At 43.9% G+C, this 144179-nt stretch overlaps 1 protein-coding gene across 1 annotated transcript; it reads right to left on the bottom strand.

The window, feature by feature from the left end:
- Nucleotides 1-50489: 50489 nt before the first annotated feature.
- CASQ1 (calsequestrin 1) lies at nucleotides 50490-123322 on the bottom strand. The gene is made up of 11 exons (XM_077259323.1): nucleotides 122696-123322; nucleotides 112437-112521; nucleotides 90139-90239; nucleotides 86631-86742; nucleotides 69598-69671; nucleotides 66757-66887; nucleotides 57294-57339; nucleotides 55550-55604; nucleotides 54933-55033; nucleotides 54414-54488; nucleotides 50490-51619 (listed from the first exon to the last, which is right to left on the bottom strand). Exons 1-11 carry the CDS (start codon nucleotides 122936-122938, stop codon nucleotides 51359-51361), a joined length of 1284 nt encoding a protein of 427 aa, XP_077115438.1. The 5' UTR covers nucleotides 122939-123322; the 3' UTR covers nucleotides 50490-51358.
- Nucleotides 123323-144179: the final 20857 nt, after the last annotated feature.

The raw sequence follows: 144179 nt of genomic DNA, 5'->3' as shown, positions 1-144179 counted from the left end.
CACTCCCCCCTGGTTAAACACAGTACTCCGGGACTGGGAAGAAAACAACAATACAAGTTAGCAAAAAGACATACAGTTTTGTTGAGTGCAATAACAATAAGTATACTTGAACAGGCTTCCCTTTATGGGAGGTAAGGACACTTGAACGTTACAAACATGGTTAACATTATAAATTACAGGCTATAAATAACTCCTGTTACCCCACCGGGTATTCTACTAAGTGCAAAATTGTTGAACAATAATTTAACATTGCCTTTAAGGACATACACTCTGTATCCACTAAAGACCCTCCTATAATCACATTATAAGGTAGTTTAACTTTTTCATTCCCCTTCTTTAGATCTGCAGGACCGCCTGTCCTATCGGCACCAGACCTTCTGCCTCTCCTTTCAATTACAGGACCGCCCCGTTCAGCCAGGGCCTACTGCCTTTTCAACTACTATACACAGTATAGAACATAACATTACTTTCAGTTTAAGAGCACTGAGCCATCTCTACATGACTCCTATGAGGACTCAGGGTTTACCTTCTATCCTAACTATCTATCAACATCATCAAAACATTTTCTATTGAACATTAAGCCTTCTCATTATCTTTCTATCATGCATGCTGGACACCACATCTATCCCTACGGGCCCACTGCATCCTTCTGCTATCCTTCACTTTTTCTTTTTAAAGAACATCATCAGTATTTCTTCACAATTAACTAATTAAATACATATAACTTTCTCATGTAAACATTATCATCTCTTTCTTTGGTCAAGACATTATTGCTTCCTATCTTAAGCAATATCACAGTTTAAGCGCAACAAATGAACATCCCCTTTAAGAGGGGACCAAGTTTCTATGAGGTAGCACGCCTTCTCAAGCTACCAGTCCATACTCAGCAAAGGTTCCAGTGTGGTATCTTCACAAAGAGTCCTTCTTTAAGTAAAACCAGTAGGGAGCGCCTTTAATAAGGTGCAAACTATATACAAGAAGTTCGGATCATGCACTGTTCATGATTTCAGCAGTTCTGTAAACTTTGTGCAAAACTTTAGAAAAACAAACAAAAGCAAAACAATAGGGATCCCAGGTCCACAGAAGGATCCCCTTAAGAGTTAACCCTGGACGGGTTCAGCAGCAAAATAAGAGAACAGTAACTATATACAGTTTCAGGTTTCCGAGGTTTATTCTTCTAAGTCTGGGGGTGGTCTCCCCCCCCCCCCCCGGTGGAGGCAGCTCCCGAGCTGGTAGTTGGTCTCTCAGGTGCCCTCAGATCAGCCGGTGCCTGAATTTGAAGGCTAATCCTGCTTGCAAGTTCTGGAGCCGCTACGAGGCGTACGGTGGTGATAGGAATAAGATCTGGCAAATCGGGATCATTCATGATCGGGGCAACAGGGGGCGCTCTCTCAGGCTCACACCGTCGAACGTTCCGGGCACACCATCCTTGCGCACTCCGATGGCGGGTGTAGGTCACCTGATCCCCCCTTTGTAACGGATCACCATTTCGGCTGCAGCAGGGGGTCTTCACGTTATAGCTAGTAACAAAGACATCGGTTGGTAGCCCCAGTTCCTGTATGGAGCCCCATCCCCTCTTCGGGTGGTAGGCCAGCACGGTTCCCCGTTTTACCACGTCTTTCTTGCCGGGAGTAGACTTCCTACGTGGTGTGTCTGGCGGTGCGGTCTCGTCCCGATCTTTCCAGTGTTGTATTAGACATTGCTTATACTGTTCCCAGGTAAGCACCGCAAGGGTGAGGCCATCTTCCCGGGTCCCATCCGGCCTGGTCCAGGGGGTGTCCCACCGAAGGATCACTCCGTCTGGGCCCACATCTATGGGCTCTCCCATCTTGGTTGGTAGCGGGGGCACCAGCTTTCCCATCGCGTTAGAGGTGAGGATGACCCGCTCCACCAAGAAGGAACGATCATTGCTGGGGTGAGGAACGGTCACTGGAGCGGGATCGGTCAGGGGAGCCAGATCGGTCGGGAGAGCAGAATCGACCAGGGGAGTAGGGACGCCGTCCATACCTGCGCCTGATGTGATTCCACCGGTGTCGCTCCGGTCCGTTGACAAGGACACTGGAATCGGCTGCAGCCCGAACCGCGGCTCCTCCGGCGTCTCCTCTTGATGTAGCTCCGCCCTCCATGGTTCCGTGGCTGGGATAGGCAGGCTCAGCTCCTCCACTGGCAGCTCCAAGGGGTCCAGGTCCTTCACTGGCGGTGGACGCGGGTCCGCCTCTAATGGGTGAGGGCAGGCCGGGATCACCTCGCCGTCGCTCGGGCACTTGCTGCTCATCGTCGCTGTCGGGCATTCGGCGACAACGCATGCACCTGGCTCCGCCATTTCTCCACGGTCGGCCTCCTTCTTCACTTCGTTCCCGCCGTTGGAAATCAGGGGGCTGTTCTCTGCTTTGAGGCAGGTCACCGCTTTGCAGCAAGAGATGCAGGGGGCGGTCGCCGTTTCTGGCGCCACCTTGATAGGCTCCTCCCATGGCACGCCCTCCTTCTTCTTTGGCGCAGCAATGGCGGCGATTTTGGCGGGAACTTCTAGCGGCAAGCGGCAATGCACAACTCTTCTAATAAAATACAGTAAATCACAGTTCCAAGGCACACATGACCTGATTCTTCAGGCTTAAGTAGATCCTGTTCGTGACGCCAAGTTGTGGCGCCCCCACTGCAGGGCCGAGGCGTACCCGGTACCGGGCCTCTGAGTCTCTGCTCTGGGGTAGTCACGGCGGCTAGGCCCCGGTCCGTGACCCTGCCGTGGGGCGCACAGTGAATAGTAGGTGTGGATGATGGTGGGGATGCTGTGGTGGTGCAGTGCAGTAAATAACGAGGACACCAGGTTGCAGTCTCTTTACCTCTTTACTGAAGATCTCTGGGTCCTCAGTCCGGAACACGGTTCACCAGGCTGCGCAAGTCCGGCCGGTCCAATGGCACCTCCAGAGTTCTCTTCACAGGTGGAAATCGGTGCCTTCCTACTAGCGCTATGTGTTGTGGTCCTTCCCTGCTGTGCTTACGGAAAGTACCCCACAACTGTTGTGTCTGTTTCTGATGTTCCCTCACAACTCGATTAGATGATGTTCTGCTAATCCTCCGTCCCTCCCTGATGTTCTGGTTGGGACGACACCCGTTTGACGGGTAGGCTCGGAGCTCTTCCGGGACCCTAGAGTCGCCCCTCTCCACAAGTTGCCCCCCAAGACTGCATAGGTGATATGTGTTAGACAGCCCGCCTTAGACTGACTGTCCTGCCGCGGTTTGGAGTATTGCTTGAAGCTGAATATTATTCTACTCCCTCGGCGTTCCGGCCACCGGTAGTGCGCCTCAGTAGGATGTTGCTTCGGTCTTACAGCACGACTCCTACTGGTATTTCTCCTTTGCGTGATCTCGTTTCTCACTCAGCACAATCTATCTCGCTTCTAATCCTTTCTTGGGGACTGCCGCTACCCGGAGCAGGCACGGTCCCGTTACGTTCTTTCTTGTTGCCAAGCCTCTGTCAGGATCCCACCCCTGACAGAGACCCTACTGTATCTTCCCCAACAACACCCTCTGCCACAAGGTGTTGCCTGGTTCCAACCCAGTCAGCTTTCTGATCTAACTTCCTGCCTGACCCCCAGTTTACCCACTATGGTGGGGAGTGGCCTAATGAATAGCACCCTTAGCTCCCCCCAGAGGCCCAGCTGTGAAATGTATTGGTGTCTGTGATACCTGATCAGATGAACTCCTTCAGTGCCATCAGACGCACCATAGCTCCCCAAAGTGGCGGAGCCACAGTACTGCAACGACCAGGACTCTGGGGCGCTGCATGTGCACATAGCCTTTAACTGTGCACAGGCAAGTAAAAAAGTTACTAGCAGCACCAAGACATAGGTGTGTGTCTTGGGAGGCCTTATGTAGGCCCAGGAAATAACACATAGGAGCACGTTAGGCAACTTGCAAAGCACAATGTGAAGCACAAGAAATTCTAACTGATCGGTGCAGGTGTGTAACAACTCCAGTCACATGGTGATAGAGCTGATAGTGACAGGGCTTTATACAGGTCATCTGTATGGACCATTATGTGGGGAATGAGCGTCCATAACCTCCATTGCACATGGACAAAAAAGGAAGGGTCTAGCACAGTTTTCAGGCATTTTCTACTACCATCTCAGAAACCCGTAATTATTAGTATCTTCCATGTAAACCTGATGATGCCTCATTATTTGGAGTAAGTCCTTATGACTAAGGATGATTCAGTGCGTGGTGAAGGGGTTTGCGATCCATCTTCTATCAATACTTTGCATTAAGAGGTATGTCGTCCAATTGCTGATGAATCAGATCATTTGTCAGCGGGCACTTAAGAGTAAATTACATTTCACATCTCAGAATGCCAGGAGGATGTGCAAGGCTTGACATAAAGTTATTTTATAGCTCAGTTCAGCTTTTAGTAATGCGGCAAGTCATTGTGTTGGCGCCATCTACAGGCAAAGAAACTGCACTGACTTCCTGTTTGTATCTCTTGATGTGTCGGTTATGTGACCTTATTAAATATGAAAATTGGAATGACGAGACGAATACTAATGATGAAGAGATCTAAGAGGGTTGCGGTGTTCGGAGGTGAATGGTCTGAAAGGTCCGGGGCATGGAATCTCTTCGTTGAGGAGAGATGAAGAGGGGGGGGGGGGCTGTATGGGGCGCAGCTAAAAGGAAGCCCCCACATGACTGCATTGCCATGGGGAGCAGTGCAGAATTTCTTGAAAGTTAAACTGGGGGCTCAGGATTGGTAGGATTGGAATTGGGCAAGGATTTTATGGGAATGGGAGGAGGGGGCTTGGGGAAAAAGTGCGGGAAAGGGGTCAGTTTGTCAGAGACCGGCGAAGTGAGTCCCTCCCACCGTCCCTTTTTTGGTGGCAATCCGAGGCGAGCATAATTTTGGGGGAGGTCTACGGGATAGTTATTTTCAATTTTTATTTTTGAAATTTTGTTTATGTTCAACTTATCAGTGGAAGGAATTTTTGTTATTATCGTCACAGTGGCGGATTGGCGGGGGGTGGGGTTCTTGGAGTTTGTGATGATGCTTATAGGGTTGATCTGGCTTTTGTTACGGGCTCTGGACGGGGTGTTTACCTCGGGAGCTTTGTGGTTGGTTTGCCCGAAATGGGTTACATGGTGCCCTCGAGCTGGTGGTTACGGCTGAGGGAAAATACGTGTTTTTTGGTTAAATTTTGTGGTAGGCTTTCGGCCTATTATGAGCCAGATTTTTTAGCTCCAAGAACCCTCCTCTCGAGGTTTTTGATATATACAATGTTTACATGTTGTTATTCATGTATTTGTTTGTTAATAAAATGGCCGCTGTGGCCAAATTATCCAAAAGAAATTTATGTCTTCGTGTGAATTTCTTGGGTAGTTAAAGGGGATGGTTTAAAGGGAGTAGGGTAGTTGGGGACGAGGATTCCTGACAGAAAGGATCCTTCATTGGCGATACGCGGTCATGAGGAGGACAGACATAACATGGAATCTGACTCAGCATTCAGTGCTGGAGCCTTATCTGTGCTGCCTTTAGATTCAAAGAGGATGTTTCAATTTACCAACCCCAATGGATCAGTGATCTACCACCACAGAACAATATACAGGTGCTTCTCATAAAATTAGAATATCATCAAAAAGTTAATTTATTTCAGTTCTTCAATACAAAAAGTGAATCTCATACAGTGGGTATGGAAAGTATTCAGACCCCTTTACATTTTTCACTCTTTGTTTCATTGCAGCTATTTGGTAAATTCAAGAAAATTTATTTTTTTCTCATTAATGTACACGCTGCACCCCATCTTGACTGAAAAAAAGCAGAAATGTAGTAATGTTTACAAATGTCTTAAAAAAGAAAAACTGAACTATCACATGGTCATAAGTATTCAGACCCTTTGCTCAGTACTGAGTAGAAGCACCCTTTTGCACTAGTACAGCCATGAGTCTTCTTGGGAATGATGCAACAAGTTGTTCACACCTGGATTTGGGGATCCTCTGCCTTTCTTGCTTGCAGATCCTCTCCAGTTCCATCAGGTTGGATGGTGAATGTTGGTGGACAGCCATTTTCAGTTCTCTCCAGAGATGCTCAATTGGGTTTAGGTCAGGGCTCTGGCTGGGCCAGTCAAGAATGGTCACAGAGTTGTTCTGAAGCCACTACTTTGTTATTTTAGCTGTGTGCTTAGGGTCGTTGTCTTGTTGGAAGGTGAACCTTCAGCCAAGTCTGAGGTCCAGAGCACTCTGAAAGAGGTTTTGATCCAGGATAGCTCTGTACTTGGCCGCATTCATGTTTCCTTCAATGGCAACTAGTCGTAATGTCCCTGCAGCTGAAAAACACCCCCATAGCATGACGCTGGCACCACCATGTTTCACTGTTGGGATTGTATTGGGCAGGTGATGAGCAGTGCCTGGTTTTCTCCACACATACCGCCTAGGCTATGTGCCCACGTTGCGTTTTTTAAGCGTTTTCCCACTGCAGAAACGCTTAAAAAAAACTTGCAAAACGCATCCCATTATTTTTAATGGCATTCTGCAATTGTTGTGCACATGCTGCTTTTTTTTCCGCAGCGGAAAGGCATCGGGGAAAAAAATGCAGCATGTTCATTAATTTTGCGGAATTGCGGCGATTTCGCGCTATAGAATTGTATTGGGATGCATGGAAAAAAACGCATGAAAAACGCAACAAATACGAGATAAAAACGCAAAAAAAAAACCACTAGAAAAGTGGATTACCTGGCAAGGGAGTTCAGTTTTGATGAGGAAAATTCTGCTTAGATTTTGCAACGTGGGCACATAGCCTTACAATTATCACCAAAAAGGCCTATCTTCCTCTCATCAGACCAGAGAATCTTATTTCTCATAGTCTGGGAGTCCTTCATTGTTTTTTACCAAACTCTATGCGAGCTTTGATATGTCTTGCAATGAGAAGAGGCTTCCATTGGGCCACTCTGCCATAAAGGCCCGACTGGTGGAGGGCTGCAGTGATAGTTGACTTTGTGGAACTTTCTCCCATCTCCCTACTGCATCTCTGCAGCTCAGCCACAGTGATCTTGGGGTTCTTTTTTACCTCTCTCACCAAGGCTCTCCTCCCACGATTGCTCAGTTGGCTGGACGGCCAGGCCTAGGAAGAATTCTGGTGGTCCAAAACTTCTTCCATTTAAGGATTATGGAGGCCACTGTGCTCTTATGAACCTTGAGTACTGCAGAAATTCTTTTGTAACCTTGATCAGATCGGTGCCTTGTCACAATTCTGTCTCTGAGCTCCTTGGCCAGTTCCTTTGACCTCATGATTTTCATTTGGTATGACATGCACTGTGAGCTGTGAGGTCTTATATAGACAGGTGTGTGCCTTTCCAAATCAAGTCCTATCAGTTTAATTAAACACAGCTGGACTCCAATGAAGGAGTAGAACCATCTCAAGGAGGATCACAAGGAAATGGACAGCATGTGACTTAAATTTGAGTGTCTGAGCAAAGGCTCTGAATACTTATGACCATGTGATATTTCAGTTTTTCTTTTTTTAATAAATATGCCAAAAATGTCTACATTTCTTTTTTTTTCAGTCAAGATGGGGTGCAGAGTGTACATTAATGAGAAATAAATGAACTTTTTTGAATTTACCAAATGGCTGCAATGAAACAAAGTGAAAAATGTAAAGGGGTATGAATACTTTCCCTACCCACTGTATATTATACTGAGTCATTACAAACAGAGTGATCTATTTCAAATGTTTATTTCTGTTAATGTTGATGATTATGGCTTACAGCCAATGAAACCCCAAAAGTCATTATCTCAGTAAATTAGAATAATTAACAAAAAAAACCTGCAAAGGCTTCCTAAGCGTTTAAAATGATCCCTTATTCTGTTTCAGTAGGTTCCACATTCATGGGGAAGACTGCTGACTTGACAGATGTCCAGACGGCAGACATTGACACACTCCACAATGAGAGTAAGCCACAAAAGGTCATTGCTAAAGAAGCTGGCTGTTCACAGAGTGCTGTATCCAAACATATTAATGGAAAGTTGAGTGGAAGGAAAAAGTGTGGTGGAAAAAGGTGCCCAAGCAACCGGGATAACCACAGCCTTGAAAGGATTGTTATGAAAAGGCCATTCAAAAATGTGGAACAGATTCACAAGGAGTGAACTGCTCCTGGAGTCACTGCTTCAAGAGCCCCCACACACAGATGTATCCAGGACATGTGCTACAAGTGTCACATTCCTTGTGTCAAGCAACTCATGACCAATAGACAACGCCAGAAGCGTCTTACCTGGGCCAAGGAGAAAAAGAACTGGACTGTTGATCAGTGGTCAAGGTGTTGCTTTCAGATGAAAGTAAAGTTTGCATTTCATTTGGAAATCAAGGTCCCAGAGTCTGGAGGAAGAGTGGAGAGGCACACAATCCAAGCTGCTTGAGGTCAAGTGTGAAGTTTCTGCAATCAGTGATGATTTGGGGGGCCATGTCATCTGCTGGTGTAGGTCCCCTGTGTTTTATCAACACCAAAGTCAGTACAGCTGTCTACCAGGAAATTTTAGAGCACTTCATGCTTTTCTCTGTCGACAAACTTTTTTGAGATGGAAATTTCATTCTCCAGCAGTACTTGGCACCTGTCCACACTGCCAAAAGGACCAATACCTGGTTTAAAAACAACACTATCACTGTACTTGATTGGCTGGAAAGCTCGCCTGACCTTAACCCCATAGAGAATCTATGGGGTATTGTCAGGAAGAAGATGAGAGACACCAGACCCCACAATGCAGACAAGCTGAAGGATGCTATTAAAGCAACCTGGGCTTCCATAACACCTCAGCAGTGCACAGGCTGATCGCCACGGGGCATTGATGTAGCAATTGATGCAAAAGGAGCCCCAACCAAGTATTGAATGCATTCACTGAACATACATTTCAGTAGGCCAACATTTCAGATTTAAAAATCAATTTCCAAGCTGGTGTTATAAAGTATTCTAATTTACTAAGGTAATGACTTTTGGGATTTCATTGGCTGTAAGCCATAATCATCAGCATTAACAGAAATAAACACGTGAAATAGAGCACTCTGTTTGTAATGACTCTATATAATATATGAGTTTCACTTTTTGTATTGAAGAACTGAAATAAATTAACTTTTTGATGATATTCTAATATTATGAGAAGCACCTGGACAGCACTTAATGAAGGGCAAAAATGTGGACAACACCTAATGAGAGGCTGAAATGAATTGTATCCTATATAATTGACATCTGACAGCCTGCAGCATTATTGGCAGAATGCATAAACTGCCCCCTCATCCTCTGTAGTTAACGACACTCAAGACAGCCACCTACTTTGCCTATCCCTCTTCATGCCCCTCCTTTGCTTACTCACTTTAGACATGGTGGGCTCACATCACTTCCGTGACAAGAAGGGGCCTTCATGAGCCTCATAAGTTGGTCGAAAGCATAAGATTTTTGTTGGTGGTGCTTCTCGGTATTAACCTGGTACCCCTAAAATATCAATGGGGCTCAGTGGATACTTGACCCAGATTTAAAAGAAATGAATACCCCTATGCATTTGTCAGATAATCATCCATCTATCTCCCCAAGAGTCACCTTCTGGTCACCTGGAAGAGTTAAAAAATATCCTGGGCCCAAATGAAACCACCCAAATCCTCCCCGAAAACAACCTTTTGAGAATTCTTGTGCCCCAGAATTCTAATGTTCATTAATGGAGGTGAGAAACAAGGTATACGGGAAATGGAATGTTTCATCCCTGCTGTCTGGGGGTCCTAAGTCCCCTGTGCAACAGAAGACGCCAGTAGAGTTGAGCGACTTTTACTTTTTTAGGATCGAGTTGGGTTTCGCGAAACCCGACTTTGTCAAAATTCAGGTCGGGTGAAATCGGCCGATTATTGCGAAAAGTCGGGGATCCGACTGAAACACGAAAACCCAATGCAAGTCAATGGGGAAGCAAAGTCGGCAGTGAGTGGAGGACAGAAAAACACCTACAGTGCCCATTTTAATGCCAAAAGCATCAATTCTTGTTACTTAAGCTTGTCAATCTTAATTTGCTTTATAATAATAGTTAGGCATTGAAAATTGGGGGTCATTTGGCTAAAGTTTTGGGGGAAGGGGGTAGGGCTGGCTCAAGTTTTCCGTGGGCGCAGGAAACGCGGACTACGTCACGGGGGTGGAGCAGGGAGAGGTAAGTATTTCAACTTTGCAAGTGCTGTGATCCTGAGCAAGCAGGGGGGCACACTTGTTCGCATTGGCACTGGCACAGGGCCCCTCAAAGTACGGCGGTGTGTTGGACGGCGGGGGCGCCTCCCACCGGCAGAGACACTTTTGCGTACTCTGAGGGGCCCTGTGCCAGTGACGTCACCAACGAGTATGCCCCCACCTGATGAAGGAACCTGCACTTTCATCTGCACCTTCCTCTTTGTCCCCGTGTAAGGTGGTATAGTATGCGGGAAGGGGAACCTGACTTTCAGCAGGGTCAGATTCTGGTTGTGTAGAGTGCAAGGGGAATGTAGTGGTCTGGGTCAATGTACCAGCAGACTCATCTAGCAGTGGCTGGGCAATGGGCAGGATGAGAAGGAAACACAGTTAGTAGGCCCAAATAATAAAGTAGGCTAAATGCAGTTCAAATGTGGTAACAGGACTAAACAGGCGGCATTGCTTTGTTCAGTGGAGGACAACTGTAATGAGTGGCAGGCACAGTTAGTAGGGCCAAATAATAAAGTGGGCCAAATGCAGTTCAAAATTGGTAACAGGAGTAAACAGGCGGCACTGCTTTGTTCAGTGGAGGAGAACAACAAGCAGCGGCAGACACCGTTAGTAGGCCCAACCAAACAAGTAGGCCAAATGCAGTTTAATATTCGAAACAGGATGAAAATTGCGGCTCAGCTTTGTTCAGTGGGGGAGAACCACAAGCAGTGGCAGACACCGTTAGTAGGCCCAACCAAACAAGTAGGCCAAATGCAGTTTAATATCTGATATAGGCTGAAAATTGAAGTTCAGATTTGTTCAGTGGAGGAGAAGACCAAGCAGCGACAGACACCGTTAGTAGACCCAACCAAACAAGTAGGCCAAATGCAGTTAAATATCTGATATAAGCTGAAAGCCTGAAAATTGAAGCTCAACTTTGTTCAGTGGAGGAGAAAAGCAAGGAGCGGCAGACACCGTTAGTAGGCCCAACCAAACAAGTAGGCCAAATGCAGTTAAATATCTGATATAGGATGAAAGCCTGAAAATTGAAGCTCAGCTTTGTTCAGTGGAGGAGAAAAGCAAGGAGCGACAGACACCGTTAGTAGGCCCAACCAAACAAGTAGGCCAAATGCAGTTAAATATTTGATATAGGCTGAAAGCCTGAAAATTGAAGCTCAGCTTTGTTCAGTGGAGGAGAAAAGCAAGGAGCGGCAGACACTGTTAGTAGGCCCAACCAAACAAGTAGGCCAAATGCAGTTTAATATCTGATATAGCCTGAAAATTGAAGCTCAGCTTTGTTCAGTGGGGGAGAACACCAAGCAGCGGCAGACACCCTTAGTAGGCCCAACCAAACAAGTAGGCCAAATGCAGTTTAATATCTGATATAGCCTGAAGATTGAAGCTCAGCTTTGTTCAGTGGAGGAGAACAACAAGCAGCGGCAGACACCATTAGTAGGCCCAACCAAACAAGTAGGCCAAATGCAGTTAAATATCTGATATATGTATACCTACAAAACACTATATGGCTGACAGACAAAAGGTAAATGTGCGGAGGATCAAGTAATGTGATAGCTTAAAATAAACTATAACCAAACGATCCACACCAGAAAAAGAGGTATCAGCAGAATATAATTTATTGAAATATCAAAAAGTAATACATATCAAACATATACACACATATGGTAGTGGATGGAGAGCAAACAAAGAATCGTCCAGTAAAGCCGGATGTTTATCTTCCTTTTCAGGTTGAGGTTGACGCTTCTGAGATTGGGGCAGGGGCCGTTTTGTCTCAGAGGAATTCTGATGGTTCCTTGATGAAACCGTGTGCCTTCTTTTCTCGAAAGTTTTCGCCTGCGGAACGCAATTATGATGTCGGCAATCATGAGTTGTTGGCTATGAAGTGGGCATTTGAGGAGTGGCGACATTGGCTTGAGGGGGTCAAGCACCGTATTGTGGTCTTGACCGATCATAAGAATCTGATTTACCTCGAGTCTGCCAAACGGCTGAATCCTAGACAGGCCCGATGGTCCCTGTTTTTCTCCCGTTTTAATTTTGTGGTCTCGTATCTTCCGGGTTCTAAGAATGTTAAGGCTGATGCCCTCTCTAGGAGCTTTTTGCCTGATTCCCCTGGGGTCCTTGAGCCGGTCCGTATTCTGAAGGAAGGGGTGATTCTTTCTGCCATCTCCCCTGATTTGCGACGGGTTCTTCAGGAGTTTCAGGCTGATAAACCTGACCGCTGTCCAGTGGGGAAACTGTTTGTTCCTGACAGATGGACTAGTAAAGTGATTTCTGAGGTTCATTGTTCTGTGTTGGCTGGCCATCCTGGGATTTTTGGTACCAGAGATTTGGTTGGTAGGTCCTTTTGGTGGCCTTCTTTGTCACGGGATGTGCGTTCTTTTGTGCAGTCCTGTGGGACTTGTGCGCGGGCCAAGCCTTGCTGCTCCCGCGCTAGTGGGTTGCTTTTGCCTTTGCCGGTTCCTGAGAGGCCTTGGACGCATATTTCTATGGATTTTATTTCAGATCTTCCGGTTTCCCAGAGGATGTTGGTTATCTGGGTGGTTTGTGACCGGTTTTCTAAGATTGTTCATTTGGTACCTTTGCCTAAATTGCCTTCCTCTTCTGATTTGGTTCCGTTGTTTTTTCAGCATGTGGTTTATTTGCATGGCATTCCGGAGAATATTGTGTCCGATAGAGGTTCCCAGTTTGTTTCTAGGTTTTGGCGGGCCTTTTGTGCTAGGCTGGGCATTGATTTGTCTTTTTCTTCCGCATTTCATCCTCAGACAAATGGCCAAACCGAGCGAACTGACCAGACTTTGGAAACTTATTTGAGATGCTTTGTGTCTGCTGATCAGGATGATTGGGTGGCTTTCTTGCCATTGGCCGAGTTTGCCCTTAAAAATCGGGCTAGTTCTGCTACCTTGGTTTCACCCTTCTTTTGTAATTCTGGTTTTCATCCTCGTTTTTCTTCAGGGCAGGTTGAGCCTTCTGATTGTCCTGGGATGGATTCTGTGGTTGACAGGTTGCAGCAAATTTGGGCTCATGTTGTGGACAATTTGGTGTTGTCTCAGGAGGAGGCTCAGCGTTTTGCTAACCGTCGTCGGTGTGTGGGTTCCCAGCTTCGGGTTGGGGATTTGGTCTGGTTGTCTTCCCGTCATGTTCCTATGAAGGTTTCTTCCCCTAAGTTCAAGCCTCGGTTTATTGGTCCTTTTAGGATTTCTGAGATTATCAATCCAGTGTCTTTTCGTTTGGCCCTTCCAGCCTCTTTTTCCATCCATAATGTTTTTCATTGATCTTTGTTGCGGAAATATGTGGTGCCCGTTGTTCCCTCTGTTGATCCTCCTGCCCCGGTGTTGATTGATGGGGAGTTGGAGTATGTGGTGAAGATTTTGGATTCTCGTTTTTCGAGGCGGAAGCTTCAGTATCTTGTCAAATGGAAGGGTTATGGCCAGGAGGATAATTCTTGGGTTGTTGCCTCCGATGTTCATGCTGACGATTTGGTTCGTGCCTTTCATTTGGCTCATCCTGATCGGCCTGGGGGCTCTGGTGAGGGTTCGGTGACCCCTCCTCAAGGGGGGGTACTGTTGTGAATTCTGCTCTTGGGCTCCCTCTGGTGGTTATAAGTGGTAGTGCTGCTGTCTTTGGATCGCAGCATTCATCAGGTGTGTCCACTTATTGCAAGTCTGACTGGGCTATTTAGTCTTGTTTGACCCTTTAGTCAGTGCCAGTTGTCCATTGTTCCTGGAGGATTCACATCCCTGCCTGGTCTCTCCTTCTTTGCTGTTCATTTCATCAAAGTTAAGTTCTGGCCTTGTTTTTTGCAGTCCACATGCTGTGGGCCTTATTGTTCAGTTCTTTTTCATGTTTTGTCTTGTCCAGCTTGGTCTGTATAAGGATTTGTTCAGCCAAACTGGTATCTCTGGAGATGCAGATATACCCTCCATATCTTTAGTTAGATGTGGAGATTTTGTATTTTCTGTGGTGGATATTTTTTAGTGTTTTAATACTGACCGCATAGTACTCTGTCCTATCCTTTCTATTTAGCTAGAAGCGGCCTCCTTTGCTAAATCCTGATTTCAGTCTGCGTATGTTATTTCCCTCTCCTCTCACAGTCAATATTTGTGGGGGGCTGTCTATCCTTTGGGGATTTTCTCTGAGGCAAGATAGTTTTCCCTTTTCTATCTCTAGGGGTATTTCGTCCTCCGGCTGTGTCGAGATGTCTAGGGAGTGATAGGTACATTCCACGGCTACTTCTAGTTGCGGTGTTAAGTTCAGGGTCTGCGGTCAGTACAGGTACCACCTTCTCCAGAGTGCGTCTCATGCTGCTCCTAGGCCACCAGATCATAACAGTTAGGGTTGGGATTAAGGTTAGGGGTGTATTGGGGTTAGGGGTGTGGTTGGGGTTGGGATTAGGCTTAGGGGTGTGTTGGGGTTAGGGTTGGAGTTAGAATTAGGAGGTTTACACTGTTTAGGCACACCAGGGGCTCTGCAAATGCAACATGACGTCCAATCTCAATCCATACAATTCTGCGTTGAAAAAGTAAAACGGTGCTCCTTCCCTTCCGAGCTCTGCGTGCGCCCAAACAGTGGTTTACCCCCACATATTTGGGGTATCAGCATACTCAGGACAAATTGGACAACAACTTTTGGGGTCCAATTTCTCCTGTTACCCTTGGGAAAATACAAAACTGGGGGGTAAAAGATCATTTTTGTGGAAAAAAATATTTTTTAATTTTTACGGCTCTACATTATAAACTTATGTGAAGCCCTTGGGGGGTTCAAAGTGCTCACCTCACCTCAAGATAAGTTCCTTAGGGGGTCTACTTTCCAAAATGGGGTCACTTTTGGGGGGTTTCCACTGTTTAGGCACATCAGGGGCTCTCCAAACGAGACATGGCGTCCCATCTCAATTCAAGCCAATTTTGCATTTAAAAGTCAAACGGCGCTCCTTACCTTCTGAGCTCGGCCATGCACCCAAACAGTGGTTTACTCCCACATATGGGGTATCAAATTGTACAACAACTTTTAGGATCCAATTTCTCCTGTTACCCTTGGTAAAATAAAACAAATTGGACCAGAATTAAATTTTTTTGTGAAAAAAAGTTAAATGTTAATTTTTTTTAAACATTCCAAAAATTCCTGTGAAACCCATGAAGGGTTAATAAACTTCTTGAATGTGGTGTTGAGCACCTTGAGGGGTGAAGTTTTTAGAATAGTGTCACACTTGGGTATTTTCTATCATATAGACCCCTCAAAGTGACTTCAAATGTGATGTGGTCCCTAAAAAAATGGTGTTGTAAGAATGAGAAATTTTAACCCTTATAACTCCCTAACAAAAAAACATTTTGGTTCCAAAATTGTGCTGATGTAAAGTAGACATGTGGCAAATGTTACTTATTAAGTATTTTGGGTGACATATTTCTGTGATTTAAGGGCATGAAAATTCAAAGTTGGAAAATTTCGAAATTTTCAAAATTTTTGCCAAATTTCCATTTTTTTCACAAATAAACTCAAGTAATGTCAAGGAAATTTTACCACTAACATGAAGTACAATATGTCATAAGAAACCGTCAGAATCACTGGGATCCGTTGAAGCGTTTCAGAGTTATAACCTCATAAAGGGACAGTGGTCAGAATTGTAAAAATTAACCCGGTTTCCTTGGGGGTAAAGGGGTTGAGGGTGCATAGCCACCTGAAATGCATCGATGTTGCATATCATGTAATTGTCAATGCTGATGTTGTTTTATCCTCTGCTGAGCACTTTTTGGTGAAAAAAAGGAGTTTGTTAACAAGTTCGTTGAACAAGATTTCTCATGTTCAGATGACTTCACGTTTTGACACAGTGTTCTCCCTGCTCCGAACACTTTAGGATGTCTACTACGATGAGCTGGACTTTTTCTACTATAATACTGCCCCCTATGTGTAAGACTATAACTACTATAATACTGCCCCTATGTACAAGAATATAACTACTATAATACTGCCCCAATGTACAAGAATGTAACTACTATAATACTGTTCCTATGTGCAATGAATGATATAACTACTATAATACTGCTCCTATGTGCAATGATATAACTACTATAGTACTGCTCCTATGTACAAGAATGTAACTACTATAATACTGCTCCCTATGTACAAGAATGTAACTACTATAATACTGTTCCTATGTGCAATGAATGATATAACTACTATAATACTTCTATGTACAATATAACTACTATAACACTGCTCCTATGTACAAGAATGTAACTACTATAATACTGCCCCCTATGTACAAGAATATAACTACAATAATACTGCTCCTATGTACAAGAATATAACAACTATAATACTACTCCTATGTATAAGAATATAACTACTATAATACTGCTCCTATGTACAAGAATATAACTACTATAATACTGCCCCCTATGTACAAGTATATAACTACTATAATACTGCTCCTATGTACAGGAATATGACTACTATAATACTGCCCCTATGTACAAGAATATAACTACTATAATACTGCTCCTATGTACAAGAATATAACTACTATAATACTGCTCCTATGTACAGGAATATGACTACCATAATACTGCCCCTATGTACAAGAATATAACTACTATAATACTGCTCCTATGTACAAGAATATAACTACTATAATACTGCTCCTATGTACAAGAATATAACTACTATAATACTGCTCCTAAGAACAAGAATATAACAACCATAACACTACTCCTATGTATGAGAATATAACAACTATAATACTACTCCTATGTACAAGAATATAACTACTATAATACTGCCCCATGTACAAGAATATAACTACTATAATACTACCCCTATGTATAAGAATGTAACTACTACAATACCGCTACATTTGTGCTGAAATGTAATGATACTGGAAGACCACTAATATGGGGGAGCTTTATGACTTGTTTGTGCAGTGTTAAATGGTAGATATAAATATACACATATATTAATAGTCATTAATTATAATGATGGAAGCCAATTGCTTAGTAGATATGATCTGAGCTTGTGGTCTTCTGGAATTGACTTTCCACATTTCTCAGCAACTCATGATCAGTCACACTGGGCATCTCGTCTAGGATTCAGCACTGCTGGGCCGTGCACAGGAAGGAAATACTATTTATACACTAAAATACTGACTGTCACTGCAAATGTGTCTCTCACTACATGAGAAGCAATGACATCAAATATGTATTTTGAGCTCATGTGCTGCGATCTCTGTGAGGGACCTCTTCTGATTGGCCAGGTAGAGGCACAAAGTAAGAAGTTAGACAGGATTATGGATGGGCTATAATTCTCTGATCAAAAGGCAAGTGGAACTTAAAAACCTGCATGCAGTAGTTGAATGTGGGATATAATTGGAGAAGGTATATAAAGTCTAGGGTGCAGAGAGATGAGAACATCTTTTAGGGGTAATTTGCTGACGATGGATGTCGTAGGCCCACCATAAAATGGGCTTATGCCCCATCATATTCTAACTCTACAGTATAATCGAGAATTTTGTGAATTCATACTTTTGGCAGAGATTTTCTATGTAAAATGGTTTGTCAAGATGGATGTGGAGGTGATGGAACTTCATTGCATGCCAGTGATGCCACAATTCTGACCTAAGTTCTATGAGCCTTCCTCAGAAAGAACATGACAGCCAGCTGGGCTTCATTTCACCAAAATAATTAGCTTGTGGCTGTATGGTTGGTCACTTGTGTTACACCTACCCGAAAGAGTTTTAGATGTTATGAAGGCATAATTTTATTTCAGTATGACAATAACCCTTAGTCCTCACTTATTCCTTAGAAGATATTTGGCAAATTTGACATATATGTGAAAAACTGACCCAAAGTCCAAAACACTCCTTCAAACTGTTGAGCTAGGCTTTGTAACCCAACATTTATCACCCAACATATGTCTGACCTCAGTAATGCTTCAGGAGTGGAATGGACGTTACTCCCTCAGATCGTTTTTGTCTTATAAACCCCAAACCATCCAACATTGTCTTGGCATTCTTGCTGTCATTTTGCAATGGTTGGGTAACATTTGTGGCTCCAGCTGTGCGTAGGATGACCAAGTCTTCCCACTTCCTGGCTCAGTCTTTACCCGTTCATTTTCTACTCTCATCAGAAATGTGTCCCTTAATTTGCCTGTTCCAACTCCAATGTTAAGATTGATAGAAAATGATACCTAAGTAGGTATTGTAGCCCAAATAAAACATTAATTACATTTTACTCTTGTGGGTAAAAAAATGCTCTAACGAATATACCTACTATTAAAATACATTTGTTTTTACTCTCTAAAAAATGGTATGCTTAGACTGCCTGCAGTACTATTAAAACTGTACTTAAACCACTATACTATAGTAATAACCTTTTCATACAGTGTCCCACTACCAGAACCCACTACCCCAAGCTCACAAGTAACCGTTTAGTTAGGCTAGACATTTGCAATAAAAGTAGTTCAGTACTGCCCCTCTGACACGTTTCACCGATTATACTGGCTTCATCAGGGAGAAACCATTGCCTTGTTTTTCCCTGATGAAGCTGATGTAGTAAGTGAAACATACGTCGTGGCAATGGGTACTGCAGACAGCTGCTTGGAGAGGTGTTTATTACTGCAGTATGGTGGTTATGTAGAGTTCTAACTACACTTTAGTCAATTAAAGTTTCTGTCGTCATTGCTTTTTAACTGATTGGACGAGGAGAAAGCAAGGAATACTTGAATAAGCCAATTATGATCTGAACCTTCTATGTAGATAGCTTTGGGGCTTTGGTTTTACATGTCATGGTGATGTGACCCACGAAGATGCACCAGATGCTGTGAATTCTCCGACTCCCGACTAAGCAAAGAATCAGATTCTCTCGAAGTTTATTAGCTCCTGGCAATGTCAGGTCACTGGCTCGTAATACACATCACATTGATCTACGAGACAGTCAACTGTGGTCAGTGAGTATCTTCTGCCTTCTAATTCTGTTTTATTTATAAACGCTAATGGACGGGCATTGCTCTAATCTATAGATTCCTCAATTGTTTGTGTCGCTTTAATCCATTGTGATTACAGTCTGTGCAGTTAACCCACTATGCACTAGACCATTCACCTAAATATTTTAGCAGCTGTTGAAATAAAGGAGGAGGGGGCCTTTTAACCTCAAAAATTATAGAATAAGGTCTCTTCTTGAGCGTATTCCCTTCACCATTCACTCCCTCACCATCAACAGGACATTCACATCCACATTTCTTTGCTTGTAGCTTGTGAAGGGCTGGAAGTACGGCACCTCCACATTACTTCCCATTGCTGAATCATCACCAGGTCAGGCTTTGCTCCATAACCACTTGAGTCTACTTATTATTGGGTTGGTTGACCATCATCTTAACCATCATATTGTCAAATATACCTGAATATCTTGTGAAAATGGTGCCTGTCAGGGGTTATTAAAGTTGGTGTGTTGAAACCAGGAAAAATGAGCAAGCGTAATGCTTTGAGAAGCTCTGACAAGGCCCAGACTGGAATTTCTAGATGACTTGATCAGGGTATCTTGCGGGGTGTACTTGGTAAACAGTAGGTTTTGTTCAGTGTTCCTGGTATACAGCAGGACTTGTGGGGTGTTTTCGGTATATTGCAGGTCTTGTGGGGTGTTCCCAGTATATAGAAAGTCTTGTTGGGTGTTTCTGGTATACGTCTATTCTTGTGGGGTTTTCCTGGTATACAGCAGGTCTTGCTGGGTGTTCCTGGTACATGGAAGGTTTTGTGGGTTGTTCTTGGTATACGGCAGTTCTTGTGGGGTGTTGCCCATATGCGGCAGGCCTTGTGGGGGGTTACTGGTATATGGCAGGTTTTGTGGGGTGATCAAATTATACAGCAGGCCTTGTGGAATGATCCCAGTATATATATATGTCTTACGGGGTGTTTCTGGTGTACAGCGGGTCTTGTGGATCGATCCAAGAATAAGATTGGTCTTGTGACATGTTTTCTTTCAAGGGTGGGTCTTGTTTGGTATGTCCAGTATATGTTAGGTGTTGTGGGGTATTTTCAGTGTATGTCATGTCTTGTGGGAAGCTTTTTGTATATGTCAGTTCATAAGAATGATAACTTTTTGTTTCTAAATTCTCTAGATTTTGATAAAATCCAATTCTGATCCATGATGGCTGCACCTCACAACTAATGTCTTGGTGACAGGACCCTTCAGGGCTGTTATGAAGTCAAGGTCTTTACAGGCTAGAACTGTTTTGGGACCAACCCAACATTAGGTAATAGGTGTTTTTATTATTTTGGTTGATTGGTGGAAATTTCTACAACTGTAAAAGTTGGTCCACAAGCCAGAAGTGTGGTTGACATACTAAGTGTCGCTTTGTATGTCATGATAAAAACTGGTGCTTTAATTTCCTATCTGATATACTGTATATCTGTCTTCTGGTCACCGTCATTGAGCAGCTATCTATCCCCAGACATGACTCCTCACGCAGATGAAAGCTTTCGGACAAACATGAGGTTTCCGTCTCATTGGTAATTAACTAGCTTGTCTGGATTATCTTTCCTCCCAGTCATCAGTAGTACGGTATTGTTTGTTGGGCTTTGCTACCTCTTCTGGGTGTCACATTTCCATAACACAGCATGTATGCCCATCATCAACTCGACCGTCTATAGTCCCCATCAAGTAATGTCCTGATACTTGGTAACTAAGCAACAGCAAAGCCAAGATGGATGCCTGAGATAATCTACAGCTCTTCCAGGTGACATCACACTGACCCCTGAAGTAGACCATGATGTCTGTAGCCTTGGCCACCGCTTCTAGAATGGCTGTCAGGAGAAGCAACATTATTCTACCCTGTTTCTGCACTCCCGTCATCCCCTAGATAATTTCTGAGAGAATTTGTAAATATGGAATAGCTGGAGTAATGATGTGGAGCCAGTTTAGCTATTCTCATTGTGTAAAATTAGAATACATGAGAGATAAGGTAGATACATGCTAACCACACATGGAGATCATCTCACAAATACACTGACAAGCAAATGGGTAACAAATAGTGATGAGCGAACGCAGGGGCGGACACTGACAGCTTGGGGCCCCTGTGCGAGAAATGTATCTGAGTCCCCCTCCTTTTATGGCGACAAAGCTACATACTGTATATAGCAACACACACACATACAGTACATATATATTTCTTACATAGTCTCCTTTATTATGTATATTGCCTTCCCTTATTACACAGTGCCCTCTCTTGTTACGTGCAGCACCGTCTCTTACATATCGGATTATATAGAGCCCTGTCTTTATTACATACCGTCTTGTCTTGGTAGATATATAATGTAATAACAGATGATGGAGCATGGGAAAGCTTATTGTCAGGACTCTGAACATTTTTTATTAACTTTTTGTGCATTACTGCCCTTTTCCAAGATGGCGTCTTTGGTCTCATGTGCACTGTGTCTTGCTGCTATAAAACTCCACCCCAGCCTTCAGTGTGTGCTAGAGTATTCTGCCTTGTTATCCTGCTACTCTGCTCTGAGTTCCTGCTGCATACACCAGTTCCAGTAATCCTCCTTCATCTGCTGCTCGTGTTTACTTCCATCTGCATTTGCTGGACATGTAAGCTGTTTCTGCTCTGCAAGAACCTGAGACTATTACCCAGACCTCCCTGGTTAAGCTAAGATATTATTTGAACTGCCTTATAAGCATATCTATCTGTGTTTTGGACTAAGCAAGGACTTATTCGTGTCAAGTATCCTCAAGAATAATTGTGCTTCATAGACTTTCTGCGTGATTGCATTTTCCTCTGAAGTTTCCTATAGACTGCTGAGCTGCATTTGATATTTGCACCAAGTGTTGTGGACTTGAGTTTCTCTCTGCACCTGTTTGAATCACCGTATGATAATATAGACTTTACCACTTATAAAACTGTGTCCTGTAGTTGTCTTGTTCCATGCAAAGAGTCTTCTAAGTTATCCCCTATAATTATTACAGGATACTCTAGCCTAAAAAAAAAAAGGAGACTGCTGGAACAATGACTGCAGAAAGCAGACTAGAGCAGGTGTTTTCCATAATTAGATCACTGCAGAAAGATGTGGAAGGTCTGCAAAAGAAGTTTGGAAGCTTTGAACACAATCAACAAGTGTTTGGACAGACTTTGCAGGACTTAAGCACCCGCATGGCAGCCCAGGAAAACAAACTTGCTGGCATAGAGTCCCAGTATGGACGGGCTTTTCAGGACATAAGCATGCAAATAGCTGCACAAGCGACTTTGCCCTCTGGGCAACCGCCACCAGCTAGCCCACCTAAGTTGCCCCAATTCAGATTTAATGGTGATCGCGACAAATTTCGTGGCTTTGTGAATCAATGTATGCTATATTTTGATGTGCATGCTGACCGTTTTCCTAATGATAGATCCAAAGTATTGTGTGTAATAATGCTGCTGACCGCATGAGCGCTCGCCTGGGCGAATCCGATGATTGAGTCTCGTGACCCACGGTGAAATAACTTGGATGATTTCTTGGCCACTATGGCATTAATGTTTGATGATTCTAATCGCCGTGCAACCGCTGAATCTGCTTTATTGTCTTTACGCCAGGCAAAACGTTTTGTTATTGAGTATGCTACTGAATTCAGGAGATTAGCGGTAGATACCTATTGGGACAGTTATGCACAATTGCCTATTTTTAAAAGGGGTCTGTCTAGTATTGTAAAAGATGAACTAGCTCGCTCTGAGTCACCACAAGAGCTAGAGACATTTATACAGCATTGTGTGCGCATTGACATTCGCCTTACTGAGCGTAGGCAGGAGAAGTTTGCTGCATATAACCGTATTTCTAACTTTTCCCTTCCTTCCAAAGAGCCTGCAGGTAAAACATCTCGGGGGGTGGAGGAGGTGCCCATGCAAATTGATTCCGTTCAGAGGCGCAAGATCAATGAGCGCCGAGATCATCACCTTCGTGAAAGTCTATGTTTCTACTGCGGCCAGTCTGACCACTTCTTGATCAATTGTCCTAAGAGTCCTAGACGGCCTAACAAGGTGCTAGCAGCAGTAGGGGAGTATGACAACTGTGATGATGAATCTGACATCTCTGAATGTAGCCTGCCTTTAAACGCTGTATTCCATTCACTTTCTATGACTTCACCCCCCAAGGAGCTTAAGGAAAAGAACTCTTACTGTTCTCTCCCTATTAAGATCCTGTGTTCAGGACAGTGGATTTCCAGTGCAGCTATGATTGACTCTGGTGCAGGTGGCAATTTCATGGATATCGCATTTGCCAAGGAACATGGTATTGAAATTCAGCAAAGAGCCTCTCCAATTACCATGGAAACAGTGGATGGGTCACCTTTAATCTCTGGGCCTGTGGATCAGGAGACCGTACCCCTTGAAATTTTGTTGGAGCCTAATCATCAGGAGCAACTTTCTTTCTTGCTAATTTCTTATCCTCATTTTCCTGTGATTTTAGGCATTCCTTGGTTGCATTCTCAGAACCCGATTATCAACTGGGAGACCAAGGAGATTATCTTTCCAACAAGGAGCAACTCAGCGTTAACAGAAGCTGTCCCTGAGTCCACGGCTATGGAACCACATGTACAGGTATTTTCTTTACCTCCAGCATATAAAGAGTTCTGTGACAAGAAGAATGCAGATCAGCTTCCTCCACACAGGCATTATGACTGTCCCATTGAGTTGCTTCCTGGGGCAGCTATTCCTGGTAACGTATACCCTTTGGCGGCACCTGAGCTTCAAGCCTTAAAGGAGTATATTGATGAAAGTCTGGCCAAAGGCGTCATACGTCCTTCTTCCTCACCAGCAGGGGCACCTATCTTTTTTGTAAAGAAGAAGGATGGGACCCTGAGACTCTTTGTTGACTATCAGGAACTCAATAAGGTAACCGTACGAAACCGTTACCCTTTGCCTCTGATTCCCGAATTACTGGAAAGAGTCCGCCATGCTAAGGTGTTCTCTAAACTGGATCTTCGTGGGGCTTATAATTTGGTGCGTATTCGTCCAGGGGATGAGTGGAAGACAGCATTCAGATGCCGGTATGGACACTTTGAATCTCTTGTGATGCCCTTCGGGCTTTGTAACGCCCCTGCAACGTTTCAACACCTTGCTAATTACATTTTCAGAGATTTGTTGGACCAGTTTGTAGTGATCTATTTGGACGATATACTAATCTTTTCTGACTCTCTACAGGAACATGAAGAACATGTCAAAACTGTTTTAAGACGTCTGAAAGAGAACCATCTGTATATTAAGCCAGAGAAATGCGAGTTCCATCGTTCTGAGATACAGTTCTTAGGTTATATCATCCCTCCCCAGGGGCTGAACATGGAATCTGGTAAGATTCAGGCTATCCTTGACTGGCCGGTACCCAAGAACGTTAAGGAGGTCCAACGTTTTATTGGTTTTGCAAATTTCTACACACGCTTCATTCGAAATGTTTCTGATATTGTCCGTCCCATTACTTCCTTGACAAAGAAGGAAAAGCCCTTTAAGTGGTCATCACAGGCTCAAGAAGCTTTTGATCGGCTTAAGATCTGTTTCACATCAGCACCGCTGTTGATACACCCAGATCCAACACTTTCTTTCATTGTGGAGGTGGGCGCTTCTGATAATGCTTTGGGGGCTATTCTCTCCCAAAGAACTGGAGAGAAGGGTCTGCTACATCCTTGTGCTTTCTTTTCCCGTAGACTAACCTCAGCAGAGAAGAATTACGACGTGGGAGACAAGGAATTGCTGGCTATTATTGCGGCTTTCAAAGAATGGAGGCATCATCTGCAAGGAGCTGCACAACAGATCATAGTGCTAACTGACCATCGCAATTTAGAGTTCCTTAGATCCGCTAGATGCCTTACTCCTCGTCAGGCTCGTTGGAACTTATTTTTAAATCAATTTAACTTTGTTATCTCATACCGTCCAGATTCTCGTAATGGGAAGGCTGATGCTTTACCCCGAATCCATGCTGCGGATTCCGTACCTGGAGCCCCGTCCAAGACCATTCTATCTGATGCCAATTTCATCGGAGTTATCCACGATCAGGACTTGTGGAAGGAGTGCAGGGAGGCCTATGACGGTGATGTATTTCTGGCCAACCCACCTGTGGATATTAATCTTGTCTTTAAGGGTGGCATGTGGTTCAGAGATCGACGTATCTACGTCCCTGAGGTCGTCCGTCTGCAGATCCTCAAGTTGGTACATGACTCCAAGTTGGCTGGTCACAGGGGGGTACAGAAGACACAAGAGTTCCTGAGCCGATTCTTCAGGTGGCCAATTGCCTGAAGGATACCAAGGACTATGTTCTCTCTTGCGAGGTATGTGCTCGTTACAAGACTCCTCATGTGGCACCTTATCATCCGTGTATCTTACCTAGGTCTCCAATTAATTCTCCGGTTCCGGCAGTGGAGGAAAGGCTGACTGAGATGAGGCAAAATCTGGAGGTTCTGAAGGAATCCCTGACCACAGCTCAAGAACGTTATAAGAGATCGGCTGATAGATTCCGTAAACCTGCACCCATGTTCGAGGTAGGAGATTCCGTGTGGTTAGCAACTAAGAATCTGAAGTTAAACGTTCCTTCACAAAAACTTGGACAGAAATTCATTGGCCCTTTCAAGATCAACGGTGTTGTGAGCTCTGTGGCCTGCCGGCTGAAACTGCCCTAGACTATGAAGGTACACCCAGTTTTTCATGTTTCTTTACTAAAGCCTTTATCTCCTAATACCTTCCAGGGACGTATTGTACCACCTCCGCAGACTGTGGTGATTGATGGGCAAGAACAATTTGTGGTGGAGAAAATTGTTGATTCCAGGATTCGCAGGAATCGGCTCCAATATCTGATAAGATGGCAGGGATATCCCCCTGAGGAAGACTCTTGGGAACCTGTGGAAAACATCAATGCCCAATGCCCAACAGAAGATTTCTCGTTTTCATCAGAGATTCCCTGAGAAACCAGGTCCAGGATCGTCCTTAGGCCGCTTCTAAGGAGGGAGTAATGTCAGGACTCTGAACATTTTTTATTACCTTTTTGTGCATTACTGCCCTTTTCCAAAATGGCGTCTTTGGTCTCATGTGCACTGTGTCTTCCTGCTATAAAACTCCACCCCAAACTTCAGTCTGTGCTAGAGTATTCTGCCTTGCATCCAGCTCCTGACCTCTGGTGACTCCCTGGCTATATACCTGCTCCTGTGAACCTGTGGGGTTATCCTGCTACTCTGCTCTGAGTTCCTGCTGCATACACCAGTTCCATTAATCCTCCTTCATCTGCTGCTCGTGTTTACTTTTATCTGCATTTGTTGGACATGTAAGCTGTTTCTGCTCTGCAAGAACCTGAGACTATTACCCAGACCTCCCCGGTTGAGCTAAGATATTATTTGAACTACCTTATAAGCATATCTATCTGTGTTTTGGACTAAGCAAGGACTTATTCGTGTCAAGTATCCTCAAGAATAATTGTGCTTCATAGACTTTCTGCGTGATTGCATTTTCCTCTGAAGGTTCCTATAGATTGCTGAGCTGCATTTGATATTTGCACCAAGTGTTGTGGACTTGAGTTTCTCTTTGCACCTGTTTGAATCACCGTATGATAATATAGACTTTACCACTTATAAAACTGTGTCCTGTAGTTGTCTTGTTCCACGCAAAGAGTCTCCTGAGTTATCCCCTATAATTATTACACTTATTTTCTAATGGAGGAGCTGATGGACTGGTTGTCTGGTCATCGGCTGCTCCATCTGCAGTCATTTTATATCTAACAGGAGAGAGAACTATGTAATAAAAGATGGCACTGTGAATAACAAAAATAACAAGAATACACTATGTAAGAGACAGCACTGTACATAATAGCAGAGGAAGCTATATAGTAAGGTACTGCACCATATATAACTAGAGAGGATGGTACATTAAAAGGGACGGTGATATACATAATAAAAGAGGAAACTATGTAACTAAGGATGTCACTTTAATAAGTGAGTAGACTATATACTAAGGGTTTGTGCTATACACAATACGTTAGTACATTATATACTAAGGGACTGTGTTATTCATAATAAGTGAGTACACTATATACTAATGGACTGTGCTATACATAATAAGTGAGTACACTATATACTAAGGGACTCTGCTATACATAATAAGTGAGTACACTATATAGTAAGGGACTGTGTTATACATAATAAGTGAGTACACTATATACTAAGGGACTCTGCTATACATAATAAGTGAGTACACTATATACTAAGGGACTGTGCTATACAGAATAAGTGAGCACACTATATACTAAGAGACTGTGTTATACATAATAAGTGAGTACACTATATACTAAGGGACTATACTATACAGAATAAGTGAGCACACTATATACTAAGGGACTGTGCTATACATAATAAGTGAGTACACTACATACTAACGGACTGTGCTATACATAATAAGTGAGTACACTATATACCAAGGGACTGTGCTATACATAATAAGTGAGTGCACTATATACTAATGGACTGTGCTATACATAATAAGTGAGTACACTATATACCAAGGGACTGTGCTATACATAATAAGTGAGTACACTATATACCAAGGGACTGTGCTATACATATAAAAGGCTACATTCCTGTATCTGTGTGCAGTGCACTTTTACAGATTCATTGAGCATGTCCTATTCTGATCCTCAAAATCAGATGAGAACAGAACATTCTCTGATCCTCACCAATCTCATTCTCAGAGCCTTGATTTTCATGGATGTGCGAATGTACCTATAAATCTCTTACGAGTCTGTGTGCCATCTGATAAAATTTTTTTAGCAGCACATGGACATATCACATCAATGTGAGAATGCAGCAAAAGGGATTTTACAGATAACATTATCACTCCATGTCACATAGCGCAGATACAGAATAATATTTACATCCAGGTACTTAAGGTACCTTCACATTAAGCGACACTGCAGCGATAGCGACAACGATGCCGATCGCTGCAGCGTCGCTGTTTGATCGCTGGAGAGCTGTCACACAGACCGCTCTCCAGCGACCAACGATGCCGAGGTCCCCGGGTAACCAGGGTAAACATCGGGTTACTAAGCGCAGGGCCGCACTTAGTAACCCGATGTTTACCCTGGTTACCAGCGTAAAATGTAAAAAAAAAAAACAGTACATACTTACATTCGCGTCCCCGGCGTCCGCTTCCTGCACTGACTGAGCGCCGGCCCTAACAGCAGAGCGGTGACGTCGCCACTGTGCTGTGCTTTCACTTTCACTTTACGGCGCTCAGTCAGTGTGGGAAGCGGACGCCGGGGGACGCGAAGGTGAGTATGTAGTTTGTTTTTTTTACATTTTACACTGGTAGCCAGGGTAAACATCGGGTTACTAAGCGCGGCCCTGCGCTTAGTAACCCGATGTTTACCCTCGTTACCAGTGTAAAACATCGCTGGTATCGTTGCTTTTGGTGTCAAACACGACGATACACGCCGGTCTGACGACCAAATAAAGTTCTGAACTTTGTTCAACGACCAGCGATATCACAGCAGGATCCTGATCGCTGCTGCGTGTCAAACTAAACGATATCTCTAGCCAGGACGCTGCAACGTCACGGATCGCTAGCGATATCGTTTAGTGTGAAGGTACCTTTACTGTTGAAGTCTCATCTGATTAGAATCATTTCCTGCTGCTTCTCCATCAGGACAGACCCTCATGTTGACATCCCCCAGCCATGCCACCACAGCCCTGAAAATAACAAGGTCACATATATTGTATACATACGTGTCTCCCCCTGACTACAGATATGTACCCCACCATTAATATACTATTAGCCACACACCAATCAAAATATAAAGTGTTAAGCAGCACTGTGCCCCCCATTAACTATAATATCCACCACCCAATAGATATAAATTATTCAGTCCCTGTTACTCTCCCCAATTAACTATAAGGCTATGTGCACACACAACGTTTTTGTTATGGAAAATATGCAAAATTTGACAGTACAAGCAAAGTAAGGCTACGTTAACATTTGCGTTGTGCGCCGCAGCGTCGGCGCCGCAGCGCACAACGCAAACAAAAACGCGGCAAAACGCACGCTAAAACGCTGCGTTTTACGCCGCATGCGTCGTTTTTGGCCGAAAGTTGGACGCAAGAAAAATGCAACTTGATGCGTTTCTTGCGTCCAACGCTTGCGGCCATGCGGCGCAAAACGCAGCACAACGCATGTCCATGCGCCCCCATGTTAAATATAGGGGCGCATGACGCATGCGGCGCCGCTGCGGCGCCCGACGCTGCGGCGCTGACCGCAAATGTGAACGTAGCGTAAATGAGATCCCTGAAGTCTCATGCTTATTTTTCCCTTGCAGATTTGCAGCAAATTAAAATCTGCATAATGTCAATTATTCTTGCAGCGTATTTTACCTATACTAAAGAGTGAGGAAAATATGCAACAAAAGCATGGCAAAAACTTGGTAAAAAATGATTATACACAGCTTTCTTCCTGCCAGCAAATTAGTATAAGCAGTAGAATTTTCTGCAGCAAAACCTGAACGTGTACACCAAGCCTAAATCCCTGTCCTGTGTCCGCCTCATTCATTATTAGTCCTTGAATCCTTGAAAGCATCATAATGAATTTGGGGGTGGGAGAAGACATGATCAGGTACTGAACATCCTCCGCTGCTCCCAATTCATGACAAGTCCCAGACAGCTTTTTCTCCCACTTTGCAGTTCATTACAAAGTGTCTTATGCAGCTTACCCTCTACTTTCCCACTCTCCTCCACATCCCATCATTGTCCTCTTCCACACATCCATCATTGTTTTCTCCCACACATCCATCATTGGCCTCTCCCCATCATTGGCCTCTCCCCCAAATCCCATCATTATCCTCTTCCACACATCCATCATTGTCCTTTCATCCACATCCCATCATTGTCATCTCTCCCACATCCATCATTGTCGTCTCCCCCACATCCATCATTGTCTTCTCTCACACATCTCATCATTGTCCTCTCGCTCACATCCCATCATTGTCCTCTCTTACACATCCCATCATGGCCCTCTCCCAAACATCTCATCATTGCCCTCTCCCAAACATCCATTAATGCCCTCCCCCCACATCCATCATTATTCTCTCGCAGACATGCCTCATAATCTTCTCCACATCTTATCATAGTCCTCTCCACATCTCATCATTGTCCTCTCCTCCACATCGCATCATTGTCCTCTCCTCCACATCCTATCATTGTACTCTCCTCCACAACCCATCATCGTCCTCTCCTGCACATTAAACATTGTCCTCAAATCATTGTCCTCTCCTGCACATCCATCATTGTCCTCTCCCACACATCCCATCATTGTCCTCTCCCTCACATCACATCATTGTCCTCTCCCACAAATCTCATCATTGCCCTCTCCCCCACATCCATCATTGTCCTCTTTAACACATCCATCATATTCCTCTCCTCCACATCCCATCATTGTCCTCTCCTCCACATCCCATCATCATCCTCTTTCACACATCTATCATTGTCCTCAAATCATTGTCCTCTCTTTCACAGCCCATCATTGTCCTCCCACATATCCAATCATTGCCCTCTCCCACAAATCCCATTACTGCCCTCTCCCACACATCCAATCATTTTCCCCTCCCACACATTCATCAACGTCCTCTCCCCCACATCCCATCATTGTCCTCTCCCACACATCCATCATTGTCCTCTCCCACACATCCATCATTGGCCTCTCCCCATCATTGGCCTCTCCCCCAAATCCATTCATTTTCCTCTTTCACACATCCATCATTGTCCTTTCTTCCACATCCCATCATTGTTATCTCCCCCACATCCATCATTGTCCTCTCCCTCACATCCATCATTGTCCTTTCCCACACATCCCATCATTGTCGTCTCCCCACATCCCATCATTGTCCTCTCCTCCACATCCCATCATCATCCTCACCCACACATCCATCATTGTCCTCAAATCATTGTCTTCTCCACATCCCATCACTATCCTCCCATACATCCCTGTTGTGAATTCCGTTCTTGGGCTCCCTCCTGTGGTTATGAATGGTACTTTTGTGAGTTTTGCCTTTGGGCTCCCTCTGGTGCTTTCAAGTGGAACTGCTGCTCCTTGAGTTTAGCCGCAGCAGCTGCTCTCACTAATCGGCTTCCCTGGTCTTGCTATTTAACTTGGCTCTGGTCTGTAGTCCATGCCAGCTGTCAATGTTCTCTGGGTTGGATTCAGATCTCTCCTTGGATTTCTCTGATGGCCTGTCCATTTCAGAATAAGATAAGTTCTTGCTAGTTCTTGGGTTGTCCATTTGCTTTGGACTTTACTGCTCAGTTTAAGTTATGTTTCTTTTTGTCCAGCTTGTCATTATGAATTATTCAGGCTAGCTGGAAGCTCTGGGGAAGCAGACTTGCCCCTCCACACCGTGAGTCGGTGTGGAGATCATTTTTGTAAACTCTGCGTGGATTTTTAGTTTTTAATACTGACCGCACAGTATCCTTTTCTATTTCTGTCTATCTAGATTAGAAATTGGCCTCCTTTGCTAAAATCTGTTTTCATCTCTGTGTATGTCATTTCCCTCTCTACTCACAGTTAATATTTGTGGGGGGGCTATCTTTCCTTTTGGGAATTTCTCTGAGGCAAGATAGTTTTCTGTTTCCATCTTTAGGGGTAGTTAGTTCTTAGGCTGTGACGAGGTGTCTAGGGAGAGTCAGGAACACTCCACGGCTATTTCTAGTGTTGGTGTTAGGATTAGGAACTGTGGTCAGTAAAGCTACCACCTCCTCAGAGCTTGTCCATTATTCATTTTACCCACCAGGTCATATCAGTGCTTCTCCGTAACCACCAGGTCATAACAGTACAGCTGGCCCACAATGTGTTGAATGCATCTCAAAAAAGGGAAAAGAAAATTCTGAGCCATTTTTTTTTCCTTTGCAGCTTGTTTTGTCTTTTTTTTCCCCTTAATCTTTGGGTGGTTCAGGATTCTGGTGCTGATATGGAGGTTCAGGCTCTGTCCTCGCGTGTCGATCATCTCGCTGCAAGGGTACAGAGTATCCAAGATTATGTTGTTCAGACTCCTGTTTCTGAGCCTAAAATTCCTATTCCTGATTTGTTTTCTGGGGATCGATCTAAATTTCTGAACTTTAAAAATAATTGCAGATTGTTTTTTGCTCTGAAACCCCGCTCCTCTGGTGACCCCATTCAGCAGGTGAAGATTGTCATTTCTCTGCTGCGTGGAGATCCGCAGGATTGGGCATTCTCCCTTGAGCCAGGGAATCCTGCATTGCTCAATGTGGACGCATTTTTTCAAGCACTTGGAATGCTGTATGACGAACCTAATTCTGTGGATCAGGCAGAAAAAATCTTGCTGGCTCTGTGTCAAGGTCAGGAAGCAGAAATTTAGAAAGTGGTCTGTCCTCACAAAATGGAATGAGGATGCCCTAACAGCTATTTTCAGAAAGGGTCTTTCTGAAGCCCTTAAAGATGTTATGGTGGGGTTCCCCACACCTGCTGGTTTGAACGAATCGATGTCTCTGGCCATTCAGATTGATCGGCGCCTGTGCGAGCGTAAGGTGGTGCACCATATGGCGGTGTCCTCTGGGCTGAGTCCTGAGCCTATGCAATGTGATAGGATTTTGACTAGAGCAGAACGGCAGGAATTCAGACGTCAGAATGGGCTGTGTTTTTACTGTGGTGACTCTCCTCATGCTATTTCTGATTGCCCGAAGCGTACTAAGAGGGTCGCTAGGTCTGTTACCATTAGTACTGTACAGCCTAAATTTCTCTGGTCTGTTACCCTGATTTGCTCATTGTCATCCTTTTCTGTAATGGCATTTGTGGATTCTGGCGCTGCCCTGAACTTAATGGACTTAGAATTTGCCAAATGCTGTGGTTTTTCCTTGGAGCCTTTGCAGAGCCCTATTCCCTTGAGGGGGATAGATGCTACGCCATTGGCCAAGAATAAACCTCAGTACTGGACACAGTTGACCATGTACATGGCTCCAGCACATCAGGAAAATATTCGCTTTTTGGTGTTGCATAATTTGCATGATGTTGTTGTGCTGGGTTTTCCATGGTTACAGCTACATAATCCGGTGCTGGATTGGAAATCCATGTCTGTGACTAGTTGGGGTTGCCAAGGGATACATTGTGATATTCCTTTGATGTCAATTTCCTCTTCCCCATCTTCTGAAGTTCCTGAGTTTTTATCGGATTTCCAGGATATATTTGATGAGCCCAAGTCCAGTTCCCTACCTCCTCATAGGGACTGTGATTGTGCTATTGACTTGATTCCTGGCTGTAAGTTCCCTAAGGGTCGACTCTTCAATCTATCTGTGCCAGAGCATGCCGCTATGCGGAGTTATGTAAAGGAGTCCTTAGAGAAGGGGCATATTCGCCCGTCTTCGTCACCGTTGGGAGCAGGGTTCTTTTTTGTTGCCAAGAAGGATGGCTCCTTGAGGCCCTGTATAGATTATCGCCTTCTCAATAAGATCACGGTCAAATTCCAGTACCCTTTACCTTTGCTTTCTGATTTGTTTGCTCGGATTAAGAGGGCTAGCTGGTTTACCAAGATCGACCTTCGAGGGGCGTATAATCTTGTTCGTATTAAACAGGGTGATGAATGGAAAACAGCATTTAATACGCCCGAAGGCCATTTTGAATATCTTGTGATGCCTTTCGGGCTCTCTAATGCTCCATCTGTGTTTCAGTTCTTTATGCATGATATTTTCCGGGATTATCTGGATAAATTCATGATTGTATATTTGGATGATATTTTGTTTTTTTCCGATGATTGGGAGTCTCATGTGAAGCAGGTCAGGATGGTATTTCAGATCATTCGTGCTAATGTATTGTTTGTGAAGGGGTCTAAGTGCCTTTTTGGAGTTCAGAAGGTTTCTTTTTTGGGTTTCATTTTTTCTCCCTCGGCTATTGAAATGGACCCTGTTAAGGTCCAGGCCATTCATGATTGGACTCAACCCACATCTGTGAAAAGCCTTCAGAAATTTTTGGGCTTTGCTAATTTTTATCGCTGCTTCATTGCTAATTTTTCTAGTGTGGTTAAACCTCTGACCGATTTGACGAAGAAAGGTGCTGATGTGGTGAATTGGTCCTCTGCGGCTGTGGAGGCCTTTCAAGAGCTTAAACGTCATTTTACTTCTGCCCCTGTGCTGCGTCAGCCAGATGTTTCTCTCCCTTTTCAGGTTGAGGTTGACGTTTCTGAGATTGGGGCAGGGGCCGTTTTGTCTCAGAGAGGTTCTGATGGCTCTTTGATGAAACCGTGTGCTTTCTTCTCCAGAAAGTTTTCGCCTGCTGAGCGTAATTATGATGTCGGCAATCGGGAATTGTTGCCTATGAAGTGGGCATTTGAGGAGTGGCGACATTGGCTTGAGGGAGCTAAGCATCGCATTGTGGTCTTGACCGACCATAAGAATCTGATTTACCTCGAGTCTGCCAAGCGGTTGAATACTAGACAAGCTCGATGGTCTCTGTTTTTCTCCCGTTTTGATTTTGTGGTCTCGTATCTTCCGGGATCTAAGAATGTGAAGGCTGATGCCTTTTCTAGGAGTTTTTAGCCTGATTCTCCGGGAGTCCTTGAGCCGGCTGGTATTCTCAAGGAGGGGGTGATTCTTTCTGCCATCTCCCCTGATTTGCGGCGGGTGCTTCAGGAGTTTCAGGCTGATAAACCTGACCGCTGTCCAGTGGGGAAACTGTTTGTTCCTGATAGATGGACTAATAAGGTAATTTCTGAGATTCATTGTTCTGTATTGGCTGGTCATCCTGGGATTTTTGGTACCAGAGATTTGGTTGCCAGGTCCTTTTGGTGGCCTTCCTTGTCGTGGGATGTGCGTTCTTTCGTGCAGTCCTGTGGGACCTGTGCCCGGGCCAAGCCCTGCTGTTCCCGTGCTAGTGGGTTGCTTTTGCCTTTGCCGGTCCCTGGGAGGCCCTGGACGCATAATTCCATGGATCTTATTTCTGATCTTCCTGTTTCTCAGAAGATGTCTGTCATCTGGGTGGTTTGTGACCGGTTTTCTAAGATGGTCCATTTGGTACCTTTGCCTAAGTTGCCTCCCTCCTCTGATTTGGTTCCATTATTCTTTCAGCATGTGGTTCGTTTGCATGGCATTCCGGAGAATATTGTGTCTGACAGAGGTTCCCAGTTTGTTTCTAGGTTTTGGCGGTCCGTTTGTGCTAGAATGGGCATTGATTTGTCTTTTTCGTCAGCATTTCATCCTCAGACAAATGGCCAAACGGAGCGAACCAATCAGACCTTGGAAACCTATTTGAGATGCTTTGTGTCTGCTGATCAGGATGATTGGGTGACCTTCTTGCCGTTGGCCGAGTTTGCCCTTAATAATCGGGCTAGTTCGGCTACCTTGGTTTCGCCTTTCTTTTGTAACTTCGGTTTTCATCCTCGTTTTTCTTCGGGGCAGGTTGAGCCTTCGGACTGTCCTGGTGTGGATTCTGTGGTGGACAGGTTGCAGCGGATTTGGACTCATGTGGTGGACAATTTGACGTTGTCTCAGGAAAGGGCTCAACGTTTTGCTAACCGTCGTCGGTGCGTTGGTCCCCGGCTTCGTGTTGGGGATTTGGTCTGGTTGTCTTCTCGTAATGTTCCTATGAAGGTTTCTTCCCCTAAGTTCAAGCCTCGCTTTATTGGTCCTTATAAGATTTCTGAAATTATCAATCCGGTGTCTTTTCGTTTGGCCCTTCCAGCTTCTTTTTCCATTCATAATGTGTTCCATAGATCTTTGTTGCGGAGATATGTGGTGCCCATGGTCCCCTCCGTTGACCCTCCTGCTCCGGTGTTGGTTGAGGGGGAGTTGGAATATGTGGTGGAGAAGATTTTGGATTCTCGTCTTTCGAGGCGGAAGCTTCAGTATCTGGTCAAGTGGAAGGGTTATGGCCAGGAGGATAATTCTTGGGTTTTTGCCTCCGACGTCCATGCTGCCGATTTGGTTCGTGCTTTTCATTTGGCTCGTCCTGATCGGCCTGGGGGCTCTGGTGAGGGTTCGGTGACCCCTCCTCAAGGGGGGGGGTACTGTTGTGAATTCCGTTCTTGGGCTCCCTCCTGTGGTTATGAATGGTACTTTTGTGAGTTCTGCCCTTGGGCTCCCTCTGGTGCTTTCAAGTGGAACTGCTGCTCCTTGAGTTTAGCCGCAGCAGCTGCTCTCACTAATCGGCTTCCCTGGTCTTGCTATTTAACTTGGCTCTGGTCTGTAGTCCATGCCAGCTGTCAATGTTCTCTGGGTTGGATTCAGATCTCTCCTTGGATTTCTCTGATGGCCTGTCCATTTCAGAATAAGATAAGTTCTTGCTAGTTCTTGGGTTGTCCATTTGCTTTGGACTTTACTGCTCAGTTTAAGTTATGTTTCTTTTTGTCCAGCTTGTCATTATGAATTATTCAGGCTAGCTGGAAGCTCTGGGGAAGCAGATTTGCCCCTCCACACCGTGAGTCGGTGTGGAGATCATTTTTGTAAACTCTGCGTGGATTTTTAGTTTTTAATACTGACCGCACAGTATCCTTTTCTATTTCTGTCTATCTAGATTAGAAATTGGTCTCCTTTGCTAAAATCTGTTTTCATCTCTGTGTATGTCATTTCCCTCTCTTCTCACAGTTAATATTTGTGGGGGGGCTATCTTTCCTTTTGGGAATTTCTCTGAGGCAAGATAGTTTTCTGTTTCCATCTTTAGGGGTAGTTAGTTCTTAGGCTGTGACGAGGTGTCTAGGGAGAGTCAGGAACACTCCACGGCTATTTCTAGTGTTGGTGTTAGGATTAGGAACTGCGGTCAGTAAAGCTACCACCTCCTCAGAGCTTGTCCATTATTCATTTTACCCACCAGGTCATATCAGTGCTTCTCCGTAACCACCAGGTCATAACACATCCCATTATTGATCTCTCCCACACATCCCATCATGGCCTTCTCCCACACATTCCATCATTGCTCTCTCCCACAGATCCCATCATTACTGTTATGACCCCAATGGCAGAGGGTCTCATAAATAAATACCAAGTCTGCAAACACAAAAAACCAGCTCATAGGGCAGTGGTAACTGGGCTGACCGTATATCTAATCCTAGCACCACAAATAGCAGCAGCCGGGGAACGTGCCTACGTTGGTTCTAGACGTCTCGCGCCAGCCGGAGAACTAACTAACCCTAGAAGGGAAAAGATAGACCTTTCTTGCCTCCAGAGAAAAGACCCCAAAAGTTGGATACAAGCCCCCAACAAATAATAACAGTGAGGTAAGAAGAAAAGACAAACGTAAGAATGAACTAGGTATTTAGCAAAGAGAGGCCCACTGACTAATAGCAGAATATAGTAAGATGACTTATACGGTTAGCAAAAACCCTATCAAAAATATCCACGCTGGATATTCAAGAACCCCCGAACCGTCTAACGGCCCGGGGGGAGAATACCAGCCCCCTAGAGCTTCCAGCAAAATCAGAAATCACATTTAGTACAAGCTGGACAAAAAATAAGAGCAATACAAATAACCAAAAAACAAGGAAGCAGGACTTAGCTTAATTTTGCAAGAACCAAGACCAGCAGACAGGAGCAAACAGAAAGAACTGATTACAACGATGCCAGGCACCAGACTGAGAATTCAGGAAGTTCATATAGCAACACCCCTGGACTAACGACCCAGGTGGGTGCCAAACTGAGGAAAGACAATCCCAGAGTCATATCACTAGTGACCACAAGAGGGAGCCAAAAAAGTCTAATTCACAACACATTACCCTCTCTCACACATCCCATCATTGCCCTTTCTCACAAATTCCATCATTGGCCTTTCCCACAGATCCCATCATTGCTCTTTCCCACAGATCCCATCATTACCGTCTCCCACATACCATCATTGTCTTCTCTCCCATCATTTGCCTCTCAACCAAATCCCATCATTGTCCTCTCCCCAACATCCCATAATTGCCCTCTTCCCACATCCCATCATTATCCTCTCCCCCATATCCCCTCATGGTCCTCTCCCACACATCCATCATTGTCCTCTTGTCCGCATCCCATCATTGTCCTCTCCCTCACGTCCCATCATTGTCCTCTCCTACACATCCCATCCTTGCCATCTACCCCACATCTATTATTGTCCTCTCTCACACATCTGTCATAGTCCTCTCCTCCACATCTCATCATTGTCCTCTCCTCCACATCCCATCATTGTTCTCTCCTCCACATCCCATCACTGTCCTCTCCTCCACAATCCATCACTGTCCTCTCCTCCACATCCCATCACCGTCCTCTCCCGCACATCCATCATTGTCCTCAAATCATTGTCTTCTCCACATCTCATCACTGTCCTCCCATACATCCCATCATTGCTCTCTCCCATACATCCCATCATTGCCTTCTCCCACACATTCCATCATTGCCCTCTACCACAGATCCCATCATTGCCCTCTCCCACACATTCCATCATTGCCTCTCCCACACATTCCATCATTGCCCTTTCCCACAGATCCCATCATTACTCTTTCCCACAGATCCCATAATTGCCCTCTCCCCCACATCCCATCATTGTCCTCTTCCCCATATCCCATCATTGTCCTCTCCCACACATCCATCATTGTCCTCTCTTCCGCATTCTATCATTGTCCTCTTCCTCACATCCCATCATTGTCCTCTCCTACACATCCCATCATTGCCATCTACCCCACATCCATTATTGTCCTCTCACACATCCATCATAGTCCTCTCCTCCACATCTCTTCATTGTCCTCTCCTCCACATCCCATCATTGTTCTCTCCTCCACATCCCATCATTGTCCTCTCCTCCACATCCCATCATCATCCTCTCCCGCACATCCATCATCGTCTTCTCCACATCCCATCACTGTCCAATACATCCCATCATTGCTCTCTCCCTCACATCCCATCATTGCCTTCTCCCACACATTCCATCATTGCCCTCTACCACAGATCCCATCATTGCCCTCTCCCACACATCCCATCATTGCCTCTCCCACACATCCGATCATTGCCCTTTCCCACAAATCCCATCATTGCCCTTTCCCAGAGATATCATCATTGCTCTTTCCCACAGATCCCATCATTGCCGTCTCCCACACATCCCATCATTGCCCTCTCCCACATATCATCATTGTCTTCTAACCCATCATTGCATCATTGGCCTTTAAACCAAATCCCATCATTATCCTCTCCCCACATCCCATAATTGTCCTCTCCCCCATATCCCATCATTGTCCTCTCCCACACATCCATCATTGTCCTCTCTTCCGCATCCCATCATTGTCCTCTCCCTCACATCCCATCATTGTCCTCTCCTACACATCCCATCATTGCTATCTACCCCACATCCATTATTGTCCTCTGTCACACATCCGTCATATTTCTCTCCAAATCTCATCATTGTCCTCTCCTCCACATCCCATCATTGTTCTCTCCTCCACATCCTATCACCGTCCTCTCCCACACATCCATCATTGTCCTCAAATCATTCCAAAAGAAGAGGAAGGCTGACAGCACTCACTTATTGGGGCACCCGTTCCAGGTCCAAGGAACCTTCCTGGATAGTCCAAGCAATCCAAATAGTAGAGAGACAGCGCTCCATCCAGGTGTAGTAATTTAAGAAAAAAAGTTTATTCTGCCATAGTGAAGCAACATATCGACCATAAAGGTCTTTTTCAAGCATACAATACCATGCATAGGGCCAGCTTAAATAGTGTGAATGCCACACAGTGCACCAATCACCATCAAGCCACAGCCCACAGTACAATTTTTACATAATAATGCAAAAAACAAACATCAAACACGTGTAATAAAAATCCTCAATCGTACGTCTATTCACCAAATTACATCCCCTTCTGAAGGACATCATAGGATATGTTCCAAAACTAGGAACGGATGGCAGACCGCGTTGTAAAAGAACCCAATGTTTCCTTATAATCCTACCAATCTGTCCACATATAATTCAGCGAGTAACCAAATTGGCATTCTTCCGGGATGTGCGCCTGCGCACTCATGATGCGGCTCCAATGAGACTGGCGATTTGGCGGTAGGCCTGCAGAGATGACGTGAGGGGATGACGCAGGTATGATCGCTGCATGATAGGATGTGCCTTATTGGTAGAACTATATGTGCCTCATTGTATAAAGACCGTGGATAGGTATCTTGATATATTTGGCGCCTCTTTTTTGAAGGAGTTCATTGGCCCAGACATTTCTGAATAATCTAGATGGGACTCTTTGAATTGGTTGGTGATTCCTATGGAAACCATAATGCACTGAGCTGATTTGTCAATAGAATTGTAAACATAATGTAAATTACTAGTGTATGTAGATTATCTATAACATATATATGGTGAATAGATGTACGATTGAGGATTTTTATTACACATGTGTTTGTTGATGTTTGTTTTTTGTATTATTATGTAAAAATTGTACTGTGGGCTGTGGCTTGATGGTGATTGGTGCACTGTGTGGCATTCACACTATTTAAGCTGTCCCTATGCATTGTATTGTATGCTTGAAAAAGACCTATATGGTCGAAATGTTGCTTCACTACGGCAGAATAAACTTTTTTTCTTAAATTACTACACCCGGATGGAGCGCTGTCTCTCTACTATTTTGATGTCCTCAAATCATTGTCCTCTCATCCACATCCCATCATTGTCCTCCCATACATCCCATCATTGCTCTCTCCCACACATCCCATCATTGCCTTCTCCCACACATTCCATCATTGCCCTCTCCCACAGATCCCATCATTGCCCTCTCCCAGACATCCCATCATTGCCCTTCCCCACAGATCCTATGATTGCCCTCTCCCACACATCACATCATTGCCCTCTCCCACACATCCCATCATTGCTCTCTCCCACATATCCATCATTGTCCTCTCCCTATCTTTGGCCTCTGAACCAAATCCCATCATTATCCTCTCCCCACATTCCATAATTGCCCTCTCCCCACATCCCATCATTGTCCTCTCTCACACATCAATCATTGTCCTCTCCCACACATCCATCATTGTCCTTTCCCAGACATCCCATCATTGTCTTCTCCCTCACATCTCATCATTGTCCCCTTTCACATCCTACCATTGTCCTCTCCTACACATCCCATCAATGCCCTCTCCCCCACATCTATCATTGTCCTCTCCTCCACATCTCATCATTGTTCTCTTCTCCACATCCCATCATTGTTCTCTCCTCCACATCCCATTTTCATCCTCTCCTCCACATGCCATCATCATCCTCTCCCGCACATCCATCATTGTCTTCAAATCATTGTTCTCTCCTCCAAATTTCATCATTGTCCTCCCACACATCCAATCATTGCTCTCTCCCACAGATCACATCATTGTCCTCTCTCCCATATCCCATAATTGTCCTCTCCCTCCACATCCCATCAGTGTCCTCTCCCAACACATCCATCACTGTCCTCTCCCACATGTCCCATCATTGTCCTCTCAAACACATCTATCATTATCCTCTCCCCACATCCATCACTGTCCTCTCCCGTGCATCCCATCATTGTCCTCTCCCCCACATCCCATCATTGTCTTCTCTTACACATCTTATCACGGCCCTTACATACACCCATCATTGCCCTCTCCCCCACATCCATCATTGTCCTTTCCCACACATCCGTAATAGTCCTCTCCTTCACATCTCATCATTGTTCTCTCCTCCACGTCCCATCATTGTCCTCTCCTCCACATCCCATCATTGTACTCCCACACATCCCATCATTGCCCTTTCACACAAATCCCATCAGTGCCCTTTCCCAGACATCCTATCATTGTCCTCTCCCACACATCCCATCATTGCCCTCTCCCACACATCCCATCATTGTCCTATCCCACACATCCATCATTGTCCTCTCCCCATCATTGGCCTCTCAACCAAATCCCATCATTGTCCTCTCCCCCACATCCCATAATTGTCCTCTCCCCCACATCCCATCATTGTCCTCTCACACATAGATCATTATCTTCTCTTCCACATCCAATCGTTGTCCTCTCCCACACATCCCATCATTGTCCTTTCCCTCACATCCCTTCATCGTCTTTTTCTGCACATCCATCATTGTCTTCAAATCATTGTCCTCTCCTCCACATCCCATCATTGCCCTTTCCCACAGATCCCATCACTGCCCTCTCCCACACATTCCATCATTGCCCTTTCACACATCCCATTATTGCCCTCTCCCAGACATCCCATCATTGCCCTCTCTCACACATCCCATCATTTACATCTCCCAGACAACCCATTATTGCCCTCTCCCAGACATCCCATCATTGCCCTTTCCCACATATCCATCATTGTCCTCTCCCACAGATTCCATCATTGTCCTCTCCGAGACATCCCATCATTGCCCTCTACGAGACAGCCCATCAATGCCCTCTCTCACATCCCATCATTTCCCTCTCTCACATATCTCATCATTGCCCTCTCATAACCCATCATTGCCCTCTTCCAGACATCCCATCATTGTCCTCTCCCACACATCCATCATTGTCCTTTCTTTCACATCCCATTATTGTCCTCTCCCCCACATCCCATAATTTTCATCTCACCCACATCCCATTGTTGTCCTCTACCCCACATCTCATCATTGTCCTCTCCCATACATCTCATCATTGTCCTCTCTTACATAGACCATCATTGCCCTCTCCACACCCCATCATTGTCCTCTCCCACACATCCCATCATTGTTCTCTCCTACATATCCTATCATTGCCTTCTACCACACATCCATCATTGTCCTCTCCCAAACATCCATCACAGTCCTCTTCTTCACATCTCATTATTGTCCTCTCCTCCACATATTATCATCATGCACTTCCACACATCCATCATTGTCCTCTCTTCCACATTCCATCATTGTCCTTTTCCACACATCCATCATTGTACTCTCTCATACATCCCATCATTGTCCTTTCCCACACATCCATCATTACCCTCTAGCACACATCCCATCATTGCCCTCTACCACACATCCCATCATTGTCCTCTCCCACACATCCCATCATTGCCCTCTACCACTCATCCCATCATTGTCCTCGCCCATTCATCGCATCATTGCCCTCTCCCAGACATCCCTTCATTGCCCTCTAACACACATCCCATCATTGCCCTCTCCCACACATCCAATCATTGCCCCCTCCCACACATCCCATCACTGCCCTCTCCCACACATTCCACCATTGCCCTCTACCACACATACCATCATTGCCCTCTACCATACATACCATCTTTTCCCTCTCCCACACATCCCATCATTGTCCTCTCCCACCCCCCTCATTGTCCTCTCACCAGTGCATTGGAAACAAAATGTCAAAAAACACTCAGTACTCCGTAAGTTCCCCCCGAGGCTTTCTTCATCTCCGGCAACTTTTTCTCTGACACAGGTTTGTACTACATGCTGATGTGCTGCATGTTGTTCGCTCCTTGTCTGCCGCATATGATGAGGGCAATGTGGCCAGGGGCCCCCGGAGCCTTGGACTCCAAGCAACAGGCCAGATTGTCTTCAATATTAACCGCCCTGCAAGGGTCCCCATCTACATCAGGGCCCTGGTGCACAGGGCTGCCACTAGAAATTTCGGGGCCCCATACTGGCAAAATTTTCGGGGCCCCGTTGAGACTCCGCCAAGGCTCCACCCCAGCCCCGCCTCCACGCTCCACCCCTCGAACTGTCCACAGTCCCACCGCTCTCTCTTGGAAAATCTCCACTTCTCACCTATCACACATTGACAGTTCCCATCACCAGATCACACATATAGCCGGCAGCTTTTGTTTTGGCCAAAAGATTTTTTAAGCCACCAAAATGACAAGGTAGACACTTTTGGCCAGGCCCTACTCTACTGTAACCTATTAAATATTTGTTAAAATATGCAATACAATTTAGGTATATTTTTATTTATTTTTCAATTTTTAAAATGACCTATAATACCACATACAAGGAACAAATACCACAGCACCATGATCAGATGACATATTACCACCACAGTGATCGAATAATATCAAATACAAGGAACAAATACCACAACATCATGACCAGACCACATATTACCACCACATAGTGACTGAATAATACAATACTGATCAGTAATAAAAAAAACCCACAATACTATCACCATCAGTGCCATTATACACAAGAGATCTGTACTTAGTATGCAGTGTCTGTGTACAGGTAATACAGTGATCACCAGTGACATTATACACAGGAGCTCTGTATATAGTATATGTAACAACCCTGCCGGCATCACTGCATGGCCTTCCGTTCCCCACCTGCCTGTCACATCAACTCACTCACCCAGTGCCATGCTGTGAGATCTGTCTGCTGCCGGCTCCATGCCATGTGCTTCATGGCGGCTTGCTCTGTGTACACTTCCTGGCTGTGTGCATAGGGGGGCGGCGCCAGCCACTCCGGATTCTTATTGAAACTGTGTGCACCTCCCTGGGGTGTTCCTGGCCAATAGTCTTGAGGCCTCTGATACTTAAGGCATCCTCACCCATTGGAGGATGCCTGAGCAAACTATTCCCCTCAGTTAGCATTTGCTACTGAGCTGCCAGGTCGTGTCTGTTTCCTGTCTCAGAGGGCTGCAATACTGCAGGCCTTCAGCTGTGTTCTGTTTGTGTATCCGTGTCCGTCCCTGTCTGAACTCTGGTCTATGTCCGTTCCTGTTCCTTTTTTGTCATTTGTCATTTCCCACTCTGCTGTGTGTACCTCCGCCTTATCTCTCTGCTCTGCTTGCCACTATCAGTGGTTCTGCATCTCTCTGCTCTGTTCTGCCACAACCTGTGGTTCTGTGCTTCTCAGCTTTCCTCGCTACAACCTGTGGTTCTGCACTCTTTTGCTCTTGGCGTTACCTCCTGCGGTTCTGGCTCTTGGCTCCTCCTCCAGCGTCTCCGCTCTTGGTTCCGCCTCCAGCGTCTCCGCTCTTGGCTCCGCCTCCAGCATCTCCGCTCTTGGCTCCGCCTCCAGCATCTCCGCTATTGGCTCCGCCTCCAGCGTCTCTGCTCTTGGCTCCGCCTCCAGCATCTCCGCTCTTGGCTCCGCCTCCTGCAGCTCCGTCCTTGGCTCTGCCTTCTCCTTCTCTACTCTCTGCTCTGCCTTCTCCTTCTCTACTCTTTGCTCAGCCTTCTCCTTCTCTGCTCATAGCTCTGCCTTCTCCTTCTCTACTCTTAGCTCCACCTCCTGCTCTTACTCCACCTCCTCTGATTCTGCTTTGCTTCCACTCTTGCTCTATCTTTATTCTGCAACTTGCCGTACGGGTCTCTACCTGTTTCTTTATGTTCTCCAGTCTGAACGGGTTCTTACCTGTTTCCATACAACCATCTGAATACCAGTTCCTACCAGAGTATCAGTCCTGTCTGCCAGTGCCAGCCGTGCCCGCCTGTCTGCCTGAGTACCAGCCGCGCCCGTCTGCCTCTCCGTCAAGCCAGTCCGCCCGTCTGGGCTTCTGCCAAACCCATCTGTCAGCCAGTGCCACAACCGTGCCTGCCTGTCTGTGTCTTGTCCCCGGTGGGATCAGCATCCACAGTCCGACTGCACCCTGGAGTGGTACCTGGTAGATTCCTATTGCACAAGTCTGTCCTCACCATCAGAGGCTCCAGTGAACACCTAGGAAGCTACTTAGTTACGCCCCTTCCAGGGAAGTTTGGTCTGTGGTCCAGTGGGGCCACACCCCCAGGCGCCCGCGCCAACCAGTCTCGGCGCGAGTGTTACAGTATATAGGTAATACAGTGATCACTGGTGACATTATACACAGGAGCTCTATATATAGTATACAGTGTATAGTGTCAGTGTATAGGTAACACACTGACTCACCAGTGACGCCTCTAGGTGAAGTCCTTCATCTTTCATCCAGCACAGATCGCCATCACTTCATCCAGCCAGGGCTCGTCTCTGCAGGAAATAACACCGTTATCTTGAGTTCCGCTTGCAGAACACATTACTTAATTTTCCCAACTTCTACATTACACCACATGAAGAAGGCAACATAGTATCACTCTACACAGTAATAGGACCGCCCCTCCATTTAAAACAGTATACTCAAAAAATAAAATAAATATATCACTGCAGTAATAATATCCCTTAATTAGCCCCTATGGTAATAAAATTCGCCATCCTAGCCCCCGTGTGTCTCATTCCTGGCGTCAGCCATATGTTCTCCCATCCTGCCCAATATGATCACCCGATCCTGCCCCCATCTGTCTCCATCATATCCATTCTGCCCCATGATCCTGCCCCATCTGTCTCCAATCCTGCCCCCAGTGTCTCCAATCATGCCCGTATCACCATTCTGCCCCATCTCCAATCATGCCCCCATGTCTGGAATCATGCCCCCTGTGTCTCCATTCTGCCCCATCTGTTTCCAATCCTGCCCCATCTGTCTCCAGTCATGCCGCCATGTCTTTCATCCTGCCCCCTGTGTCTCCAATCACGCCTCGTATCTCCATTCTGCCCCGTGTCCAGCATTCTGCCCCAGTGTCCAGCATTCTGCCCCAGTGTCCAGCAATCTGCCCCAGTGTCCAGCAATCTGCCCGTGTCCAGCTTTCTGCCCCTATGTCCAGCATTCTGCCCCAATGTCCAGCTTTCTGCATCAGTGTCCAGCATTCTGCCTCAATGTCCAGCTTTCTGCCCCTGTGTCCAGCATTCTGCCCCAATGTCCAGCTTTCTGCATCAGTGTCCAGCATTCTGCCCCAATGTCCAGCTTTCTGCATCAGTGTCCAGCATTCTGCCTCAATGTCCAGCTTTCTGCCCCTGTGTCCAGCTTTCTGCCCCGATGTCCAGCTTTCTGCCCATGTCCAGCATTCTGCACCAGTGTCCAGCTTTCTGCCCGTGTCCAGCATTCTGCTCCTGTGTCCAGCATTCTGCCCCTGTGTCCAGCTTTTTGCCCGTGTCCAGCGTTCTGCCCCTGTGTGCAGCGTTCTGCCCGTGTCCAGCGTTCTGCCCATGTCCAGCATTCTGCTCCTGTGTCCAGCTTTCTGACCCTGTGTCCAGCATTCTGCTCCTGTGTCCAGCATTCTGCCCCTGTGTCCTGCTTTCTGCCCCTGTGTCCAGCATTCTGCCCGTGTCCAGCATTCTGCCCCAATGTCCAGCATTCTGCCCGTGTCCAGCTTTCTGCCCGTGTCCAGCTTTCTGCCCCTGTGTCCAGCGTTCTGCCCCTGAGTCCAGCGTTCTGCCCGTGTCCAGCGTTCTGCCCCTGTGTCCAGCTTTCTGCCCCTGTGTCCAGCTTTCTGCCCCTGTGTCCAGCTTTCTGCCCTGGGCCCCCCGGATCGCGGCTCTCAATAAGAAAAAAAAAATCAAGTTCTGATTACCTGGCCGCGCTCCTGCTCTCTCCACGCAGCTGAAGCGCGCACTCGCCGGCGACTGACAATGACGTCAGACGCCGGCAACATGCACGCTGCGGCTGACGTCAGCTGCCAGCCTCAGATTGGCTGGCGGCTGTTAACTATTGACGTGCGGGCGAGGGCCCGCACGTCAATAGTGTTAAACAGCTGCAGCGCCGCTAAGGGCCCGGTTTAGCCTGCGGCTGCCAGTAGGGGCCCGGTGAGCAGATGAGACGGGGCCCAATGCGGGCCCCCTCTGCCCACCGGGCCCCACACGCCAGTCACGGCCGTAATGCCCTTATGGCGGTCCTGCTGGTGCAGCTGCACTGGCTGATTTTTTCCTTTTATGTGACTTCTCGGCTTTGACCCTGCTTGGCGACCATTGCTGCCTCTGGTTCACATCTCAGACGGCAGCCCTTCTGTACTTAGTAATCCACTGGACTCCATAGTAAGTCCAGATCCTTGTATAATGCTGAAAGGGTGTTCGCTTTCTCTGGAATCTACTAGATGGAGTGGCTTGTGCCAAGTGTGTCTGAGGTAGCCTTTCTGAGCCTGTGGCCTCACACAGACGTTACATATACATGATATGGAGAGATAGATATATGATGGAAAGATAAATAGATGGATATCTAATAGTAAATGTGTGTTGTTGCTATAGGGAGCAGCAGCACATTTTCCAGTATCAGTAGTTGCTTAGCATCTGGTCTCCTTCCTGGGGACTGTTTTGAATGACGCACCTGTCAATCAGTTGGGCAGGTATCATTTTTTTGCTGTAGTGGAGCCTGAATCATCCGCTGTGCAGATCCCCAAGTGAAACAGAGAGAGAAGACATGTAATTATAGCATAAGCTCCAGACTCAGTAGATATTATATATAATTATTCCTCTTGTTGTTTACTGATAGACTGCAGTCTGGGATAACCCCTTTCTGAGCATTGCATTGTGGGACGGTCGATTTACAAAAATAATTCTAAACTGGACAGACAATTGGCAGCGGTGGAGGATATCTTGGCATTGTGCTGCTACTGTAGGAGACCATCCCTACTATTACCCCTGTATATTTGTTACTTTCTCTGTAAAAAATAACCCCACTCTCTTGTACCAGATCTCTTCTGACAATCTTCTCCAAGAACTATAAGAAGAGGCGCAACCTGTGGAGTGATTTAAGCAGGGCCAGGCCAGGACACTGTATAGTTAGTAGGACTGTCAACTTTGAATTTTAGCTGGGGACCAGGATTCAATTTGTTGCCCTAGCCATGAAATGCTATACCCTCCCTAGCCAACTTAGAATGACTTGTGGCCCACCCATTAGGGACACATCACCCCACTCACTATATCAGGGGACATTACTTGGTCTTTACAGATTACGGAAGACTTCATAAAAGCAAAAATCTGTACCAAGACCACCAACTATCATGGGTAATTTATAGAGCTTGTGTCCTCCTAAAAGATACATGAGCTCACCATAATTGCCAACTGTAGCGATACTTCTATTCAGGCCACACACTTTGATGCGTGTTTTCAAGAGATTTTCTCTGGCCCACAGGATTAATGCAGGATGTTTCCCCTTTTCCCGGGAAGTATTACAGATGTTCTTCAGTGGGGTGGCAAATATGTCATACATCATGGCCAATGTGTGACTATAGCTTCAAGTTTTTCTTATGGTTATACCCCTGCTTACAGGACTAGGATGTTTACCCATCACTTCTGTTGAGAGTAGCCCATGGTGGTAAAACACGCCCCACCTATCTAAGTGTTTAAGATTCATTAGGTCAACAGTCATAGAATCCTCCACCCAAATATTGGTCATGGAGATGTTAGATACAGTAAGTAATAATGGAAAACCTCACACAAATCTCATTAATGCATCTGTGACGTGGTCTCCAGGTACTTACCTAAATGCAACCTTCGATCCTCACAAGATCTCCTTCTCTAATCCCCTCTTATCTCCTCTTCCCACAACCGCATCCAAGACTTCTCCCGTGCTTCCCCCATACTCTGGAACTCTCTACCCCAACACATCAGACTCTCGCCTACCATAGAAACCTTCAACAAGAACCTGAAGACTCACCTCTTCCGACAAGCCTACAGCCTGCAGTGATCCTCAATCTACTGAACTGCCGCACAACCAGCTCTACCCTCTCCTAGTGTATCTTCACCCATCCCCTGTACACTGTGAGCCCTCGCGGGCAGGGTCGTCCCTCCTTCTGTACCTGTTAGTGCCTTGTTTTTTGCTCATGTTTATTGTATTTGTGTTTATTTGCCCTTTTTCACATGTAAAGCACCATAGAATAAATGGTGCTGTAAAAATGTATAATAATAATAATAATTAATGGAGATTTGTTAGGTAAACTATTATGGGAAACTCCAGTCAACTCTTAGTCATGAGGATTTGTTTAGTCGACAGTAATGGAAAACCCCACCCAAATTTCATTTATGGAGATCTGTTAGGTTAGAAAGAGCTACTCATACTCTGTGATTGAGTTAGATCAACAGTTTTGAAAAACTCCATGCACATCTCAGACATAGAGATCTGTTTAATCAGTGATCTTGAAAAGCTCTACCCAGACCTTAGGACTCTCCATGCCGTGAAGCTTTCTTATAGGCTGTATCATTAAAAAACATGATGCCTGGTGTCTATCATATAGCTTCATTTCACTGGTAATCCTACTTCATTTGCATACTATAACACCAATTATATGAAATTCTTCCAGCCTTGGTTAGTCATTACCATGGCATCTGTGCTGGCATGGAATCCACTGAATCTACTATCTTATTAGTCCTACGCAGCTCATATGTGTATGTATTGGTTTCTGATGCCAAATGAGTAGAAAACACAACACAAGAGTCCTAGAGTGAAAAAACAGTTGGCCTCGGTCTACCATCAAACAGGTGACAACCGCCAATTAGATTATTGGGATGTAGAATCTATATGATGTGCAGCAGGGGTTATCCCACTTTTTAGGCCCCAACTGCTACCTCCATGCCTGGCTAAAGCTACGCCATCACCATCATGATTCCCAAGAAAGACACATACAAGGTTTTGGGTGTTATCATTTTTCTTTTTTCCAAATTGTGGGAATTGTTTTGTACCACAGAAGTCACAGTAGAGAACCTTTAAGACCTTGACAGTGATGCATGAAATTCATAGACAAATTTTGTGTGAACATCAAATGTCCAGAGGAAACAATTTTTTTCAAAATGTCCAACTTTATATCCACGCCACAGATGGAGGGGGGTTGATGTCTCATTTCAAATTTTTTTTTTAGCCTACACAGTGGGATAAGGGCTAATCACTAGAAACAACTTACAGATGCCCTAATATGTCCCACCCATCCCCAAAGTGCCAGTGATTGGGTGTAAAACACCTTTGAAATAAGCTTCTTCTCTTGAAAACCCTCTTTATCTACTTAGCATAATCAAAAGGAGTAATGTCTGAACCACTTTTCTTTAGCCCCAACATCTTAGAAACTTGTTTTAAAGGAGTTGAATCACTTGACTAGTAAATTGGCACTTCTGTGGACAGCTGTGCCCACTAGTTTGGCTTTGATATAACAGAAATGGGGGTCTGTCGATTTCATGTGTTTTCATTAGTATTGGGATACTTATGCCTTTTTGAGCCTTAGATGGTTTTCCATGAGTGTATAGAAGATATAGTCATCATGCGGTCATGAAATTTACATTTTTAGGTGGCATTGTTTGCTTATGGAAGATATCCTGAGAGATGCCCTTTGCCCACAACAACGGGTTAACCATTTTTTCTGCTGATTTTTACGATTTGAAGTAGATGTTACATTTTTGGGGTCAATGTAAAGCTTATGAGCTTCTGAGAAATCATATAAAAATATGTTGTTACTAAAGATTTTAGACGTGTGAATAATGTACGTATAACTAGTTAGATGCTAACGACTTAATCAATGACCGTTTAGTCATCGTCGTCATCATCATCGTCGTCGTCATCATCATCATCATCGTCGTCATCGTCATCATCATCGTCGTCATCATCATCATCATCATCGTCATCGTCGTCATCATCATCATCGTCGTCGTCATCGTCATCATCGTCATCGTCATCATCTTCTTCAGTATTGATATCTCCTTCCAGAACATCTTCAATCCAGTCTTCTAGTTCATCTACTGAAGGCAGGTCTTCTTCATCATCCATGTCCATCCAAACACTATCGGCCTGTGGGAGAAATGTTTTAAAATTCCATTATTAATCAAAAACTGCCATTTTGCTACCATATGAATCACTAATTCTTGCCATATCAACCATATCTATGCTGGGAAAGGTTGCCCAATTACAGAAATTCCAACTGATTGAACCTGCAGAACAATTTCCCTCAAGTGCTACCACAGGTTAAACAAGACATTACACAGTTCAAATTCAAATCATTGGATTGGTCTTGTAATGCTGGAAAGGATAGGTTCTCCAGGAAACAGACACACTTTGTATCCACTCTTGCCAGGAGATGAAGTTATTTAATGGAAGACCCCACCTATATTAATTAAACCATTTAACCCTTTAAAGATTTACTTGGCATCATATGTGGTGCAATATCCAAGTTTGATAGACTAATTATTCAGGGACTGTGGATGGAAAGCTATCAAGATCTGCTGATAGAAGAGCTTGGTGTTACCAGAGATATTACAGAAGTCTGGAAGGACCAGACCTCCTACGGTGGAGGTGGCATAGCTAGAACACTAAGAACCTGAGAAGTTTCCTTGGTCTCAGTGTTTGATGAAACATTTCACTATTCATGGTCAATTTTAAAGGAAATCAAAAGAAGTAACAATTCCTATGTTCAACTATAACCCTCCCCAATACTCAAAAGAGAGCTAGTGGCCAAAATCTCTCTAGTCCCCTATAGACAGGAACGCTCAGCACTGCTGTGTTCTCTTAGAGAGAGCCGATGCCAGAGACCTCTGGCAAATAATTAAGTCTTGGAGCCAAAAAGGATCAGCTGTCAGAAATAGGACAAGACAGATCCTTTGCTACCCTGACATCGTCTGTTGAGGAAGAGTCATAAGGCATGAGGATTGGGCAATGTTCTTCTAATGTGTATGGAAGCCTTAAGACTGTCATAAGCAAAACAGTTTGTCACTCCTGAATTCTGATTGTAGAGCTGATGTTTTCTGGATCTTGATACTATAACGTCTTCATTTTTAGCCCAGGATGTAGAGGTAGGTCTGCCGATCATCTTCAGATTGCTAAATTGCACCACTGCATTGTCTGAACATGATAACCAAACTTCTTCATGCCTCACTGTCACACACAACATAGCAGGAGGCAGCCATAAAAAGCAATAATTAGGTTCCACAGAAAGGACACACTGCAGGAACAGGATAATAGACAATGAAGATAGCAGACAGTGGAGATGGCAGTCATGGAGGCAGGTGGAATAAAAGCTTTCAGAGGAGCATTTATATACGTGCAAAGCTGTAAGCCAAACAAGACAAAGAAGCTACTGATGGACAACTTAAAAGGAACGATGGGATTTAGTCAGTTAGGGGGGATTGGTTGTGACGAGAACACTTGAATAGGCAGCACAATATCTTCATAGGCATGCTAGTTCATTACATAGAAAATTGAAGAATGAAGCTGAGCAGGTCTTGTAACTAGTGAGAGATGTTAACCAGATGGGTCTACGCGCTTCGAGATAGATTGAATACTATCAAACAAATGTTATAATGCATAATTGGAAGACCGCCACAAACCAAAGTAATAGTAGGAAGACCTGTAGCTAATAGATGGAAGATCTGAGAGGAGAATATGAGAAGGAGAATTCTTACTAGTCCACACTTGATCATGTTTTACCGTATCATTTTATCCCTTCAACCACCTCTTATGGCGATAATATTTAGTGTATTTTTATTCTTTCTGTTCGTTCACAATAGTTCCATATTCGTCCACCTTTTCTGGTACAGGACTGTGATTTTGATTGATCATTGTGCCCACTTTATCAGCTTGGGTAAATAATTGTAAAGATGACTAAATCTTAAATTGATGCCGCTTCCAATGATTAATATCTATAATTAGTAAATGCATGTTTAATTTTAATAGCCATAAATATAGAGTATAAACTTGTCACAAAGTCTCCAAGACTTTACAAAAGTGCACATCTCCCCTTTCTTTCTGTCGCTTTATACATTGAGTTAATTTATGGTCCCTGGCAGTAAAAAGCTAGAAAGCTCAGTTAAAATCATTGTTTTTTTACCAGAATTGGATTAGATGTAAAGATAACTGGTCAAAAAATTTGCGGAATCTACCGTGATGGCCACAGACCTCATCCTATCCGTGATTTGGACTGTATGCAGCTTTTTACATGCAAATGTGATTACTTCATCACATTCTGACACCCACCATGGATTAGGCATGTACTAGTCCACAAAATAAGCCACCAAGGAGCTAGTTTTCTTGCTAAGTGATTTTAACAATCTGATCTGAAGAACTAACCTCGGTGGGAAGAGTTGGGTGATGGACAATCAAGGTGGTGGAAGACCCAGAACACATGCCTAGTGGCTTTTGAGCATAATTGAGTGAAGTAGCAGTTCTTGCCTTCATTGTTAAGGCCACCATGGAGCAAGTTGTGTAACCTGATTGTGATTTTAAAACCTGGCCTTGAGTGGAAGAGTTAGGCAATGAGCTATCAAGATGGTGGAGGATCCAGAGGACATGCTTAGTCCCTTTTGAGGGAAATCGGATCAAGTAGTATTTCCTTCCTTCATTTCTAAAGCCATCAGAGAGCCAGTGATCACCATCTGGTTGTGATTTTAAAAATCTGATCTGAAGAAGAATCGGCCTAAAGAGTTTGATAATGATCATCACTAGGTCTCGAAAAGTGGTAAAGCACCTGGAGCACATGTCTTTTGTACCTTTGCATAACAAAACTATAGGTTGAACATCTCCACAAGTTTTACCCCAAGACGATGAACATAGATATATAAGGTAATTACTGAGGCTTCTCAGGCTTACTTACATCAGTCACATTCACCACACCGATATGAGGGCGAGACAGGTCAATGCCAAACTTCTCTTCCCAGTAGGGAATCAACTAAAAAAATAAAAATAAGTAAGTGAAAAATAGCATGCACACAGATCCAATTCTATACACGTCTCTTCTAATCCTATTCGTTTTACTATGCAACTAGGCACACCGTTCGTGTGCCAAGAACGCCAAGGACACTTCATTCAGCTATTCCAAGTGTGCAACCAACTTGAACTGCATGCTATTCATCAAAAATACAGCATTTTTTTACGCAGTTCATTGTGAGCCAGGCTGCAGGATTACAGCTTTTAAAGCAGCTTTCCAATACAGTACAGTGAGAACTACGAATTTTACTTTAGTTTTAATTAAAAACCTAAAAAACTTTATTCAGTTGCAAATTTTTCAAAATCTAAATCATTTTATGTCATTTAAAAAAATCTTGTCCTTTGTCAGAGAAAATTCCCAACTCTAAGCAGTAATTTCTTATATCCAAATATGAGATTTCCTTACCAATGGGAAATCTTCAGGGTCGATCCAGATAATGCTGAGGTCTGGGTTATCTGTATTATCTTCTGCAACCTCTTTGATGATTTCCAGGAACTCATAACCATCTGAAATAGAGATTATGATCAAGGATCTTTCCATAGTTGCAGGACTTTCGTTATCTTAGGTTCTTCTTTGTAGCTGGTAAATGCTAATAATGTCATAATTTTTCAGAAAAGAGAACCATGAGGTTCCTCAAAACATCTTTGTAGTTAAAATTGGAATTTCTAATTTCATTTTGTGAATTTCGAAAGGAAAAATTTTGGCAAAGATTTTTGTCTTTTACACCAAGATATTTAGATTGTGTTTTATTTTTTTTATTAAGTTATGAAATGGTAAATTTTAGATGTGTTTCTACGGGTCCATCTCCAAAGGTGGCAACAAAGGTTGGGCTTGTTTCCACTTCAAAATGCCATAAACCTGAATATTTGGCCTATGTGCGCCTGTCAGAGAACTTTGTTGGCATCTCTGCTGTCTCGAATAGATGCAGAGAACAGTAGCATAGGCTTGAATCTTCTCTAGGTGCTTCCATGTGGAATTTTTTGAATGTTTTTGTTTGCACCCCTGAAATCTATCCTACTTACCAGGATCATCTTCTTCTGCGAAAGCTACGATGTGGATTCCATTCAAATCATCTTCCTATAAGAAGAAAAAAAAAGAGAAGTTAATGCAGTGAATGGTGAGGCTCAGATAAGAATCTTTGAAGCTTGATTCAAACTTTCAGTATCTTTGGAGCCTAAGAGGGTGAAGAAAACTGTATATACCCACTCAAAGTCTCTAACTAGTGTGATTTTGTGGAAACCAGAACTGTTACCTCCGATTTACCCTACAACAAATAAGAAAAGGATCTTCCTTACAATGAAAGAAAGTGAATAGTCTACAGAAAAGGCCTTGTGGACCCATAACAAGGATCCTTTCCAAAAGATGTAAATAGGGAAAACACGGATCCAACAGGAAAGGATTTATAGTGCCAAGGTGACTCCCATAGCTAATGACTCTTTAAAAAGCTAATATTCGTGAAGCCTTTTGGACCCATTCTAGGTACTAGCTAATAGATGCCAACAGAGGAGCAAGTGGATCCAACAGAATGCATTTTTTTCTGTAAGATAAAGGTTGCAATGAACGTTCGATGAACATACACTATACTAAGTGATTTCAGTAGGATCAGTATATGATGATGATTTCCGGACTCCTTGCAGATGAAAAGTAGTATTGAGTAGGGTTTGAATGTGCCCAATCTTTTTTTCTCATGAAAGATGAAACTAGACTAGTTGACAATGGCTTACCTGTCTCTTTTCCTAAAATATTAGCTATTTCAGCAAAAGACTTCCTGTGTGTTCTCAGTTTAGAAGGAGGACTGTTATCCATAAAATGTATGACAGCTGAAGAACTAGAGGTGACGTGCTATTCTGGATTAGGAGCACATGCACGCTTAGCCTAGTTGAGTGTACATATGTTTTGGTGGGTTAGAGAGAATAATTGTTGACTGACATCTATGCAAGGTGTATAGTCACTCTAAAGATCTTCTACTAACCCTACAATCTTGTGGCTTGGAAAACCCTTAGCTAATTGTAAAAAACAAAGATCCAAGATGATTTTATCCCCTGGAGATAAGTAATGCCCAGGAATGTTCTCTGTCCTAAAGAAGGACATAAACACATCTTGATACAGGAATTAGGCCCTATACTTGTTTACACTATAACTATGGCCAGTTTGCGTTAGAGGCATTAACTAATGTAATTTTCGGTGCTCGGCTCTTGCTGCTTGTATATATCTCGTCCGCCTTTATTACATCTGTTACTTATTACTTTCATTAGTTCTGCTTTGTATCTCCTATATTAATCTTTGAAATGACACATCGCACCGTACGGAGCTGAGAATCCTGGCGCAAATTATACCTTCCGTTGCCTCGGTGACTCACGGCTATGAGAATGCAGTATATACTGCCACACAGTGCACATTAATAGAGGGCATGATGGTTTGATGAGGGGGATCAGCTGAGATTCAATGTATTGATAGATTTTATGCATAAATAAATTCAGGGAAAACTTCTAATTAAGTCGCAGAACACACAATGCAATGTAAAACAGAAAAAAACAGATTAAAGCTGTACAGTATAAAAAGGCCCGAAACACCATCCACATCAATTTTCACACACATACATGCACAACTGTCAATATACAGACAGTTGAGGGAACATAGATTGTGATTTGGCTCCACTTACAGCCTTGATAATAACACTAAAATTAGGACATCATGGAACAGTAAGTGTTATCCTAGGAATAGTCCAGACGTAGGGTCATAAATAGGATAACTCTTGTCACTTACCCAAGTTTCGTACATGCTGTCAGGCTGGAGTTTTCTCAATGTTGGTCTGGAAGACATTAAAAAAGAGGACATGGGAATGTTACCCTAGAGAACCATCTGGAGTCACCAACCGAACGTCTGACCCCTCAGCCGCCTGTGAGCCCCCCAGAACCTATTGTACTTCATCCTCTGTTATGGTCAACCTATTGCTTCCTACCTATAGAAGTTCAACTAAACAGTGGCCTCCCTCACTATCCACAGAGGGACGCTATGCCGAGTTCTCAACTTTTTCCCCCACAATCCAAAAATATAATGTCATTATTGTGTAGGGGAGTGCAGTAACTCTGGTCTTGTGATCACAATTTTTAATGCTAGAGTGAGGACCATAGCTATTATAGGGGCAAACTTTTTTATTGAAAAATATATTTTATGGGACACCATGACCTTTGCTATAGGAACACCATGACTTTTGCTATAGGGACATCATGACCTTTGCTATAGGGGCACCATAACTTCTGCTATAGGGTCACCATGACCTTTGCTATAGGGGCACCATGACCTTTGCTATAGGGGAACCATGACCCCTGCTATAGTGGCATCATGATCTCTGCTATAGTGGCACCATGACCTTAGCTATAGGGACACTATGACCTCTGTTATAGGGGCACCATGACCTTTGTTTTGGAGGACGATGATGATTATTAAAGGTTTTTTGCTGTGAGTGCACCATGGCTATGGTTATTATTCAAAGTCATTGTTACACCATGATTTATGTTCTGGGGCATCATTGTTATTGTTATTAAGTATTGTTATATGGACATAATGGATATTGTTATATGGATGGATTACGGGGACACCATGCTATCATTATTGGGCAGCTGTAAGGGGGTTGACAGCGCTGTCGGTACCTGCGTGCCGTGTCCAAAACTAGAGAGGCTGCATCCCTTGTTCCCGGGGGGAAGCCTGAGTGAGTCGGACCTTCCCCTATTGCCTGGGGGACGCACTAGTGAGGCAGACCTTCCTGCTGTCTCAGTAGGGCGAGGAGTGTGGGGAGAAAAGCGCACACAGCAGCGGGGAGATAAAAGAGAAAAGTGGGAGCAGGAGGCCAGTTTGGTGCAAACGCAGTGCAGCGCGCAGAGCAGTGAGCCTCCCCTGCCCTCACCACAGGGTACCGGCACTGCGACAGGTGGCAGAGAGAAAGCCCCCGTCGCCTGCAGAGGAACCGCTGCAGAACAGAGCAGTGCCGTGCACACAGAGCAGACCAGAAGGACAGGGACTGCTGCGCTGAGGGGAGCTGTGTGTCTAGCAGCAGCAGCAGCAAGAGAGAGGAGTACTCAGTCCGGGGAGCACCAGCATCGTGCAGGCCGGCGTCCCCCATTTCCCGCCACCAGCAGAGCAGTGGGGATTAGAGGGGGAGAGGACTGTGCAGTGTGTGCCTGGTGACTATACACCATGTTCCAAATTATTATGCAAATTACATTTTTCTCGGATTTTCCTAAATGATCGGCGCAAATGACAGTCATTCTAATAAAAGTCATCACCCGTTAGAGTATACATTGAATTTTATTGAAGAAACCTCCCAATGATAACAGTATGATCTCCAAAATGAATAAAAACTCAAAATGCACTGTTCCAAATTATTATCCACAGTAGAAGTTTTAAACATTTGTTTTAAACAACTGAAAATGCTCATTTGTGGAATTTGCAGTGTTAGGAGGTCACATTCACTGAGCTAAAAAGCTATTTATCTCCAAAACATCCTAACAGGCCAAGTTACATGTTAACATAGGAACCCTTCTTTGATATCACCTTCACAATTCTTGCATCCATTGAACTTGTGAGTTTTTGGAGAGTTTCTGCTTGTATTTCTTTGCATGAAGTCAGAATAGCCTCCCAGAGCTGCTCTTTTGATGTGAACTGCCTCCCACCCTCATAGATCTTTTGCTTGATGATACTCCAAAGGTTCTCTATAGGGTTGAGGTCAGGGGAAGATGGTGGCCACATCATGAGTTTATCTCCTTTTATGCCCATAGCAACCAATAACTCAGAGGTATTCTTTGCAGCATGAGATGGTGCATTGTCATGCATGAAGATGATTTTTCTCCTGAAGGCACGTTTCTGCTTTTTATACCATGGTAGAAAGTTGTCAGTCAGAAACTCTGTATACTTTGCAGAGGTAATTTTCACACCTTCAGGAACCTTAAAGGGCCTTACCAGCTGTTCCCCCATGATTCTGGCCCAAAACATGACTCCGCCACTTCCTTGCTGACGTCGCAGCCTTGTTGGGACATGGTGGCCATCCACTACTCCATCCATCTGGACCATCCAGGGTTGCTCAACACTTATCAGTAAACAAGAATGTTTGGAAATTAGTCTTCATGTATGTGTAGGCCCAATGCAACCATTTCTGCTTGTGAACACTGTTTAGGGGTGGCCGAATAGTAGGTTTATGCACCACAGCAAGCCTTTGAAGGATCCTACACCTTGAGGTTCGAGGGACTCCAGAGGCACCAGCAGCTTCAAATATCTGTTTGCAGGTTTGTAATGGCTTTTTAGCAGCTGCTCTCTTAATCCGATGAACTTGCCTGGAAGAAACCTTCCCCATTATTCCTTTATCAGCACGAACACATCTGTGCTCAGATTCAGCCACAAATCTCTTAACAGTACGATGATCACGCTTAAGTTTTCGGGAAATATCTAATGTTTTCTTCCCTTGACCAAGGCATTGCACTATTTGATGCTTTTCGGCAGCAGAGAGATCCTATTTCTTTCCCATGTTACTTGAAAACTGTGGCCTGCTTAATAATGTGGAACATCATTTTTAGGGCCCCTTCACACTGTGCAATCAAAGTCTGAACGAGCGTTCGATTTGTGACGTTTATCCGTCCTCGTTCCGAGGTTGCAAAGTGTGACATGGCGTTACGATTTGCGACGCAGCCCAGCATCGTACGATGTGAAAGAAAGAGCAGAACTTTCTTTCGTCGTAAATGTCTCGCTGTGGCGGTCGAAATCGTAGTATGTGACGGCGGTCATACGAGCTCGTAATGCGACTACGTGGGTTGGGCTTCCGCATACCTGTCTCCTGATTGGGCGTGACGTTTTAGCACGCCCATGCTGGTAATACGTCACGCTCGGAGTCGTAGGACTATGGCGGTGTGAAGGGTAGCGTACGATTGCGACGCGTGACGTTCACATCGCAACTACGTCAGAAAAAGCGTTAACATCGTAGAGTGTGACCGCTGGCTACGAGCTCGTACTGCGATGTCGAATATGACGCAAATGCGTCGTAATCGTAGCAGAATCGACCAGTGTGAAGGGGCCCTTAAGTAGTTTTCCTTTAGAATCACCTTGAAAACTAATTATCACATGTGTTTAAGATTGAGTTCAGTGATACAATGAGCCCTGAGACACAATACCATCCACGAGTTTATTTGAAAAACAAAACAATTAAACCTTTGCAACACTTAAATCCAATTTGCATAATAATTTGAAACACAGTGTAGAGAGAGGTGCAGTGTACCGGTGACTACTAGAGAGCAAGGTGCCAAACACACTGTGTCTGTGAGTAGAACACACGTGCCCCATAAGAGTGACTGGGGACAGGACAGACCCTTGCACCGTGACTGTGCCATTACAGATTTGCCGAGCCACATTGGGCTCGTTCAGGACTGTGGCCCGTACCTTTGTCAGACACTACAGCAGGCACCAGTGAGTACTTCAGTCCCAGAGCATCCGTACAGCCCATGTCCAAGCACTGCCACCGCTGACAAAGACTGTGAGGAGAGTCATGCAGGGGCTACATCAGGCTCAGACAGTACCGTGGCCCACACTCTTCTGGCAACATCATTATATGGACTAGGGCTCAGCGGAAGGTACCGGAGACCGACCGCTGCCGCCAGAAGACGGGGCATTGATGCCCACAGGACCAACAGGGAAAAGATACTGCTCCAGCTGTTGTCGGTGCTAATTATTTCATTGACCTAGGAATCATTGACTTAAAGGATGAGCGATTATACTGATTGTTCAGATTTTCCAGAGCACACTCGGGTGGTCTCCAAGTATTTGTTAGTGCTCGGAGATTTAGATTTGTCCACGCAGCTGCATGATATACGGCTGCTAGCCAGCCTGAGTACATTTGGGGGTTGCCTGGTTGCTAGGGAATCCCCACATGTATTCAAGCTATCTAGCAGTCGTAAATCATGCAGCTGCATCGACAAAAACGAAATCTCCGAGCACTAACAAATACTCGGAGACCATCCGAGCATGCCTGGGAAAACCCGACAAACGAGTATACTCGTTCATCACTAATTGACTCTCATCAAAACTGCCGTTACTATTACCGTTATTTTTCACCTCACCATATCCTTTGCCATTGAACTGTTTTATCCCCTGTTTAACCCTTTACCTCCCTGCGTGGAGTATTCTCCTGTTAATAAACTTGTTAACCCTTGCTCTGCCTCCTGTCTGTCACTGCATCCCGTAACCTGCTTACACAGCATTGCTTTTTTATGTTGACACTATGGCCATTGTCATGTAGGCATCATGGTGTTTGTTAAGATGGGACCATAGCTATTATTATGGGGGCACCACATATAATGTTCTTGGGGACCATTCATAGCTATAGCCTCTCTCCTTCTGTACTTGTGTGTGTCTTGCATTGCTCATGTTTATTGTACTTATCTATATATGCCCCTTTTTTCACATGTAAAGCGCCATGGAATAAATGGCGCTATAAAAATGAATAATAATACTAATATTATTAACTGGAAAAGTAATGGCTACTCTTGTGGGTGCACCATGGCAATTGCTATTGGGAATTATGGCTGGGCCATTTTAAATATTGTTATGGGGCCATCAAGACTATTGCTATAGGGCACCACATCTGTTGTTAACTAAGACCTTGTCTCCTGTTATAAGGGAAATATTGGCTATTGTTATGGGGGCACCATGGCTGTTGCTGTTGGGCACTATGAGCATTGATATGGGGCAATTAAGGCTGTTGTTATGGGGGCATCATGGCTATTATATAAACATCACGGCTATTCTTAAGGTGGAGTATAGTTATTGTTATGGGGTCACTGTCGCTTTTGTTAGATGCCTTATAGCTATTGTTATAGTGGTGCCATTTCTTTAGTGCTTTGTGTATGGGGTACACGAAAACTATGGTTATAAGGGCACTGTATAGGAAAGAAAGGACATGGCCACCATGTTTGTTGGCAGAGCTTCTTTCTTAGGAATTTGCTCTATTTCTTACTGTCTCTCTGAAGTAATTTCTTAAAAGTAAACAAGTCGGCCGTCTCAGCTGCGGTCGTTCTCGGGATCCGTGGAGCGCTCTGTTTTAGTATTAATGATATGATATGTAAGAAACAACAATAATAATGTATTTGCTCAGCGCAGAGTAAAGGCCTCGCTGTCATGGCAACCGTGGTCTCTGAACTGCCAATATTTAAAGTGTGTCTGTAGAGAGGAGCTTTCATCAGCCATACTGAGAAACAAGGAGCTGCGAGACATCTTTTATCTACCATTAACCCTCAAGAGACACCTGCGACAGAGGCCCCGTGTCCCTGCAAGGAGTAAAATGTAGAGCTGCGAGCTTCTCTGAGAGTATCACACCACTCAGAAGACCCTATCGCACCTTGTAGGCTTAGATACACTAACTTAATCATCCACAGGAAGAGACAGACGAGGCCTGAAGAGACAAGGAAGAATCAACCATGGGAAGAGACAGGCGAGGTCTGAGGAGACAGAGAAGAATCAGCCATAGGAAGAGACAGAGGAGGTCTGAGGAGACAGGGAAGAATCAGCCATAGGAAGAGACAGAGGAGGTCTGAGGAGACAGGTAAGAATCAACCATAGGAAGAGACAGAGGAGGTCTGAAGAGACAAACAGAGAAGATAAAGCCACAGGAAGAGATAGTTAAGGCCTGAAGAGACAGGAAAGAAGCAGCTATAGGAAAAGACAGAGGAGGCTTGAAGAGACAGAGAAGAATCAGTCATAGGAAGAGACAGACAAGGCCTGATGACAGACAGGAAAGAAGCAGCCATAGGTAAAGACAGACAAGGCCTGAAGAGAAAGAGAAGATTAAGGCACAGGAAGAGAAAGACTAGGCCTGAAGAGACAGTGAAGAATCAACCATTGGAAGAGACAGAGGAGGTCTGAAGAGACAAACAGAGAAGATAAAGCCAAAGGAAGAGATAGGTAAGGCCTGAAGAGACAGGTAAGAATCAACCATAAGAAGAGACAGACGAGGCCTGAAGAGACAAACAGAGAAGATAAAGCCACGGGAAGAGACAGGTAAGACTGCGGTCACACGTTGCAATACACGGCGCTGGAGCGATAATTTCATGACGTATTTGCGATGTAGAAGCCGTTGGTTACTGTGCGCACATCGTATACAACCTGTGTCACACGATGCAATCATGCCGCCACAGCGGGACACTAGACGACGAAAGAAAGTTTCAAACGATCTGCTACGACGTACGATTCTCAGCGGGGTTCCGGATCGCAGTAGCGTGTCAGACACTACGATATCGTAACGATATCGCTAGAACGTCACGAATCGTGCCGTCGTAGCGATGAAAATGGCACTGTGTGACGGTACCCTTAGTCTTGAAGAGACAGGGAGGAATCAACCATAGGAAAAGACAGCAGAAGCTTGAAGAAACAGAGAAAAATCAGCCATAGGAAGAGATGGATGAGGTCTGAAGAGACAAAAAAGATTAACCTACAGGAAGAGACAGACGCGGCTTAAACAGACAGAGAAGGCCTAACAGACGAGGCCTATTCTGAGAATAACAATCACACATAAACAACCAGACTGTGAACTGATCACTAAGTAACAGGGCAACGATACCCTAGGACGCAAACTATTGTCAATGAAATGTAGTAAAACAGACCTGAGGCCACATATTTTCCTGCTGAAATACGATACGCTGTGTGATCCAATATTGTTTCCCTGAAATCTATATGATGCAATGATCCAGACCTCTGATCCAAAAGAATAGGAACATTAAAAATATAATACTATAATACTGCCCCTATGTACAAGACTATAACTACTATAATACTGCCCCTATGTACAATAATATAACTACAATAATACTGTCCCCTCTGTACAAGAATATAACTACTATAATACTACTCCTATGTATAAGAATATAACTGCTACAATACTGCTCTTATGTACAAAAATATACATAACAAAAATAATACTACTCCTATGTACAATACTATACCTACTATAATACTGCCCCTATCCGCAAGAATATAACTACTATAATACTGCCCCTATGTCCAATACTATAACTACTATAATACTGCCTCCTATGTAAAAGATTATAACTACTATAATACTGCTCCAATGTGCAAGAATATAACTACTAGAATACTGCCATTAAGTACAAGAATATAACTATTGCCCCAATGTACAAAAATATAACTGCTAGTGCAGCGCCCCAGAGTCCTGGTCATTGCAGTACTGTTGCTCCGCCACTAAGGGGAGTGATGGTATGTCCGATGGCACTTAAGGAGTTCACCTGACCAGGTATCACAGACACCAATACACTTCACAGTCTGGCCTCCAGGGGGAGCAAAGGGTACTATGTATTAGGCCACTCCTCACAATCTGGTAAAACTGGGGGTTGGATAGGAAGTTAGTGAGAAGCTGACTGGATTGGAACCAGGCAACATCCTGTGGCAGAGGGTGTTGCGGGGAAAGATTCAGGGGGGTCCCTGTCAGGGGTGGGATCCTGACAGAGGCCTAGCGAACAAGACAGAACGTTAAGGAACCGCGCCTGCACTACATTGCGGGGGTATCTCAAGAAAGGACAAGAAGCAAGGTTTATTGTGGAGAAGTGAGAAATGAGATCACAGCAAAAAGGAGATAATACCAGTAGGAGTCGTGCCGTAAGATCGAGGCAACATCCTACTGAGGCGTGTAGCCGGTGGCCGGAACGCCGAGGAAGTATTGGGCTCCACGCATTACTTCAAACCAACGGCAGGACAGTTAATTATAGGTTGGCTGTCTCACCTAAATCACCTAAGCAGACATAGGGGGCAACTGTGGGAGAGGGGCGACACTAGGGTCCCGGAAGAACTCCAGGCCTACCCGTCATACGGGTGCGTCCTAGCCATATCATCTGGGGGACGGAGAAGAACATCAGAACAGATACAAGTTGTGAGAAAGAACATCAGAAACAGACACAACAGTTGTGAGGACTATCCCGTGGTGCTCAGCAGGGAAGTACTACAACACACAGGCGCTAGAAGGTAGGCACTGATTTCCACCTGCAAAGGGAACTCTGGATGTGCCATCGGACCGGCCGGTCTCAGCCAGCCCTGTTAGCAGTACTCTGGATTGAGGATCATGAAGCCTTCAGTAAAGAGGTAAAGAGACTGCAACCCTGTGTCCTCGTTATTCATCGCGACCTACACCACGCACCATCATCTCATCTTTCATTGGACGCCCCTTAGCAGGGTCACGGACCGGGTCTAGCCACCGTGACAACCCCAAGACCGAGACAGAGAGGCCCGGTACCGAGTACCCCACGGCCCTGCGTCTGGGGGCGCTCCAACTATAATACTGCCCCTAAGTACAAGAATATAACTACTATAATACTGCTCCTATGTACAGGAATATAACTGCTATAATACTGCCTCCTATGTACAATAATATAACTACTATAATACTGCCTGTATGTACAAGAATATAACTACTATAATACTGCCCCTATGTATAAGAATATAACTACTATAATACTGCCCCTATGTGCAAGAATATAGCTACTATAATACTGCCTATGTACAAGAATATAACTACTATAATACTGCCCCATGTATAAGAATATAACTACTATAATACTGCCTCCTATGTACAAGAATATAGCTACTATAATACTTCCCCTATGAACAAGAATATAACTACTATAATACTGCCCTATGAAGGAGAAAATTTAATTTGCACAGATAGATGAGTTCTCTGTTCTGTATAATTATGATTCCCTTTTGTAGCTGAAGGGAGATTGTTGCGTTAAATTGACCTCAATATAAAGTAGGTGACACTGTCCTGTTATATCTAAGGTTTCTATGGCAGCTAAATTATTTTGTTAGGTGCCATGGTAACTTCCTCACAGAACTCCCCTAGCTGGAGATGGACTGATGATACTATAATACTGCAAGTCTTATTCTATATCTCAAGCTCTAAGCCAAAATATGTTCATGTTCAAAAACTATGATGGATCTATCAAATAGATCCCACAAGCGCTCACCAGCTGTGGATAGAAATTAAGATAATTATCACCCGGATTGTCCTGTGTCCGGGAACTATGTTAAAGTTTCCACCAAGTGATCTGAGGTGGGACTGTGCCCGGTTGACGTTTTTGTGAAGTTGGCCTGATTTGTGGTTGACACTGTCAATAATCATGGGTGTCTCTGAAGAAGATCCTTGGCCTACCACCTTGAGAGTACCATCCTAGCATTAGCTTACCTCTTGTGGTGGTGCAGAAAGTCTACAATCTCCTTTTCACTGTTGGGTTTGTTGGGAATTGTCACAGGCTCATCATGGAAAGGTTCATAGTAGTCAATCTCGTTGAGCTTCAGAGTCAACTTCTTGGCAACCTGTATTCATAAACAGAGAATTAATTGGCATAAAATACTATTCAAACCTTATGAGCACCAAAACTGAGGAAACAGAAGTTTAAAAAAAAAACCTTTTGACTCCACTGTCTTAAAATATATGATTCAAGGATTGTAATCCACAACCGTTTTGAGGATGCACAAGCAAACTTGACGGACATCATTCTCGGTGAAGATGATAAAAAGCTCTAATAATTCTACTGATTGGTGGAAGCATTGAAGATTCAAACTTCTACCACCATCACTCTTGGACTACTCATAAATCTGAAATGTGGACAGCCTCTTGAAGTTGGTCTTTAACCAAATACCCCAAGAACTATATTTCCTATCAGGGACACAATAAAATGATCATAACCAGTATGGTTTCCAATGTAACATCATTAATGACCACCAAATGCCCCTTAAGATCAGAACAACCACATAAGTTTTTTTTATTTTTTTTTTTAAATGCCCATCAAATTTGATCAAATGTAGACTGTACCATCTGGCCACTTTATAATTTATAATGTCCCGAGACCATTGTGCCCATTTTTCAGTTTGTCGGTGGGTTGCTTTCCACCACCCCTGATGTGTAGCCCACAGACGAGACGTCTTCTCCAATACCTGATATGTAGTTTGTGCCTACAGCAGAAATCAATTGGAATGTGGCAGAGCAATTAAGTCTTGTTATTGCACATATGTTTTGGATATTAGCTGTATCTCGTGAAGGCAGACGGTAATTTTATTACCTAGGTAAAGTGCATCAGAAGAGCTGTCAAATTATTAACCCCTTCTGTTCCCAAAATCGACCTTGATTGGAGATGTTCTATTAGGTTAAGTGGGCAAATGGTGAAGAATCATTTAGGTTATACCAACCATCTAGAGATAAGGGTTTTTTCCATGGCTTATTGATGGGGTGAGGCTTTAGCATGTCATCGGTGAGGGTCCTACCACATCCTTGAGGATGAATTACAGTGAAACCCAAAGTCATCAGCACTCACATGGATAAAGATGTGTCATGATCTACAATGAAAGTTGTTGATCATAGGAGGACGTGAAGGTGAACATGCACCAATCACTCGCTGATCCCCTGGTGTTAAAAAACCTGTATACTTCTAAGGTGCAGAGGTAGCAGTTGCACTTGGACCCACGGGCCCCTTCACTAAACAGGAAAACCCCATTTTAAGCTGAGAATATTTTTTGGGTGGGATCTAGATGCCCTTTTTGAGTTGACCTGACCTCCTTTTCCTTTTAATACTGTCACTGAAGTTGATATTTTCTTCGAGGATCATGAAGGGAGCAGGATTATTTGAGAGTTTATTGCATGATTTTATGTTTTTTAATACTGTAATTTTTATTTTAGTAGTTTGCTTTATCTTGCAAAATTTCTGTGTTCTATCCCTTTAAAAATGTTAAAGTTACGGTAATGCAATACGATGACTAATTCCCCACCTTTACCAGCTAATGCTTCATCCATATGTGACAAGTTAGTGACTAACTACCCTTCCCCTGAATACACAGTGTTTCTCTGACAGCCAAAGTAAAAGTAATGACTTTTAATTGCAAAATAGTGAATTGTATGAAAATACCAATTTCTTGGTATGGTCATTTTTTATGATTTTGCCACATCGAAAAGATTTGTATTGCGACGGTTGGGTGATAAAGCAGCATTTGTGTGGGTGGTTAATAGGCGATATTAACCTCTTCTTATCTTGTAATGGGTCATGGGAAGTAGTAAAGAGGCAAAATAAGTGGTGGTCCATGATGTTATCTTTATTCAAGGAGGGGTTATGAGAGCCGTAAAACCTTTTTTGGGCAGGAGTTTTCTAGGACTTAGAATCTCAGACGTGGTACTTCTCAGAGAGTACAATCGATTTATATTCGATTGAGCACCATTGAAATCAATACTGCTAGGAGTATGTATGACCAAATTCGCCAGTTTGGCCAAATTTTCCCAAGAAATTTGATTTGTTGCGAATTGATTCGCCACAAATTAAAAATACTCAAAAACCTCTAATTGTCCTGAAGAGTCTATTAAGATGTGATTGAATTTTAGCGGCTCAATTACCAGACTGATCACTCACGCAGGCATAGCTATGTATCCCTCCATGGCCTGTCCTCAAAGGCACAGTGACTCTTCTGTCTTTTTCTCCCTATCAATTAAATCCATATTATTGTCTTCTCACACACTAATCCTATTCAGTTCTTTTCTGTCACACACACTATCTGTACAGTTTCTTTAGTATTTTATGGCTTTGTGTACTCGCTATCCAGATTCAGCACAAAGTGGCTGCTGCATGCCCTGCTTCAGCTTTTATGCAGACTACGACAGTCCCTCTTGATTGGTTGTGCTATAATATTTGATGTGATAGCTGCAAGGTATCATGGGGAAATCCACCAGAGGTCATGTGATCCTTTTCTGGCCAATGCAATCCTCTGCAATGTGTAAATGTGTTTAGGCTATTCATGCAAGGACAATCGAAAATTGTTCAGAAAATTGCTAATCATTCGCACACATTCAATTTGCTCATCTTTGCCTACTGTTGAGAGTCTTTCCATTCACTTATTGGGAACTCATGCTCCTGTACAGATATCGTCTTTGACTATGTCTCAGACTTAAGGTGGAAGTATTTTTTAAATGTATTAATTCTATAGAGTGGATGTGATGGAGTTGGAGGAAATTGGTTTTGACATCAGTTAGGCTGACTCTTACCTTGCTGTCAAAAGTAGCGAAGAATGGTATGTAGGGGTGAAATTCTTCAGCGGCATCCTCATATGCCTTGTAATCTGCAAAAGGAAGAATATGTGTCCTGTAACCTATCAATTGGAATAATTGTGGAAGGAAGATAATTATAAAAGATCGATCATCACTTGCTAAAAATGGCCTTTAGCCCCATTGGCATGAGCAATTGGAATAAAAACAGGATGGTGAACTGCACACATAATTGTCAACTCTCCAGGATGTCCCAGGACTCTTTAGTCAAAAGGGTGTAGAATTATGTAAACCCCGCCCAAAAATGAACATTCCTGGTCAGATCGGGGGCATTAACAAGAGGGGTGGAGCATGCCGGAGAAGGGCTTGGTGAGGTTGAGGGCAGGATAAACATGACATATCATTACTGTACCAAAGATTTGTCAAATTAGATACATTTCCTTTAGGCTTTTCCTTTTTTGCAAACCGTTCCTCCAAAAATTATAATCCAGTCTGCTGGCAGCATGATTTACAGCTGGAAGAGCTGATGGAGATTGATATGTATCTTTGAGGGGAAAAAACAGACTATCTTGCAACTTCTTCATTGAAACTTCTGCTCATTTTGATCTTGGGTGTCTACTGAGTGGTTTTTCTCAATGAGTCTGCTTTGAGTCACAAGTAGGACTGCCTACTGGACTTAACCCTGAAAATGTATATATACTGTATATGCTGTATGTATATACAGCTCTGGCAAAAATTAAGAGACCACTGCAAAATGTTCAGTTTGTCTGATTTTTCTCTTGATAGGTATATTTTTGAGTAAAATGTAAATTGTTCATTATTCTACAAACTTCTGACAATATGTCTCCGAATTTCCAAGCAATACATTTTGTATTTTTTTTTCTGAGAAAAATGGTAAAATTAAAAAAAAAAACCCCAGTGCTTTCAGACCTCAAATAATGCAAAGAAAACAAGTTCATAATCATTTAGAAACAACAATACTAATCTTTTAACCCAGGAAGAGTCATCAATATTTTGTGGAATAACCATGATTCACAGCTTTCATGCATCTTGGCATGCTTTCCACCAGTCTTTCACATTGCTTTTGGCGCAAAAATGTAAGCAGTTCTTCTTTGTTTGATGGCTTGTGACTATCCATCATCCTCTTGATTACATTCCAGAGGTTTTCAATAGGGTTCAGGTCTGGAGATTGGCCTGCACATAACAGGGTTTTGATGTGGTGGTCTCTTAATTTTTGCCAGAGCTGTATAATTATATATATATATATATATATATATATATATATATATATATATATATATATATATTAACACACATACATAACCTGCTAAAAAAAAACACTTAAGCAACACAATGTAACTCAAAGTCAATCACACTTCTGTGAAATCAACCTGTCTAGTTATGAAGCAACACTCATTGTGAATCAATTTCTCCTGCTGTTGTGCAACTGGAACAGACAACAGTTAGAAATGATCGGCAATTTGTAAGATACCCCCTATAAAGGAATGGTTCTGCAGGGGGTGACCACAGACTATTTCTCTGTTCTCTTCTTTTTTGGCTGTTGCTTTGGTCACTTTTGCATTTTGTCATTGCTCTCGCCCATAGAGGTACAGTAGCATATGAGAGCCCGATGTCCACAAGTGAGTATCGTGCTTATAGCCCAACACCATGCAAGGTGATTGCCTTTGGCAGAGAATATCAAGATTGGCAGATTCAACATTGGTGCCCTTTACTCTTCACAGATGAAAGCAGGTTCACACTGAGCACATGAGACAGATGTGATAGTCTGGAGATGCCATGGAGAACATTCTGTTGCCTGCAAAATCCTCCAGTATGACCGATTTGACAGGGGGACAGTAATGGTGTGGGGAGGCATTTCTTTGGAGGGCCACATAGTGAAAAATTTAAAGGGGTATGAATACTTTTCGTATCCACTGTATGCTCAAATATTTGACCATTTGCTTGTCTGGCAATGTTGTAGAGAAAAATAAAAAATCCATACTGACATCTCTGGAGAGGGGATATATCCCCCTCACATTTAACATATGGGATTAATTATAGCTGGGGAAGAGTGAAACTAATTATAACTAGAGAAGTGAGAGAGATGACACTTCAACCTCAATTGAAGTAGGGGTCTCCTGCACTGAGCATGCAATCACCATGTGTCATAGAAAATATTAAAAATCCTTGATATCACTCATGTCCCCCCCTTTCTTTCATCAACCATGTGTCATGACATGATATCAGCGTGCACTCCATGCTGTGTTTATGTACAATGGTAGGGTACAGAGCTGTGAAGCCGCTTAACCCCTTCCCGACCTGTGACACAGCGTATGCGTCATGAAAGTCGGTGCCAATCCGACCTGTGACGCATATGCTGTGTCACAGAATGATCGCGTCCCTGCAGACCGGGTGAAGGGGTTAACTCCCATTTTACCCGATCTGCAGAGACAGGGGCAGTGGTACTTCAGCCCAGGGGGGGTGGCTTCACCCCCCCGTGGCTACGATCGCTCTGATTGGCTGTTGAAAGTGAAACTGCCAATCAGAGCGATTTGTAATATTTCACCTATGAAAATGGTGAAATATTACAATCCAGCCATGGCCGATGCTGCAATAGCATCTGCCATGGCTGGAGACCCCGATCTGCCCCCACCCCACCCCACCGATCACCTCCCCAGTCGTCCTTTTTGCCCCGATCTCCGTTCCGCTCCCCTCCTCCCTCCTGTCGGCTCCCCCGGTCCTCCTGTCCGCTCCCCAGGTCCTCCGATCCCCCCCCCCCGTGTTCCAATCCCACCCCCCCATACTTACCTAGCTCCGATGTCCCTCCCGGTGTCCGGCCGTCTTCTTCATGGGCGCCGCCATCTTGGAAAATGGCGGACGCATGCGCAGTGCGCCCGCCGAATCTGTCAGCCGGCAGATTCGTTCCTGCACATTTTGGTCGCTGTGATAAGTTCTATCACAGCGATCAAAATAAAAAAAATAGTAAATAAATCCCCCCACTTTATCACCCCCATAATAAAATATAGAAAATATAATTATTTTTATTGTTTTTCCATTAGGGTTAGGGGTAGGGTTAGGGGGTAGGGTTAGGGGTAGGGTTAGGGGTAGGGATGCACTTAGGGTTGCACTTAGGGTTGCACTTAGAGTTGCACTTAGGGCTAGGGTTGCACTTAGGGTTGCACTTAGGGTTGCACTTGGGGTTGCACTTAGGGCTAGGGTTGCACTTAGGGTTGCACTTAGGGTTGCACTTAGGGTTGCACTTAGGGCTAGGGTTGCACTTAGGGTTGCACTTAGGGTTGCACTTAGGGCTAGGGTTGCACTTAGGGTTGCACTTAGGGCTAGGGTTGCACTTAGGGTTGCACTTAGGGCTAGGGTTGCACTTAGGGCTAGGGATGCACTTAGGGCTAGGGATGCACTTAGGGCTAGGGTTGCACTTAGGGCTAGGGTTGCACTTAGGGCTAGGGTTAGAATTAGGGTTAGAATTAGGGTTAGAATTAGGGTTAGAATTAGGGTTAGGGTTGGAATTAGGGTTAGAATTAGGCTATGTGCACACGGTGCGGATTTGGCTGCGGATCCGCAGCGGATTGGTCGCTGCGGATTCGTATCAGTTTTCCATCACGTTTACAGTACCACGTAAACCTATGGAAAACCAAATCCGCTGTGCCCATGGTGCGGAAAATACAGCGCGGAAACGCTGCGTTGTATTTTCCGCAGCATGTCAATTCTTTGTGCAATTCCGCAGTGTTTTACACCTGCTCCATAATAGGAATCCGCAGGTGAAATCCACACAAAAAACACTGGAAATCCGCGGTAAATCAGCAGGTAAAGCGCAGTGCGTTTTACCTGCAGATTTTTCAAAAACTGCGGAAAAATCCACACAAATCCGCAACGTGAGCACATAGCCTTAGGGTTAGGGTTGGAATTAGGGGTAAGACTAGGGTTAGGGGTGTGTTGGGGTTAGGGTTGTGGTTAGGGTTGGGATTAGAGTTAGGGGTGTGTTGGGGTTAGTGTTGGAGTTAGAATTGAGGGGTTTCCACTTTTTAGGCACATCAGGGGGTCTCCAAACGCGACACGGCGCCACCATTGATTCCAGCCAATCTTGCGTTGAAAAAGTAAAATGGTGCTCTCTCCCTTCCGAGCCCCGACGTGTGCCCAAACAGTGGTTTACCCCCACATATGGGGTACCAGCGTACTCAGGAGAAACTGGACAACAACTCTTGGGGTTAAATTTCTCCTGTTACCCTTGGGAAAATAAAAAAATCAGGACTAAAAAAATTTTTTTTGAGGAAAGAAAACGTATTTATTATTTTCACGGCTCTGCGTTATAAACTTCTGTGAAGCACTTAGGGGTTCAAAGTGCTCACCACACATCTAGATAAGTTCCTTTGGGGGTCTAGTTTCCAAAATGGGGTCACTTGTGGGGGGTTTCTACTGTTTAGGCACATCAGGGGCTCTGCAAACGCAACGTGACGCCCGCAGAGCATTCCATCAAAGTCTGCATTTCAAAACGTCACTACTTCCCTTCCGAACCCCGACGTGTGCCCAAACAGTGGTTTACTCCCACATATGGGGTATCAGCGTACTCAGGAGAAACTGGACAACAACTATTGGGGGCAAATTTCCCCTGTTACCCTTTGGAAAATAAAAAATTCAGGGCTAAAAAAATTTTTTGAGAAAAGAATTTTTTTTTTTAATTTTCATGGCTCTGCGTTATAAACTTCCGTGAAGCACTTGGGGGTTCAAAGTGCTCACCACACATCTAGATTAGTTCCTTGGCAGGTCTAGTTTCCAAAATAGGGGCACTTATGGGGAAGCTCCAATGTTTAGGCACACAGGGGCTCTCCAAACGCGACATGGTGTCCGCTAATGATTGGAGCTAATTTTCCATTCAAAAAGCCAAATGGCGTGCCTTCCCTTCCAAGCCCTGCCGTGCACCCAAACAGTGGTTTACCCCCACATATGGGGTATCATCGTACTCAGGACAAACTGGACAACAACATTTGGGGTCCAATTTCTCCTGTTACCCTTGGGAAAATAAAAATTCTGGGCTAAAAATCATTTTTGAGGAAAGAAAAATTATTTTTTATTTTCACGGCTCTGCGTTATAAAGTTCTGTGAAGCACTTGTTGGTTTAAAGTGCTCACTATGCATATAGATAAGTTCCTTGGGGGGTCTAGTTTCCAAAATGGGGTCACTTGTGGGGGAGCTCCAATGTTTAGGCACACAGGGGCTCTCCAAACGCGACATGGTGTCTGCTAATGATTGGAGCTAATTTTCCATTCAAAAAGTCAAATGGCGCGCCTTCCCTTCCGAGCCTTGCCATGCGCCCAAACAGTGGTTTACCCCCACATATGAGGTATCGGCGTACTCAGGAGAAATTGCCCAACAAATTTTAGGATCCATTTTATCCTGTCGCCCATGTGAAAATTAAAAAATTGAGGCTAAAAGAATTTTTTTGTGAAAAAAAAGTACTTTTTCATTTTTACGGATCAATTTGTGAAGCACCTGAGGGTTCAAAGTGCTCACTATGCATCTAGATAAGATCCTTGGGGGGTCTCCTTTCCAAAATGGGGTCACTTGTGGGGAAGCTCCAATGTTTAGGCACACAGGGGCTCTCCAAACACGACATGGTGTCCGCTAACGATGGAGATAATTTTTCATTCAAAAAGTCAAATGGCGCTCCTTCCCTTCCGAGCCTTACCTTGTGCCCAAACAGTGGTTTACCCCCACATGTGAGGTATCAGTGTACTCAGGAGAAATTGCCCAACAAATTTTAGGATCCATTTTATCCTGTCGCCCATGTGAAAATTAAAAAATTGAGGCTAAAATAATTTTTTTGTGAAAAAAAAGTACTTTTTCATTTTTACGGATCAATTTGTGAAGCACCTGGGGGTTTAAAGTGCTCACTATGCATCTAGATAAGTTCCTTGGGGGGTCTAGTTTCCAAAATGGGGTCACTTGTGGGGGAGCTCCAATGTTTAGGCACACAGGGGCTCTCCAAACGCGACATGGTGTCTGCTAATGATTGGAGCTAATTTTCCATTCAAAAAGTCAAATGGCGCGCCTTCCCTTCCGAGCCTTGCCATGCGCCCAAACAGTGGTTTACCCCCACATATGAGGTATCGGCGTACTCAGGAGAAATTGCCCAACAAATTTTAGGATCCATTTTATCCTGTCGCCCATGTGAAAATTAAAAAATTGAGGCTAAAAGAATTTTTTTGTGAAAAAAAAGTACTTTTTCATTTTTACGGATCAATTTGTGAAGCACCTGAGGGTTCAAAGTGCTCACTATGCATCTAGATAAGATCCTTGGGGGGTCTCCTTTCCAAAATGGGGTCACTTGTGGGGAAGCTCCAATGTTTAGGCACACAGGGGCTCTCCAAACACGACATGGTGTCCGCTAACGATGGAGATAATTTTTCATTCAAAAAGTCAAATGGCGCTCCTTCCCTTCCGAGCCTTACCTTGTGCCCAAACAGTGGTTTACCCCCACATGTGAGGTATCAGTGTACTCAGGAGAAATTGCCCAACAAATTTTAGGATCCATTTTATCCTGTCGCCCATGTGAAAATTAAAAAATTGAGGCTAAAATAATTTTTTTGTGAAAAAAAAGTACTTTTTCATTTTTACGGATCAATTTGTGAAGCACCTGGGGGTTTAAAGTGCTCACTATGCATCTAGATAAGTTCCTTGGGGCGTCTAGTTTCCAAAATGGGGTCACTTGTGGGGGAGCTCCAATGTTTAGGCACACGGGGGCTCTCCAAACGCGACATGGTGTCCGCTAAAGATTGGAGCCAATTTTTCATTCAAAAAGTCAAATGGCGCTCCTTCCCTTCCGAGTTCTGCCGTGCGCCCAAACAGTGGTTTACCCCCACATATGAGGTATCAGCGTACTCAGAACAAATTGGAAAACAACTTTCGTGGTCCAGTTTCTCCTTTTACCCTTGGGAAAATAAAAAAATTGTTGCTAAAAGATCATTTTTGTGACTAAAAAGTTAAATGTTCATTTTTTCCTTCCATGTTGCTTCTGCTGCTGTGAAACACCTGAAGGGTTAATAAACTTCTTGAATGTGGTTTTGAGCACCTTGAGGGGTGCAGTTTTTAGAATGGTGTCACTTTTGGGTATTTTCAGCCATATAGAACCCTCAAATTGACTTCAAATGTGAGGTGGTCCCTAAAAAAAATGGTTTTGTAAATTTTGTTGTAAAAATGAGAAATCACTGGTCAAATTTTAACCCTTATAACTTCCTAGCAAAAAAAAAATGTTGTTTCCAAAATTGTGCTGATGTAAAGTAGACATGTGGGAAATGTTATTTATTAACTATTTTGTGTCACATAACTCTCTGGTTTAACAGAATAAAAATTAAAAATGTGAAAATTGCAAAATTTTCAAAATTTTCGCCAAATTTCCATTTTTTTCACAAATAAACGCAGAAATTATCGACCTAAATTTACCACTAACATGAAGCCCAATATGTCACGAAAAAACAGTCTCAGAATCGCTAGGATCCGTTGAAGCATTCCCGAGTTATTACATCATAAAGGGACACTGGTCAGAATTGCAAAAAACGGCAAGGTCATTAAGGCCAAAATAGGCTGGGTCATGAAGGGGTTAATTAAAATGCAAGGATCCCTGTTGATGTCTAAAGGTACCTTCACACTAAGCGACGATGCAGCGATATCGACAACGATGCCGATCGCTGCAGCGTCGCTGTTTCGTCGTTGTGTGGTCGCTGGAGAGCTGTCACAAAGACAGCTCTCCAGCGACCAACGATGCCGAAGTCCCCGGGTAACCAGGGTAAACATCGGGTTACTAAGCGCAGCGCCGCGCTTAGTAACCCGATGTTTACCCTGGTTACCAGTGTAAATGTAAAAAAACAAACACTACATACTTACATTCGCGTCCCCCGGCGTCCGCTTCCCTGCACTGTGTGAGCGCCGGCAGTAGCAGGGCACAGCGGTGACGTCACCGCTGTGCTTTGCTTTCCGGCCGGCACTGACACATTCAGTGCAGGAAGCTCTGAGCAGCAGCGCGGACGCCGGGGGACGTGACAGACATCAGAGGGTGAGTATGTAGTGGTTTTTTTTTACTTTTACAATGGTAACCAGGGTAAATATTGGGTTACTATGCGCGGCCCTGCGCTTAGTAACCCGATATTTACCCTGGTTACCATTGTAAAACATCGCTGGCATCGTTGCTTTTGCTGTCAAACACAACGATACACGCCGATCTGACGACCAAATAAAGTTCTGAACTTTCAGCAACGACCAGCGATATCACAGCAGGATCCAGATCGCTGCTGCGTGTCAAACACAAAGATATCGCTATCCAGGACGCTGCAACGTCACGGATCGCTGTCGTTATCGCTGCAAAGTCGTTTAGTGTGAAGGCACCTTAAGTAACTGAAGAAGATGTGTATTGCCCCCACACAGAGAGACAGGAAAAGACTACTAGCTTAGAGGGGATCAAAGAAAATATAACACTTTTTCATATAGCTGCGGTCTCTGCAGTACAATGAGACCGCAGACAGCACGTCTCCGTGAGAAAATATGGAATATCGGAATTGTTATCCATCCGATATTAATGAGAGGTATATTGTCAGCACTGGGATAACTAGGCAATCATACATATATTTTCTCATAACCCCCACCAAAAGACCCCAAATCCATAGGGGCCATATAACCACCAGCAGCTAGGCCATGTTTGGTTTCTAAGCGTAGCTAAAATTCCAATAGAAAAGATGACATTGGTCTCAAACTTCTGCGGTCATCTTATGAGGAGTTATTACACAAATTGGGATTCCCTAAAATGATGAAGGGCTGAGTCCGGCCCACAACCGGGACCTTGTGAGGTTATCATAGAGGGTTGTATGGGTGGGACTCAGCGTCTGATAAAAGATCGATCCCAATTATGATCAGTGTTCATACAAGAGAGTTACATTTTCATGTATGTAGGGACCCTGTTTATCGACAGACCAATCGAATCGCTCTCCTTCGGCTAAACTGAATTGTCTCTGCGATCGTTGTAGTAAGTTCTCCTGTTAATCCATTTTATGTAACTGTTTATGCTATATTGTTTTGTCCCCTTTGTAAAATCGTATGTATATTTTTCATAAACATTGCCTCCCTTTGGATTAAATATAAAATTTAATAGTTATGTTCCTTCTGTTCTGTAAACTACACCCTGAAGCCATTAACGGTGTCTAATCGACCGAAATTCTGGGGTTGTCAGAGGTAGCCGTGATTGTAGCGGAGTGTGTACACATATTCCATGTTTTGGAATCCGGTGGTGTATATGTCGTATGTTCATTGGTAATTTTCTGACAGCCGGCCTAGTAGTGCGAACAGGCTGCGTACTTCTCCGTTGATTGTCGGCCAATCGTGTAATTGTCCGGACAATAGGAGGGAGCAGGGAGCTGTTCGCTCCAAAGATCACAGCGGGTGGTACTCGTGACCTTCCCGGCCTGTGATATCAAGGATTTGCGAGATTAAGAAAGTCCTGACAAATATTACGGGATCCCTGACACATGTCATGCATTTACCACGACAGAGCCAGGAGATTGCAGTGTCTGATTTCTCCTTCTCCTTTGCTAATTACACCTTCTTTTAAATGGTGTAAATTTCTTTTAGCAGTGTAGGTGTTAATCTGCTCAGTTGAGATCTCCTGGAAGCTTTCCTGCATTAAGGCTCTCAGCTGTGCACTGTTAGCCATGCCCATCTCCTATATAAACTGGGTCCTGGTTAGAACTCATTGTCAGAGTTGGCTTATGCTGCATAGCTGGAGGTAGTTGGAGGCTGGTGTTCGGTGGATTTTTCTGTGACAGTTGCTAGGTTTTCAGTTTGTGATAATTCCCTTCCTTCTCCTACTTTGGTTCTACCACCATTTTCAGTCATTATGGATGGAAATTTGGAATTTCATATAGTCTAGATTGTTGATTCTTGCATAGTTCGTCAATTGCTTCAGTATCTGGTACACTGGAAGGGATTTGGTACTGAAGAGAGGATGTGGGTACCAGCATCTGAAGTCCATGCGGCCAGGCTGATCTGATCTTTTCACGTGGTACACCCTGATAATCCCGGATCTGAGGTCCCGGAGGTCGCTCGTAGAAGGGGGAGTACTGTCACCAGTTTACTGCGACAGAAAGGAGCCAGAAACTGCAACGTTTGATTTCTTCTACTCCTGCACTGATTAGAAGTACTTCATATTAAACGGTGTAAATTTATTTTAGCATTGCAGGGGTTAATCTGGTCAGCTGAGAACTCCTGGATGCTTTCCTGCATTAAGGTTCTCAGCTATACACTGTAAGCCACTCCCGTCTCCTATATAATCTGGATCCTGGCTAGCATTCATTGTCAGAGATAGCTTATGCTGCATGGCTGGAGGTTGTTGGTGGTTGTTATTGGAGAAGGCATTTGGTGGATTTATCTGTGACTGTTGCTAGGTTTTTAGTGTGTGTTAATTCCCTTTCTTCTCCTTCCTTGGTTTAACTGCATCCTCCTCTCACCGGTGTTTACCTCTGTTGTTTATGTGAGTCTATATTTGTATGTTTCGTATTTTTCTTTATCCCTGTTCGTATTACCTTGTTAGTCTGATTGGTGTATTACGGAATACTACTACCTGGGTGGGAGAAGGGTACAGGCTGAGGGTGGATTCAGGAACTCAGTCAAGGTACATGACCCTGGCTTCTTCACCATCAGAAGTAATCTGGTGAACAGGGCGAACTAGGGCCCCCCGACGAAGCCCACGCGAAACGTGAGTTGGGGCTGCACTCACGGTGTCCTCCAGTGAAGATCATGGGTAAGAGCAGTTGCTAGCATATATTAGTATATGTTCATTCCCTTAAAGTGGTACACACAGGTGTTTTATTTGGATTCAATACTATGTCTAGGTTATTTTTTGTGACCTTTCTCACTAGCACTTCACATGCCGATTTAGTATTTTTTGATTCATCCAGCACAGATAGTTTGGTCGTTAGTGCTAGGTGGTATATTTTCACTTTTTTATGTTTTGGGTAATATTGTTTTTTTACAGATCTATTTTTCTTTATCCCTGTTCGTATTACCTTGTTAGTCTGATAAGTGCATTACAGAATACTACTACCTGGGTGGGAGAAGGGTACAGACTGAGGGTGGATTCAGGAACTAAGGCAAGGTATGTGGCCCCGGCTTCTTCACCATCAGAAGTAATCTGGTGAACAAGGCGAACTAGGGATCTCCTAGCGTTAGGGACAGGGAAGAAGCCCCTGGTCCTGGGACACCTGATAACAGGGTCCTGACACATCACGAGATTTGCTCTGGGAAAAAGACACCAAAACTGAAATTTGTTTACGCAAAAGGTGGGGAAGTACACTTCAAAGACATAAGCTTCCTGATCAAAGCACAGCTTCTGGACCTTTTGGAGCCAGTGGTTAGTGATGAATGTTGGGGTTTACATCGGTCTGATATTTATAGGAGATATATTTTCAGCATTGTAGCGAAGGGATGAACACGACACATTCACTCACATCAGTGAAAGGCCAGCAGAACCCCTCCAACTTAATATTGAACTGATGGATGGTGCTATCCACGCCATGTTTCATCTTTCTTGCAATAAGAAACATGAGGACAATATCTACCACCTGGGACCTCCAGTGGCAAAGGTGTCCTGTAAGTTGGGAATCTCCTAAAATTCTAAAGGACCTAGCACATCCCATAACCAGCCCATACAAGTTTACCAAGGGGAGGTATGAGGGCGTAACCTTGATCTAATAAAAAGCAAAAGGTATAGGTTGCTGTGATTCTGTCTGTTTTCCTAAGAAGTACTTCCCTCCGCTAAACGCTCAGCCATTTCTGTGACACAGGTTTAGTAATTTTTAGTGATGAGCGAATATACTCGTTACTCGAGATTTTCCGAGCACACTCTGGTGACCTCTGAGTATTTTTTAGTGCCCGGAGATTTAGTTTTCATCGCTGCAGCTGCATGATTTACATCTGTTAGCCAGCATAAGTACATGTGGGGTTGCCTGGTTGCTAGGGAATCCCCACATGTAATCAAGCTGGCTAACAGGTGTAAATCATTCAGCTGCGGTGAGGAAAACTAAATCTCCGATCACTAAAAAATACTCGGAGGACACCCAAGCGTGCTTGGCAAATCTCGAGTAACGAGTATATTCGCTCATCACTAGTTATTTTTTATCCCTTTTGTTTCATGTAATTGTATATACCATATTGTTTTGTTCCCATTTTGTATCATCTTTGTATTTTCTTTTATAAACACTGACTAACGTTCCAGATTAAATATATAAAATATAATTGCCTTGTTCCTCTTGCTCTGTAAACCGCACCCCTGAAGCCATATGCTACCTTGTAACGGCGTGGCAACGTTTCGGATGTAATAAGGATATTACATCCGAAATGTTGCCACGCCATTCAGGCATTAAAGTCCACTTATTTTCTTTAGTTTTTTTGTGCTGCTTTCCTTTTTTTTTATTCTACTATTGGAGACCATTAGATTGCTGGTTGGGAGAGCTTTGCATAATCTTTAAGGTAATACTTGATGCTGTTCCAATTTTTTTTATATATATATATATATATATATATATATATATATATATATATATATATATATACAGTATTACTCCCCACTTCCATGGGTGGGGGAGGGAGACATAAATAGAGCTGATTCAGGAGGTCAGTAAGGTACATGGATCCAGTATCTTCATCATTAGAAGTAATCCGGAGAACAGGGATAGCTAGGGTGCCCCTAGCATTAAGGACAGGGAAGGAGCCCCTGGCCCCGGGTATTCTGACAACAGAGTTGTGACCTGGTGGCAGCAGTGGGATCCTCATGATGTCCCTAGTGTCTTCCGTGACAGGCACAATTGTAGAGTTTATGGAGCATCTCCAATGACCTGCAACCTCAAACAGATGGACCTATACTCTTTTGTAGTCTACATATAAATGTCAACCAACTATGGTCGATCGTAAACTGAGTTTTTTTGACTACCTAAGATAAACCCACATAGTTATAGAAAAATATGACAGAGTCAAGGACTTTGCTCGCTTGTGCATTCTGAAGCTCGTCTCCCTTCCTCCCATCCATCTGTACATTGTACTGAGGAAATTCTATGGTCGCCTCATCTCAAAGGGATCAGCCATCCATTTTGATTTGATTTTTATTTAGCAGTGTCACAGTAGTCTCCTCCGATATGAAGAGCGGTGCAGGCCACGTCAGCCTCTCTCTTATCATTGCACTACACATGTCGGAACACTAAACATTAGGCTGAAGAGTTAGATAAGAGAACGTCAGACTGAATGATTAGGTCAGCGTAAAATATGGTCGATCTTGTGTTCGATGTCAGTGCTGAACCTTCTTTTCATCCATTGTCAATTGTTGGATATGGTAACTATGAAACACCCATTTAAATAAGAGCATCTTTCAAAAGGTCAATGAGTTCAATGACTTTTTACGTCCCAGAGATGGGGGCAAGAATTGAGCTTGAGGTGACTAGAGTTAATGTGGCTTGAATTAGGACTTCTATGACACAGAACCCCCACCTCTGGGAGGTCTTGGCTTTTTCCAAGTGATTCATGGCCAGTTTTCTTGAGTATGTCCTATGGTCAATTGGTTTTGGCCTAATTCCAGCCTTTGAAGGCTTTGGGAATGACCATGGTTGGTTTGAATGTGACATCTTATGGACTCAGCTCCAATTAGGTGAACACCAGTGGCCTCCATACTTACTTCCCCAGTAAGGCTTATATAAGGTGTTGTGATAGGCTGGAGAAGCTTCATATATTTTCTAGGGATTGTATGTGATGGCTTCTCCAATGATGAATTGCTCATGATCTATCACAGGTTATTACCGCCATCAGATCTGATCATTTTGCTTGGTATTCGGGCAGGTCCCCGTCATGCACTTGCTTTCTCATTACTCAGGGAGTGCGCTTACTCTGCATACTTGTCAGGACTGTTTGGGCAGGAGAAGGTAAGCATCCAGAAATATAGGAGGATTAATGGGTTGTGGAGTAGAAGGTAAGACCCAATGCTAGAGGAAAATAACAAGGGACCCCTGCTACAGACACAGAAGCCTAAACTCCACATTTTAGTAACCCTTTGTGAACTGAACAAAGGAAAGTATCAGGACAAATTGTCCCATAATCCTCTTGTGTAGTTCCACCAGAATCACTGGCCTCCACCAGTGGTCTCATGTTTGGTTAGAAAGGTATACAGGACATTACTGACACAGCTGTACTGCGTACTCAGCCAAAACTGATGATCTTCCTCCATAATGGTCATAACGTGCACAGTTGAGGAAATCAACCTTGTGATAAGCACAGTCCCCAATCTATGTAGACTCTGTGACATACAGCATGACAGATTTCCTGGGCTGATTTCAGGGTTCTGTTCTCTGGATCTATTTGCACAATGCTAAAAGGAAAGTTCTATCAATGGTCGCAGTAAACAAGTGAGGTAGGGGAGGAGGCTAATGGTGAGGCTGCAGGCCGGGGGTGCTGTGGAAGCAGGTTTTGTGCACCGAGGCAGTGAATGGAATGGTGGAAGGCCAGCTGCTGACTCACTAAGTCTCTTAATACCACCATTAAATGTGGCTTTTATATGAGCAATTAATCCTTAGGTGAATCACTAGTGATTGTATCTATTCAAAGAGTACATGAGTTTGAAAAGATTGTATGTGATGATGTATAGATAGTGAGGATTCATAGATAGATGATATGTGAGAATGTGCACATAGTTTGTCAGGATAAATAGATAGTACTGTATATGAGGTTGTGTACGTAAGATGGTTAAAATAAATGTCACCCTCTTACAAACATCACAGACTGTTGCTAAGGGTTTGGTGTTGTGTGCATCAATACATTTTGTAGATGAGGTGCCTCAGGTGTAATATGCTCAGACAACGAGCCTCTGAGTACCAGGAGGGCACTGATGTCAAGAGTGGTGAGAAGGGACAACGACCAGCACTGTGCTTTGATGCTCTTTGGAAAAGCAAAGAAATCTGTATCTGTGGTAAAGGAAGTTCTGCTGAGGTGTTTGCCAGCTGATTGTGGCAACTAGAAGAAAAGTGTTGTCACTGTTGGCTCATTGCTATAAACCAAATTTCTACTTCTGCTCAAGCCTTTTACCTCTTAAATAGACATTATAATCATTCAGGATGTTGCATCCCAGTGAGCAAAAGTCACTGAACTTTAGTTGGTGTAGGTTTGCGTTGCTTTAGTCATCCCTGAGTGGAAAGACCACTGTGTCCAACTAAGGCAAGTGTATTCATACTGTTTCATTAAAGCAGCCACCACAAGCAGAGTCCCTGGGAGCACTTTCATATAGGTAGTATATAAAGATAGATGTAAAGATGTTTAGATATTATGTGAGGAATGCACCAATAGTATGTGCAGATGTATAGCTAGTACATGGGAATGTAACTATAGATTGTATGTGAGGGCATACAGACCTCTGCACTCTCTCAGATTCTCTGGCCCTCTTTCTGTAAACCCATTGTACTGGGGATCTGCTGAGTGTCATCCGATAATCTGGATTCATCCCCTCTTCACAAGGCTTCATGGATAGAAAATTCCTCTAACAGACCTTCCTAAAACCCTCACAGACTGATTTCTACCCTCATTACATCGTTTATGGTTGTGGTAAAAAGACAGAACTACTGTCTAGATAGAGTAGTGGGCATCAGAATGCCATATAACCCAGTGTCAGATTGACAGATGTGTTGGGCTAAAGCTCATCATCAAAGCCTTACACACTGGCTCATTGCCTCCAGATAATCAAATTATCCAGAGGATCATTTATTATTCTTGTATCAGATTTCTAGCTATTTGGGTCTGTCGATATTTGAGTGGCTTCCTCCATGTTGAGTGCCAAGTGCAGCGCCCCAGAGTCCTGGGCGTTGCAGTAATGTCGCTCCGCCACTAAGGGGAGTGATGGTATGTCTGACAGCACTAAAGGAGTTCACCTGACCAGGTATCACAGTCACACATTACACTTCACACACCGGCCACCAGGGGGAGCAATGGGTTCTATGTATTAGGCCACTCCTCACACTTGGGTAAAACTGGGGGTTGGATAGGAAGTTAGGGAGAATCTGACTGGGTTTTGCCCAGGTAACACCTGGTGAGAGAAGAGGTTGATTGGGAAGATTCAGGGGGGTCCCTGTCAGGGGTGGGATCCTGACAGAGGCCTAGCGAAAGGACAGATTGTTACGGAGCCGCGCCTGCACTTCATTGCGGCGGCATCTTAAGAAAGGACACGAAGCGAAGTATATTGTGGAGAAGTGAGAAACGAGATCACAGCACAAAGGCGATAGAACCAGTAGGAGTCGTGCCCCGAGATCGGCAACATCCTACTGAGGCGCGTAGCCGGTGGCCGGAACGCCGAGGAAGTATTGGGCTCTACTCATTACTTCAAACCAGCGGCAGGGCAGTTAATTTTAGGTTGCCTGCCTCACCTTAATCACCTAATGAAGACAACGGAGGCAATTGTGGGAGAGGGGCGTCTCTAGGGTCCCTATAAAATAACTCCAGGCCTACCCCGTCATATGGGTGCGTCCTATCCATATCATCTGGGGGACGGAGAGAGAAAGAACAGAAACATACACGACAGTTGTGAGGACTATCCCGTGGTGCTCAGCAGGGAAGTACTACAACACCCAGGCGCTAGTAGGTAGGCACTGATTTCCACCTGCAAAGGGAACTCTGGATGTGCCTTCGGACTGGCCGGTCTCAGCCAGCCCTGTTAGCAGTGCTCTGGATTGCGGATGCCGAAGCCTTCAGTAAAGAGGTAAAGAGACTGCAACCCTGTGTCCTCATTATTTACTGTGACCTACACCACCACCTACACCTTTTATTGGGCGCCCCTTAGCAGGACCACGGACCGGGTCAGGCCACCGTGACATCCTCAGAACTGAGAGACCCAGTACCGAGTACCCCGCCGTCCTGCGTCTGGGGGCCGCTCCACAACCACCAATGGTTGCAATTTTTACCAGTTGTCCAAATTGCGTAGAAGATCAATACATAATTAAAATTCTACTTACGCTCTGAGTCCTCATTTTTGAAATATCCAATCAGCTTAGGTTCATCTTCAATATTCTCAAAAGCGGCAAGTTCATGACTACCATCAATGAATTCCACTGGGTCCTCCAGAACCTGCAGAGGACAGTGTCAATATTAGTTAGTTATCTTCTCTTTTCATTAACCCTCAGATGACATGAATTACACGTAAGGACTCAATGATCGAGTATCATCAAACACGTCAATATATTAGCCTTTCTGGTTCTTTCCATGCTCGTATGGAGAGTTGAAAGAGGGCATGACTTAGGAAAAGGAGTGGGGTAAAAATGTTTGGTGTCTATTGCATAGAGTCATGTTGTAGGAAGGTTTCTGTAACAGCAAGCTGCCTCTCAGACTAGAAGATCATCTATATCTGGTTTGGTAACAATGTTTTATAGGCTCCACATGTAGAATGCTCTTTTTCGATAGCATTAAACTTTATGTGACCAAATCTAAAATATAAAAAGCATAATTTATTTTGTCTCCTGCTCTTTGACAAGTGGTGAACAGTAAATGCGTGACCAGGAGGACCTTCAAAAAGGAAGGTTAATTGTTAATATTCAGCCTAAATAACATCACAGGTTCTAACCATGTTATTCCAAACATGTCTGAATCCCCAGAAGGGATTTCAATTGCTTTTTCTGATTTGCGCTGTGCAATCTTTCAGATTTCGTAATATTCTGAAGCTGTAATTGGGGTCAGTCGGGACTTAGTTCTGTAAACACTGCCAGGATTTACTGCCTCTGCCAAAGCAAAGAGTGTTCTCTTTAAATATAGCCGCTAATAACTGGTGGCAGGAAGCATCTAAACTATGAAAAAAGAGGTATTAGAGCTGCCATTTAGCTTGAAATGTAGATCTGAAGTCATCTACCTGAAGACAAGGCTCTGAAGGATCTTCAGTTCAATCTCCTTCACCCACCGAGGCATCTGCCCTCCCCCATCATCTGTCTCTTAAATACCAGGCATGGGTTCTACGTATTTTACTTCTGATAATATCACTCTTCTGTACTTTGGCCTCCCATTGCTCTTGTCTTGTCTTCCTCATTACATTTCTTTATTTTTCATCGTAGTCCTTGGTCTCTTCACCTCCCGACTCTCCTTGTCCCACTTGTCATCTATCTTCTAATTACTCTGATTTTTCTCTTAGGGTACCGTCACACAGTACCATTTACATCGCTACGACGGCACGATTCGTGACGTCGTAGCATCGTATGATTATCGCTCCAGCGTCGTAGACTGCGGTCACACGTTGCAATCACGGCGCTGGAGCGATGCCGAGGTCCCCGGGTAACCAGGGTAAACATCGGGTTACTAAGCGCAGGGCTGCGCTTAGTAACTCGATGTTTACCCTGGTTACCAGCGTAAACGTAAAAAAAACAAACAGTACATACTCACATTCCGGTGTCTGTCCTCCGGCGTCTCAGCTTCTCTGCACTGTGTAAGCACAGCGGCCGGAAAGCAGAGCGGTGACGTCAGACGTCACCGCTGTGCTCGCTTTCTGGCTGGCCGGCGCTCACAGTGCAGAGAAGCTGAGACGCCGGAGGACAGACACCGGAATGTGAGTATGTACTGTTTGTTTTTTTTACGTTTACGCTGGTAACCACGGTAAACATCGGGTTACTAAGCGCGGCCCTGGGCTTAGTTACCCGATGTTTACCCTGGTTACAAGCGAACACATCGCTGGATCGCTGTCACACACAACGATCCAGCGATGTCAGCGGGTGATCAAGCGACGAAAGAAAGTTCCATACGATCTGCTACGACGTACGATTCTCAGCAGGGTCCCTGATCGCTGCTGCGTGTCAGACACTGCGATATCGTATGGATATCGCTAGAACGTCACGAATTGTACCGTCGTAGCGATCAAAATGGCACTGTGTGACAGTACCCTTACTGTTGTATCTATTGTGCATTGTGTCCCACTCAGCTGACTTTTTAGTCTATCCTTCCTCTCCTGGGATTTTTTGTCCCCTTGCCATTTATTGTTTCTTACTCTCTATTACATTCTTCATCGCCAGATTTTCTTCTTGGTTCCTCCTTTTCTTCAAGTTGCTTATCTATGTATTTTTTCCCCTCTTTCCTCCTCTTTGCATTCTCTGTTTCTTCTATCACATTTTTTTCTATCCTATTGTTTGTTTTTACCTTCTGTGACTGTTTTGTTTCCTACTTGTTATACTTTCCTTCCTAATATCTTCTCTGCCTTTGATCCAATTATTTTCTGATCATTTGTATTTCCCAGCCATTTTCCTATCCCTTTCAAATAATATCTCCTCTTTCTTACCATAGTGTCCTCTTCTCTCTTCACCTTTTTGTCTTTTTTTTACCCAGTCCAACTCTCCCAGCGCTCTTCATGTTACTATTTTGACTTCATCCTCTTTCTATTGTTTTGTTCTTTATCCTGACCTTTTTATCCTATTTTGCCCTTTTTTCCTTCTGACCTTCTTTCTTTTCTTTACTTTCCAACTTCCATCTTTCACTTGATCTTTTCTCTTGGACTTTTCCTGTAGTCCTATTTCGTTAATTCTCATCCTTTGACTTCTGTACTTCCTTTCTCTCCAGCGTCCTTTCACTATCATCCTTTTTCCTTCTGCTTCCCCATTTTACAACTTCCATCTCTCACTATCACTCTCATTCACTTCCCTCTAGTTCAACCTTATTACTTCCTTTTCTGTCCTTATTCTCTTTACTTTTTTTCTTCAATTCTCTCCTCCTTATTAGTTAGTATCATGCTAGCCTATTTCGCTTTCCTTTCCCCACTCGTAGTCCTTTTTTTTCTTCTTTCGCTTCTCATTTTTCACTCTTCACCTCTTGCCAACACTATTTTTGTCCTCCTACCTTTCATTCTTTCTTTCTTTCTTTTGTACCTACCGTTTATATTTTTCTTAGTCTTACAAATTTCCTCTTCAGTATTAAAAGAAGAATTCTGAGATCCCTGTTTTGAACTCTCGGTGATTAAATTTGGAATATGCAATGTTTCTTTTCTCCTACAGAGGCACTTCAGGGAATCGGAGCATTTGCTGCCAGGTTCCTCCACAATTTACAGTTATTGAGGAGACCTTCCAGATAATCAATTACTATGAACATTTGAAGAGATTAGACCTAAAAGCATTCTAGAGCATTCTTTTTGTATCTCCTAGATCCGTTCCAGGCCTTACACTAGCCACCAATTCCAGATTGGTGAAGGTCACCTGATTGTAGGTTCCATAGACCATCGCAAGGGGCACAGACCTGTACATTGTGTAGTAGCTGTAACTGGTACTGCAAGCTTTCTTATTCTTTGGAAGAGGAAAAAGCTTGCAATACCATTCCCAACCACTAGACAATGTATGGAGCTGTGCCACTTCTGGTTTACTGCGCCCTTTTAATAAGCTGATCGATGGAGGTAGTAAGGGGGTGCCATGAGTTGGATCCCTCAGCGATCTGACTTTGAAGAACCCATAGATTTTAAGTCCAGGCATCTTAATAACAATAAATGACTCTCACCACACTTACATCAAGTAGGAACTCTACCAGAGTGTCTGCTGAAAACTCTCCATCGTATTCAATTATCTCATCATCCTTAAACACATAGATACTGTCTTCTTCATGCAGTCCTGGATGAGAAAAAAAAATAAGGGAAAAAGATTAAAAAAATTAGAAAAACCGTGTCATTAGCTCATGTGACATTCAAAAATTATACATTTGTAATTTGATTTTTTTTTGCTGTTTTATTTCTATTTATCTGTTTTTCCCCTCAGGATTTCCATCCACTGTTTTAGAATTCCTCAGTATTCACCCTGGTTTTTTTTACCAGTTTTCATATGTTTCCTCAATAACACAGATTTCTTTTTTGCGTCATTATTTATTAAAAATAATGCCACGCTTTCAGACATCAATTGGTATGTTACAGATATTATCTTTCATGTTCTGTTGGGTCTGTATCCTGTTTTTTGAAGAATTATTACTATTTCTTTTCTTGGCTGTTATTTATTAAAATTTATTAACAGTTATTTTTAGCCAATTTGGAGTTTTTTTCCAAAAATGTGGAGAAATGAAGCTATCAGAGCTGTTACTATGTGCTCATGTAGATTTTCTCTGAATTATGTAAGGAGATGGACATACTGCCCATATTACTCCTTGAAAACATGTATTGTTATGATGTGTAATGTGTATTGTGCCATGCATTATTAGTGACGGTGTTGTAGTTTTACCGTCAGTAGGGAGAGTTAGGGTTATTGACTGGGACTAGTCCAGAGTGGGATGGGCTAAGGTGCCGGGACAGAGACAGTTTCCTGTCAAGAAGTAAGATAGGGCCCAGCGTGCAAGAGAAGCAGACTTAAGTTCAGACTAGTCAGCAGAGCCACGTGACATTGGTGTTCCTGATGTAAGTGGAGACCGAGACAGTGGATAGTGAGATAAGGAGCAGAAGAAGAAAAGTGACAGAAGGACAGAGAAAATCACTGGACACAGGCTATGGAACAGGACTCTTAGCCTAACAATGTGGACCACAGTACACAAGCTGAAAAGTATTGGGCAGATGGAATGGGGAACATGAGATGAAGAGATTGTCCTGAGCAGGAGATCCAAGGTGTCGGCAAGCAAAGAAGCTAAGTATCGGCCATAGTGGCAAACTAGTTCCGCCAAGAGAAAGGAGGACACGGAACAGCGGGTTGAAGTATAGGTCTCTCACTTACTGGACTGTAGTACTGGGCTGGGTTGTGGTGAAGACAGAGGAACTTGAGGCTGAAACATGTAAGCTTGGAAGACGTAGAGAGATTATGTGTGAAGATGCTCTGTATTGTCAAGGAAGCGTTCGTGAAGTTATGCACCCGCTATCTATTCTACGTAGTTCCCACCAAATTAGTGTTAAGTAAAAAACTTTATTTTCAAGTGGTGGTCTCCCTCATTGAGCTGTTTAACATCCGGTCCTGGCCAGCCAAAGTCACCAGCATCACATGGCCTGTAAGGGCGTAGCGCCCTCTTAGACGAAGTCCACACACCCAGCCAGGACCCCCATTTTCATTTAGCGTGTTGGGGCGTGAAACGCGAGTACCTTGCCCGTGGCTACCGCACCGCTACATGTTACAGTTGTGTCAATTCTCCCAAGTCCCTTTGTGCCCATAATATTTTTGCTTTTTCTGCTCCATTTCAAGACAATTTAGAAATGAAGCAACTTTAACAATAATGGTGATTGAAAATCTTCTACCGTTTTGTGTCTACAGCTCCTATGTTTCCATGGTTGCAGACTACAAATAAACCCAGTGTAGTCTGGCCCTGTAAATTATGTCATACTTTCCTTACTCTGTCTCTACTTCTACTGTTTGCAGATTAAGTCAAAGTTGGAGAAAACAGCAAGAAGTATCTATACTTGCCAACTTCACCGTTGTAAAGAAAGGGTGTTTAAGTCCAGTTCCCAGGAACCTCCACTTTCATCCCAGGACATGGCCGGATATTTCTGGCTTGTTTTTAAGATTTGAGACAATACTGAAAAATTCGGGACTATTGACAACGACGAGTTTCACATGAGTGCATGCTCTGACTACACAAGGATGCTTTATAGTCTGTTACCATGGAGACTCACAGGTCTGTATATGAATTTTAGGAGTAAGGGAGGCTATGATCAAAGCATTATTGTATTGGAAATCATTTTTTTTCCCCCTCGATTTAGGTGTAAAATTCTGCTCTAATTAATTTCTCTGTATATCTTTAAAGGGGTCTAAGTTCAGTTTTTTACAGATAGTCTTACAACAGCAATTCCTAGCTGTTGGCAGTCACACCACTAGAGGGAGCTCCATAGACGTCAGTAAGCTATCTGTCTTCAGAAAGCTCCTCAGCTCCACATAGTGGTGGTTACAGACAGTTAGTATTTCTATCATTTAGCGCTATGTCTTTGGGTTAGGGTTAGAACTAGAAAAGTCCTACTTAGGAGCATCCTGGAAAAAATAAAGACCTTGTTGTGCATGAGGCCAGGACACTTTATCCTCAGATGCCATGTTCAGAGAGGTAGATTTGGTGCTTTGTATGTGATCTAGATTGCAAGCTCTGTGAAGAAGTCCTTTATTTCAGGCTCACTAGCTTCTTCATGCACACTGATTGTCAGCACTGTGAGGTATTACAACCAGCTGGGCCGTGTGTCTGAGACATCTGCCTGCGGCTTCGTTACTGAGTAAAATATTTGATCAGATGGGTGATTTCTATTTGGGTAAATAAAAACTCTCCGCAAGCTGCCGGCAGGAACATAGGAATCAATACGGGAGGCAAGCCAAACAGAGGTGTTATTTCAGAGCTGAAGAACCTGCTGAGTGTCATAAGGTGTGGCTGCTGTCATATACCTCACATCTCACACTGTCTGGAGGGTTGGGCAACCACAAATGACTCCCTGATCCCCAGGGATCAGCTGTGATCTGTCAGGAAGTGTTAGCTTTACCTGCAGTGCCACCACTGGAGAGACTAAAGGCCCCGTCTCACATAGCGAGATCGCTAGCGAGATCGCTGCTGAGTCACAAGTTTTGTGACGCAACAGCGACCTCCATAGCGATCTCGCTATGTGTGACACGTACCAGCGATCAGGCCCCTGCTGCGAGATCGCTGGTCGTGTCGGAATGGCCTGGACCTTTTTTTGGTCGTTGAGGCCCCGCTGACATTGCTGAATCGGTGTGTGTGACACCGATCCAGCGATGTCTTCACTGGTAACCAGGGTAAACATCGGGTTACTAAGCGCAGGGCCGCGCTTAGTAACCCGATGTTTACCCTGGTTACCAGCGTAAATGTAAAAAAAAAACAAACAATACATACTCGCCTTCTGATGTCCGTCAGGTCCCTTGCCGTCTGCTTCCTGCTCTCACTGACTGCCGGCCGTACAGTGAGAAGTGAGAGCGCAGCAGTGACGTCACCGCTGCGCTCTGCTCTCACTGTACGGCGGCTCAGTCAGTCAGAGCAGGAAGCAGACGGCAAGGGACCTGACGGACATCAGAAGGCGAGTATGTATTGTTTGTTTTTTTTGGTAACCAGGGTAAACATCGGGTTACTAAGCGCGGCCCTGCACTTAGTAACCCGATGTTTACCCTGGTTACCCGGGTGCTGCAGGGGGACTTCGGCATCGTTGAAGACAGTTTCAACGATGCCGAACTCGTTCCCCTGATCGTTGGTCGCTGGGGAGAGCGGTCTGTGTGACAGCTCCCCAGCGACCACACAGCGACTTACCAACGATCACGGCCAGGTCATATCGCTGGTCGTGATCGTTGGTAAATCGCTAAAGTGAGACGGGGCCTTAACAATAGGTTCTTTGTGTAATGCAGGACAGCAAGGTTCCTCCAGGGCAAAAAAATAAACAAAAAACGGCTCTTGATTCTGACTTGGCTCTGGCCAATAGGTGAGGATCCTGATTACTGTGAATGGAAATAGTCTTTGGTAAACTGAACAACCCCTTAAAATTCAATACCTTTAATTACGTTCTACTAAACTAAACTGCTATAATACTGGGGATCTCTTAGCCCCAGAGAATTGTAACTGCCATTCTCATGGACCAGGGCCATAAATGGGCGAGTCCGTAGGCTCTCAAGGCTTCCCGGGAGTTGTAGCTTACAACAGCTGGTGGGCCACAGCTCCTATATTCAATTCAGTCCCAGTTTGAGGTCAACAAATACCCCCCAAGTGGTTGCCATTTTGGGCACTTTTGAACATTTTTGCCAGCTAGGAGAATCCTACCTAGGAAAGTCTTTGAAAAAGGCAAGACCAGGATACTTAATCTTCAGATACCATGTTCATGGAGGCAGAGTATGGGAATATGGAGGTGCTTGTAAAATAAGTCCGGTTATGCAAAAATATTTCCAATAATGGGGCACAACGGTATGTTTTAAAAAGTTAACAGGTCTACAAGGGTTCACAGCTAACATGACCCCTTCATTGGGATGCCAGTACTCATCCATACACCTATTCGGCCATAGGACACTTGGAGGAGGGCATAACATGGGTTTTGCTATTCCTCCCAACGATTCTCCCATTGGGACTTGTGATTTTATCAGAAGTGTTCTCTTGTCTTGTTATAGTACCAGGAGCTCTTCACCTCCCCCGCACTGTTTATTGGAGTGTCAGTCACCCCTCGTCTCTAATTACAAACGAAATAGAGGAAATAATTATTTTAGCTGTCAAACCAGGTGCGTACGCCACACTAAAATGACTTTCACAACAAGGTTTTTCCCTTTTATTAAATTCGCCCATCTGGGTGCACAAAGAGATGCTTCCCGATAATCATGTTTAACAAGCAAGCCTTGTCTACTGTGGAGTAAGACTGCAGTAATATGCATGCCACAAGGGACGCAGATTAAATAAAGAATAAAGAATAAATATTTTACAAAAATAAAATATATTTCTTTTAAAGGGCAACTCCACCCAACACATATTTCTGTATGGATATGTTAGGGACAGATTCGGACTGGCCCACAGGAGAACAGGAGAATCCCCAAGTAGGCCCCTGTGTCTAGGAGTGCTAATGATTAGTGTTATTACTCTTGATTCCTAATTTGCAGAAAAAGGTATAATCTAATCATTCATTAAAGGGATTCTGTCACCTGAATTTGGCGGGACCAGTTTTGGGTCATATGGGCGGGGTTTTCTTTGTTTTGATTCACCCTTTCCTTACCCGCTGCGCAGGCGTTTACTCCGGAGGACAGAGAATGAACTTCAATCCAATATTGCGGCCAGCATGCAGCCAGCAGGTAAGGAAAGGGTGAATCAAACACCCGAAAACCCCGCCCATATGACCCAAAACTGGTCCCACCAAATTCAGGTGACAGGTTCCCTTTAACCCATTTCATGACTGGAGGTATTTTTGGTTTTACATTTTCGTTTTTCGCTCCCCTTCTTCCCAGAGCCATAACTTTTTTATTTTTCCGTCAATATTGGCCATGTGATGGCTTGCTTTTTGCGAGACGAGTTGTACTTTTGAGTGGCACCATTGCTTTTAACATGTCATGTCCTGGAAAACGGAAAAAAAATTCAAAGTGCAGTGAAATTGTAAAAAAAGTGCAATCCCACAGTTGTTTTTTGTTTTGCTTTTTTATTAGGTTCATTAAATGCTAAAACTGACCTGCCATTATGATTCTCCAGGTCATTACGAGTTCATAGACACCAAACATGTCTAAGTTCTTTTTTATCTAAGTGGTGAAAAATAATTCCAAACTTTGTAAAAAAAAATTGTGCCATTTTCCGATACCCAAAGCTTCTCCATTGATCTGGGGTCAGGTGAGGGCTTATTTTTTGTGTGCCGAGCTGACGTTTTTATTGATACCTTTTTGGTGCAGATACGATATTTTGATTTTAATGCAATGTTGCGGCGACCACAAAAACATAATTCTGGCGTTTTTACTTTTTTTCTCGCTATGCCGTTTAGCGATCAGGTTAAGCCTTTTTGTTTTATTGACAGATTGGGCGATTCAGAAAGCGGCGATACCAAATATGTGTAATTTGATTTTTTTTTTATTGTTTTATTTTGAATGAAGCAAAAGGGGGGATATTTGAACTTTTATAATTTTTTTCTATTTTTAAAAACATTTTTTTTCACTTTTGGCATGCTTCAATAGTCTCCATGGGAGAATAGAAACTGCCATAACCCTATCGGCTCTGGTACACACATGCGATGATCAGATCGCCTGCATGTAGCAGAATACCTCACTTGCTATGAGCGCCAACCACCGGGTGGCGCTCATAGCAATCTGGCAGTGACAACCATAGAGGTCTCCAGGAGACCTCTGGTTGTCAGGCCAACCCATCGGTGACCCACGATCACGTAACAGGTCACTGATGGGTGGATTTCAGGCATGCTTGCCGGGAAATGCATGTTAAATGCCTCTGTCAGCGTTTGACAGCGGCATTTAACGGGATAACAGCCGCAGGAGGATCACGATTCCTCCTGCGGCTGTTAGCAGCACATGGCAGCGGATCAGATCAGCTGTCATGTCCCGGAAAAGGTGCACCAAACAAGGGGGAGGCCTCCAATGACGGATAGATCCGTCATTGGTCGCTAAGGGGTTAAACAAGTTAGCCAAATTAATATTACATAGAAGCCAAAGTAAACTTGTGTACTAGGGTCAGTTTATTTTTGCATGTATCTGAACAGTGGGCACCAAGAATCAATGTCACTGGTGGGCCTTTACCAACCTAGTCCGACACTGGTAAGGGATCACCATATGAATATACTCAGATCTTAGATTTTATAGAATACCAATTGAAAATGCTTTGTGCTTGGTAACGATACTCAAGACCTTTAGCTCTGCAACAAAAGGTTGCTTTTGAACATCTTCTGAAGTGGGCAGGGCTTCCTCTTGAGCTAAAAGTTCTTCTTAGATTACAAAATATTACCTATAGCTGGATCATTATTAACCCCTCTGTCCCCAATAGCAAGCCCTGACCACTAACAAAAAGCAGTGACTACAAGCCCTATCTAGTAGGAAATTGGAACACTCTGGTTTCTAAAAGAAAGGGAGGGGCTGAAGGGCACCTGGTGGGTACATGGTACCTATCATCTCAGCTACTAATGCCCCGATATAGTAGAAAACAGTTCTTGTATGATATTTGCTCTAGGTAAAACTGTTACATGATATACTAATGATCAAAACCTAAGGGGCAAGGCATGGCATAGGATTTCTCCTTTCAGAGTGATGATCCGCCCATGTAGAACATGTTTGCCAATTTTTGTGGATGAGAGAAAAGTAAAAAAATGGACACGTTGAGCACAGATGAAAAATAATGCTCCAGGCACAACTGTTACATGATATACTAATGTACAGATAGGATTTCAACTTTTAATATCATGCACCCACAGATCTTTTTTGAAAATTTTAGTGGTTGCCTATGTGTGAGGAAAGTAAAAAAAAGGAGTACATCAAGCGGGGGTGCAATAATTTTCATAACCACTCCTCATTTGAGGCCATGCCCTCCATACTTTATTTCCTGCTCCTTGTTTGGACAGAGTAGTTCATGCACAAGACGCCTTCCTTTACCAGAGGTTTAATTACCAACAATGAGATTTTTCTTGGAATCGATTGCCTTCAAATAAAAACTCGAGGCAATACTGATTCCCTGAATAAAGTATAGTGTAAATTCTGAGGGGGCAGAATAGGACAGGATTTCCTATTTCAGTGTTATGCTCCTCCCCCGAGGAACATATTTACCAATTTCTTTTTTTCTTGGCTGTGCAAAAAGTTTAAAATGGAGCACATTGAGCACACGTGAAACATTTTAATACCCACATCTCTTTTTAAAGCACTGGTTTCACGCACAAGACCCACCAGAAGTGCGCCAAAAAACATTTTCCAAGCCTTTACTGAGTCCCTGATTTGCCTGCTTTTTCCAGGAGCCTCCTGGATTTTCCTGCCCTGCACTGGGCATAATACAGAATACACCTTTAATACACCATCATAAATATATTTTCTGGTAGAAATCTGATCTATGGTTGCCGCGTAGGATAATATTCTACTACTTAACCCTGCGAGCTCAGTCATATTTCACGTTGAGGGCCTTATAATGAGGCCGGTATTCATGGTGATGTCAGTAGACGGTGACAAATCAGTACGTGTAGGTCCATGCATGACAAGGCCTCCCATGAGTGCATCGCCCACTTGTGATAATAATCCCGGCCGCCGTCCACATGCTGCCGCTGCCAGGAACATGATGTAGTGTTATCTTGGCTGCCTCTTAATTATGCTAATAAGCTGTAATTCAGGCTGAGATGTGAGATTGAAGTGTCACAGCGAGAAAAATGTGAGAGGGCTGCCGGGGCACAATATGACAGCAAACCCAATATGTTATGGATATACACTCCTCAATGTTGAGATTGAAACCACCAAGAAGGAAAAAGTTTTCACCTTTTGCATTTACAGGCTCTTTGTGTCCCTGCACATTGCTAGCTGTAGGATGAGGTAACTGAGGGTCCATCAGTGAGTTCTTTCTTGGTTGTTTTATGACCATAGACCACATCAAAAGGTGAGCTATAGTTTCATGTGATTATAAAACTAAGGCCGGAGTCACACTAGCGATTTTAAAATCAGTCCGATTTTGATGCAGGAGAGTCAGACGAGTGCAATGAAAGTGTCATGCGAGTGTCATGCGTTTTCTATGCAAGCACAATCCAATTTTTCACACCTAGCATCCGATGTACATCAGAATGCAGTGCGATTGCTATTCGACTGCAATGCGATTTTAACATGAGCTTTTACATACAGCAATTCTCTGTCATTTACACATCGTTTTCTAATGAAATATTCTTCAAAACACACATATATATGTATATACAGTATATATATATGTACACATATACTGTATATATATATATATATATATATATATATATATATATATATATATATATATATATATATATATATATATATATATATATATATATATATATTAGATAGATTAAAAGCCGGCAATTCATATGCGGGTACAGTATAATCACACTGACAGGTTAGAACAGAATAGATAGAATAGATCTATACACATAGAATACATACTATATATATATATATACACATGTCAGTAACACATATATATATATATTTATATATGTATTTATATTGCACAGAAATCACTACAGGAGCCGACAGGATAGAAGAGATGGATTACATACAGTAAATAAATATAGAATAGGTAGATATATAGATGTCACTGACAAATACAATTAGTACAGTGTGTGCAAATTTCTGGATATGTATTTAATTAACAAAAGATTATTTTACGGAAAAAATTGGTGTGGGCTCCTCGCAACCAGCAGTGGGAAAGCCAGTGACTGGGGGCAGATGTTTATAGCCTGGGAAGGGGGTAATACCCATGGACCTTCCCAGGCTATTAATACCAGATCACAGCTGTATACTTAGCCTCTACTGGCTATTAAAATGGGGACCCCCCAAAAAATGATGTGGGGTCCCCCTATAATTAATAACCAGCAAAGGCTATGCAGACAGCTGTGGGCTGATATTAATAGCCTAGGAAGGGGCCATGGATATTGCCGTAATCCATATCTGGGGTATATACAGTTTGCAACCGGGATGCGACCGCCCCAGCTGCAAACTACTGGTGAATGAATGAGATGCTGACAGTGCAGCTTCAGTGATTAGCGGTGCCGTCACTGATGCTGTGCTGACTCACAGCCTGACCTGCGCTGAACTCTGGAGCATGGGAAAAAAGCCAGTTCCTTTTCCCACGCTCCAGAGTTCAGCGCAGGTCAGGCTGAGAGGGAGTGCAGCTTCAGTGACGCACCGCTAGTCACAGAAGCTGCGCTGGCAGCATCTCCTCATTCACCAGTGGTTTTCAGCCGGGACGGGCGCATCTTGGCACCGCCCTGGTTGAAAACTGTGTATACCCCAGATATGGATTACGGCGTGGTACACAACTACGGACAGGTATGGGTATATTGTTGGTTTATTATTTTACTGTTATTACAGGAGATCGAGGGCATCACATGGATTAGCTGGATAATAAAGATGAAAAACTGTGTTTAGTCTAATTGACACCTCTCCATTACTAAACCAGGCTTGATGTCACTTTACAATACAAAGGTAACATTAGCCCCACAACTATTACCCCACTTGCCACTGCTACAGGGCAAGTGGGATGAGCGAGGCTAAGTGCCAAAATTGGCACATCTTAGAGATGCGCCTTTTCTGGGGCGGCTGCGTGCTGATGTTTTTAGCCAGGAGGGGGGCCAATATCCATGGCCACTCGCATGGTACAATTGCTGTGCGATTTGTTATCACACCCATTGACTTCTATTGCAGGATGCGATCCGATTTTTCGTGACAATCGCAGCATGCTGCAAATTTTTTCCAGTCCGATCATGATCCGATCCGAGCTGGAAAAAAAACGCACAGGAACACACCATCATAGATTAACATTGGTCCGAATTCAATCCCATTTTCTATCAGATTGAATTTGTCCGATTTCATTGCAAGTGGGCATGAGCCCTAAGAAGTGCATTAAAAGAGTTTGAAAATCCTGGCTAGAACAAGCTTGCTGATGGATCCTCAGTTAACTCATTCTGCAGCCAGCGATGCACGGGAAAATTAAGTGCTTGCAAAAAGCAAAAAAGTACAACATTTTTAGCTAACATGCGGGTTTGGATCTGTTCCTCTCTGTGACAGGATCCTTACAAATAGGGTACAGTATGCATTGTGTATGTTTGTGGATCCAGGTTGTGCATCACTATAGAAGCCGTTTCCATGACAATTCTTAGTGATGGCTCCCTCCCCCAATTGATGAACTTGAAATGGTCCTTTGTTGTGCAGAGAGGCAGAGATGGCGTATATATTCCCTGTATACAAAGAGTCTATTCTGACAAGTATCAATCTATTGTTACACCGAACGGGCCGATACATCAATACAGGCCACACGGACCTCACATGTACACCGTGCAGAGCAAGGGCGCATCACACCACGTGGCTACTGGTGTCCCTGTGTAGATACATTACATTACTGATCCTGTACTGATCGTTAGTTACATCCTGTACTATACCCCAGAGCTGCACTCACTATTTTGCTGGTGAAGTCACTGTGTACATACATTACATTACTGATCCTGTAATGATCGTTAGTTACATCCTGTATTACAGGTCCTTCTCAAAAAATTAGCATATAGTGATAAATTTCATTATTTACCATAATGTAATGATTACAATTAAACTTTCATGTATTATAGATTCATTATCCACCAACTGAAATTTGTCAGGTCTTTTATTGTTTTAATACTGATGATTTTGGCCTACAACTCCAGATAACCCAAAAAACCTGTCTCAATAAATTAGCATATCAAGAAAAGGTTCTCTAAATGACCTATTACCCTAATCTTCTGAATCAACTAATTAACTCTAAACACATGCAAAAGATACCTGAGGCTTTTAAAAACTCCCTGCCTGGTTCATTACTCAAAACCCCCATCATGGGTAAGACTAGCGACCTGACAGATGTCAAGAAGGCCATCATTGACACCCTCAAGCAAGAGGGTAAGACCCAGAAAGAAATTTCTCAACAAATAGGCTGTTCCCAGAGTGCTGTATCAAGGCACCTCAATGGTAAGTCTGTTGGAAGGAAACAATGTGGCAGAAAACGCTGTACAACGAGAAGAGGTGACCGGACCCTGAGGAAGATTGTGGAGAAGGACCGATTCCAGACGTTGGGGAACCTGAGGAAGCAGTGGACTGAGTCTGGTGTGGAAAGGCGTGTGCAGGAAATGGGCTACAGGTGCCGCATTCCCCAGGTAAAGCCACTTTTGAACCATAAACAGCGGCAGAAGCGCCTGACCTGGGCTACAGAGAAGCAGCACTGGACTGTTGCTAAGTGGTCCCAAGTACTTTTTTCTGATGAAAGCAAATTTTGCATGTCATTCGGAAATCAAGGTGCCAGAGTCTGGAGGAAGACTGGGGAGAAGGAAATGCCAAAATGCCTGAAGTCCAGTGTCAAGTACCCACAGTCAGTGATGGTGTGGGGTGCCATGTCAGCTGCTGGTGTTGGTCCACTGTGTTTCATCAAGGGCAGGGTCAATGCAGCTAGCTATCAGGAGATTTTGGAGCACTTCATGCTTCCATCGGCTGAAATGCTTTATGGAGATGAAGATTTCATTTTTCAGCACGACCTGGCACCTGCTCACAGTGCCAAAACCACTGGTAAATGGTTTACTGACCATGGTATTACTGTGCTCAATTGGCCAGCCAACTCTCCTAACCTGAACCCCATAGAGAATCTGTGGGATATTGTGAAGAGAAAGTTGAGAGACGCAAGACCCAACACTCTGGATGAGCTTAAGGCCGCTATTGAAGCATCCTGGGCCTCCATAACATCTCAGCAGTGTCACAGGCTGATTGCCTCCATGCCACGCCGCATTGAAGCAGTCATTTCTGCCAAAGGATTCCCGACAAAGTATTGAGTGCATAACTGAACATTATTATTTGATGTTTTTTTTGTTTGTTATTAAAAAACACTTTTATTTGATTGGACGGGTGAAATATGCTAATTTATTGAGACAGGTTTTTTGGGTTATCAGGAGTTGTAGGCCAAAATCATCAGTATTAAAACAATAAAAGACCTGACAAATTTCAGTGGGTGGATAATGAATCTATAATATATGAAAGTTTAATTGTAATCATTACATTATGGTAAATAATGAAATTTAACACTATATGCTAATTTTTTGAGAAGGACCTGTATATCCCAGAGCTGCACTCACTATTCTGCTGCTGCAGTCACTGTGTACATACATTACATTACTGATCCTGTACTGATCCTGAGTTACATCCTGTATTATACTCCAGAGCTGCACTCACTATTCTGCTGGTGAAGTCACTGTGTATATACATTACATTACTGATCCTGTACTGATCCTGAGTTACATCCTGTATTATACTCCAGAGCTGCACTCACTTTTCTGCTGGTGCAGTCACTGTGTATATACATTACATTACTGATCCTGTACTGATCCTGAGTTACATCCTGTATTATACTCCAGAGCTGCACTCACTATTCTGCTGGTGCAGTCACTGTGTATATGCATAACATTACTGATCCTGTACTGATCCTGAGTTACATCCTGTATTATACCCCAGAGCTGCACTCACTATTCTGCTAGTGCAGTCACTGTGTACATACATTACATTACTGATCCTGAGTTGCCACCTGTATTATACTCCAGAGCTGCACTCACTATTCTGCAGGTGCAGTCACTGTGTATATACATTACATTACTTATCCTGTACTGATCCTAAATATCCAGTATTATACTCCAGAGCTGCATTCACTATTCTGCTGGTGCAGTCACTAAGTGCATACATTACACTACTGATCCTGTACTGATCCTGAGTTACATCCTGTATTATACCCCAGAGCTTCACTCACTATTCTGATGGTGCAGTCACTGTGTACACACACACACGTGGTCAAAATTGTTGGTACCCCTCGTTTAATGACAGAAAAGCCCACAATGGTCACAGAAATAACTTGAATCTGACAAAAGTATTAATAAATGAAAAATCTATGAAAATGAACAAATGAATGTCAGACATTGCTTTTCAACCATGCTTCCACAGAATAAAAAAAAAATAAAACTCATGAAACAGGCCTGGACAGAAATGATGGTACCCTTAACTTAATATTTTGTTGCACAACCTTTTGAGGCAATCACTGCAAACAAATGATTCCTGTAACTGTCAATGAGACTTCTGCACCTCTCGACAGGTATTTTGGCCCACTCCCCAAGATCAATCTGCTCCAGTTGTCTCGTGTTTGAAGGTTGCCTTTTCCAGACGGCATGTTTCAGCTCTTTCCAAAGATGCTCAATAGGATTTAGGTCAGGGCTCATAGAAGGCCACTTCAGAATAGTCCAATGTTTTCCTCTTAGCCATTCTTGAGTGTTTTTAGCTGTGTGTTTTGAGTCATTATCCTGTTGCAAGACCCATGACCTGTGACTGAGACCAAGCTTTCTGACACTGGGCAGCACATTTCTCTCTAGAATCCCTTGATAGTCTTGAGATTTCATTGTACTGTGCACAGATTCTAGACACACTGTGCCAGATGCAGCAAAGCAGCCCCAGAACATAACAGAGCCTCCTCCATGTTTCACAGTAGGGACAGTGTTCTTTTCTTGATATGCTTCATTTGTCGCTCTGTGAACACAGAGCTGATGTGCCTTGCCAAAAAGTTCCATTTTTGTCTCATCTGTCTATAGGACATTCTCCCAGAAGCTTTTTGGCTTGTCAACATGCAGTTTGGCAAATTCCAGTCTGGCTTTTTTATGATTTTTTTTCAACAATGGTTTCCTCCTTGGTCATCTCCCATGAAGTCCACTTTGGCTCCTACAACGACAGATGCGATCTGACACTGATGTTCCTTGAGCTTAAAGTTCACCTTTAATCTGTGTAGATGTTTTTCTGGGCTTTTTTGTAACCATTCGTATTATCCATCTCTTTAATTTGTCATCAATTTTCCTCCTGCGGCCACATCCAGGGAGGTTGGCTACAGTCCCATGGATCTTAAATTTCTGAATAATATGTGCAACTGTAGTCACAGGAACATCAAGCTGCTTGGAGATGGTCTTATAACTTTTACCTTTAACATGTTTGCCTATAATTTTCTTTCTAATCTCCTCAGACAACTCTTTCCTGCACTTCCTTTGGTCCATGTTGAGTGTGATACACACCATGTCACCAAACAGCACAGTGAGTATCTGTAGCCCTATATACAGGCCCACTCACTGATTCCAAGATTGTAGACACCTCTGATGCTAGTTAGTGGACACACCGTGATTTAACATGTCCCTTTTATCAAATTATTTTCAGGGGTACCATCATTTCTGTCCAGTTCTATTTATTATTACTTTTCTCAGATTCAAGCTATTTCTTTGACCATTGTGAGTTTTTCTGTCATTAAACGAGGGGTACCAACAATTTTGACCACGTGTGTACATTACATTACTGATCCTGTACTGATCCTGAGTAACATCCTATATTATACTCCAGAGCTGCACTCACTATTCTGCTGGTGCAGTCACTGTGTACATACATTACATTACTGATCCTGTACTGATCCCGAGTTACCACCTGTATTATACCCTAGAGCTGCACTCACTATTCTGCTGGTGCAGTCACCATACATTACATCACTGATCCTGTACAAATCTTGAGTTGTAGCCTGTATTATACTCCAGAGCTGCACTCACTATTTTGCTGGTGGAGTCACTGTGTACATACATTACATTACTGATCCTGTACTGATCCTGAGTTACATCCAGTATTATACTCCAGAGCAGCACTCACTATTCTGCTGGTGCAGTCACTGTGTATATACATTACTGATCCTGTACTGATCCTGAATTACCTCCTGCATTATACCCCAGAGCTGCACTCACTATTCTGCTGGTGCAGTCACTGTGTACATACATTGCATTACTTTTCCTACACTGATCCTGAGTTACATCTTGTATTATACTCCAGAGCTGCACTCACTATTCTGTTGTGTACATATATTTCATTAGTTGGTCATGGTTTCCGTTATTTCCTTCTACATACATTACGAGGACAGGTCCTGTGGCCCCTCGTTAGACACAAGGACAATATATTGAGTCCCTGGGAGAAACTCATCTCTTCAGTGAGCGCTTGAAGAGGGTTCCTAACCTCTACATGACAACTCTCAAGATGTTGGCAGGGAGTAGTCAGGTCGGCTAGAGGTGTACTTGGGCTTTTCATGTCCGTGCCAGGCCCTTCTCTTGGAGCATTATGCCATTCGACCGCTAATGAAGAAATGTTTGATCAGAGAGGTTAACGGCGTCTGCTCTGTTTGTTCTTCATTCCGACAAAACATCGTGTTCTCGGTGTGGCTCTGAGCACCCCCAGCCCCCCGGTATAATCAGAATAGGGGTCTCTATGGCAACCAGGCGCTTCACTTTTAAATTTAATTGGACTTAGTGTTTAATGTCTGTAACCCGCTCCTTCTGTAGGATTGTTTACCAGGGAAAAAATGATCTGCCTTCTTCTACAGCATAAATGAGAAAGATGAAAGTGTGCCTCACGCCACTCGCACAGGAGAAGGAGCCATTTTGTGGAATGTAATCGTACATTAGGTGTAGCTGGTAGTGTTGGGGTTCATTCAAGAGAGCCAAAGTGGGAGTAGAACAAAATGTCCACCTCTATCATGTGTGGGAGACAAAATGTCCGCCTCTATCATGTGTGGGAGATAAAATGTCCACCTCTATCATGTGGGAGATAAAATGTCCACCTCTATCATGTGTGGGAGATAAAATGTCCACCTCTATTGTGTCTATTGCAAAACAATGGGGAGACAAAGAGCGCAATAGGGTCTTATCCACGTTACACAGAGGAGAATATACACCAAATTTGCTCACCTGATTAGGATGAGATTAGAGCATGTAGATAGCGGCTGCTGCAGATCCACAGGTCTTCACCGACCAGAGAAAATAATGTCTTCAAAGGGAGATTTGTAGTTAAAATTCTGCGCTGCCGCTAAGATGAATTTCAGGAGAGTATAGATGATTCACAGTGATTTTATTCAACGCGTTTCAGGGCTCTCATGCCCCCTTCATCAGGAAATACCTGATGAAGGGGGCATGAGACCCCTGAAACGCGTTGAATAAAACCACTGTGAATCAACTATACTCTCCTGAAATTCATCTTAGCGGCAGCGCAGAATTTTAACTACAAATCTCCCTTTGAAGACACCTCTATTGTGTGGGAGATAAAATGTCCACCTCTATTGTGAGGGAGATAAAATGTCCACCTCTATCATGTGTGGGAGATAAAATGTCCTTCTTTGTCATGTGTGGGAGACAAAATGTCTGCCTCTATCATGTGTGTGAGATAAAATGTCCCCCCTATCATGTGTGGGGGATAAAATTTCCAGCTCTATCATATGTGAGAGCTAAAATGTCTGCCTCAATCATATGTGGGAGACAAAATGTCCATCTCTATCATATGTGGGCGATAAAATGTCTCCCTCTATCATTTGTGGGAGATAAAAGGTCCATCTATATCATGTGTGAGAGACAAAATGTCCGCCTCTATCATGCCTGGGGGATAAAATGTCCACCTCTATCATATGTGAGAGCTAAAATGTCCGCCTCTATCATTTGTGGGAGATAAAAAGTCCACCTATATCATATGTAACAGCTAAAATGACCACCAATATCATGTGTGGGAGATAAAATGTTCGTCTCCATCATGTGTGGGAGATAAAGTGTCCACCTCTATCATGTGTGGGAGATAAAATGTCTTTCTCTGTCATGTGTGGGAGATAAAATGTCCACCTATATCATGTGTGAGAGCTAAAATGACCACCTATATCATCTGTGGGAGGTAAAATGTTCATATCTATCATGTGTGGGAGATAAAATGTCCATCTCTGTCATGTGTGGGAGACAAAATGTCAGCCTCTATCATGTGTGGGAGACATAATGTCCGCCTTTGTTGTGTGTGGGAGACATAATGTCCACCTATGTCGTGTGTGGGAGATAAAATGTCCGCCTCTATCATGTGTAGGAGACAAAATGTCCATCTCTGTCATGTGTGGGAGACAAAATGTCAGCCTCTATCATGTGTGGAGGCATAATGTCCGTCTTTGTCGTGTGTGGGAGATAAAATGTCTGCCTCTATCATGTCTAAGAGATAAAATCTCCACCTCTATCATGTGTGGGAGATAAAATGTCCTTCTGTCATGTGTGGGAGACAAAATGTCCGTCTCTATCATGTGTGGGAGACAAAATGTCCGTCTCTATCATGTGTGGGAGACAAAATGTCCATCTCTATCATGTGTGGGAGATAAAATGGCCGCCTCTATTAGTGTGGAAGATAAAATGTCTGCCTTCACTGTAGGCAAAGGACAAAACAACTTCCCCTACACTTACCTCAGAACTTGAAAAATAGAAATGAAAGATTCACACTGCAAAGTGCTCTGCAGTAGTATTTCTATTGCACTACTGTATGTCACTTGCCTAACCTCGCCTAGTCCTGTATATGAGCACCCAGAGAAATATTCTCCTAGTTACGTCCATTATTTTCCCCACACAGTACAGTACCTAGCGACCCCCACACACAATATGATATCCTCACAGAACATTTACTCACACACCTTATGATGTTCCCACAGTACATCCCCCCACACCTTATGATATCCATGCAGTACATTTCACGCACAGTATGATGTCCCCAAAGTTCATTCACCCACACATGCAGTATGATGTCCCCACAGTTCATTCTTCCTCACGCACACTACGATGTCCCCTATGATGTCCCCACAGTACATTCTCCCCACACACAGTATGCTGTCCCCACAGTATATTAACTTGGGCATAGCATGATGACCCCACTGAACATTCCCCCCACACACAGTATGAAGGCCCCACAGCACATACTCACACACAAAGTATGATGTACTCACAGTACATTGCTCCACAAAAAGTATGATGTCCCCATAGTAGGTTCCCTTGCACACACAGTACGATGCTCCACTGGTACATGCCCCCACAATACATTCCTTCACACACAGTATAGTGATCCCACAGTAAATTCCCACACACAGTAAGATGTCCCCAACTACATTCCCCCACACAGTATGATGTAACCAAAGTATATTCCCCCACACACAGTATGACATTCCCACTGTAAATTATCCCTTTCACATGCAGAGTATGATGTCCCCACAGTACATTCTTCCCCATACAGAATGATGTCCTCATAATAGGTTCCACCACACACAATATGATCTCCGCACTGTCCATTCTACCCCATACAGTAGGATGTCCCCATAAAAGATTCCCCCAAACACGGTATGAAGTCCTCACACACACACACACACACACACACACACACACACACACACACACACACACACACACACACACACACACACCTGATCTTTTCTGCTTGTCACATGAGCTGGATAATCTTCAGTCTTTACCTATATAGTACAGTGGAGTAGGGATCTAATGGTTTTAGTGGCCTCTAAGTTTACGATGAATTTTAAATATTCAAACTTGATTATTGGCGCAGATTTTGCCACTTTTTTCATTGCAGGCATAGATTTTATTTCCTGGCACCCGTCTTAAAGGGTTATTCCTGTAACAAGACTTTATCACCTATCCATAGGATAAATCAGTGAGGGTCCAACCTCTCAGGCCCCAACCAGTTTGCTGGCATGGGGCAACTTTGTCCCTTGGAATTTATGAAAGATCAAACTAATGTCTACCAAGTAATTACAGTGCGTTGGGAAAGTATTTGGCCCCCTGGAACATTTCAACCTTTTCCCACATATCATGCTTCAAACATAAAGATACCAAATGTAAATTTTTGGTGAAGAATCAACAAATGGAACACAATTGTGAAGTTCAAAAAAATTTATTAGTTATTTTAAATTTTTGTGGAAATTCAAAAACTGAAAAGTGGGGTGTGCAATATTATTTGGTCCCTTTACTTTCAGTGCAGCAAACTCACTCCAGAAGCCAAGAGCCCCATGATCACTCTGGATGAACTGCAGAGATCTACCACTGAGGTGGGACAGTCTGTCCATAGGACAACAATCAGTCGTACACTGCACAAATCTGGCCTTTATGGAAGAGTGGCAAGAAGCAGTGGCGTATCCAGGGGGGGGCAGCCAGGGCATGTGCCCCGGGCGCAGCCGACAGGGGGGCACCAGCGGGCCGCCTGATGATGCGGCGGTCCAAGGAGGCTCCTCGTCCTGTACTGAGCGGTCACATGGTACCGCTCATTACAATAATGAATATGCGGCTCCACCTACCATAGGGGAGGAGCCGCATATTCATTACTGTAATGAGCGGTAATGGTGACCGCTCAGTACAGGAAGAAGCTGCCGGTGCCGGGGAAGCAGGGACTGCACTGCGTCAGGAGCAGGTGAGTATAAAGGGGAGGGGAGCGCTGCGCGATATTCACCTGCTCCCCGTTCCGGCACTGCTCCGTCTTCAGCAGTGACGCTGAGGTCAGAGGGCGTGGTAACCTAGTTAGTGCGCGCCCTCAGCCTGAACGTCAGTGCTGAAGATGGAGCGGCGGCTGGACGAGGAGCAGGTGAATATTGAAAGTGCCGGGGGCCTGAGCGATGGAGAGGTGAGTATGGGATTTTTTTTTATCGCAGCAACAGCAAATGGGGCAAGTGTCTGTATGGGGCATCTTATGGGGCCATAACATTTGTGCCGCACTATATGGGGCAAGTGTCTGTATAGAGCATCTTATGGGGCCATAACGTTTGTGCAGCACTATAATGGGGCAAGTGTGTGTATAGAGCATCTTATGGGGCCATAACGTTTGTGTAGCACTATATGGGGCAAGTGTCTGTATAGAGCATCTTATGGGGCCATAACGTTTGTGGAGCCCTATATGGGGCAAGTGTCTGTATAGAGCATCTTATGGGGCCATAACGTTTGTGGAGCACTATATGGGGCAAGTGTCTGTATAGAGCATCTTATGGGGCCATAACGTTTGTGCAGCACTATATGGGGCAAGTGTCTGTATGGAGCATCTTATGGGGCCATAACGTTTGTGGAGCCCTATATGGGGCAAGTGTCTGTATGGAGCATCTTATGGGGCCATAACGTTTGTGGAGCACTATATGGGGCAAGTGTCTGTATAGAGCATCTTATGGGGCCATAACGTTTGTGCAGCACTATATGGGGCAAGTGTCTGTATAGAGCATCTTATGGGGCCATAACGTTTGTGGAGCCCTATATGGGGCAAGTGTCTGTATAGAGCATCTTATGGGGCCATAACGTTTGTGGAGCACTATATGGGGCAAGTGTCTGTATAGAGCATCTTATGGGGCCATAACGTTTCTGCAGCACTATATGGGGCAAGTGTCTGTATAGAGCATCTTATGGGGCCATAACATTTCTGCAGCACTATATGGGGCAAATATCTTTATGGAGCATCTTATGGGGCCATAATCAACGTTTCTGCAGCACTATATTTGGCAAATGTGCCTATGGAGCATCTTATGGGGCCATTATTAACCTTTATGCAGGATTATATGGGGCTCCGGATTCAATATGGATATTCAAAAACACTTAACCTACTGATGTCTCAATTAATTTTACTTTTATTGGTATCTATTTTAACATTATGGGGACTCAGGAATGCACCTTGGCTTGGTCATACAATTTCAATAGAGTTAAGGTTCAAATGGGGGAGGGTTGGGGGGGGCGCCAAACTGATCCTTTGCCCCGGGTGTAGGAAAGGCTAGATACACCTCTGGCCAGAAGAAAGCCATTTCTCAAAGATATTCATAAAAAGTGTCATCTAAAGTTTGCAACAAGCCACCTAGGAGACACACCAAACATGTGGAAGAAGGTGCTCTGGTCAGATGAAACCAAAATCGAACTTTTTGGCAACAATGCCAAACGATATGTTTGGTGTATAGGCAACACAGCTCATCACCCTGAACACACCATCCCCACTGTCAAACATGGTGGTGGCAGCATCATGGTTTGGGCCTGCTTTTCTTCAGCAGGGACGGGGAAGATGGTTAAAATTGATGGGAAGATGGATGGAGCCAAATACAGGACCATTCTTGAAGAAAACCTGTTGGAGTCTGCAAAATACCTGAGACTGGGACGGAGATTTTGTCTTCCAACAAGACAATGATCCCAAACATAAAGCAAAATCTACAATGGAATGGTTCACAAACAAACGTATCCAGGTGTTAGAATGGCCAAGTCAAAGTCCAGACCTCAATCCAATCGAGAACCTGTGGAAAGAGCTGAAAACTGCTGTTCACAAACGATCTCCATCAAACCTCACTGAGCTCGAGCTGTTTGCTGAGGAAGAATGGGCAAGAATTTCAGTCTCTCGATGTACAAAACTGATAGAGACATACCCCAAGCGACTTGCAACTGTAATTCGCAGCAAAAGGTGGCGCAACAAAGTATTAAGTTAAAGGGGCAGAATAATATTGCACGCCCCACTTTTCAGTTTTTGAATTTCCACAAAAATGTAAAATAACCAATAAATTTCGTTCAACTTCACAATTGTGTTCCATTTGTTGTTGATTCTTCACCAAAAATTTACATTTGGTATCTTTATGTTTGAAGCACGATATGTGGGAAAAGGTTGAAAAAGGTCCAGGGGGCCGAATACTTTCGCAAGGCACTGAACTTCTGTCACTATAAAAATAGAAACCCCTGTAAAGAGAATCTTATCAAATGTAGTATTTTAAGTCCTTTTGCCCACTAGAGGGCAGGTTATGTCCTAAGTGTCAAAACTTCTAATCTAACTTTGTAAATACTGAAAAGAAAGTGAGGTTCTTTTGACACTCACCTAACTTTTTGGCTACTGCAGCATCGTGTTCAGAGTCCACCAACCCAAATCCCACGCCTTTATCTTCTAGGACTTGGGCAGCTAACTAGGGGAAAAGACAGAAAGGGAGAAAAAGAGGAAAGAAGAAAGAAAATGTTTTAGGACTGTAAAACCAGACACAGGGTTTGGTACATTATACGAGACAAATATATTTGAATTCATAGCGGAGCACAGTACTGTAAAATCAGATCTGATCACAACTATATAGAAATCATATCTAAGTCACATTAAAAAGGTTTAAATTTTGAAAAATATCAACTATAATACTGCCCCCTATTTACAACAATATAACTACTATAATACTGCCTGCTGTGTACTAGAATATAACTACAATAATATTGCCCCCTATGTACAAGAATATTACTACTATAATACTGTTTCCTATGTACAAGAATATAACTACTATAATACTGCTCCTATGTACAAGGATATAACTACTATACTACTGCTCCTATGTACAAGAATATAACTACTATATTACTGCCCCCATGTACAAGAATATAACTACTATAGTACTGCTCCCATGTACAAGAATATAACTACTATAATACTGCTCCTATGTAGAGGATTATTTATCATTAGTAGGACTAATATAAGATAAGTCTACTACTATTTTCCATTCTTTTTCTTCTATCTATAGATATACATCTTATCTTTATCTGCCTAAACTACCAGCAATACTACAGTTAGATATTAAGTATCCATACAAGATGACATCTGTTTAAATATCCTAGATGCAGCAATAGCTAGCAGCAATATCGTCAGCTATAGTACTAGCTAGGTTACAAGTTCTATCCAAACTATACTATCTGAGAGTCAAGCAGCAGATGCCTATTTCTCCCTAACTATCCTATGCACCCTTTAGATATCTTTGTTCACTCCCCTGCCATTTGTCGGGTATAATAGGGCAGAAAGGGAGAGCCGCCGACGAGCGGGGGCGCCAAAGCGCAGGTTACAGGGTACCAACCTCCGCTGTCAGGCAGGGTGAGATAGGATATATAGGGTCAGGCACCTCCCCGGGTGCCTCTGTATTTTAGTTTATTAGTGTTGGTGTTTATTCACATATTGGTATATTTTAGACATATTTAATAAAAATTGAAGTTTTATACTTACACATTAGAGTCTAGTGGTGACTACTAGCTACTATAATACCGCCCCCTATGTACAAGAATATAACTACTATAATACTGCTCCTATGTACAAGAATATAACTACTATAATTCTCCTCCCAAATGTACAAGAATATAACTACTATAATACTGCCTCCTATGTACAATAAAACTACTATAATACTGCCCCCTATGTACAAGAATATAACTACTATAATACTTCTCCAATGTACAAGAATATAACTACTATAATACTGCCTCCTATGTACAAGAATATAACTACTATAATACTGCCTCCTATGTACAAGTATATAACTACTATAATACTGCACCAATGTACAAGAATATAACTAATATAATACTGCCCATATATACAATGATATAACTACAGTACTATAATACTGCTCCCTATGTACAAGAACTACTATAATACAAATCAGAACCTGGAGAGGTAAAGTTTGGAGACCTCTACAGTAATTCCTGACCACTTTGTGAGCTCAGAGGGAACCTTCCATTCTTTAAGAATATCCAATCACTCTGCTTTATATCTTAAATTTCAGATTTCTTAGAATTCTTTTTAAATTTTCAGAATTTTTTTTAACATAGCAGATAATAGACGTGTACTACGGTAGTTGTCCTGGATTCTTGCGCCCTGTATCCGCCAGTTGATTCTTCACTTTTTTATACAGGGTAGAAATTATTTTTACAAGGCAGCCTTGTGAACTCTGTCTATCATCTGTCTTCCATGACACCTCGCTCTCGTGACGCCACCCACGTAAGAATCTATTATGTTTGGATGCAGTAAGTGAGACGAGCAGATGCTCAAAATGAGAAAAATAATTAAAAAAAATCCCATGCTCTCTGTTGTAAACAGTTGGCTACAAGAAAAGAATGGATTTGCAGTTTGTGATGCCATCTTGTGGAAGAATCGCCTATGTTTGCAGCTGTTGGCATAGGCTCGAGTAGAACATCAATAACTTCTACTCCAACCAGGTGTAATATGCAAAAGTGTAAATGAGTAGACTTGGTCCATAGCTGGGCATACTTAGGGTGGATTATAAGGGGACATCTTATTACCCCGGAAGCAACCGGTGGAAAAGAGGAATATTAGGTTGATCCCACCTATCTCCATGGCTGTTGAGAATTTTTACAGGACTTTGCCAACCATAAAAATATGATCAACCCAAAGGTCACATTTCCTCTTACAAGGATCCGGAAGGAGAGTGATGAACTTGTGTTGGGTTTCCGCTTCTTTGGTTGGGCGTGGTAGTGTGACCTAAAACCAAGGTGCCCATTTTTGAGTTATAAAATAAATACCGGAAAGGCCAAAAGTTCAGTACATACACAGACTAAGTTCCCCAGGTAGAGAAGTCCAGGGTTGGGAGGAGATAAGAGATAAGAGGTGTTCCAGGTAGAGAGGAGTATCGGATTTAGAGGTTGCACAGTCTAGAAGAAGTCATGCTGGAAGAAATCCTACACTAAGGACAATGGTTTAGTCCTGTATAAAAGTAGAGAACAGCACCGGGTGGAGAGATGGCACGGGCTACGAAAGGTCAAGGGTAGAAATGAGAAAAAGTCTAACTGGTGTCCTAGTCTAAGAGGAGTCCAAGGCTAAGAAGAGTCTCCCTGAAAGGTTTATAAACTAAAAACCCTAGAGAAAGAGGTGTCCAAGATAGAGTTAAGGCCCATGTAAAGAGAATACCAAGCCAAAAGTTTTCCTAAGCGAAGATGATCTGGAACTATAAGGAGTCCCAGGCTAAGAAAAATTCAGAACTTATAGATATCTTCGTTCTATGAGAAGTCGGCGGCTAAAAGATGTCTCTGCTAAGAGTCTTGGTATGATAGGTGGAGTCCCAGTATGATAGGTGGAGTCCCAGTTTGATAGGTAGAGTCATGGAATGATAGGTGGTGTCCCGGGATGATAGGTGGAGTCACAGAATAAGAAAAGTACTAGGATAAGAGGAGTCATGTAATGAGAAAAGTACTAGGATGAAAGGAATCATGGAATGAGAAAAGTACTAGCATAGGAGTAGTCTGGGGATAAGAAAAATACTAGGAATCATGGAGTAAGAGAAGTCCCAGACAGTGAGTATTCCTGGAGAAGGTGGTCATCGGCGATGATAGTAATGATAATGGTAAAAACCGCAAAGTGTGAACATGGCCTAAGTGTCACGTAAGTGTTCTAAGAGCCTTTGCGCGAGCCCTAATGATCATCTGTGCATGCATTCTTTCCTGATCACCCCGATCAATCATTGCCTTGTGTAAACACAACCAGTGATCAAACAACAAAATTAGATTGTCAGCAGCACATTCTCATGTAAAACGGGGATGCGCTGGCGATAATAATGGTAACTAGCGTGAAGGTTTTTACCATTTCTGCATAAACTCATGACACTGATTTACTTGCTATATTAGCACCCTGGTGGGATAAATCAAACTTAAAGGGACACGTAAATGCATTGTGCATGATCCTATTTGACTGGGACTCCCTCTCTTTCTTGTCTGATCATAACTCTTCCATTTCTGGGACTCCTCCATGTCTAGAATTATTCTCTCTGGGACTCCTTTCTTTTCTTATCTACTTTATGTTGTTAACCCCTATCCATTGAGCTCCTCTCTTTCTGGGACTCCTTTCTGCCTCAAAGTACTCCCTATCTGTGTAAGGAGGAGAGCCGACCCTGGTGTGACTTGTCTGGGATGAGTCTGGAACCATCAGTGCTGTCACCCGAGTTGCAGGAGGGGTAAGCTTAGTTCTCTGGACAGACCTTTGAACTTGAGCCCAGGGGGGCGTGAAGAATATAAAAGGAAGCTGTAGTGCATGGAGGTCGACTGTGAGTCCTCCCTTGCTGTATAGTCAGGACAAAGTAGGCCTATGCCCGAGGGGCCCACGGAGACTTACCGGAGATGATAGGCAGAGACGCCTCCCGGTATCCCTGACAGTACCGACTCCCATAACACCACTGAGCATGAGTGATTCCTCTTCTCAACCTCACCGCAGAGGGCGCATCACGAGACGGGTCAACCAGGCTGCAGACCGAATATGGCTGCCTGATATTTCTGCTCCCGCATACTGCAGCGCTGTGCCGGCGCTTAAAAGAAGGGACTGTCACCTTCTACAGCAGTTCTCCTCTTGGATCCAGGAGCCGTGACTGGACATCTCAGGACCACCGATGACATCAGGACTCAGGACCTTTTCTGGACCAGGACGACTCCGGATCCTTCAAGTGTTCAAGCCGGAACGCCTCCGCCATCATCGCAGAGACTGCTCCTCATCTACGTGAGATTGATAACTTTGATACCTTTAATCTTACCACTGTTGCCCCTAAGTATACCAAGTATAGCTTGTTCATCCTCCCCTCCATTTATCCTCTCCCTGTGTGGAGTAACGCTGTTACATTAAATCCCTCTGTTAACCCTTGTTCTGCCTCTGACCGTTACTGCATCCTGGTACCTGCTTTCATCTGAACTCCTTTATGCTTAGAAGTCCGATCTGACTTAGACTCCACTTTTGGGACTTCTCTGCTTGGGTTTCTTCTGCGCCCTGGACTCCTCTGTGCTTGAAAGTTTCTATCTAGGACTATTCTATGCCCTGGACTCCCCTCGGCTCCAGAGTCCTCTTTGTCTTGGACTACTGTCTTCACTGAGCTCCTTTTATACATGGACTCCTTTCTGCTTTAGGCTCTTTGTCTAGGAGTCTTCCCTCAGTCTGGAACGACTATGAGTTCACCTAAGAGAGTGCATGAGTCCAAGTGTATTCAGTCTCTCCCCACCCAGCCATACATAAAGCTATTCAGTCTCAGGCCATCCAGTCTGACAGCTGCAGCTTGTACTGAATAGTGTGAGATGTCTGCATCAGCAGTGAGTAGGGACACTGAGGAACTGTCAATCAGACTAGGTGGGAGGAGTTTCTACAGCTGCAAGGAGGTGGAGTACTGAGAAGCTATAAGGGTGGAGATTCAATAGCATTGAGGAAGGGCATTGAAGAGCTGCCAGGATTGATGAGCGGAGATTCAACATCAGGGAGGAAGGACATTGAGAATCTGTCAGGATTGATGAGCGGAAATTCATCAGCAGGGAGGAAGGGCATTAAGGAGCTGTCTGGATTGATGGCCGGAGATTCAACAGCAGGGAAGAAGGGCATTGAGGAGCTGTCAGGATTCATGAGAGATTCAACAGCAGGGAGGAAGGGCATTGAGGAGCTACCAGGATTGATGAGTGGAGATTCAAAATCAGGGAGGAAGGGCATTGAGAAGCTGTCAGGATTGATGGCTGGAGATTCAACATCAGGGAGGAAGGGCATTGAGAAGCTGTCAGGATTGATGAGCAGAAATTCAACAGCAGGGAGGAAGGGCATTGAGGAGCTCTCAGGAATGATGACTGGAGATTCAGCATCAGGGAGGAAGGGCATTGAGGAGCTGTCAAGATTGATGGCTGGAGATTCAACATCAGGGAGGAAGGCCATTGAGGAGCTGTCAGGATTTATGGCCGGAGATTCAACATCAGGGAGGAAGGACATTGAGGAGCTGTCAATCAGGATTAATGTAAACTTTCTAGAAGAATTATTTAGCAATTCTGAGATTAGATTTTCAAAGTAAATACAACAGCCCCATCAGGTATAAAAGATCCCTGTAGTAATATACACATCTAGTGAGAAATCACCAAAGAAAATTAAATCTGTGTTATGATCGGTTGTAATATTAATAATAGCAACCTATTGTTCTCTGTTATCAGCCAACTGGGGAAAGGATCACTTTAGAACAGGTAAATGCTGGCATCTATTGCTCCCTGTTATCAGCTATTTCAGGCCAGGAAGTAAGGCTTCAGTCTGGCTGTAGGGGAAGTAAATATAATCAATTAGTCTCTGCTCGAGGCTGACTGCAGATAGCTCAATATAAGCTGTTTTCTCTGTTACCAGTCCCTTCAGGTTGGACAGGATCTGTGTGTGGGTCACCGGTCATAAGGGGCAGAGTGCTAGGGTATGTGTGCACGTTCAGGATTGCATCAGGATTTGGTCAGGATTTTACATCAGTATTTCTAAGCCAAAACCAGGAGTGGGTGATAAATGCTGACGTGGTGCATATGTTTCTATTATACTTTTCCTCTAATTGTTCCACTCCTGGTTTTGGCTTACAAATACTGATGTAAAATCCTGACCAAATCCTGATGCAATCCTGAATGTGGACACATACCCTTAGGGCTTGATAAGGCCACATTTGTGCTTGTGTCCGGGGTATTTTGGGTGCTGTTGAGGCGTCCAGGGAGCGGGCGAACCTTATAAAGAGTCTATTTTTGACCCGCGAGCGCGGAGCAGCTCTCGTTCCCTGTAAGCCTGCGAAAGACGACCATATGGAGCTGTGCTGCGAATCCCCTGAATGTGCACTTCAGCCTGTAACCTAAGCAGTGCCCGGGGGGTGGTATGCCAGCCAGCGCCACTCATCACATCTCCCGTTCCAGTCCATCTGCCCCGGGCCGGCCCTTTCTTGGCCACAGCGACTGCTCTCCTTCGGTACACGGGGAGAACTGGGAGGGTTTAATTTTTTTACTGGAGTCAGCGAAGATGCTATGCCCAGACCAGACAGCATTCCTTATAAAGGTATGGGGCGTGGAGCCACAGAAGCAGCAAAGCCGCGATACAGTAAATATAGAAACATCGTACTGTAGAGAAGAACTCCACCTACACCAGATACACCACTACTACCCCCATCATCATCGGTAGGGTCTCCATAGTACACAGCGACATAACATGGAGGACGATGGATGGCTCAGCTAGGAAAACCAATAGATCCATCTGTGCCAGTATGAACCCCGCCCAACCCAGCACACACCGCCTTATAATGTGCCCATCACCAACCTGTCTGAGAGCGAACACTATCACCGCTCCAGGCGGAAAAGCAAGAAAAGAAGTCGTGTAACCACCTCATCTACAAATATATCTATTATTTATCTATCTATCTATCTATCTATCTATCTATCTATCTATCTATCTATCATCTATCTATCTATCATCTATCTATTATTTATCTATTATCTATCCATTATCTATCTATTATCTGTATATCTATTATTTATCTATTTTCTATCTATCTATTATCTAGCTATCTGTTATCTATCTATCATCTATCTATTATCTATCTAATATATATTATATATCTATCATCTATTATCTAACCATCATCTATTTATCTATTATATATCTATTAGCTATCTATTATATATCTATCATCTATTATCTATCTATTATCTATCATCTATTATTTATCTATTATATCTATCATATATCTATCATCTATTATCTATCTATCTATTATCTATTGTATATTATCTATCTACTATGTATCTATCATTTATCTATTATCTACCTATTATCTATGTACAGTATCTGTCTATTATCTATCTATCTATCTATTATATATTATCTATATCTATTATCTACTATCTATCTATCTATCTATCATTTATCTATTTATCTATCTATCTATATATTATCTATTATCTACTGTATCTATCTTTTATCTATTATATATCTATTAGCTATCTATTATATATCTATTATCTATTATCTATCTATTATCTATCATCTATTATTTATCTATTATATATCTATCATATATCTATCATCTATCTATCTATTATCTATCTATTATCTATTGCATATTATCTATCTACTATGTATCTATCATTTATCTATTATCTACCTATTATCTACAGTATGTATCTGTCTATCATCTATCTATCTATTATATATTATCTACTATCTATCTATCTATCTATCTATCTATCTATCTATCTATCTATCTATCATTTATCTATTTATCTATCTATATATTATATATCTATTATCTATCTATCTTTTATCTATTATCTATCAATATATTATCTATCTATCTATCTATCTATCTATCTATCTATCTATCTATCTATCTATCTATCTATCCCATATCTATGTATCTATGTATTATCTATCTATCATCTATCCATCCTCCGTCACATACGTGTCCAGTACAGGTGTGAGATATTATATATCATCCTTACGTCAGATGGGTGAGGTCTGCAGTAAGATGAGACCTCCTGGGCTACCACCATTAGCTCAGATGCGGGCTATAGCCGTGCTCTGTATTGGCATTGTGGAGATCAGAATTTGGGATATTTGGGGTACTCATTACTCAGATTGGTGGATAAAAACTTCCAAAACCTCCCATTGATCTATTGAGCCATGGGACTTCCAGTTTTCTTTTTCTCAACCAAATTGGCCTCTGATTGAGACAATCAAGGGAACAAGTATAGCAGCTCTGTACTTATAATTGGATGCTGTCCCTGATGATGGAAACTTCTTTGGAAACAGGATACTCATTCCATCTACCCACAGAAAGATCTAATATAGCCAATTAGGCTAACAATGCAGCCGAAATTGATGACGGGTAATTGGGATTAATTTCAGTTGGGCATTATCATCTGACCTACCTGACTGTACTCTATGTTCTTAAAGTCGTCCCAGATTGGAAAAAAACATGGCTGCGTTCATCTTGCACCAGCACCACTTCTGCCCCCGGGTTGTAGAAGTTACTGGAGCTCAGTTTCAGTCAGTTAAAAAACTGTTTTTAGAGGAAAGCAGGGATGTTTTTTTTCTGAACTGGCCCTTTAGGAACCACCCAGTCATAGGAAGGTCTTTGTCTTTCAAAACACCCATTCTGCCTCTTTGATGAACCTCTGACGTATAGATAAATAAAGAGAGTGGACCCAAGATAAAGGTCACCATCAAAGGTGCATCAAAGACTTGACCAAGACTCAAAACCCCATCAAGGCTCATCCAACCCTTTTTATACTTTGGGGACTATAAGGGGCTGTAATACTCAATGTTAATAAAGGGTCCTTTCATTCCTGAAGATATTTTATTTCACATATAAAACAAAACTACATATGGGGGGCACATTTGCATTGATGTATATGGCAGATAGTAATGGTAAGGCACGGTATTGCAAGTAATAAAAAAAAAATTTATAAAAATATTTGAAGAAATTTTGTGCAAGAAATGGAAAAAATCTCTTATAATAGACAAGATGAGCTATGCAACATTATATAATATCAAATAGCAGTAAATTTGTAACAGTTTGTTCATTCCCTTTAAGTATGTAGTTTATAGGCCAAATTATTTGTGTCTAATAGCACATATAGCTATATAAAACAGAAACAAGGCATATTTAGGCACAAAATGCCAAGTCTAGCTATGAATGTGGGGTTATAAAAACCAGTGAGACAGAGATGCTGACCTAATTTAGGGATATTCTGAAAATCTGCCTAGCTGGCAGCTCTAGGGATGTGTGGCATGTGTCATTTAAGCTATTGCTGAGCCCGGAATACTGACCAGTCACATCATTCATCTCAGCAGAGTTTCCACATCTTAATGCGAGGAGAGCTATGATTGGTCGCTATTGCTAACCTCTTTGTGTAAAGGAATTGCAGCTCCATAGCAAATGTCTCCCTAAAAATGTTACAACATGATGCTAACCAGCTCCAATATAAGTCCCATTCACATGTGGCAGTTTTTCAAATGTGTAAAATGTACCTCTTTGACATCTATAAACCACTTAGAAGGTCACAATGACAAGTGACAATCAAAATGATATACAATCAAGAATATATTTTGAAAATACAGCTGAAAAGGGGCAGCACCACTTACCTGCCCAGGTCTGAATTTTTGGAGGATTTTCAGTCCTCTTTTGTGGCTTTGTTACTAAGGTTAGAATATATTTTGCCAACATTTGATATGATTTACCCCAAAATTAGCATTAATTTGCATATTTCATAACACAAAGCAATGATGGCACTAAGTGATGCAACTCTCTGTACTTAACCACTAAAGACCTAAAGACATGGATGAAACTGTAAGAATGATACCACTAAGGCTAAGCAAAAGAATAAATAAATGTCATAGTGAGAAAACCACCAATAAGCTAAAGGCTTCAGGTAAGTTATGATGCCTTTTAGTGACTCAAGGATGGGGTTTTGAACCACTAAAGGGTACCATAAGTTAGATTTGGGGGCCTTTATGTCCATTTTGGTTACATGAAGCTATGACATAAATAATAGGTATCTTTCTGGGTCTCTTTGTACCTCCAGTATCAGCTCCTCCATCTCAAACTGTCTTTGGGAAGCTTTGTCATCCTCAATAGGTTCATGGTATAGCAAGGCCAAGACTTCGTACTTCTTTAGGGCGGCCTTATAGTTTTTCAAGCTGATGTGGATGACTCTGTCCTCTCCGTCATACTCTGGGAAGTCAAGTCCATCCTCGGCCCGGGCACCCAGGTTGACCAAGGCGAGGCACAGAGCTGCCAAAGCCAGCCACAGCCCCTTCATCCTCTCGCACGTTCCAAACCAACAGGTAACGGTCCCAGTTTAAAGTTAACGTGGGGTAGGAGGATTGTACCAAAACCCCTTCTCGGTCCCCTTATAGGAATAGTTTCGGAAGGACAGGTATCTCCTCTGGCTTCTTGGTGAGGTCGCTCCACTCTTACTTTAGGGGTTTTGGGGACAGCTCCTCGAGCTGGTTGAGATGGAGGCGAGAGTCTGGGAACAAGTGGTGGTGGCTATCCCAGTGTGCACAGGCTGAAAAGCAAAGGGAAAATCTGACACCCAGTCCATAAATGAGGATGAGGGGGCTAGATAGGAGGAGGTCAAGAACTCGGGAGGGACATCCTATCCTAACAGGCTTGCCAGTCTGGACATTCGTCACTTGAACTCCCTCCTCTTGTAACCACTGTCTATATATGTCTACATGAGATCGGTCTCCTAATATACTATCAGTCCTCAAGTGTCTATTGCCAGAAGCAGGACAGGGGGGATAGAGGCAGCCAGACAAGTCAGCACACAGCCCGATATCAGGGTCTTCTTCATCAGAAACAGCCTGATAAGGCAGATTTGGTGGGATCTATTTACATGTTAGGATTATATATTATATTCTGTAGACTTCTTGACCACCACTCCGTAATAACTCTTTTAGAACACGGACCCCTGGTAGACTAACCCCTAGTGAGCAAACATGTGATTAATGGTTTTCCTGACATTACACCTTTAGGATGTCAAAGCTAAACCCCACAGATGTCTTCAAAATTTTAGGCGGTCCTGTCATGTTGACTTTCTTCATGGCTGCCTCCTTCCCCAAAACAAAACCTTACATGTTGGAAGGTTGCCCATGGTAATTCAGCTCAGCATCATTTACTTCAATATATAATTATATATGTACAACTGGTATAACCTGGGCATCTCCTGTATATAATTATATATGTGCAGCTGGTATAACCAGGGCATTTTCTGTATATAATAGATATGTACAGCTGGGAAAACATGAGCATGTCCTGTGTATAATTATATATCTACAGCTGGTATAACCTGGGCATCTCCTGTATATAATTATATATGTACAGCTGGTATAACCTGGGAATCTCCTGTATATATAATTGTATATGTTATATGAAAAGGAGAAACAAGGAGCCTAGAGTACAAATGTACAAAAATAGTTTATTTATAGAATAATTAAAATATAGGACATAAGGCAAAACAAGATGATAGAGATACCACGACAACACATAGAAGGGAACAGAAAAAAGGAACAACTCAACCTGTCCGCCCCCCAACACTAGATGTAATAACTGTAAAAGGCACAAATTGAGGATAAAAAGTAGTAAGTGCCGATATAGTACATAGTACTGGGAGGATGGGAAGCACAAAGCACATGGTGTAAGAACGCTGCTGTGTGACTATGCAAAGAACAATCTAAGGGCCAGTGCCCTGTATATTTATATAAAGACCCGCCACACAGCAATAAAAAGCAAAGGTGCCATGCTTACCACAGTGAAGGGAGGTGGATAGGAGAGGGTCCCACCGATGGAGGAGCCCCAACGCACGTTTCGCAGCGCTCAAACGCTGCTTTCTCAAGGGGCTTGAGAAAGCAGCGTTTGAGCGCTGTGAAACGTGCGTTGGTAAGCATGGCACCTTTGCTTTTTATTTTATTATTCTTACACCATGTGCTTTGTGCTTCCCATCCTCCCAGTACTATGTACTATATCGGCACTTACTACTTTTTATCCTCAATTTGTGCCTTTTACAGTTATTACATCTAGTGTTGGGGGGCGGACAGGTTGAGTTGTTCCTTTTTTCTGTTCCCTTCTATGTGTTGTCGTGGTATCTCTATCATCTTGTTTTGCCTTATGTCCTATATTTTAATTATTCTATAAATAAACTATTTTTGTACATTTGTACTCTAGGCTCCTTGTTTCTCCTTTTCATATAATGTTGCTGGAGCAATGAATTAAGCGCCCGGGTTATTATTAATTATCACACTTGTGTTTTCCTTTTCCCGGGTTTGGCTCATTATGGTTTCGTTTTTTTTGATATTAATAATTGTATATGTGCAGCTCATATAGACAGGTTTGAACTGAGGTGCCAGAATAAGCATACTGCCCAGCGCCAGCAGGTTGTGCGATGAGGCGATTTGTATTGACAACATACAATGCTGATTGTGTGGCTCTTTCACAAATGCCACATTACTTCTATATTATGCCAAGAAAACTTGATGGCGAGTACACCTAATGGAATTCGATATAGTGCTGGAAGAAGATGCGTTTCTAGGTCGGAAGGCAAGCAACAAGCTACTTGGGAAGAGCCGGTGGTTGACCTGAGTATGGTCAATGCTCATGAAGTGCCAGGACCAAAGCCGCAAAGATGTTTTGGGGCTGATGTCACTTGGTCGAAAGGGAAGATCAAAAGCTGCTGAGATATCATAATGATTGGAACTTGGAATGTACGAACCATGAACCAAGGCAAACGCAACATTGTCAAAACTGAAATAGATAGAACAGGATTCAACTTACTCATAATAAGCCAATTAAGATGGACGCAGTACGGACATTTTCAGTCAAACGAACATTGGGCCTACTATTCTGTCAACGATATCTGAAGATGAAACAATGTAGCTTTTATTTTCAACTGAAGATTGGCCGGCCCTGTCCTGAACTAAAATGCAGTCAGTGATAGAGTCATCGTGATACAATAAGAAGAAGTATCAAGCCATGTCACAGTTATACAAGTCTACTCACCAACAACAGATGCTGAGGAGGAGGACGAAGAGCTATTCTACGATCAAGTTGAAGAGGAAATCATCAAATTGCCAAAATTAAGACTTATTCATTATAATGGGAGACTTACACATGCTAAAGTGAGCCATGACAAACATGGAACCGTTGTTGGAAACTCTTTACTTGGCGAATGGAACGAGGCTGGAAAAAGAATCATTGACTTTAGTATGACAAATCTATTGTCCATCATGAAGACCTTCTTCCAAAATCACAAATGAAGACTCTACAAATGGACATCACCGAATGGGGCTTATAAGAATCAGACTGACCACAGTGGGGAAAAAAAAGTATTTAGTCAGCCACCAATTGTGCAAGTTCTTCCACTTAAAAAGATGAGAGACGCCTGTAATTGACATCATAGGTAGATCACAATTATAAGAGTCAAAATGAGAAAACAAATCCTAAAAATCACCTTGTCTGATTTGGCAAGATTTATTTAGCAAATTATGGTGGAAAATAAGTATTTGGTCATTAACAAAAGTTCATCTCAATATTTGGTTATATATCCTTTTTTGCCAATGACAGAGGTCAAACATTTTCTGTAAGTCTTCACAAGGTTGGCACACACTGTTGGTGGTATGTTGGCCCATTTCTCCATGCAGATCTCCACTAAAGCAATGATATTTTGGGCCTATCGCTGGGCAACACGGACTTTCAACTCCCTCCAAAGGTTTTCTATGGGGTTGAGATCTGGAGACTGGCTAGGCCACTCCAGGACCTTCATATGCTTCTTATGAAGCCACTCCTTCGCTGCCCTGGCGGTGTGCTTGGGATCATTATCATGCTGAACGACCCATCACCCATCTACATTTCATCTTCAATGCCCTTACTGATGGAAGGAGGTTTGCACTCAAAATCTCACGATACATGGCCCCATTCATTCTTTCATGTACACGGATCAGTCCTGGTCCATTTGCAGAGAAACAACCCCATAGCATGATGTTGCCACCCCCATGCTTCACAGTAGGTATGGTGTTCTTTGGATGCAACTCAGCATTCTGTCTCCTCCAAACACGATGAGTTTTGTTTTTACCAAACAGTTCTACTTTGGCTTCATCAGACCATATAACATTCTCCCAATACTCTTCTGGATAATTCAAATTCTCTCTATCAAACTTCAGATGGGCACAGGCATGTACTGCTTAAGCAGGGGGACACATCTGGCACTGCAGGATCTGAGTCCCTGGCGGCGTAATGTGTTACTGATGGTAGCCTTTGTTACGGTGGTCCCAGCTCTATGCAGGTCCTTCCCTAGGTCCCCCCTGTGGTTCTGGGATTTTTGCTCACTGTTCTTGTGATCTTTTTGACCCCACGTGGTGAGAACTTTTGTGGAGCCCCAGATCGAGGGAGATTACCAGTGGTCTTGTATGTCTTCCATTTTCTCATTTTTGCTCCCACAGTTGATTTCATTTCACCGAGCTGCTTGCCTATTGCAGATTCAGTCTTCCCAGCCTGGTGCAGGGCTACAATTTTGTTTCTGGTGTCTTTCGACAGCTCTTTGGTCTTCACCATAGCGGAGTTTGGAGTGTGACAGTTTGAGGTTGTGGACAGGTGGCTTTTATACTGATAACAAGTACAAACAGGTACCATTACTACAGATACTTCTTCCTAAAGAAGAAGTTACAGGTCTGTCAAAAATGAAGTCATCGATCAAAGATTAGTCAAGTTGCACAAATGAACTAGAGAACAGGCCATTTCCAACTTCAATTTGATGAACATACTTGAAGTTTTTTGGAACTAAAGATCACTGAAGAAAGACAAATGGCAAAAGCAAAAGGAGGTAGCAAGCAGGACGCAGACAACATCAGTAAAAGACTAAAGAGAGCTATTCGAGCAGACAAAGAATTTATTACCAAAAGATATGTACAGAGATAGAACATCTGAGGGGCAAGACAAGGGAGGCATAGCTAAAGATCAAAGATGTAAGATGAAAATTTCAACCAAGAGTGGAAATGTTAAAAGACACCAAGGAGAACAAACTCAAAAAATCAAGGAAAGATGGAAAGAGTACACAGAGCACCTCTACAAGAACGACTCAGTGAAACGAGAAGAAACTGATACTGGAATTCATAGGAAGCCAAACATCCTGAAAGACGGAGTCATTGCTACGATAAAGCTTCTGTAAAACTAAAGTGCATGAATGTGACAATATTCCAATAGAGCTAAAGAAGTCTTCTGTAGCAGCAGTTGATGTCATCACATGCCTGTGTCACAGATATGCACAACCAGTAAACGGCCCAAGGACAGCACAAGATCTATGTTTATTCCTATTCCGAAGAATGGAGATGCTATCGACTGTGAAAACTATTGGAAAATTGCGCTCATACCTCATGCCAGCAAAATACTACTGAAGATCCTACAAAGAAAGTTAGGCAGGAGTCACACTAAATGTATGAAAAATCGGTCCGAGTCTCCACCTTCTGTATGGTTCTCTACGCAGGCATCCGGACAAGTTTTATCGGTACTGTCGGATGGGCTCTCTACATTTGACCTTCTTTTGGAGGATGTGTGACCTGGCCTGACTTTCAAGGACTCAAAGATGCGCAAATATATTTTGGCAGAGAAGCGGATTTACTTACACTATGGTATGTATTCATCCTTTATTTGTGGTATATTAAATGGAATTATCTTTTTTAAAATCCCGCTCCAGCCATATGTTTAGAAAAAATATTGTGTGAATGTTTATGGCATCTTACTTCAATTACTTAACCACATTTTTTCATTTTCACTCCCTGATGTTTGACAAAATGAACTGCATGCAGCATGTAATAGCGTTGTCTTTTGTTCACACAGGGCTTAGTTTGCTATGTTACATACTTTTATGATGGATTACACTGTTCATATTATGCGAGGAGAAGTTTTCTACTGAATTTGTGTTTGTTTGTTGTTAATTTTAGATTTCTATCCACCTGTCTCTCCTATGCGGCACTTCATCTGGAGTTTCTGATTGGGAAATCGACCATCTCAAGCATTGTACGTTCCACTTGTACAGAAATATGGGCTCGCCTTCATAATTCTGTAATGCCTGAGTCCCAAAAAGAATACAGGCTGTGGATAGCCTGTGACTTTGAGCAAGCATGCCAGTTCCCCAACTGCCTAGGATCCCTAGATGGAAAGCACATTCGTGTTCGTAAGCCGCCACACTCAGGGTCCCAATATTACAATCAGGGCCGCCATCAGGGCATTACAACCGTTACTGCTGTATGGGGCCCGGTCAGCAGCTGCACACAGAGGGGCCCCCAGATCCGGGGCCCCACTGTTGTGCTTCTACTGACCGGGCCCCATCATGCACTAAAATACTGTGCACTGCGGCGCACATGTCGGCGCTGGGGCCCGGGAGCCGTTTTGGAGCTGTGCACGGCCGTCTTACCTAGTCGGCTGCGCAGCTCCTGCTCGGCTGTAGCTAGAATGTATGGGCTCCCTGCAGATCCTGACTACAGCCCATACATTCTAGCAATCTCAGTAGTGAATGTGCTAGAATGTATGGGCTCCTGTCAGGTCCTCTCAGCAGCCCATACATTCTAGCTGCTGCTTCACTGCTGGAAACACTAGACGCCCCGGAACGACTGAGGTAAGTATAAAAAACATTTTTATTTTTGTTTTTTTAAATGGGTGAGGTGGGGGGGAGTGAGACTGCAGATGATGAAGTGTGTTTGAGGGGGCACTGCACATGATGAAATGCATACCTCCCAACCATCCCAGATCCAGCGGGACTGTCCCAATTTTGACAGTCAGCCCCGCAATCCTGGGCGGGACATTAGTTTTCCCGCACTGGTTGGGAGGTGTGTACATCACCCGGCAGGGCCGTATCACATGCCTAGGGCGGGGACAATGCAGGGGGCGGCACCTGAGCAAGGTTTATTGTTTTTTTTTTTTAAAAAGCTGGGTCACCTCATACAGGGGGGGGGGAAATATGAGCCATGCATACAGGAGGAGAAAATATGAGCCATCCATACGGGGGGGGGGGAAATATGAGCCATGCATACAGGAAGGGGGAATATGAGCCATGCATACAGGAAGGGGGGTCATTATACAGTATGGAGCACTATGTGTGGCCATTATACAGTATGGAGCACTATGTGTGGCCATTATACAGTATGGAGCACTGGGTGGCCATTATACACTATGGAGCATCATGTGTGGCCATTATACAGTATGGAGCACTGGGTGGCCATTATACACTATGGAGCATCATGTGTGGCCATTATACAGTATGGGGCATCATGTGCGGCCATTATACAGTATGGAGCATCATGTGTGGCCATTATACAGTATGGGGCATCATGTGTGGCCATTATACAGTATGGAGCACTGTGTGGCCATTATACAGTATGGAGCATCATGTGTGGCCAATATACAGTATGGGGCACTGTGTGGCCAATATACAGTATGGGGCATCCTGTGTGGCCATTATACAGTATGGAGCATCATGTGTGGCCATTATACAGTATGGGGCATCATGTGTGGCCATTATACAGTATGGAGCATCATGTGGCCATTATACAGTATGGAGCATCATGTGTGGCCAATGGCCATTATACAGTATGGAACATCATATGTGGTCGTTATACAGTATTGAGCATCATGTGGGATCATTATACAGTATGGAGCACTATGTGTGGCCATTATACAGTATGGAGCACTATGTGTGGCCATTATACAGTATGGAGCATCATGTGTGGCCATTATACAGTATGGAGCATCATGTGTGGCCATTATACAGTATGGGGCATCATGTGCGGCCATTATACAGTATGGAGCACTATGTGTGGCCATTATACAGTATGGAGCACTATGTGTGGCCATTATACAGTATGGAGCATCATGTGTGGCCATTATACAGTATGGAGCACTGTGTGGCCATTATACAGTATGGAGCACTGTGTGGCCAATATACAGTATGGGGCACTGTGTGGCCAATATACAGTATGGGGCATCCTGTGTGGCCATTATACAGTATGGAGCATCATGTGGCCATTATACAGTATGGAGCATCATGTGTGGCCAATGGCCAATATACAGTATGGGGCACTGTGTGGCCATTATACAGTATGGAGCACTGTGTGGCCATTATACAGTATGGAGCACTGTGTGGCCAATATACAGTATGGGGCACTGTGTGGCCAATATACAGTATGGAGCATCATGTGTGGCCAATGGCCATTATACAGTATGGAACATCATATGTGGTCGTTATACAGTATTGAGCATCATGTGGGATCATTATACAGTATGGAGCACTATGTGTGGCCATTATACAGTATGGAGCATCATGTGTGGCCATTATACAGTAAGGAGCATCATGTGTGGCCATTATACAGTACGCAGCATCATGTGTGGCCATTATACAGTATGGAGCATCATGTTGCCATTATACAGTATGGGGCATCATGTGTGGCCATTATACAGTATAGATGTTAGGGGTCGAGTTCCCGCCTCCGCACAGGGGGAATCTCGGGCCATCTCCGCTGCGGTCTCCCATTCTTCTCCTGCCGCAGTGGAGCCTGCTCAGCGGAGACGTCGGTCCCAGCGTCTTGCTCAGTCCCACTCTGTACAAAGAGTTACTGCTGCTTTTCCTGCTTCTGCCATTGAAGTCAGTGCTGGGCAGCGGCGAGCAGACGCTTCTGGGACTAAGTCCTGCTCTTCTCGTTCTGAGCATGCCCTGAGTAAGATCTCTCAGTGGAGATCGAGGGTCACATGGTCAGATACTGCAGCTAAGTCCATTGGTCCCTTCAGGAAGGTCCTGTAGGTGCTAGGACTAAGTCCTGCTTTGCACACACTGAGCATGCCCAGGGCAAGATCTCTCAGTGGAGATTTAGGGTCACATGCTCAGGTATGGCAGTCTCTCATTGGTCCTTCTAGGAAGGTCTTTTTCTTGCTGCAGCTATATAGGGCTCGCATGGCCGCACGGCCATGCGCTAGTGTCAATTCATATATGTGCTTTGCGCCAGTGTGGTTATGCATGAGTGTGTTCAGGGACCCGGCTGAAATAAGCCCCTAGAATACCGGCACCTCCGGTGAGGAGATTGTATGAGTGTGTTCAGGGACCCGGCTGAAATAAGCCCCTAGAATACCGGCTTCTCCGGTGAGGAGATTGCATGTTGCATAACCACTGACTACTATCAGCTTGGCAGTAAGCTTGTGCTCCTGTGAGGCTAACAGGGCGCAGTGCTTCCCCTTTCATGGCTATTCTGTGGAGTAACAGAGCTAGTCTATACCGCCAAACAGTGCCGCCATTCGCTAGCAGCAGGTTCCTCCTGCACGGTGGACCCCGGGCTGCGAACGCACCCATTATAATAAACATCTCTATTTACTCGGTGCGTTCCGCTAGCCCTAACAATGGAGCATCATGTGTGGCCATTATACAGTATGGAGTATCATGTGTGGCCATTATACAGTATGGAGCACTGTGTGGCCATTATACAGTATGGAGCACTGTGTGGCCAATATACAGTATGGAGCATCATGTGTGGCCATTATACAGTATGGGGCACTGTGTGGCCAATATACAGTATGGAGCATCCTGTGTGGCCATTATACAGTATGGAGCATAATGTGGCCATTATACAGTATGGAGCATTATGTGTGGCCATTATACAGTTCGAAGCATCATGTGGGGCTATTATACAGTATGGAGCATAATGTGGCCAATGGCCATTATACAGTATGGAGCGTCATGTGTGGCCATTATACATTATGGAGCATCATGTGGCCATTATACAGTATGGACATCATGTGGCCATTATACAGTATGGAGCATCATGTGTGGCCATTATACAGTATGCAGCATCACGTGGGCCCATTATACTGTATGGAGCATCACGTGGGGCCAGTACACTGTACGCAGAATCATTTGGGGCCATTATACAGTATGGAGCGTCATGTGTGGCCATTATACAGTATGGAGCGTCATGTGTGGCCATTATACAGTATGGAGCGTCATGTGTGGCCATTATACAGTATAGAGCGTCATGTGTGGCCATATTTTTTTTTGTTTATACTGTAATTATTGTTTGCGAAACATTGTGTATTATGATCTGGTGACCTTGGAGCCGCATGAAGCTTTCTCTGGAGTCGGTGGAACCTGTACTGACCGCAAATCCTGAACTAACACCGCAACTAGAAGTAGCCGTGGGGTGTGCCTAACATACCCTAGACACCTCGACACAGCCGGAGGACTAAATACCCCTATAGATGGAAATAGGAATGCTACCTTGCCTCAGAGCAGACCCCCAAAGGATAGGCAGCCCCCCACGAATAATGACTGTGAGTAGGAGAAGAATAGACACACGCAGGTAGAAAACAGGATTTAGCAAAAGAGGCCACTCTAGCTAAATAGGAAAGGATAGGACAGATTACTAGGCGGTCAGTATTAAAACCCTTCCAAAAATATCCACAGCAGATAATACAAAAAGTTCCACAATCTAACTAAAGACATGGAATGTATATCTGCCACTCCAGAGAATCCAACAAGACTGAGAAAATACTGACACAATCTAAGCTGGACAAGAAAACACAAAGAATAGCACTGAATTGTGAAGCACACAACATGTGTGCCACAGGAAAAAAAAACAGACACTTATCTTTGCAGATTTGGCAGAAAGGCAGGAGGAACCAGGCAGAGGTCCTACACCTCCCAACAACAATTGACAACTGGCAAGGACTAATGAATCCTGCACACCTAAATACCCCAGTCAGAACTGCAATCAGCAGATACACCTGACCAGGACTGCAACTCAGGGGCAACTGCATTACCACCTACAACCACCGGAGGGAGCCCAAAAGCAGAATTCACAACAGTACCCCCCCTTGAGGAGGGGTCACCGAACCCTCAGGACGAGCCAGATGAAAAGCATGAACCAAATCAGCAGCATGGACATCAAAACCCAAGAATTATCCTCCTGGCCATAACCCTTCCATTTGACAAGGTACTGAAGCCTCCGCCTCGAAAAACGAGAATCCAAAATCTTCTCAACCACATACTCCAACTCCGCATCAACCAAAACAGGGGCCGGAGGATCAACAGAGGGAACAACGGGCACCACATATTTCCGCAATAAAGATCTATGGAAGACATTATGGATAGCAAAAGAGGCCGGAAGCGCCAATCGAAAAGACACCGGATTAATAATCTCAGAAATCTTATAAGGACCAATAAACCGAGGCTTAAACTTAGGGGAAGAGACCTTCATAGGAACATGACGGGAAGACAACCAAACCAAATCCCCAACCCGAAGCCGGGAACCAACACACCGACGACCGTTAGCAAAACGTTGAGCCTCCTCCTGAGACAACACCAAATTGTCCACCACATGAGCCCAAATCTACTGCAACCTGTCAACCACAGAATCCACACCAGGACAGTCAGAAGGCTCAACCTGCCCAGAAGAAAAACGAGGATGAAAACCAAAATTACAAAAAAAAACCCAAAGCGAAACCAAAGTAGCCGAACTAGCCCGATTATTAAGGGCAAACTCGGCCAATGGCAAAAAGGCCACCCAATCATCCTGATCGGCAGACACCAAAGCATCTCAAATAAGTCTCCAAAGTCTGATTAGTTCGCTCGGTCTGGCCATTTGTCTGAGGATGAAATGCAGAAGAAAAAGACAAATCAATGCCCAGCCTAGCACAAAAGGCCCGCCAAAACCTAGAAACAAACTGGGAACCTCTGTCAGACACAATATTCTCCGGAATACCATGCAAACGAACCACATGCTGAAAAAGCAATGGAACCAACTCTGAAGAGGAAAGCAATTTAGGCAAAGGCACCAAATGAACCACCTTAGAAAACCGGTCACAAACAACCCAGATAACCGACATCCTCTGGGAAACCGGAAGATCCGAAATAAAATCCATAGAAATATGCGTCCAGGGCCTCTCAGGGACCGGCAATGGCAAAAGTAACCCACTAGCACGGGAACAACAAGGCTTGGCCCGCGCACAAGTCCCACAGGACTGCACAAAAGAACGCACATCACGTGACAACGAAGGCCACCAAAAGGACCAACCAACCAAATCTCTGGTACCAAAAATACCAGGATGACCAGCCAACACAGAACAGTGAACCTCAGAAATCACTCTACTAGTCCATCTGTCAGGAACAAACAATTTCCCCACAGGACAGCGGTCAGGTCTATCAGCCTGAAATTCCTGAAGAACCCGCCGTAAATCAGGGGAAATAGCAGAAAGGACCACCCCTTCTTTCAGAATGCCGACCGGTTCAAGGACCTCAGGAGAATCAGGCAAAAAACTCCTAGAAAGAGCATCAGCCTTAATATTCTTAGAACCCGGAAGATACGAAACCACGAAATCAAAACGGGAAAAAAACAAGGACCATCGAGCCTGTCTAGGACTCAGCCGTTTGGCAGACTCGAGGTAAATCAAATACTTATGATCGGTCAGGACCACAATACGGTGCTTAGCTCCCTCAAGCCAATGTCGCCACTCCTCAAACGCCCACTTCATAGCCAACAACTCCCGATTGCCGACATCATAATTGCGTTCAGCAGGCGAAAACTTGCAGGAGAAGAAGGCACACGGTTTCATCAAAGAACCAACAGAATCCCTCTGAGACAAAACGGCCCCTGCCCCAATCTCAGAAGCATCAATCTCAACCTGAAACGGAAGAGAAACATCTGGTTGGCGCAACACCGGAGCAGAAGTTTAAGCTCCTGAAAGGCAGAGACAGCCGCAGAGGACCAATTCGCCACATCAGCGCCTTTTTTCATCAAATCAGTCAAGTTTTTAACCACGCTGGAGAAGTTAGCAATGAAACGGCGATAAAAATTTGCAAAACCCGAAAATTTCTGAAGACTCTTCACGGATGTGGGTTGAATCCAATCATGAATGGCCTGAAACTTAACCGGATCCATCTCCATAGATGAGGGAGAAAAAATAAAGCCCAAAAAAGAAACCTTCTGCACCCCAAAGAGACACTTAGACCCCTTCACAAACAAAGCATTGTCGCGAAGGATCTGAAATACCATCCTGACCTGTTCCACATGAGACTTCCAATCATCGGAAAAAATCAAAATATCGTCCAAATATACAATCAAGAATTTATCAATATAAATCCGGAAGATATCATGCATGAAGGATTGAAAAACAGATGGAGCGTTAGTGAGCCCGAATGGCATCACAAGGTATTCAAAATGGCCTTCCGGCGTATTAAACGCAGTTTTCCATTCATCACCCTGTTTAATACGAACAAGATTATATGCCCCCCGAAGGTCAATCTTCGTAAATCAACTAGCCCCCTTAATCCTAGCAAACAAATCGGAAAGCAAAGGTAAAGGGTATTGAAACTTGACCGTGATCTTATTCAAGAGGCGATAATCAATACAAGGTCTCAAGGAGCCATCCTTCTTAGCAACAAAAAGAAAACCTGCTCCCAACGGTGAAGAAGATGGCCGAATATGCCCTTTCTCCAAAGACTCCTTAACATATCTCCGCATGGCGGTATGTTCAGGCACAGACAGGTTGAAAAGTCAGCCCTTAGGAAACTTACTGCCTGGAATCAAGTCAATCGCACAATCACAGTCCCTATGCGGTGGAAGGGAACTGGACTTGGGCTCATCGAATACATCCTGAAAATCAGACAAAAACTCTGGAATTTCAGAAGAGGAAGAAGAGGAGATTGACATCAAAGGAACATCATTATGAACCCCCTGACAACCCCAACTAGTCACAGACATAGATTTCCAATCCAACACAGGATTATGTGTTGTGAACTGTGTTTCTGGGCTCCCTCTGGTGGTCACTAACGGTATTGTGTTAGGCATGTCTTGTTGCAGGCCTGAGCTCCAGCTGTGTCGTTAAGCAGCGGGTGTTCCCTATTTAAGTCTCCTCCGGACTCAGTCTCTTGCCTGGCATCATTGTATCCAGACCTATATGGTCTCCTCCGGATTCCTTTCAGTCTGTCTCATGCAAGAAAAGCTAAGTCCGTTTTGTATAATTTGGATCGTTTGCATTTTTCAGTGTCTTTGTCGAGCTTGCTTAATATTTGATTTTCTGGCTCGCTGGAAGCCCTAGGGGGCTGATATTCTCCCTCCGCACCGTCAGTCGGTGTGGGGGTTCTTGAATGTTCAGCGTGGATGTTTTTGTAGGGTTTTCTGCTGACCGCATAGTCCACTATCTATTTTCTGTCTATCTAGACTAGTGGGCCTCACTTTGCTGAATCTAGTTCATCTCTACGTTTGTGTTTTCCTCTTGCCTCACCGTTATTATTTGTTGGGGGCTTTCTATATCTTTGGGGTTCAATTTCTCTGGAGGCAAGTGAGGTCTTATTTTCCCTCTAGGGGTAGTCAGTTCTCCGGCTGGCTCGAGACGTCTAGAACCAACGTAGGCACGTTCACCGGCTGCTTCTAGTTGTGTGTGTTAGGATCAGGTATGCGGTTAGCCCAGTTTCCACCTCCCTAGAGCAGTATTTATGTTTTTGCTATCTTGCCGGAATACCAGAGATCCTCTACCACTGGGATCATAACAGTATGCCAGGCCGAAAGAAAATGTTTATTGCATCGCAGAAGCGGGATTAAAAAGAAGTTCTGAGGTTTTTTTTGTTTTTTTTTTGTTGCTGCAGTTTGCCTAGCTTCTTCCATCCCCTTTTTCTCTGAGTGGCTGGAACTCTGCTGCAGATATGAATGTCCAGACTCTGACTTCTAGTGTGGATCAGCTTGCTGCTAGGGTGCAAAGCATTCAGGATTTTGTTATCCATAGCCCTATGTCTGAACCAAAAATACCTATTCCTGAGCCGTTTTTTGGAGATAGATCTAAGTTCCTGAATTTTAGGAATAATTGCAAATTGTTTCTGTCTCTGAAACCTCGTTCCTCTGGTGATTCCGCTCAGCAAGTTAAGATTGTTATTTCCTTCTTGCGCGGCGACCCTCAAGATTGGGCCTTCTCTCTGGCGCCAGGAGATCCTGCATTGGTGAATGTTGATGCGTTTTTCCTGGCACTTGGTTTGCTTTATGAGGAGCCTAATCTTGAAAATCAGGCTGAAAAGATGTTGCTGGCTATCTCTCAGGGTCAGGACGAAGCTGAGGTATATTGTCAAAAATTTCGGAAATGGTCCGTGCTTACTCAATGGAATGAGTGTGCACTGGCCTCAAATTTCAGAAATGGTCTTTCTGAAGCCATTAAAGATGTGATGGTGGGGTTTCCTATCCCTACAGGTCTGAATGATTCAATGGCTCTGGCCATTCAAATTGATCGACGTTTGCGGGAGCGCAAATCTGTTAATCCTTCGGCGGTGCTGTCTGAACGGTCACCTGATTCTATGCAATGTGACAGAATTCTGACCAGAGTCGAGCGACAAAATCATAGACGTCAAAATGGGTTGTGTTTCTACTGTGGTGATTCAACACATGTTATCTCAGCATGCTCTAAACGCTTAAAAAAAATTGTTAATCCTGTCGCCATTGGTACTTTTCAGCCTAAGTTTATTTTGTCTGTGACTTTAATTTGTTCATTATCTTCTTACTCAGTTATGGCTTTTGTGGATTGTGGTGCTGCTTTAAGTCTGATGGATTTGTCGTTTGCCAAGCGCTGCGGTTTTGTCCTGAAGCCTTTGGAAAATCCTATTCCTCTTAGAGGAATTGATTCTATGCCATTGACAGAGAATAAACCTCAGTATTGGACGCAAGTGACCATGTGCATGACTCCTGTACATCAGGAGGTGATTCATTTTCTGGTACTGCATAAAATGCATGATGTTGTCGTTTTGGGTCTGCCATGGTTACAGGCCCATAATCCAGTTTTAGATTGGAAAGCTATGACTGTGTCTAGTTGGGGGTGTCAGGGGATTCATGGCGATTCTCCATTGGTGTCTATTGCTTCTTCTACTCCTTCTGAGATCCCTGAGTTTTTGTCAGACTTTCAGGATGTATTTAATGAGGCCAGGTCCAGTGCCCTTCCTCCTCATAGGGACTGTGATTGTGCTATAGATTTGATTCCTGGTAGTAAGTTTCCTAAGGGACGACTCTTTAATTTATCTGTGCCAGAGCATGCCGCGATGCGGAGTTATATAAAGGAGTCTTTGGAGAAGGGACATATTCGCCCATCCTCTTCTCCTCTTGGTGCAGGATTCTTTTTTGTGGGCAAGAAAGACGGGTCTTTGAGACCTTGTATAGATTATCGTCTTCTGAATAAGATCACGGTTAAATTTCAGTATCCTTTGCCATTGTTGTCTGATTTGTTTGCTCGGATTAAGGGATCCAGTTGGTTCACCAAGATAGATCTTCGTGGTGCATATAACCTTGTGCGCATAAAGCAGGGAGATGAATGGAAAACGGCATTTAATACGCCCGAGGGTCATTTTGAGTACTTGGTGATGCCTTTTGGATTATCGAATGCCCCTTCTGTGTTTCAGTCCTTCATGCATGACATCTTCCGGAAATATCTGGATAAATTTATGATTATTTATCTGGATGATATTTTGTTTTTTTCTGATGATTGGGAGTCCCATGTGAACCAGGTCAGGATGGTGTTTCAGGTTCTGCGGGAGAATGCTCTATTTGTGAAGGGCTCAAAATGTATCTTTGGGGTACAGAAGGTTTCTTTTTTGGGTTTTATTTTTTCCCCTTCTACTGTGGAGATGGACCCAGTCAAGGTCCGTGCCATTCATGACTGGACTCAGCCCACGTCTGTTAAGAGCCTGCAGAAGTTCTTGGGCTTTGCTAATTTTTACCGTCGTTTTATCGCTAATTTTTCCAGCGTGGTTAAACCTTTGACGGATATGACCAAGAAGGGTTCTGATGTTGCTAATTGGTCTCCTGCGGCCATGGAGGCCTTTCGGGAGCTGAAGCGTCGGTTTACTTCAGCGCCAGTCTTGTGCCAGCCGGATGTCTCTCTTCCCTTCCAGGTTAAAGTTGATGCTTCTGAGATTGGTGCAGGGGCTGTTTTGTCGCAAAAAAGTTCTGATGGCTCCGTGATGAAGCCATGCGCCTTCTTTTCAAGACAATTTTCGCCTGCTGAGCGGAACTATGATGTTGGTAATCGGGAGTTGTTGGCTATGAAGTGGGCATTTGAGGAGTGGCGACATTGGCTCGAGGGAGCTAGACATCGTGTGGTGGTCTTGACTGATCATAAAAATCTGATTTACCTCGAGTCTGCCAAGCGCCTGAATCCTAGACAGGCTCGTTGGTCGTTGTTTTTCTCCCGTTTTGACTTTGTGGTCTCGTACCTGCCTGGTTCAAAGAACGTGAAGGCTGATGCACTTTCTAGGAGTTTAGTGCCTGACTCTCCGGGAGTCTCGGAGCCGGCTGGTATTCTCAGAGAGGGAGTGATTTTGTCTGCCATTTCCCCAGATTTGCAACTAGTGCTGCAGAAATTTCAGGCTGATAGGCCTGATCGTTGCCCACCAGAGAGACTGTTTGTCCCTGACAGATGGACCAGCAGAGTTATTTCTGAGGTTCATTCTTCAGTGTTGGCGGGACATCCTGGGATTTTCAGTACCAGAGATTTGGTGGCTAGGTCCTTTTGGTGGCCTTCCTTGTCGCGGGATGTGCGTTCTTTTGTGCAGTCCTGTGGGATTTGTGCTCGGGCTAAGCCTTTCTGTTCTCGTGCCAGCGGGTTGCTTTTGCCCTTGCCTATCCCGAAGAGGCCTTGGACGCACATTTCCATGGATTTCATTTTGGATCTTCCGGTATCTCGGAAGATGTCTGTCATCTGGGTGGTGTGCGATCGTTTTTCTAAAATGGTCCATTTGGTGCCCTTGCCTAAGTTGCCTTCCTCCTCTGATTTGGTCCCTTTGTTCTTTCAGAATGTGGTTCGTTTGCACGGCATCCCTGAGAATATTGTGTCTGACAGAGGATCCCAGTTTGTGTCCAGATTCTGGCGATCCTTTTGTGCTAAGATGGGTATTGATTTGTCTTTTTCGTCGGCTTTTCATCCTCAGACTAATGGCCAGACCGAGCGAACTAATCAGACGTTGGAGACTTATTTGAGATGTTTTGTTTCTGCTGATCAGGACGACTGGGTTACCTTTTTGCCACTGGCAGAGTTTGCCCTTAATAATCGGGCTAGTTCTGCCACTTTGGTTTCACCCTTTTTCTGCAACTCTGGTTTTCATCCTCGTTTCTCCTCGGGCCAGGTTGAACCTTCTGACTGTCCTGGGGTTGATTCTGTGGTGGATAGGTTGCAGTGGATTTGGAACCATGTGGTGGACAATTTGAAATTGTCACAAGACAAGGCCCAGCGTTTTGCCAACCGCCGCCGCGGTGTGGGTCCCCGACTTCGTGTTGGGGATTTGGTTTGGTTGTCTTCTCGGCATGTTCCTTTGAAAGTCTCCTCTCCTAAGTTCAAGCCTCGCTTTATCGGTCCTTATAAGATTTTGGAAATCCTTAACCCGGTGTCTTTTCGCTTGGACCTTCCAGCGTCATTTGCTATTCATAATGTGTTCCATAGGTCCTTGTTGCGGCGGTACGTGGTGCCTATGGTTCCTGCTGTTGAGCCTCCTGCCCCGGTTTTGGTTGAGGGCGAGTTGGAGTATGTGGTGGAGAAGATTCTGGATTCTCGTATCTCTAGACGGAAACTCCAGTATTTAGTTAAGTGGAAAGGCTATGGTCAGGAGGATAATTCCTGGGTTGTCGCCTCTGATGTTCATGCGGCTGATTTGGTTCATGCCTTTCACGCTGCTCATCCTGATCGCCCTGGGGGTCTTGGTGAGGGTTCGGTGACCCCTCCTCAAGGGGGGAGTACTGTTGTGAACTGTGTTTCTGGGCTCCCTCTGGTGGTCACTAACGGTATTGTGTTAGGCATGTCTTGTTGCAGGCCTGAGCTCCAGCTGTGTCGTTAAGCAGCGGGTGTTCCCTATTTAAGTCTCCTCCGGACTCAGTCTCTTGCCTGGCATCGTTGTATCCAGACCTATATGGTCTCCTCCGGATTCCTTTCAGTCTGTCTCATGCAAGAAAAGCTAAGTCCGTTTTGTATAATTTGGATCGTTTGCATTTTTCAGTGTCTTTGTCCAGCTTGCTTAATATTTGATTTTCTGGCTCGCTGGAAGCTCTAGGGGGCTGATATTCTCCCTCCGCACCTTCAGTCGGTGTGGGGGTTCTTGAATGTTCAGCGTGGATGTTTTTGTAGGGTTTTCTGCTGACCGCATAGTCCACTATCTATTTTCTGTCTATCTAGACTAGTGGGCCTCACTTTGCTGAATCTAGTTCATCTCTACGTTTGTGTTTTCCTCTTGCCTCACCGTTATTATTTGTTGGGGGCTTTCTATATCTTTGGGGTTCAATTTCTCTGGAGGCAAGTGAGGTCTTATTTTCCCTCTAGGGGTAGTCAGTTCTCCGGCTGGCTCGAGACGTCTAGAACCAACGTAGGCACGTTCACCGGCTGCTTCTAGTTGTGTGTGTTAGGATCAGGTATGCGGTTAGCCCAGTTTCCACCTCCCTAGAGCAGTATTTATGTTTTTGCTATCTTGCCGGAATACCAGAGATCCTCTACCACTGGGATCATAACAATTATGTACCTGCAACCACGGAAAAACCCAGCACGATAACATCATGCAAATTATGCAACACCAGAAATCGACAATCTTCCTGATGGGCTGGCGCCATGTGCATGGTCACCTGTGTCCAAAACTGGGGCTTATTTTTAGCCAAAGGTGTAGCATCAATCCCCCTTAAAGGAATAGGGTTCTGCAAAGGCTGCAAGGGAAAACCACAATGCCTGGCAAACTCAAAATCCATTAAGTTCAAGGTGGCGCCTGAATCCACAAACGCCATGACAGAAAATGATGACAATGAGCAGATCAAGGACACCGATAACAGAAATTTAGGTTGTACAGTACTGATAGTAAATGAACTAGCGATCCTTTTTGTCTGCTTAGGGCAGACTGAAATGACATGAGAAGCATTGATTCGCCACAATGACTTTGCTCTAAGGACCATGCCACAGCGCGCACAGTTTGACGCTCCCGCAAGCTCCGATCAATCTGAATGGCCAGAGACATAGAATCACTCAGACCGGAAGGCGTGGGAAACCCCACCATAACATCTTTAACGGATTCAGAAAGACCCTTTCTGAAAATTGCCGCCAAAGCATCATCATTTCATTTAGTCAACACAGACCATTTTCTAAATTTCTGACAAAACAATTCTGCCGCCTCTTGACCCTGAGACAGGGCCAACAAGGTTTTCTCCGCTTGATCCACAGAATTCGGTTCATCATATAATAATCCTAAAGCCTGAAAAAATGGAATCTACATTAAGAAAGGCCGGATTCCCAGATTCCAGGGAAAATGCCCAATCCTGTGGATCGCCACGCAGCAGGGAGATGACAATTTTAACCTGCTGAATGGAATCACCGGAGGATCGCGGTCTCAGAGCAAAAAACAGTTTACAATTGTTTTTAAAACCCCAAAATTTGGACCTATCACCAAAAAACAAATCAGGAGTAGGAATATTCGGCTCTAAAGCAGGAGTCTGAACAATATAATCAGAAAAACCCTGTACCCTAGCAGCAAGCTGGTCTACACGAGAAGCTAATTCCTGAACATCCATGCTGGCACAAGACTCCTCAGCCACCCATAAATAAAGAGGGAAAAAAAGACAAAACAGACTGCAGAAAAAAAAAAAGTCTCAACACCTTTCTTCCCTTCTTCTGAGATGCATTTAACTCATTATGGGCCAGTTGTACTGTTATAATCTGGTGACCTTGGAGCCGCATGAAACTTTCTCTGGAGTCGGTGGAACCTGTACTGACCGCAAATCCTGAACTAACACCGCAACTAGAAGTAGCCGTGGGTGTGCCTAACATACCCTAGACACCTCGACACAGACGGAGGACTAAATACCCCTATAGATGGAAATAGGAATGCTACCTTGCCTCAGAGCAGACCCCCAAAGGATAGGCAGCCCCCCACGAATAATGACTGTGAGTAGGAGAAGAATAGACACACGCAGGTAGAAAACAGGATTTAGCAAAAGAGGCCACTCTAGCTAAATAGGAAAGGATAGGACAGATTACTAGGCGGTCAGTATTAAAACCCTTCCAAAAATATCCACAGCAGATAATACAAAAAGTTCCACAATCTAACTAAAGACATGGAATGTATATCTGCCACTCCAGAGAATCCAACAAGACTGAGAAAATACTGACACAATCTAAGCTGGACAAGAAAACACAAAGAATAGCACTGAATTGTGAAGCACACAACATGTGTGCCACAGGAAAAAAAAAACAGACACTTATATTTGCAGATTTGGCAGAAAGGCAGGAGGAACCAGGCAGAGGTCCTACACCTCCCAACAACAATTGACAACTGGCAAGGACTAATGAATCCTGCATGCCTAAATACCCCAGTCAGAACTGCAATCAGCAGATACACCTGACCAGGACTGCAACTCAGGGGCAACTGCATTACCACCTACAACCACCGGAGGGAGCCCAAAAGCAGAATTCACAACAATTGTGATCAGAAGTGCTAAATGGGTGTGGTTGGGTTGTGACTAGTTGTGAAATGG

The sequence above is a fragment of the Ranitomeya variabilis genome, chromosome 1 (genome assembly GCF_051348905.1).
Source record: "Ranitomeya variabilis isolate aRanVar5 chromosome 1, aRanVar5.hap1, whole genome shotgun sequence".
In the NCBI taxonomy this organism is placed as follows: Eukaryota; Metazoa; Chordata; class Amphibia; order Anura; family Dendrobatidae; genus Ranitomeya; species Ranitomeya variabilis.
The sequence above is the reverse complement of the archived record's forward strand: the minus strand, read 5'-3'. Positions and strand labels throughout refer to the sequence as shown.

What these genes read in the sequence shown, in the direction of transcription:
- CASQ1 (XM_077259323.1), bottom strand. Translation starts at nt 122,938, where the DNA reads ATGAAGGGGCTGTGGCTGGCTTTGGCAGCTCTGTGCCTCGCCTTGGTC. An exon ending in TGCAGTAGCCAAAAAGTTAG is followed by an intron (nt 90,240 to 112,436) that starts GTGAGTGTCAAA and finishes TTTCTCATCCAG; the next exon opens with GACTGCATGAAGAAGACAGT. An exon ending in TTTCTGCACCACCACAAGAG is followed by an intron (nt 57,340 to 66,756) that starts GTAAGCTAATGC and finishes AATGTCTTCCAG; the next exon opens with ACCAACATTGAGAAAACTCC.